The sequence below is a fragment of the Rhipicephalus sanguineus genome, chromosome 5 (genome assembly GCF_013339695.2).
Source record: "Rhipicephalus sanguineus isolate Rsan-2018 chromosome 5, BIME_Rsan_1.4, whole genome shotgun sequence".
Classification (NCBI taxonomy): Eukaryota; Metazoa; Arthropoda; class Arachnida; order Ixodida; family Ixodidae; genus Rhipicephalus; species Rhipicephalus sanguineus.
The window spans coordinates 36632213-36768806 of NC_051180.1; the positions used below are offsets into that span (position 1 = coordinate 36632213).

Sequence of the window (136594 nt, forward strand, 5' to 3'; positions counted from 1 at the left end):
AGGGATTGAATGCAGCAAAATTCGTGCGACCTTTCAAGCGCTTATCTTGACAAATAGAAATCGTTCGCTCGCTGCCATGTATAGAAGTGATAATGTCTGTAAAAATCACAAGTTCTAGTTTCAATTCTAAACGAGTCTTGAGCCAGCCATTTCGGTTGCGACTGGCGCTGACAGATGCATCATTTATTGTTTAGTTATTGAAAATGAAAGCGACAGTACTGTACCCGGCTTCAGTATAGTTTGCTGGTTAAGAAGGAAGTTTTAAAAGTGTTGACATATATAAAACGGTGGGTTTATTTCAGGCGGGTGCACGCTGACGTGCACGAAGGCGCGCGCGCGCGCGCACGCACGCACGCACGCACGCACGCACGCACACACACGCACACACACACGCGTGTGTGTGTGCGCGCGCGCTCGCACACACGCACGCACGCACACCAACAACGCAGAACTGATTTATCTGCATCTCTTCCCATTCCAGCATCATTTTATTTTTGTACATTTTTATTTATCCTTTTATTTTTTATTTGAATTCATAGCCTCCCAAACACAACCCTTGGTGCCTACCCGTATTTCTACGGTGGCAAAGTTGTCGGTAAGTAGTGCTCAAGCGATTCCAACATGGCAACACTCCGAACAAACTGTCCGTCCTCTGCGCACGACAGTAGAAATACGGTGAGCACCACAACGCGATTCTAAGCGAAAAGAATTCCATTGCCGGAAGCCTTGCTCCTACGGGAATGGGACGTTAATAAAACGCGTTCTTGACAGGGAGGAAATACACCGTGACCTATAACCCTGACGTCCAATAACTCAATTTTTTTTTCCATTTCGTAATTTCGTGTTGCGTGTCAGCTGCTCCGGTCGCCGCATCTATCGGGTTTCTAAGTGTAACGTTCAGCTTTTCACTCTTGCGATGACAGCTGTTATATAATGAGATTCTCGGCACATGCCTTGGTTGAGTGGTCCAGCACGGCTGTTTTATCTTTGCGTCCGCCCTCATAGTAGCTGTCTTTTGCTTCATTTCCTCAGTTATCTTTTGTATAATCTTAAAACTTCTTCCTTTATTGAGTTTTTGCATGGTCCTAAATGGGGAGTTGCGCAACATTAACGCGACACAAAGGAAATAATTGCATACAATGCAACGTTATCCAATCGAGGTTGCGCAGTCCTCTATCTAGTATGCTGTACCAGCAGGCTCAGTCTTTAGCCATTACATCTTGCACATTTACGAGTGTTTTGCTCTCTTCTTAAGCCTAATCACCATTGTCTCAATTTGAGTTTGTTGTTTTGTCGTGCGACCAGCCGTGCCACACGGATTAAAGCAGTGTCAAATAAAGAAAGAAAAATGAACTTCAGAAAATGTTGATTAGGAAAGAAAAGTCAGCTTCACAGAGTATTGATTTAGTAATGTATCATAATTATGAATTAAATTGTTGTCGTTGCTGTTCTTAGGAATGCCGTTTTGTTATACGTCATATGCCTCTTAACAGGTGAAAGAAGAAAGGGCAGTTGTTTATTCAGTTGAAGTTTCATTGAAATGACGTGTAAATAGCGATGAATGGTGGCTTTGTAACTTCTTACGTTACCCGAGAGAGAGAGATGGGGCTCAATGGCTACTTTCTTCGGGGGCTGAATGATGGGTAGTGGGTTCGATTCCCTGCTACGGCGGCCGTTTTTCACTGGGACAGAATACAACGATGCTTGTTCGCTTATAATTAGGCGCAGATTTAATAATGCAAGTCCTAAAACAATAGTCTTGGATCACCCACTATGGCCTCTCTCATATATAGAGGGAAAAAAAGTAAGAGCAAAGAGAGGGAGGTTAACTAGAGGAGATCTCCGGATTGCTAACCTGTACTTCGGAAGGGAAAGTGGGGTGTCAACGAATGAAAAGAGAGCATGTGACAATACTACAAAGTAACAACACTCGTTAGCACTGACGCCTAATGATTGGCTATCGGCCCTTATAATACCAACGTTGTCTTACTTGAAGCTTAGTGCTTTGGTTCAGTTGTCTATCAATTTTCTTTTGGTAGACAAGTCAATATACGTGTTGGCTTCATGTGTAAAGAGGGGCGCTCAGGGTTGAGCATTTCTGTGCCGCTTGTGGACGGGCCACTGTTGCCCGCTGCCAACGTCGACCCAAACCGCACGGGAGAGCACAGCGGGTGGTAAATCGCGAAGCCGACAGCCGTAGCCTTCTTTCACACAACGATGCGGTGATCGTGGTCGCGGAGACCGGTGTATCTCAAAGTGCTCCAGGCCTGATTTTAAATGCGTCTACTGAAGGCGCTATACTCGCGGACAACTTTTATTGACAATGACGCGAAGGCTACGGCGCCAAATCGCGCGTATTCTGCCGCCAATTAAATGTAGTTCCGCAATTGTGTCTGTATTTTCTACGAGAGATATAAAAACTTCTTTATTTTCTACATGTAGCTCTTTGAGGCAGGATGCAGCGCACACGAGTGAGATATTTGCATTTATTTTATTTCATACGTTGTCACTTTGCGTTTCTAGCGCGCGTGAGAAAGTCCCGCCCCCCTCAAACGCTGCGTCTGCGCCGGTTTGCAACGCCGATTGAGCTCAGCCATCGCTTTCCACAGCGGTACGAGGCAAGTGACAAACCGGACTACTTCGTGTAGAATATACGTGAAGAAGCTCCGCCCCCGTAGCTTTCCCTTCATTGCAAAGAAAAGTTGTCCGCGAGTATACTTCAGTCTATATACCGCATGGCAAGGGGCAGACCACCTTTGTATACGACCATGCGCTTTTAACTGGCTACTGAAGAACGTGTGAAGTTGCGGTGGAAGTCGTCCGCTACGTCTCACCGACACCAATTAGCTCGCAACAGAAGACTTCCTGAAAATCTATGACGTTATTTAAGGATCGTTTTATTTGAAGGATCGTTATTTAAGAATGTTATGTACAAGATAAGTATAGTCAAAGTCAGATTCAATGTAACATGAAATTTTTATGTCAGCTATTTTTTCTCTATTGCTTCTTTTGTTCGTGATGGTCTGGATGCCGCGAAAGCTGCTTTTTTTTTTTTTTTTTTTGCTGTACGAACTGTGTACAAGGGTGTTGGGTCCTCGGTCAGTCTATATGCCTTTAGCCCCAACATCCTTTCGTTGCTTGTTTCTTGTACAAGAAAACACTAAAACAAATTTTGAAATTGAAATGAAAACAAAACACGTTTTTTTTTTCTCTTTAATGTTAATATATGCCATGGCTGCAGATGGCGAAACTGGAAATGCAAAACAGCGTCAGAATTGTTTTCGAATTCTTCAACGGTTACACTTTTACTGAGACTACACAACGCAACACACTTACCGATAGTGGCGGAGCGACGTGCACCGGTCCGTGCGTGTGACGTCTGGTGGCGACTGCATCACTCCAGGTGTCTTCCCGAACAATGCCGGAGTTATATTTGCGGCACTTTCGTTTGACGACCAGGTACACGTGTCGCATGGAGTGAGTGATGCGCGGCGAGTAATACTTACGGCTGAAACAGTTCGCGTGTTAAGATTTTCCAGCTGCAATTCCGCTGTTGAACCATGAACCTTGAAGAAGTCCTTGCACGCTTCTTTCGGTGTTGCTTCTCCACCCATCTCGGAACCAGCAAGGGTCGTCTTATACCGGTGTCACACGGTGCAGTGCTGATCGCGATCGCGCCTGATCAGGATCAAATTCCTCAACAGTGATTGCCTTCCTTCTGCAACTCGCGTAATGGAGCCAATCAGAATCTTGAAATTCTTTCCGCATCAAGCCCGATTGCGATCAAAGGTGAACGTGTGATACCCATATTCGATGTCTATAGAGCGGCTTGCTCGAACTCTCCAGGCAATACTTTTCGCCCTCACGTTATCTCTTCAAGACAGAGGTCATACCGTATACATACAAAGCACACAGTTTCCCCCTGAAATTCAAATACGCGCTGCGGTAACGCATCAGCGAGGGAACTACTTTAGACCGCTCATGAATGAAAATCAGAAACAACCAGAGAAAATGGTCGACGGTAATAATAATTATATATTTTATTGTAGAGCTTAAAAGTTTGCGCCATGAGTCCGTATGATGTATTTATATACGAAGATGCACTGACCTCCCTGGGTGTTAACAAAATAGTCTTAAAAACCAGGCAGTGGAGGGGGAGGGGAGGACCAAAAAAAAAGCAGCTAGAGCAGCTGATAAAAAGAAATTGTTCGGGAGAGATGGAGAAATAGTCGCAAAAGAATCGGAACAAAATCATTAGTGTGGACCTGTGCTCGTATTATTTCTCGCAGATGCACAAACAGACACGCCCTCTTCCCTCTAATACCCCATGCACACACACGCACGCACACATAACTCTTATCGTCCTCTCTCTTCTTTGTATTCTCTTTCGCAATTGTTCACAGATGGCCGCCTTCACGCGAACGGAGTCTTCAAGGTAACACTTATGCTCCTTGGGATTGCGTGTCATCGCCGTCACATTCTGCAGGACTCTGGATGGGATTGAATGGAATGAGTGGGCACGACCTATTTCCACCTGTCTTGTCGTCACCTTAAGCAACGCCTTTCGTCTCACGACTGCAACACAGTCTTGATAGGTTACTCGAAGGCGAGGTGCTTCACTTACTCACTTTCCGCTTATGTTTTTTTTTAAGGATCTCATTTCCTGAGGTATCATACACCCAGGTAAAGCAGCCCAGGTGTTTCTTGACTAGTTTCGAAGAAGGAATGTGACCTTTGTTCTGTCGACGTCCTGATCGACAAAATTGCGCTTGAGCTTGTGCGCCGCTCGCGACGCCCGATGTGTTCGGTCATTCTATGTACATGAATAGGCCATCGCGTCACGAGGAGGGTTGCACTCACTGCACGGGGACGGTCGTGCGCCTTTTCATCTCCAGTCCTAGATGCCCTGTGCCGTTCTCGCTCGACGGGATAAAAGAAAGCTCGCGTCACACGAAGTGCACATCCCTGTCTTCTTTCTCTTAGCGCTTTGTCCGGGAGCGTTTCTGGGGTTTCGACACGCCGCATTCACGCACCGCTGTCGTCGCCGGCGGCCCGGTCCAGGAGTGGCCATTCGGCTCTCGCGCGCGCTTTTTTTCATTTCTGTTGTCTCTGCACGCTCGGCACATTCACGACCATGAGGAGCGTTGAACTGTCTCGCCCTCGCCTATGTGGCGCCGTTGCCGTCACACCGGCGTGGATATCGTGTTGTGGTCGCTCGGTGCGCCCCCTAGGTGCTGAAAGGAAAACCAGAACAACAAACGATGTTACACTAAAGATTGGGAGCCGTCAGAAGAAAAAAAAAAAGAAACTGCTGAGTTGCCAACGCTCGTTTAACAGTGTTGGTAATTCAGCAAAAAAAAAAAAAAAAAGGTTGTTGAATATAAGAAGTTTTTAGTGCCCTTCAATAGTTTGACTTACTGCTATTAACTACTCCCAATGTGTACTGAAACATTAGGTATGCGGGGTACAAGAACATTAAATACCAAACAAAATATATTAGAAAGGTAATCATCATAAGAATGCCTGGAGTTTTACGAGCCAGAACCGCGATATGATCGTGAAGCACCCCGTTATGAAGGCCTCCGCAAATTTCGACCATCTGGTGTTCTTTAACGTGCTTTCACCTCGCACAGTATATGGGCCTCCGGCATTTCGCCTCCACTGAAATGGAACCCAATTAAATGGGATTGAACCCGCGACCTTCGTGTCGGCAGCAGAGCACCGTAACCACTGTACCACCGAGGCGGACTAATAGAAAAGTCGATAACACTAAAAATTCCTAGCGGCAGTTCTTGTTACGAGATTCATCCACTAAACTGCCCTGGTAACGTTGCTCAGAAATGTAAGGTGAAATTCAATACGTTGCTACACATTATCCATACGGCGATATGTGCAACCATTTTCCTACTTCAAAATACATTCAAAAGAAGGTTTTTCTAGTGACCCATCTGATTAACTTTCCCTCTCCCCACCTCCCATTCAGTACCGTGTTGTTTCTGACAGTGTTTTTGTCCTCCCCGACGAGAGACTGTTACTAAACTGTGCATTTTTTTTTCTTCCCCACCCTTTCCCTGCCACAAGAATCTGATTCTCTCCCTCTCTCTCTCGCCTACCCTGACATTGGGCTGCAGGCTGTTCATCAGCGGCGTGTCCGAGCCGACGGCAGCGCAGGGATCCTCCTCTTCGGACTGTGGCGGCACGGCACTGAACAGGACACCGGCCCGTTGAAAATCGATCTGCGCGTAATCGGTCGGCGGCTCCCGTATGCGCACGGGGTACTTGCTGCGCGGCAGAGACAACTCCGCGTAGCGCACCTCGTTGTCCATCTGCGATGAGGTGAAAAGAATGTTTTAGAAATTCCATTTCGCACAAAAAAAAGAAAATATAAAACACTTCATATTAGCACAAAACAAAGAAAAAAAATACGGCAGCCCTTCCCCTACCAGGAAAATATGTTTACGTATGCGCGCCTGACCTGCCACTTTTATCTCTCTTTCTCTCTCTCTCCCTCTCTCTCCCTGTTTTATTTTCTTTTATTTTTTCCTTTTTTCTATCGCAGTGAGCAATGCTCCCTCCCAATTTTTTCTTTCCTCCATGCTGGGAATTGGATCTCCATCCACGTGCTCAACAGCGCAACACTTCAGTTGCGACAGGCAGCAACGAACGCCATGCGTGCATATCCAGGCAACAACGAAATGTGCCAGCGTGTAATGACAATTGGCCTCGATAAAAGATCGGATTGCCGTATCATAAAGGGCTGATCGTCGACAAGTCACCGTTCGAGAGAGCATCAGTTATTGGAAAACGGTGCAAACAAACGTGTATGTTACCGGCGCCCCTTCGGTGGTCGATTTATTGGTTTGTTCCGGCGCCGGGATTTTCGCTTACAACAACGCCACCGCCGAAACCCACCTCATAATGAGGATCGCTTGAAACGAATCGTGAAAGACAAACCTTGACCGGTGATGGCCGTCTCAGTGACTGAATGTTCTCGTAATTGTAGTCGCTGGGAGAGAAGCTGTCGTACGTTCGATGAGCCGGGTACGCCGGAATACGCCGCACAGCCACGCGCGGGTACTCTGCTGCATGCAGGAACAAAGAACATATGAACAAAATGTAAAAGAAGTGACTAACCTGAAAAGCAAATTGGACGAGGCATATATGTATTACCTATTTGACGGTAAGTGCTGGAGAGTACTGCTCCAGAAATTCTCCTTCACTTACCCTTGCAAGCATACACTGTTCCCCCTTTGACAATCTTACTAGAGCAATCATGCCGCCGTTTTATTGCGTTGCACTCTAAAACTAACCAGTAGGGTTCAACAGTAGCCCATAAACGTAGAACCTCAAAATACAACAATACTGAGAAAGAGTAAAAGGTCTACGTCCGCGTCTTCATAGAATGTATCTACGCGGGCATGACAGAAAAAGTACGTCGCATGGCAGAAGTGACAAAATTTAAATCCTGTCTTCACAAGGCATTCAGAGATATTCAACTAACGTGAAGGCTTCTAGTCAGGTTATGGTTATGATCCCAGTAAAGAAGTAGTACACGGGTGGGTAAGTTATAAGTTGCGCGTAGAACTTTTCTGAGAAAAGTACAAATGGCGTGAAGTAACGCAATCACGTTGCAGATGTAACTATTCAGCTGCCATCGAAATGCTGTCACTTTTCATTCTTTCGTCGTGAAATACACCGAACGTTACGCAAGCGAGAGTACGTTCAACAAAACTTCACTCACCCTGTGAATCACTAGTCTTTTGAATTACAGACGGGTCCTTGGTGTCAATATCTGTAAGGGCTAAGTCATCCACCGCCTTCCTTTGATGGTTTTGATTCCTAAGTGAACGAGAGCAAATATGAAAAAGAAAATGCATCAGTCGAAGGTAGAATTTTGGAGCGAAACAACCACAGCAAATTACTTTTATTCAGGAGCTCAAATATATACAGCTAATTCTACATTTGTGAAAGGTAGTCTCGTTCCCACAACTTAAATTTAATTTTTTTTGTTAGGTGAGAACGTCATTTCTCGACAAGTTTGCTATGCCGCCGAGCAAAACAGCGCTCAAAGTAAAAGCAACCACGGAATTGGACATTCTCATTCCCTCTTTTAGTGCGGTTCTCCTCTGAGATAGAGCGAAATAAAAGAAAAATGCATATTTAATTTATGAATATCGTCAACACGTCGCTTACCAAAAAAAAAAAAGACAGTCTAAAGAAACTTGGAGGACGCTTGAGCTTCGCCTGCAAGAGTAGAACGCGATAGCGTAACCGGGCCCCGTCCGCATCGCCTTCTCAATTGCTAGCTTCGGTTCTCGGTGCATGCCTCAACCGTGCCGCAAGAAAACGAACGTCTGTGCGCGTAACATTGGCCGTTTCAAACTATCCTAGAATGCCTAATGCAAGTACACTTGCGAAGTGCCCCCTACGCCATAATTTTTTAGATGCGAAGTATCTTATGGCGGAGTTCAATCCGGTGGTGGTGGTGGTGGTGTGCGGCGTGACCGCCCTTACTGCGCATGCGCATATCCTCTCCCCCTCTCCACATCCCCTCCTCACTCTCTCTCTCCCCTCCCCCTCTCCACTTCCACTCTCCCCTCCCCCTTTCCACTCTTCCTCTGAAACGCGGGCTAGACATGCCGAAATTCTCTCCTGCGCAACGCCGCGATGAGCACCAGCGCATGCGCGTCCCCTCCCCTCTCTCTCCTCTCCTACGCTGCCCCCTCTTGCACGCCTGCCGACTGCGTTCCCCGCTCACCCTGTGAGAATTAACGGCCAGGCTAAGGGAAGACAAGACGCGCGTAGCGTTCCTCTTCGCGTTCCACGACGCGAGGTCGGTGCATGCCCAAAGAACACCAACGGAACGCAATCGTGCAAGTGCTCCGGCTTCGCATCGCCTCATGGTCCATTTAACGGGAAATGGTGCAATTTTTTGCGAATCGGCGGGCTACCCACTACGGGTCCGTAAGGCAACAAGCGCATCTTCGCAGCTGCACACTTTGTTGGTGCCCTTGCGGACAATCATGATTAATTATGCCTGAGCGCTTGGTGATGGGTGGGCCTTTAAAACACCCACTCGTTACTGAATTCACATGTCTTGGCGCCTGACGCGATTCTACGCTTCTGCCACGCAAAAGAGTAGAACGCAATAACGCAATCGGACCGTGTTCGTGTCGCCTTCCCAATCGCTAGCCTATCTGCCGCATCTCGCTTCTCGGTGAAGACCTAAACCGTGTCGCAAGGAAAGCCAAAGTGCGGACGCCATCCGGATCCTATCTTTATTTTCATATACTTCGAATTTTCGCTCATGGGCAACGCTGATTTTTCGGTCACAACGAAAGACGCCGCCGCCGCCACCGCCGCCGACACCGGAATTTCTGCGAAACGAGCTGTTTGACGCCATCGCGCTAGAACGAACTCACCCAGGAAGACGTGTTCCAGCGGGCGTGATGCTCGAACGATCAGCGCCATGCTCTTTAGCTGCGCTATTGCGGTGCTTCTGTTTCTCAATATTTGTGTGACCACCGTTGATATTTTGTGGATAGTTTTGTCGATCTAGAGATTTGGGGAAACGCTATGAATCCACACCAGTGAATTATTACTAGAGTTCGCATTCATGCCCTGTGTCCTTCCCTGTGTTTTGTTAGCAGTCGGAAGTATGGGTATCAGTAAGTGCTAAGCGCCTGGCCTTTAGTTCTTCTGCAGTAACTGGGAGGTGTATTCGATATTGATGCCTATGCATTCTTAGATATAGAAAAAACTCCAATAAACCTAAACACAGTAAGCGAGTGGATGATTGCACGGAAGTTTAGGGTTGCAGCCGCTTACTTTTCTGGACTCTCCTCAGTAGCACCTGGAAGGAATAAACAGAAACAAAAAAACAGGACGGAGTGAATATGGGGGGCATAAGTAAAAATAATAATGAAAACGCAATACCGCTTTTAACCAAGGGTGATGGTGCACTTCAATTTCAATAAGAAAAACAGTACTAAACTGTGACACGAAAGGAAGAGAAAAATTCTGGCAATATTGACCCAGGTCGTTTAGTTTTTAAAAGAACACTTGTTGCACAAGTACCAATCATGTAGTTATCGTTTCACTCGTCAGCATGAGTGCCCATAAATCTACCACAACGTAAATTTCTTCTACTGTGAGCGGGAGAGTAGAGTACATAGTGCACAAAATCGTCGACATTTTTTTTTCTAACCAAATGCAAGTCTGTCGGTACATCTGAACTGTAGGTACATTTTGACCAGATGCCTGCTGACTTCACCAACTCGTCATATTTGGTTGCTTGTGTTACTGCTGTAGTTAGCCTATTTTGAATATTGGGCGCAGCACCGCTTCATTAAGTGCAGTGCGCCGTAAGTGGCGGCGCGAGCAAAGACATTGACGCAATGAAATAATGTATGCACGACTGACCTACATAGCGCGTTCCTTATATCGGCGATTTCGCTAGCATTTGACGCATATATTTACTTGTTACGTTGTTATTGTCCCCTAGTTCATATTGCACTCAGTTTTTTTTTTCGCATCAATGAAGGTCGATCTGGCCTATGTTCTTTTTTTTATTAAATGTGTTTAAGGAGAGGTTGGTGCCTATACATGGCTCTGGCTACTCCTCTTTCCTTACTTATTAATTAACGTCACGAACTTATCAATAAAAGTGCACTCACTCCCGGCAATGTCCTTTTAAAAGGAATGTTCACACGTCATGCATAATGTCCACGTGATGACAACAATGTTCACACACAAGACACATAAGAATCGTTCGCACTTTGTCGAAGAGTTCAACTCGCAGTCCTTTGTAGAGTGCGATCACATCACACAAAAGTCACTGGGCATTGCCCACACTTTAAACACAGCTGTCTTGAATCACAGGAGGCAACGCGAAACATGTGACCAGAAGTATCTGAATGTAAAAATAATTACAAATGTGAATCAATATCTTTTTGATATTCCCGACTCTTCTAAAAGCTGTACTCGGGCGCGTGCAGCAACGTTTTGAAGAGTTTCTGTTGGCCATGGACCCAACACTTTCGCTAATGATAGCGGCCGTCTGTCCAATCTGTTTAGTTTTTGTAAGAGTTTTTTACGGGGAACAGCATAATTGTTGCAGTGTAGAAGGAGGTGTTCTATGTCTTCTTCGGCCTGTGTTGTTCATAGCAAAAATATGTAGCTTGAACTGGTAAAAATCGAATAATGAAGTGCGAGTACAGTGTACTTACAGTGTACGGCGTGCAGTACTTACGGTGTGCGCATACTTACAGTACGTGCATTGCTTACAGTGTACTTACAGTACTTTACAGTGCAAGTACGTTCGCAGAATATTTTTCAAATGACCGAGTACCTAATAACTTAGTCCTGCGTATGAAAACAGAAATGTGACTCAGGACTTTCACAGGAACGTTGTGCCCATTCGCTCGCAAGCGATGATACGTGACCTCCAATCATTGCCACAGTCACGGTTACTTTCTGCATTAAATGCGGTAAATTCGTGCTCGTTGATTGATTAAATCACTAGAGATAAATCCCGGTACTCACGCTTCTCGCTGTCGTCTCCGCGGAGTCGCATGACGACCACGATAACGATGGCCACCAGCACTAGAGCTCCCACGATGCCGATCAGGACACCAAGCACTGGACTCACTGATGTGATGTCCGTGTTAGCTGCACGCGTGCCATGTTGTAATGGTCATGCTTCATGCGGCGCATTTCATGCACAAGGAACGCGCGAAAGGTATGCAGCCTCGACAAAATCTATTAGCTTTATGAACAATGGCGTATTACAACTACCCCCGGTATGCTACACTAAGTACATGCATCTGTTTCTTCGACATACTAAATAAACGGTAATATTTTTATGCAAACAGCAATATTGAGCTATTGCTCCAAGCTTCCTGTCCTCATCTCCTTGTAGAAAAAATCGACAGCTGGTTGCTGGGCAAATGAAGAACACACTGGTCACTGTGTACATAGACACTGAGATCACCAGCTGATCAGAGCTGCGGTTATATGTAGGCACAAACTTAGCTACATCTACTGGTGCGTAGTCAGGCTATATAGCACTTAGCCTCTGCTCCCGATCCTGTAAGAATTCAGGACAAATAAACTTCAATTCAATTCAAATCCTCAGTGCAAAAAAAGCATATCAAAAGCACGATTCCTTCAATAAAGAAAACCTCTCTATGTCTTCTTTTACGAAATGTCTGATATTGTAATGCTCCCTCGGACTCGTCATTATTGCACTATTTACATGAGTGGTCCATCACAGTCTAGGCGCCAATCCAGAGGCAAGCGCACGTGAGACAGTGTCTAACAAAGTGACCTGATCCCAGAAACAGTGCAGTAAACTTACAAGGAAACAAAAAAAGCTACCGCCTGCCATTGACAGCCATTGGAAAGCTGTTCTGCTTGGCTTAGCTTTTTTTTATGGTATAACATGCAAATGGGCGCTAGCAGTGCTTTCCAGAAAATGAGTCATCAGCCCTTAGAACAATTTTAAGCGCCGTTAGCTACGAAATTCCCTCAATACCGTTTGTTGGCGGGCTAGTTACTGATACCCTGTGCATACTGGTCACGAAACGTACACATCAATGGGAAGAAAAAAAAAAGAAATAGGACAGAGCACACTGCTCCTTTTGTTTTCTTTTTTCCTGTGTGTTTACCTATCGCAACCAGTGTGAGCATAACTGTGAGAACGCCCTTCCCACTTTACCTGTCCTCCTCTCGGGTGAGGGCAGCGTGTTGGTGGATATGGAGACGCTGTTGCTGCGGCCCTTGGAGTTGGAACCGTAGAGTACGAGTATGAAGGCGGTGCCGGGCGGCAGGTCACGCACCACGAACGACGCACCCTCCGAGGAACTGAGGTTGCGCTGCAGGAGCTCCAAGGCTGAGTTGTATACCTCCAGGTGAAAGGTCTGCCGCAGTCCCCCGTGGTCACCCGGCTCGCACTCGACTGCCAGCGAGACCGAGGTCTGGTTGCTCACGCGACAGTTGCGCACAGCCTCGGGTGGCCCTGTCCAATGAGACACTGGCCGCGCTCAGTTATCCACGCTTGTCGTCGTGGCGCAGGCGACCGACAACAAAAGCTCGTTACCCTCTAGACCGGAGGTCTCAAACGCGCGGCCCGCGAACCCTTCGCTATCGCCTTGAAAGTAAAGGCGCAAATTTAGACACCACGAAAGTAAAACAAGAAGACGAGCGCCACTACTAACTCTGAGTTGGTAGTGGCGCTCCTCGTCTTGTCTCATTTCCGTGGTGTCTAAATTTGCGCCTTTACTTTCAAGATGCTTGCCCAACTTGCACCTCAGGAAGTACTTGTAAGAGTTCTTCCGCTAGCGGCCCGGCCTGCACATGAGTGCCGTCGTCCAATATTTTTCTTTATTTTCTTAATAAGTGTGTTTAGGAGCTACAGAGAGATGACTGGACTAAAGGATAATTTTCGTGAGGCATCCCTTGTGTTGAAACATAAACGTAGAACAAAAAATTTCAGAATCAGCGTCCACATTTCAGTCGTTCTGGATATTGGTATCGATTTTTCTGGAATCCTCACTCGAAATGCCCTTCAGAAATGACTCATATATGAGATATAGGAAAGGACATCTTTCAAATGTCAACGCTGGCTGATATTTTGTTCAAGCTGGTCATGTTTTCTTTTCTTCCAAGATGTGTCTACTGTAAGTGTTCCTCCTTTTTGGTATACACTAGCAGAACTCGTCTCCTCAAATTTGAAAGCTCACAGGGTACAGAAGCTTCGCTGCCTAATTATAACTCTAAAACGCACAAAAACTATGACCAGCATTTCGGTGTTATTATAGCTAACATGCGGACCCCTTAAGCAAGGAGAGAGAGAAAGATAAACATTTTAATGAAGCAAGGAAAATTTCATAAAGCGCTGCCTGGGCGGAACATTAAAATGGGCATGCCAACAATAGGACCCACACACGCAAGAACTTGTGGCGGCTTAGGTTGGATTGGGAACTTTTCCTTGTAGAAAGAACCCGCGCTATGACTGATTGGATTTATATTTTAGGCGGGTTACTAAAATTTCATTCTTAGGCTTAGCATTTTAATAGATCGCTGCGTCTTTAAACTTACCTGAAGCAATAGAACTTTGGTTTTCTTATAAGAATTGACTCTGGAGAATGAAATAGCTTGTCTTTATAGTTCTACCGAAAGCATGCTGAGACGGAATGGAAAACATGTGCTTGTGGAGCAATAAATGCTGGCTTCGATTGTTTTTGGCAGTAAAAATCAAGGAGGTTAAAAAAAAATTGCTGGAGCGGCGATTATTGCGCAAGAGTGAAGCCGTGCCCACCACAAGATGGCGGCTGCGGCCGCCATCTTAGTAGGGGCACGATAAATCATCGGCGTTTGGCGAAGGAAAGCGAGCGTTTTCCACGCACGCCAGACGAGTTTAATACAGCAACTTTTACGGGTCAGATACTGCTCCAAGCGTGTCTTTGTGTTACTAGTTTTCATCAGTAAGCCTCAAAATCATGGCAAATTTTATTGGAGATCAGTCGCCAATACTCCACTCGACGGGTTACTTTTGTCGGCAACAACTATCTTTTATTTTATAATTAACGTAGTATTTATACTAACAGATCAAAGCCATTTAATCTCTTAGTAGGCACCACCAGAAAAGAGCATGTTTCCGAGTTCTTTGGTGGACAAAAGCTGGCTTCACTTGTTCTGGCAAGGCGTTGCGAGAGCTTCCACTCCAGAATTTTTTTTTAAACCTCCTTGGTAAAAACCGACCACGCTACTTTTTTTATTTTCTGCTGATGCCTTCCGTAATATTTGAGGCTGAAAACTCTGTCTGAAGCAGCATTCAACGCCTAATCTTCTGGCGCCGTTCCCTCGCGCTGCACAGCGGGAGACAAGACCACCGGAAAATTCCTCTTCTGGCTTAGGGGACCAAGTTCATCGCGAGAACACGGAGGAATTTAAGCTGCTTTATGCCCTGAGGCGAGCAGCACACGGAACGCAATCGCTTCGGCATCCAAACGTAAACAACAGACAAGCGGGCCGGGACATGCACTTTTGGGGAGTGCACACAGAACTGCGGATCCAATTTTCTACGGAACAGGACTTGAGGCAGAGACACCAAAGAAGGCGCTCCTCGAAAAGTCCGCCCGTGGGGCTCTCTCACCACATATAGGGAAACGAACAAAAACCTTGCGGTAAACAACGTCGGGAGAAGAGATGGTACGAATGTACAAGGCGAAGGTAACTTCAGCAGTGATGACAGAAGTACGATCTCCCCAACCACTTCCTCCCGCGAGCCCTAGCAGCCCCAATAACCGGCTGCATTGTGCTCACACGTATAGTGTTAATTATACAAACATAAAGCACCACACGTATAAAAGCTGCGTAAGTGAACATCCATATTGTTAATCACAACAGTGACTGATTACTTTTGTACGCCTTTCACACTGCCATAAAATGCCCAGCTAGACCACCTTCTAAGGCACAACCCTTCCCACCTCCCCCCACCTTTTTCGTCAGGAGAAGGAGTAAACTAAGGTTCTGTCTAGACTCTGGGAGAAAAACAGAGTCGTTTGACTTTTTTTTTTGAATCCTGACTTGCCACCTATATGACTCTTGAAAGACAAACGTGAGCCCTTCATTATACGCTTGTGGAGAGTCGTGGTACCCAAAAGAAAGTTAACGTGCCTCTTTAAAGAAAATAATGTACGTGCCAAGTCAGTATTGAACGAAGAGGGTAACACGTACTCGTTTCTTTTTCTTACAGTGTAGAGATTTTAGAGAAATCGTGCGCATAGACAGTTCCGCGTTGGCGATGTGATGAGCGACTCACCTGCCGGTATAATGTGGAATGCGCAGGGCTCCCTCTGCATCCCGATGGTGTTGGTGGCCCAGCAGTAGAGCAGGCCGTAGCTGTGCTTCCAGCGAGGGCGATACGAGGCTACGCTGGTCGTGCCGTTGACGGTGAACGTCTTGACGTCGAACACCTCGACCGAGTTGTTGAGCGACCACTTAAAGCTCAGCTCGGACGGGTCGGCCTCCACCTCGCACGAGATCTCGGCCTCTTCGTCACGCGCCACGCCGTACACGAGATTCTGGCGCTTCTTACACACCGGCGCGTCTGCGAAGACACAGAACCGATTCGCGAATGCTTAAGCGTGCTCGATGACAGAGAGCATTATGTGACAGAGACAGAGACATTATACGAGCTCGATATAATGACAGAGGCATTATAGCGAGAACCCTCAGAAGAAATTTGTTACCTCTGACATTCAACCCATTTTTCGAAAAAGAAAGGAAATGCAAAAGCAACCACGAACAAACCTTCAAAAAGGAGACTCCATACAAGAGAAATTTAAGCAAGATTTACTAAGACCTTTTTATCACATTATTCTTTTTCTTTCGTAAATTTTGAGACAAAAAATATCCGCCGACTGCCTTGTCTGCTCCCTGGGCTGCGTCTGGCTGCTAGTAGCTCATTCTACGCCTCTAATCTTATCCTACACTTTTATCATTTTTTTCCTGTTCTTAATTTGCTATATTTAATATTTTTCTTTCCTATCTTCTTTTTTTACCTTCCATTTTATGATTTTTTAAAACTCTCGTCATACTTAGTGGTACTAGAAGGGTTCATCTTTCTTTATAATTTTTTACCCCGATTTAACGTATCCCAACTGAGCTTTATTATGCCAGACCACGGAAAAAGGTAGTCAGCGAATTCACTTAGTCCTCCATGCTGAGCTCAGCGCTAAGGCTCTAGCAAGAGTAGCCAGCAGTTGAGTAGTCTAGGAATATTTTTCTTTTTATACTACAGCATCAGACTCACAGTGGACCCGGAGCAGGACGCGGTCACTCTCCCCTTCTCCTTCGACGTTAGCGGCGACGCACTGGTAGTGGCCGCGGCTCTCGCGCCGCACTTTCTGCAGCACGAGCGACTGGTTGCTGATGATGATGCCTTGCTTGACGTTGCTGTACAGCGGCTTCCCTTCGAACTTCCAGCCCACCTCGCTGACCGCCGGGTTCGCCTGGATGTTGCACTCCAGGTACACGTCCGAGCCTTCGCGGATCGCCTTGTGCTTCATGTTGGCGCCTAGTGAAAGGCTCAGCCGCGGAACATCTGCAACGACGGTGAAATGCACTCATTCGCCTACGCAGAAGCACTGGAGACTCTGGGGACGGTGTTGCAGAACGGAAACGGAAGAAGGAAGGAAAACAAGAGAGAGAGGACAGGCAAGGATGTTAGCCAGTTTAGAACAACCTGTACGCTAATTTGCACAGGGGAAATAGAAGGGGGAGATTGAATGTTAGAAGAGCAATGAAAGAGAGAGAGAGAGAGAGAGAGAGGGAGCACACGCACAACGCCATAGTCCGGCAGTCTTGTGCGGTATACGGCATAAATATTAGTCTACAGCCACACGTGCAAGCTGTTGTCCTTAAAAATTTTAACGAAAGACTGGCGCGACCATTGGGAGGTAGGATAGGCTAAGACGGAAGAAAAGATGGGCGCACTATGAAAGAAATGTACGTCAAGATAACGTTTTGGGCAAGTTGGTGTTTGCTACACGTGTCGTAGTAACTCGAAAAAGAAGGAAATGGAAGAAAGAGACGAAAGAAATACAAGCACCCGTCTTTCTTCGCTCCCCTTCTTCCGTTTCCTTTCATTTTCGAGTTTTTCTCTACCTACGATATGTTGAGCAAATGCCAACTCGCCCAAAAAGAAGTTATCTTATGGTCGCGAGCTGCGGAAGCGATTGAAATGGTTGCAGCTTTTGTTTTTAGTTTTAGCCTCCTGTCTCACCTATGTCTTTTTTTTCGATAAGATGTTTACATAGCAGCAAATGCTGTGTGCCGGTTACGTGCTCAGTCACTTCTTAAGCCGGTCTGAGAACTGGCTAACCTCCCTGTCTTTCCGTTTTTCTTCTCCTCCTCTTCTCTTCTCTTAAGCGTCGTTTCTTGACTTTCTCGGTTGAGGTTATCCTGCCTAAATAAATGTCACTCTCTTGAGCGCGTTTTGAAGCTTCGGTGCATAAAAAGTTTCAGATGATATGTGCAGTACTTTCGGATTGAAACGCGAAAATATATGGCTAAGTAGTGCACGCACTTTAACTTCCAGAGCCTACAGTTCATGTCACATCGGCGTAATTTTGATTAAAACTTACATCAGAACCAATATTGCCTTTAGCGGCCAGATAAAAAAAAGGAAACGATGTCGCGTTTCAATCCGTGCGTGCTGTGCCAGCTTGTATGCATCTATACCGTATATTAAGAATAAAAAATTACATACGCGTGATTATAGCTCCTCGAAGTAGAAGCGCTGTTTTGCTTTAACTAATGGTAAGGGGCTTGCCAATATTAGTGATCCCGTTGTCCTTATCGTTTAGAGTGAATCGACTATATTCAGGGCTGGGCAAAGATACTTTGAAATTGTATCGCGATACGATACAAGATACTCGGGCAAGAAGTATTTGAGATACAGATACAAGATACTCGCGGAATAATTGTATCCGATACGATACTTCCCAATTGTATCTTAAGATACTTCGATACATTTGCAAATTTGGTGTTATAAATCTATATAATGAAGCAGCAAAGACCTATGTAGAAATGTGCTTACTTGAAAATTTGTTAACTGCGACCAGCTTTGTTTAATTTTAACAAAATACCTGTTTGTATCACAAAATACAAACTTTCTTGCTCAGGGCGTATCAGTTTCATTTCTAAACGACTTATTGGGATTTGTTTGGCTGCTTAACATGACAGCTCTTTAACTGCTGCGCTGTTGTTTTTGCTTGACACTTCTGTAGTTTATTGGTGTCGCTGCCCTACTTAGCGACCAGCTAGCTGTTTATCATCTACTTGCAAGTGCCTCCGCACGATGGCGCAAATACCGCTGTGCCGTCTTACCTTGTCCGCAAGGGTACTGTTTTCGTAATAGCGCCTCCACCGACAGGTGTACAGCAGCAACAACGTTGGTAGCGATATTGTTTGTGACGCGTCGTGTAAAGACGATGAACTACATAGTCGGCGCTCACAATTAATTGAGGACATAAAACTGCAGTGATTTTTCATATTTTACTTATCTGCTGGCGTAAAGCGTTCGTTAGCAACATATTCACTAACGTGCAATCTTTTACCATTTGTACTCCGAGAGACCCTGAGCCGTCAAGAAACGTCTCAGACGTATTCTAGCGGTACAAAACGCCGCAGGTTATCACTGCTGTTCACACTATTGCAACTTCTGGCTCTGCTTACCTGCGGATTTGTAACAATAAGAATACCTTAAGGTGACATAAAAAAAGGAAAACGAATATATCTAAGTCAAATAGCAAGGTGGTTCCGTACTAAACAATCAAAGTGAATAAGTATACAGGGTGTTTCACGTAAGCAGAACCAAATATTGAAAAAAACAAGTGGATAACCGCCGCTGAATAAAACCAAAGGTTTGCCGTCATGTGGCACTCGTTATGGTATGTTTTGTACTAAGCTTAACTGGTTAATTAAATAAGGTAAATGATGCGACATTGCGACATTTTTAATATTCACTTTAGGGCCAACTGCGCTTCGACACATCGTAGAGCGCATTTAAAAAACAACCGACCCAATTCTTTTTGGCAGCGTACATGCTGCGTGGTGAATATTTTCGGGCTTTTAGAGAAAGCCCGCGAAATATGAAATAAAACAGCATTCGCAGACAGTTAAAAAATAAGAATAAAGCAGAGAACGTATTTTAGCAGCAGGTTACAAAAGACATATTACAATAAACAGACGAGCGAAAAACTATGCAGAGGACTACGTAATGTATGGGATGCAAACGGAAGACAGCAAAGAAAGCACTTGTGCTAACAATAAAATTATCATTAAAAGAACTTCTCGAATAATTTAGCAGGAAGAACAAAGATACAGTACGTCAAAATATTTCCTGTTACGTAAATGCTTGTTCTATTGCATCGATTGCATCTAACGTCAGCACCGATAGTGGGACCGTTGTTAGAATCTCCTTTGCATGTAAGTCGATCTGATCGTACTGTGTAAATCAAGCTTGCATCCACAAGATCTTTCAAATCGCTGATGTGTGAAAGGTGCGTCACGCAAAGTTGCCCCATTCTTGCATTCTTGAGACATTGCAACGAAGCATCACGCAAGACAAACTTCGATAGCGACAGTATAGCGGCATCAGAATTTGTGCAAAAGACGCTGCACGCATTGGAGTACGCAGGAGAGTGCAGGGTCTATGAACAAGTGTCATGACATCAACACAACTAAAACGAAAGGAAATATCTAGAAAAAAGGTAGCTGCGCGGAGACGTTCGCGCTTGTTTTTGTCGCTATGGCTCAAGCGCCATCACGTGCCTCTGCTCCACCAATAGGGACGCTTAAACATCATCGCCTGCAGAGAGTTAATATACTGACTCTAGAGGAAAAGCTCCCCATAGGGCCCATGCATTGAAACCCATAACCACATGGATTCCGCCATGATGGAACAAAACGATCGTTGCCAGGGTTGCCAGACCCTGAAACGCTCGCTATATTTGACGGTGGTAATCAGTTTTAATCTACCAACCTAAGCCAGCTACGCGCTGTTCAGAGAACATCAGCTGTGTTTTGATGCGTGAAGCCGTGTGTTAGTGTACGGTTGTCTGTGCAGCTGGTCCGGTTGATAACAGTTAAAATTTCCACCTGCTTGTGCTTGGTTTTTACTAGGCACTCTCTACCAAAGTTTCTCCGTTCGCTGGCACAAAGGTCACTCGACAGATTCGCAGCTCGAAGCAAAGTCGCAAAGTCCGTAGGCCGTGGTCGCGCGCTGATTCGACTTGCAATGGCGAGACACCTGTATCCACGTTCTTTTTCAGCTCATTGCTGCCGTACTTCAGCGCAGAGAGCCGTAAAGCCGAACAATGTCGATTGCAGCATGCAGCGGCGAACGTGAGTGAGACATCCCCCGAAAGCTTCAATCGAAACTAAAGTTACACGGCCCACGAAGCTTTATCGCCGTTAAAAAGTATAAAAAAAAATCGGTTGCGACTAGTTCGTACATGACTTTCAGGGCTTGTCTCATCTCTTCTTTGCCGTCCGTCCTGGTTTGCACTGATGCACTTAAGTTTCCAGCTCGAAAGAAAAAAGGGCTGTCACATGAAGTCGAGTGGTATGCGGCGACAGAAAACGCACACAACGGGACACAATGACAACTACGAGATACACGTCGCGAACGAAGTTTCAGGGGCTTTGACACGACGCGCAAACCGGCGCAATCGGCCGCAAGCACACTCGCGTACTCGCGAGTGTTGATATGGTGGTGCCATCTAGTTAACCAGCCTGCAAACGCTCCTTTCCGCGCGCAGTAAATTTCGTAAATAGTCGTCGTATTCTTTCGTAGAAGTATTCAAAATAAACACAAAACAATATCCGCAAGTTTTTAATTGTGCAGATGCTTCTTTAGGATTGATATGTGATGGCAAGAATGGCAACGTTCCAAGATGTCAGCGTTCTTGTGGTTATAGGTCTCACGGCCCAGCTTTTCCTCTAGAGTCAGTATATTAACTCTATGATCGCCTGTGCTCGCTTGAGCACTCTGGCGGAAATATAGAAAGATGTAACTGTCGTCAGTTTTATTAAGGTGGCTTGCTTAGTGGCAGCAATATCGGCTTGAGAACCGGAATTCCGGTCAACTTTCATTGTTTCGCACGGTGGTGTTTCTATTAGCAGTATCTTGTATCTTAAGATACACGATACAATATTGAATGTATCGGAAATACAGATACAGATACTCGTTTTGCAAGACGTATCGCGATACAGATACAAGATACCCAAACAGTATCTAAAATAGTATCGAAGATACATGTATCTTCGATACTGCCCAGCACTGACTATATTTCTCAGAAGCACATGACCGATGGCAGCTTTTCATGCACGCTTGTCTAATGACATAGAAAAGACGTATCGCAGCGTTACCGTTGATGCAGAAACAAATTCTGCGAGCAGAACAAAAGAAAGAAAGAAAGAAAGAAAGAAAGAAAGAAAGAAAGAAGGAAAGAAGAAGGAAAGAAAGAAAGAAGGAAAGAAAGAAAGAAAGAAAGAAAGAAAGAAAGAAAGAAAGAAAGAAAGAAAGAAAGAAAGAAAGAAAGAAAGAAAGAAAGAAAGAAAGAAAGAAAGAAAGAAAGAAAGAAAGAAAGAAAGAAAGAAAGAAAGAAAGAAAGACTGGACGGAGCAGGTCAGCGCAGCGCAGCTTCCATAAAAAACTTGGAGGACGTTTGAGCTTCCCCTTCAAGAGTAGAACGCGATAGCATAATCGGGCCCTGAGCGCATCGCCGCTTCAATTGCTAGCCTGGCTTCGGTTCTCCGTGCATGCCTCAACCGTGACACAAGGAAACGAACGTCTGTGCGCGTAACATTGACCGTTTCAAGCTATCCTAGAATGCCTACTGCAAGTACAGTTGCGAAGTGCCCACTACGCCATAATTATTCCTTTTGTGAATGAGCGAAGGGTCCACTAAGCGTCCGTAAGGCAACAGGTGAACCTACGCAGCTGCTCATTTTGTTGATGTTTTTGCTGGTGATGATGTTTAAATATGTCTGAGCGCTTTGTAATGGGTGGGCCTTCAAAACACCCAGTCGTTGTGCAATTCACATGTTTTGATGCCTGGCGCGATGCTACGCTTCTGCCACGCAATATTACAAGCGTTAAGGAGACTCCTCCCACTACATGACATTCATAGAGTGTTTTTTTTTAGAAGCAATTTCAAGCAATGTCATCGCCCTGTGGTAGAACACCTGCTTGCCACGCAGAAGGCCTGGGTTCGATCCTCTCTCGAACCGAAGATTTTTATTATTTCATTTATTTGCATCTTCCTCGATATTTCAGTCACGGACGACGCTGATTTATCGCTCAACACCAGCGACGCCGAAGCCGGAATACGTGTTAAATGAGCTCTTTAATGCTATCGCGCTAACAAACTGCAGCGTGGGCTCGTAGGTCCAGGAAAGGGCGTCGCTCAATTGGGCAGAATGCCTTGAACAGAACCCGTATCGAACACATTTGAAAGGTACCTTGGAAAGCATCGCTAGACGTCAGCGGCACGTACGGACTACGTTTTGCAAATGTCACGCTGTAATCTCAGCGCATTAAATGCGTTTCAGAAGGTTGCTGGTTGAAGCCGACAGTGTACGGTATGCATATGAGGTCATCATAAAAGCGTCGTCTATAGTACGAGGCGTGAAACAGGCCGCGCATATGCCCGCTAATGCGACGTCGGAAGTGCGTCGAAAATGCACTCCATGCCGTTGCTACTTCAGCCACAACGAGCTGCTTCGCTGTGCACTTTCCCAACTCAACCTCGCCACTTGCACGCCACGCGATGGCACTTCTGCACCACGTGTGCGGGCCAGGCATTGAAAGTAACAAAATTAAGGCTACGCGCAGCGGCTTATGCGGCTTGCCACACCCTCATTTGCATGCGCGTTTTCGCTAATTGCCACGACAAGCACCCAGACCACTCGGCGAACTTTCTGCCGCGAGCAGGCCCAAAACGACGCACTCAGCACGTGAGCGGTGAAACAAAGCGGAGGCCGCTGACACGGGCTAACCGGTAGACGTCATGATGGGACAGCGTACACACACTCGTACGCGGTACGAGAAAACTGGGAAGGTGACAGAGGGCCGCCAATTCCACGCGAATACGAGCGCTCTTTACTACCAGCGTACGCAATGTCTGATATCGCTCAACACTTATTCTCTGCACAAGACGCAATGTTGCATCTCATGCAATACTTATGTTTACGCGCAGGGATACAAACATCACATCCAACGAATGGAGATTTAGAGACGTCCATGCAGTGGTGTCAAATGGACAACAGTGGTGTTTCATGTTTGTTCAGGGAAAAGATGGTCAGAGTCGTAGTACAGACGGAGGAGAGAGTGAGGGTGACTGCTATGCGTGCACTTGTGGCTTAGCGCATAGAGAACCGGGCTGTTGTGCTGCGAAGCCGATGGTAAATCCTGCCATCGCACATGTAATTACTCTATATTTTATTTTATCCATAACAGACTATTACCGTTAACCGCAAGCTTTCACCATAATATCCTGGTTGTATAAAAAAAAACAATAACCAGAGAACAGGCTACAGCACTCAGCAACAGCATGTCACAGTAATAAGGTAGAAGATACGGGTTTCCTTTCAATAAGCCTGAATTTACTTTTTTCGCTTCCTTTTTTTTGTGTGTGTAGCGGAGGTGGGGAGGAATGGTCACGTTGTTATTTTTTTAACATGTTTGTGATCCTTTGCGTTATGCTTTCACTACCTGTCCACCCACCACTGCCATTCATGTCTAAGGTGTAAGTACAAATAAAACTATTAATATTCTCAGAAGCATTGAGATATAATTAGTCGCAACATGAACACGAGAACGTTTGACAAAGACGCAAATTCAGTCGATTAATTGGACAAAAGCAGCGTGAAAACACGGGGACGAAGAAAACAGAACACCGGACGAGTGCTTCGCCAATTCACCTGAACGACGAGCTGGTTAACGTTCGTTGATAAAATCACCGTGGCCCGCCCAAAGGCAACGCTAGATGGTAATATGTCGCTTTTGCAAATTCCGGACGCCGGCTGAACTCAATCTTCGTGCAGTACCAAATAATAGAAACGAAAACCTCACCTGCATGCCGCGTACAGGCACGCTCTTTTTGAAAACTGGCGTATCCTCAGGTACAAAGCAAAAGAGCCGTCCGCTGACTTTGCAGTTTGTTTTATTATTTCTTTCCTATACAATGCCTCTTTCTTTCACATCAACAAAAGACTTGGAGCGGAACAAGTATGTTCCCAAAAACGCTGGCTGAAGACAGCAATTACCGAAGCAAGTTGAACAAAACATTTCCTGTGGAGTCGCGCGAAGAAAAAGAAAAAGCGTCCGTGTATTAGCGCAATCTTTTGCTTAATATTTGTGTACCTGTCTGGCGGCCATTATGAACTGCCGCAGCACCCGCTCGCAAACAGCTTTCCTATAAACGCCTCGCTGCACAGGTACTTGGAATGAACTGCGCGCGTAACAGCAATGCATGACAAGGAACTTGTTAATCCAGGCCGTACGTGAGGTGAGGTCGTACGGCCCAAGCACAGCGCGAGCCTTACTTTAAGCAGGGCTCCAGTCATGCGTTAGTTAGTAATTTCGTAATGGCTGTCTGCTAATGGTTCTGCGGCAACCGTGGCCTTTTTGTAAAGGTTAGGCGCATCGTACAGGCGCGCGCGTACGTCGAGCCACGCGCACTACGTCCTTTTACTTAACCTTAATGGGGGCAAGAGGAAGGCTGGAAAACAACTTCTTAGTGGAGCTATACCTCATAGGAACGACGTTGCGGCCACCTGCCAAGGGTGGAGGCAACACGTCGGCTTTTGAAATAATAATTTTCTCTTGAACAACAAAGGGGAAGCGAGGTAATAATAAAAGGTAATAATCAACGCGGGAAACAAAGGGGCGAGAAAGTAAGGTGCCGCACCTTATACTATCAGCGACGCCTACCTACACCAACACGAGACTCGGCACACGCGCAGTGCGTTAGCGGCGACAGTATTGCACTATCGCGCGCACCGCGTCATCTGAGAGCGCCTTCGTCGAAATAAACACGCTGCAAACGAACTACGCTTGTTCCGAGCCTCACGTTTGCGATGGCAGGCGTCGCTGACAGCACCATGCGGCTGCATGCGGCACGTGCTCCCGCGTTCCCGTTACGCGTGCTCACGGCTGTACATCAGTGCTTAAACTCGTGCCACCGTCCCGCTTTGCTCGTTTCATCCCTCCAGCTTCTTTCTAGGCGGATAATAGTGGCGAGGCGGGCTTCCCTCCTGACCTATTTTTTATTGCAGATTTATGTGTGTCTTCCCCTTCGTTTTCTCACTTTCTTTGCCCTTCTTTCAATCTCCCCCATGCCTGTCCTGTCCTCTGTGTAGGGTGGCATACCGATTATACTAAACTGGTTAACATCCCCGCCTTTCCACTTTCTCCTCTTGTCCTTCCTATTTATATTACGCTTGGCGTGCGTACGGCTGTGTACTCCGGCCGTCAGTGATATGTTCGACATGCTATGCACAGCCACTGTAAGACGTAATCTAAATCACTTAGGCACATTTATAGTTGTTTAACAAACATGGCCGGTGATCAGCAAACATTAAATGCTTAAGAAGAGGCGTACGCTGGGCCAATGTATATACTCTCTCTCCATCTCTTATTCCCCACTTCCATAGGAGGAGGATATGTGATATGAAGTAGACCACAGATGTCCGAGCGTGTAAGGGAGGAAAATGGAGGAGTTTAATTATGTACAGCAAGCTGGACTAAGTTTAGTTAACCTCTCTGCTTGTACTTCATTCCCCAACATCCCTTCATTTTCTCTTGGTCCCGAATAAAGAAATAAAAAAAAAACTTGGAAGACGCTTGAGCTTCACCGTCAAGAGTACAACGCGATAGCGTAAACGGGCCCCGTGCGCATCGCCTTCTCAAGTGTTAGACCCGCTTCAGTTCTCGGTGCATGCCTCAACCGCGCCGCAACGAAACGAACGTCTGTGCGCGTAACATTGGCCCTTTCAAACTATCCTAGAATGCCTACTGCAAGTACAGTTGTTCAGTGCCCACTACGCCACAATTCATTCTTTTGCGGATCAGCGAAGGGCACACTACGCGTCCGTAAGGCAACATGCGAACCTACGCAGCTGCTCACTTTGTCGATGTTTTTGATGCTGATGATGATTTATATGTCAGACCGCTTTCAATGGGTGGGCCTTTAAAACTCCCACTCGTTGCGCAGTTCACATGTTTTGACACCTGGCGCGATTCTACGCTTCTGCCACGCAATATTATATGCATTAAAGAGGCTGCTCCCACTATATATGAAGGAAAGAACATGAATTTTAAGGGCTCGTTTTGCTTTGTTATACACAGTATTAATGAGACCTAACAGACAATAATGCCAAGGAAAGTATAGGGGGTGTTACTTCTAGTAATTAGAATATAAATGTGAAGAAAGTAAAGTAGACGAAAAGATAACTTGCCGCCGGCAGGGACCGAACCTGCAACCTTCGAATAACGCGTCCGGACGCGTTATTCGAAGCATAGAGCATCGGACGCGTTATTCGAAGGTCGCAGGTTCGGTCCCTTCCGGCGGCAAGTAATCTTTTCGTCCACCTTACTTTCTTCACCTATGTATCCTAATTACTAAAAGTAACATCTCGCATACATTGCTTGGCATTATTGTCTGTTAGTTCTCATTAATATTGCTCCCACTATATAACATTCATATAGTGTTTTTTTTTTTTCGAAGCAGTTTAAAGCAATGGCGTGGCTGTGTGGTAGAAGACCTGCTTTCCACGCAGAAGGCCTGGGTTAGATTCCTAACCGGACCAAAGTTTTTCATTATTTGTTTTATTTCCATCTTTCTCGATTCTTCGGTCATGGACAGCGCTTATTTTTTTGTTCTCAACTAACGACACCGACAGCGACAGCGGAATTTCTACAAAACAAGCTATGTAACCCTATCGCCTTAGTAGCACTGGAATGCCTCAGAACCGAGTCCAACGAAGGACGCAGGAAACCCAGTTACGAGAGAAAAAAAAATACCCAGTAAGTTTGGCGACGTTCCAGTCACCTTATCTTTAAGCTTCGGCTGTCACAGATGCAGCAAATGGCTACGCCAAGCTCGCGTTCCGAGCCTCTGAAGCATCATGTCATGACTAACTAAACAAACATAGAATATCACGAACGCTTCCATCTTTGTAATATTTTCTATGTCCATACCCAGTTGCTTCTTTAGCTTCTCTTATTACTTTAGCAAAGAATGAAAGATTCTTGCAGATAGGTGTCGCTGCAGGAAACGCTTCGACTTTTCCGTAAAGGGCTTCACCCTACAGCCCAAGGCGATGGGACTGAATTTTTCAAATAACTGGGGTTTAGGAACATGGAAGGCAAAGTAGACTTTAAGCAGGTAAAAATAACCAAGAGGAAGTTATCTGACTGGTGGCTAAAATCAAGGCAGGAGTGAAATTTAGTCTTTCACTATATAGAGTTAGTACTTAATTATGAGTTACGGCTAGGTGGCGTGAGACACCGCTCGATCAAAAGGGCACAGTCCCATTTATCCGTCCATTCATCCGACAAGACCCTTCTTTTTCAAGGAAGCAAGGTCTGCTTGTCGAAATGTTGACTCCAGCGACACCCACCCGCCCCCTCCCTTATTTTTTAACCTCTTCAAGCTGTCATCTTCCCCTGAAATTCTGCCTCACCATTTGAGCAGTAAAACAAACTCGCGGAGACAAAAACCGACCAAACAAACATGCAAGACATGGGCACTCACACTGGATGTTGAGCGTCCAGCCGTCCTCGAGGCCAGCACTGGAGAGCAGCGGGTTGTCTGCGCGACAAGCCAGGTACTTTCCGTGGTCGTCGGTGTTGGGCGCGAACGAGACGGTGCTCGTCGTCACGTTGTCGCCCACCGACACGTTGTCGCGCGCAAAGGAAAGCTTCTTTTTTCCCAGCCACCAGGTGAGCTGTGGCGCCGGCCGGCCACCCGTCGACTGGCACGACAGCTCCACCTTGCGGTGTGCCGACAGAGGTCGCTTCAATGTGGTGATCCGCACATCCAGCGGTCGAACTGCACGGAAAGACCGAGATTCCATCAATTCACGCACACTCCACTGGCGTGTATGCGGATAACAAGTTTCTTGAGATAGCCCAAACTTGAGCATTCATCTTTAGCGGTTATGAAGGTTATAATTTGGCCTCTTTCAAATCAGATGTTATCGGCAAGTGTCACTCGTGCAGTCCGGATCAGGCCGTTCCAGTGTTCTAGACAAGCATGCTGAGCGAAGCTGATTAGCAGCGGGGCGATGGACAGGGAAAATTAGGCAAGATACAGGAATGAGCGTTGACTTGCAAATCTTCGGTTGCTAGCCAACGCTTTTTCCTGTTCCTTATCTCACTGCTTTCTTGTATATCGTCGCGCTGCTACCTAAGGATGCGCCATTACCAACGTGCCCTTTCGGCGAACTTTGGGAATCCCATCTATCATCACAGTTGCGCCGATATAAAGCGATAGGCTTACGAATAAAGTGAGGCGAAATTATAAGCAACAGAAAAACTCTTCATTGTTAATCGTTCATCGCGCACCACATGCAGCGCATGCGAAGTTAGACGCTTCGAGAACATGGACACTCTTGTCTCGTGATAAGAAATCCCATTCATAGTAAAAAGACAGCGCGAAAACTACAAGGACGACACAAGTTCGCACGCTTCTCAAGAAATTCGATGTCACGGCAAATATTTATCACCTATGCTTAATTTTGATCATCCCGTTTGCTATGGGCTATGTGTTCTGGCGCTGTCGTTGCCGGAGAAAGCGCGAGTGAATGGTGCATATCGCTCTATCAACATACATACACTGATAAAGCTATGGGCGTTAACGCTCCTTTAAAACCGCCATGAAATTTTATTTGTGCTGAACTGGTAATAGATTTCGCAAGCTAGTTGGCGATGAAAACGAGCCCGTGGTATTGTATTTATGAATTTGCAAACATAGTTTTATCGCGATATAATAAACCAGGTTTCAAAAGAGCCTGATTATAACAAGGGTCTATTTTTGTGATGAACCCGAAAAAAAGATAATTGTTGCCAGCATCACCGTTCGCAGCGCTTGGCGGCTTACACTATATATATATATATATATATATATATATATATATATATATATATATATATATATATATATATATATATATATATATATATATATATATATATGTATATATATATATATATATATATATATATATATATATATATATATATATATATATATATATATATATATATATATGGGTCATTCCATGCCAAATCACCCAGCGTTTGTCCGACCATCACAAATATTGCTGAAAAAATTTCCACGTTTTTCTTCAAGTTCAACACTCGTTCTGCTCGTTTATTTCTGTTGCCAAAAATTTTCCCGCCTGTTTGTGAGAGTCTGTAGTTTTGCGCCGACTCAGCTAAAGGGCATCAAACAACAATTTTTTTCAAAGGGCGTTTATAGGATGCACTCGATAAAATGGTATTTCCGGCAAGCTAATGAAGTGATGTAACTGTAAAAATAATGACTTATTTATGTATATCGATTCTTCGAGGGCTTTTCGCACAAGCAAAATTGAATAAAGTTGCAAAGTTTGATATTTTTTCTAGGAACAAGGCAAGCTCAAAGGGTAGAAATTAATTATGTACTGGAAGCCTGTTCGACATGCTACCAAAGAAAAATAATTTAGTCGCTGAAGGTGCAGCAAATCGTCTGAAAAAAAATTGCGAATTTCACTTTTTTTTTAGAAAAGCTCTGTATTCATCGTCAAAAAACTTGCCTTGGTGGTCGGACTAAAAATATGCACTATACTTCATTTGAAAGCTCTATCTATTAGCTGAACATAGACAAAGTTACAAAAGGGTATTATTTTTTTAACTTGAGAAATATTTTTTTGAAATTTTGTATCTCCATCAGCTTTTCGCCGACGTAACTCAAGCGGCATGAAGCACTCGCAAAGGCAATCTTCAGCCCATGCCCACTGACCTGGGATGCAGACGTCAAACATAGTGCTGTCTATAATGTAATGGAAAAGGAATTGGGGTTGCTTTATAGACAGCACCATGCTTGACGTCTGCATCCCAGGTCAGTGGGCATGGGCTAAAGATTGCCTTTGCGAGTGCTTCATGCCGCTTGAGTTACGTCGGCGAAAAGGTGGTGGAGATACAAAATTTCAAAAAAATATTTCTCAAGGTAAAAAAATAATACCCTTTTGTAACTTTGTCTATGTTCAGGTAATACATAGAGCTTTCAAATGAAGTATAGTGCATATTTTCAGTCCGACCACCTAGGCAAGTTTATTGACGATGAATACAGAGCTTTTCTAAAAAAAAGTGAAATTCGCAATTTTTTTCAGACGATTAGCTACACCTTCAGCGACTAAATTATTTTTCTTTGGTAGCATGTCGAACAGGCTTCCAGTATATAATTATTTCTACCCTTTGAGCTTGCCTTGTTCCTAGAAAAAAATATCAAACTTTGCAACTTTATTCAATTTTGCTCGTGCGAAAAGCCTTCGAAGAATCGATATACATAAATAAGTCTTTATTTTTACAGTTACATCACTTCATTAGCTTGCCGGAAATACCATTTTATTGAGTGCATCCTATAAACGCCCTTTGAAAAAAATTGTTGTTTGATGCCCTTTAGCTCAGCCGGCGCAAAACTACAGACTCTCACAAACAGGCGGGAAAATTTTTGGCAACAGAAATAAACGAGCAGAACGAGTTTTGAACTTCAAGAAAAGCGTGAAAATTTTTTCAGCCATATTTGTGATGGCCGGAAAAACGCTGGGTGATTTGGCATGGAATGACCCATATATATATATATATATATATATATATATATATATATATATATATATATATATATATATATATATATATATATATATATATATATATATATATATAATATATATAATATATATACGTATATATATTTCTACTTCCGGAACCAATCTCCATATGAAAGACCCATTATGCACTGCCAATTCAGCTTAGAAGGAAACATTCACATCAACGGCAGGTGTAACTGAGCTTGCATTCCACCTTTGTCGTTTTTTTTTTTTATTAGGTGGTAGGCGCGCGTGATGGATGGGCCGTCGGTTCCTCCCATCTCCGCCCCTTTCTGATGGCGTGAAGGGTTGCCGTGCGAAGGAGCGTAATGTTTACGCGCAGGCGCAGCTAGCACGGCTTTGTTCGCAGAGATGTTTCCGGCGACACCGGAATGGACTCAAAGTAGCGGCATTGAGCGACAATGGGCCGTTGTTATCCATCCACGGTGTTGGTAGCATTACAAGCTTGGCGCTCATTGAGCGCACGGTCATAGCGTGCGATCCACGTATTCACGCGTCCGGGGACCCACGTACACACAAGGGCTGCGCCGAAAGACGCAGAAAACGGCTGGCCCCGCATGTAATCTCTTCGAACAAAAGAGACGCATTACACGCCTGACAAAGCTAAGAAGATAGGCGAATGCCTGTTGGTTTAGGCGTATTGTCTTCGCACCAGCTATATTATCCCACAGTCCGATGGAAGTGTAAGCATGCATACGCACAGGATAACACATATAATTAACGCGAATATGTACTAGCATTACAGAGGCGTAATAAACGGAAACAACGGGCTAACGCAACGACATTTAGAAACGAGACGGACAAAGAGATGACTTAACTAATATTACTCTATCAGTATACGATTTGCGAATAATAATAATAATAATAATAATAATAATAATAATAATAATAATAATAATAATAATAATAATAATAATAATAATAATAATAATAATAAGTAAACCTTGCCACCGCTGTTACGACCTTTTTTTAGATTTATTCTTTCGTATCTGTTTGCACATTTTTTTTTTCTTTTTATCATAATGCCACCCAGTTCGCGGCCCCCGTGCAATGATGCCATGCATTATCCTAAGATCAAGGAAATGATCGTCATCATCTTAACTAGATTACAGCGCAACGATACACAAGGACAGAAGAAGGAAACGAATAACCTTTTGTAATTTTGTATATCGTTGCGCTGTAACCGAGTTAAGATGAATCCCAACCAACTGGCCCAACTTGCTGCCTTGCTACAGTTTAATCATAATCATTATGAGCGGCCACCTGAAAAGATTTTCTTGGTAAGCTTTTAAACTTCTATACTACATTTCCTTCAATCAGTCAAAAAATTTTCGCCAGTGATACACTTCACATCTGGATAATTATTTAAGCTCAATGGATCCTTGATGAAAGCCTCGAAGTGGGTGTGAGCCATTCATAGAAAATGACGAAGACACCAACAACATGTACAAAAATTCTTAATCGAATCAGGGCGATTTTGATTCTGAGTTTTTAAATTAGCATTAATAATATATTCTAACCTTCTATTATTCATTTTCACATGTGACCGCTTTTACCTATAAATTATTCGTTTCTTGGCCAATCCCCCAGAGTGGGTGTGAGCCATTTATAAAGGACATCATCATCACCATCATCAAACGCGGGCTAAGAAAGAGCAATATATATTGAGGTTTGAAGGAAATTGACCTGCTGCGTATTAAATGAGCCTTCAATTAGCATCATCTTGCAGTCTACTATTGCATATGATCACTTTGCTGAAGGCACTACCGCGTTCGAAGAGTCGTTCGACGCGCCGCTTCCCGCCGGCCACACCAACAGTATAATTTTCCTTTTCTCAAAATAGACATAAGTGAAAGCGATTTTGCACTATATTCCTATCCTAAGATCTCATTCTATTTATGCAAGGACATGAATGGCTTCAGAATAAATACATATTTAATTAGAATTTAATTAGGATTAATTACTATAACAAACATAAATAACGCATCATTCGATTATTTTTGTTGCAATAGAATATCGACTGCCTTCAAATAACGTTGCATCGACGCATTTACAGACAGTTATTCATAGGTGGCGTCTGAAAGGGTCAAACAATTTTTTCAGAGGTCGAGACATCGGACAAGTTTGGCTGTGTTAGAACCGGCTATCCTAAAACCATAAAATAAGTAATCAGTCAGCAAGCCCTTAGTGAAACCAAGACGCCACTCACGATTCATGTTAATGGTGACTGAGGAGGAACGCGGCAGGGTCAGGTTGGTGTTGGAGGCCTGGCAGGTGTACGTGGCGAGGAGGTCCGAGCGCTGTAGCTTCTTGATGACCAGCTCGTTGCGGACCACGTCGAGCGGCGAGAGCGCGTACTTGTCGTCCACGAGCTCGGAGCCTCGCCACCACGTCACCGATGGTGCGGGACGACCTGCAAATACACATCGGGATACGGTGAGCACCCAGATGAGCTCCAGCCCGTGGCCTCTGCGGTTGGCACCGAGCAACGGCGCGTTGCCGGAGCTAATCGCTGAGGCCACGTCCAGCCGTCGTAGTCGCAAAGAAAAATCACCAGATAGAGAAGAAATAATAAAGAAGGAAAGGCAAGGAGGTTAACCAGTTTAGGAAAATCGGTTTGCTACCCTACACATGGGAACAAAATGGGGGAAAGCCCCATTAAACGTATACAGGGTGTTTCACCTAACCTGCGCCTAGTATTCAAAACAAACACATGTGTTACGCGTGTCGAGTAAGCCCGGTATTCTACTGAGCTGTATGCAGCATGTCAGGTTATTTTTACCAATCCGCAAAGCTTGGTGGTTAGCAAAGATGGCTTAATTAAATTTTTAATAGGTAACTCTAGCAAAAAATCTTTCATGCACAGTTATAGCACTTCTGAACCATCGGAATATTTCATCTATGCTAAGATAACTGCCAATCCGAAAGGTGAGTAATTAACAAAGATTGCTTAACTTAGCTTTAAACTAGTAACTATACCGAAAAATATTCAATATAAAAGTTGCAACGTTTGTTCAAAAACGTCGGAATATTTCATCTATGCTAAGATACCTGCGCTGTTTTAGCGTTTCTTTCTAATGCGCGAAATAAAAACGTATACTTGGCGCAAGTTAGTTGAAATACCTTTTATAGCACAACACATGATGCCTCAGACCCACCCTGATTGCTTAGCGACTGAGCTGTCGCATTGCTCATTTTAATAATAATAATAATAATTGGTGTTGTTTGACGCTTCGTAACCTCGACATGGCATGCCGTAGTAGAAGACTCCGGTTTAATTTCGACAACCTGGGGTTCTTTAACGTACACCTAAAGTACGCTGGTGTTCTTGCATTTCACTCCCATCGAACTGCGGCCGCCATAGCCGGGAGTCCAACCCGCGCCCTCGAACACCCATGCAAAAACACTTATGTTCTTGTAATTAGCTGAAGCTAAAAAAACCACAGGTGGTTAAAACTAATGCGGAGTTCCTCACTGCGGCGTGCCTGAATCATGGTGCATCGAGCACCATAACTAAATTTTTTAACAAGATAATCCGGCATCTTGATGTATCTAAGACATCAGTCTTAGATACAACTCATTATTCTTGCTTCTCCGATACTGATATTCTACTGAAAGTAATACTGCTGTGAACAACTTATAGAAGCGAAATGCAGCAAGCGATATCGTTTTTCCTGTATTTACCATACGGTCTTACAGATGTCCCTAATTGACGCTATTTATGTACAATGCGCAGGCTGTTACGAAAATGAACACTCAAATCGCGCATGGTCACTTGTTTAACTGCATAATCACTCAAGTTTCTTACCAGAGAGATATATTTGATACAGTGGCCCCATCATTTGCGAAACCTTAATCAGACTCACTACACTTATGCTTCATGTCTCAAATTCACTTCGTTTCAAGATTTTTAGAAGTTACACCGCCGTTACTACCATTAAATGATCCCTACAGAATGACGGTTTTCCTGCGTCTCTTATAAAAAAAAAACGAAACCTATCTTGGAAGCTAGTGAGGCTGAGCTGTGAATTAAGGTGGCCATTATTATCGCCCTCGAAGAAATGCTTGCCCACGCGAAACAAAGCGCTCTTTTTAGGAAGTGCGGCAGTGGCCACAATTGCAGTACAAGCGTTCGTCGTAACGACTTTGAAGCCAGGGTCGTTCGCAGCCATTTGGAGTTTATGGTCCGCAACACAGTTGTCAACGAGGGCCGAAATCTCTCTCTCTCTTCACCCCCCCCCCCCTTCATCCAGCCCCGCTCTGCGATCCTGTGGGATGTAAGAATCTAGTTTTCTCATGTTGTAAACTGCCTTTCTAGAAAGCAAGGATGTGCGCCGGGCACGCATGGTATATAGCCGGATAGTCGCCCAATGCCAGACGGCTTCGTAGGGGAAGAGGGAGCGGTGTGCATGGAGGCTTACGCCTAGTCACTAGGCGAAGTCTGCGCTGCTGCTATGCTTAGTGAAATATGTATTACACAGCAAGGACGCACCGCAGTAGTTCTGAACGATGCCTCCCGGCAAGGAGCATTATGCTGAAAATGTGAGAGCAGGGTGACGGTTATAAAACTTTCGGGCCAGACGTCAGTAAACGTGTTCGGATAGAAAACGTAAAGCATGCGCAAAGATCAAGTGGTGCTAGTTCGGAGTATGAAAAATGTGACGCCTGGGGCTGAGTAAGAAACAATGATGAGCCATTGTGTCTGTGGAAAGAACACTGTCTGAATGCCGCTTTCAGTGGAAACGGGTGTCCTTTTCTTCATGGCAACAATGAAATCGTTCACGAGTTTAAATGAGTGAGAAACGGTCTACTGTAGAACTTCCGGGCTGCTGAAAGTTCTGGCGGCATTACGGTTACTCGTCGTGTTGGAGTACAATCGAGAAGGAGGGAAACCAACAACGCTCGGAGGCCAAGAAAGAAATGAAGCAAGGTCATTTGCAAATCTACACCAGCAGTAAAGAAAGATAAAATGGACGTAGAACACACAGTGAGCACTGCGCGCACGATCAGTCATTGAGGCTGGTGAGAAATTGACATTTGGACGAGTTGGCACTGGTTGCAAATCAAGCTTAGTTAGATAAAGTAAGCTGTGAGTCAGCGCCGTTGCTTTCTGCCTTGTGTCCGTTTTCCGCGCTACTCTTTCGAGACGTTCATTAAGTCTGGTGTTTCTAAATAAACCATAGTACTTCAAGAGTAGCTTGCTATGCCAGCGTTTACACCTCCTATAAGGTGTAAAGAGCACACATACACAAAATTTAGACAACAGCATCATTTCGCGATCATTGAGTTTCCGTACTGCACACACACATGCCGTCTACGAGGAAAAACAGCGCTTCTTTTGAAGGCAGCAACCCATTCATAGTAAGCCTGCAGTGCAGTCCTAAAGAAGGAGGTGGAGGACGAGCAGGAAGTGGAAAGGTCAGGGGAGGTTGGTTATTGTAAATACCAGCTGGCAGCAGTGTACGCTTCAAAAGACGAGTACATGGAACAGAAAGGAAAACATTCGGAACCGTGCCAAGATTGACAGCAGCAGCAGGCCTGCTCCAGTTACCTGACCGCGAAAGTTGAATGGGAATAAATTGTAATCAGTTTAAGAAATGACCGACAGTCTTAGTTGCTTGGCGACTGGATTTTCTTCTATCTTCGTTCTATAAGCTTGGACGCGGCTTTCGCCGAGCAGAACAATGCTCTAGGAATGGGCAACCACTTTTGTTTCCCTCTTATGGGTCGATTACTCAAGAGCTCGGACGAACCGGCTACAGAGCGGCGTCATTTTGTCGGCTCCTTCAGCCTCTCTCTGGGTGATGAAGGAGCCGAAATTGTCCAGCGGTAGGCGGTTAGCACCATGGTTTACATTGCGCTCACGTTCGACACCGCTAGTATACGCTTCCTCGCGGCTTGGATCTCGCGCTCTGGGAGGCTCGTCATCTGCCCGCTTGTTTCAGCGGTGTGGGCACTTTGCCACGCCGATCACGAGTCGGGAATTAGAAGAGCCGCCTTTCTTTCTCATTGCGCGCCTGGTGCAGCTCCGTACACACGGACGGTTCTTCCGTGGTGTGCTCTTCGCGCAAAGTCTGCGTAGCAGCGAGTCTGGTTGGTAATTCATGAGCCGCAGATACGCAGCAGTGGAATGGCGTACGCAGAGAAAGGAGGCGCTACACGCAACCGCACTTTCACTTCCTTTTACCGTGTGTGTTTGTTCTGTACTGGGTTATTACAACAGAATAAGGAAGCGGTCACGAAAGAAACAGACAAAAGACGTACGTGAAATTGCAGGCCTGATCTTTACACATTCTCTTCGTACTGCTACGGCCGATACGGCACCGTAGAGCAATGCCTGGCGGCGTGGTTTTCAGCGGGGATTGCGAATGACCGAATGCACAAGCATTGCGAATCAGCACTTTGAGCGGCAGCTGTTAGGTTTGTGTCAGGGTTTTGTACGATAGGCACGTTCATTTCGCGCAGTGTACTGCGGACGTAGAGCTTCCAAGGCAAAATATAGACTTAAACCTTACTCAGCCACAGTATAAAAATGCCGTCCAGGTCGTCACACAGCCGCGTAACACTGAACTCGCAGTCAAACATACATATACAGTAGCCAAGCACTTTTCATGCGCCGGTGTCTGCGCTGACTTTTCATTTTTGTGCCTCACGCCTTCCGTAGAGGGCGTCGTGGCGAGAATTGTCTAGCAATTTCAGCAGATGGCGTCGCCCTTAGCAACAAGCAGCTGCGACATCAACCCTGCTGCCTCGAAGCTACGCACAGTTAAATATTAGATTTACATAACCGCCTCAAGGTAGACAAATCGCACAAAAAAGCGGGCAGTGAAAGAAAGAAGAGACATCAAGCACAGAAACCTACCCTAGGTACATAATCATCAATCAGCAAGCGATAACGAGCCAATGCAGAAGCTGTGGCGATACGTATCGTTACTTTAAGGTAACGTCGGCCGTGCTAAACGTATCATCGAATGTTATAGTGTTTCTGGTAATACTATCACAATCGCAAATGGCGTCGTCATCCTGCACGATAATATTCTCAGCTAATCGCGAGATACAGGTCATCGCGTGTCCTTGAATCTACGTTTATTTAAAATATAGCCATGAAAGAGGACACACGCACAAAAATGCTTCCTATCGTCAAAAAACTTTATAACATGTCTCGCTGATGTTGTGCATATGTTATATTATTCTTTGTCATGCATACACGCGACCTGCTACCCCCTCTTTCTTTCACTTTCATGAATGAAAAAAAAAGAGCAACATACGAATTATCACTGAGCGCGGAATTCGTGATTGTTTTTTATCGACGAGCCCGTACCGTTCACTTCGCTAGATATAGATGAACCATCTTGAACAAGCGTCTCTCTTTTAATAAAATGTGAGAGGTATCAATATAAGAAAAAATATTTCAGACACTCTTTAAATAGAATCTCAAGAATTGCGACAGGAAAAGTGTCCATAATGACCCTCCGAGAAAAGCGAAAATCGCGAGCCGGAAACCTTTCGTCCGTAAGTAATTATGGTCGCTGTTCCGCGACTTTCATCAATCAACACAGCAGCACGATTCAACAGCACTTGCAGACATAGGAAATGTTAACTTAATTAGTTTTAATCAAAGCCAGAGCTTAACGTTGGCATACTCTTATGAAAGCGTTGGGGCTATTACTTGCAGTGTTCACACTGCATATGTGATTACCAGCGCTAATAGAATACTTGATTACTTGAGTCGACAACTTTCTTATTCGTCTTCAACTTTTGTTGCGATGTCACACACTGATAAACATTAAGCTTCGTTATGCGCCTGTAGCGTGGGACTATATTGTGCCAAAATAATAATATTACTTCTCTTGAACTTAATCAAAATAATATTTCTTGCATAACCTTTTCTAACTACATTCGACATACGACCACAAACGGTATGAACACGAATATCGTTCTATAATCGTCGGCGTTTCGCAGCAAATACAGCCCTGCCTAAGTTAGTTTCATAAGCTGTATCTTCCCCCTGCGCTTGGGTGACCTCAATACATCTCCCGTTGCACACATAATCGTAATTAGGTAGAAATCTATATGATACAAAAACATTGTTCAGCCAGTCATTTCTATCATTATTTTTTCTGCACATCTTAAAAATTAAAGCCACCTTCCAGCCAACGGTGAAACTTCACTTGAACGAACTTCAAGTGCCCCAAGGAAAAAGTTCGTTAAAGTGAAAGTTCAGTTAACTGAAATCGCTATGTTGCAACTTGTTATCAGAAGCTAAAGGAAGCATCAGTAGTTGAAATGAAATTTTATTCCCGTTATTCGCAACGCTCCTTATATAAATGTGAATATCTGCTTATTTAGCATGTTTTGAAGATTGTAGTAATCTTTTGCTACCCTTCTGCACTTAGGACTGCAGTGGTCATGAACTGAGTCACTGCGTCCAAGCTCTCATAAACCTTCTCCGACACAACACTCTGGTAAGCCGCGAAGGACACCAGTCCTTCTTTAGCTGAAAATTTTAATGTATCTTCTACAAGGGTTACTTCCTCCTCCTCCTATTCTTCTTGCCGAGGTAGGATGCTCGCTACGATCTCTTCTGTAGGCAGAGTGGCGCATGTATCAATGTGAACGTCACATGTGACATAGTTATCCAAACGCCATAGCGCTGTTTGTACCAAGTCTCTCAGACAATTTCTTATCAATATGACGCGAGGGGCATTGGATGGTGTTACAAAATATGTTCGTACAACTGAAATGCGCTCTGCACTAATTTCGTTAAACTGAAACGCGTTAGCATTGGGTCCAATGGTGCTTCGGCGGGGGATTTAAAAAAAAAAGTTCCTTCAAGTGAATAGTTCGTTTAACTGACGTTCGTTCAAGTGGTATTTTACTGTAATCGGTAATACGAAAAAGCTTGAATTTTTGTTACGCGGGGCAATCATCGGGTTATGAAATCCTCTGGAATCTTCCACAAGGTGGATATGTGTGTTTTCATGTGTATGCGGCACGCGCCAGCGTCTCGTCTTGTACTAGAAGGAGCTTCCGACTTGAAAGTGAGTATTTTTTGGCTTGACGCCCAGATAGCACAAGACATCCAAATTTTCGCAATGACTTCTAAATACACGCAATACAGGTTACTTTACGCTCTTTTCACACTTTTCAGACTCGTTAGAAAGTACAGTGCATCAAACTCATAAAGAAGAAACTAAGATTCAGTCTCATAAATCAGTTTTACTTGTATTATCATTATTTGTTTATACTCCGCATATTCTCACGATTTTTCAAATTTAAGACAGATTTTAAGTTTACATTGACTTTGCAGAATCCGAGTACAAAATTGTTTGTTTAGTAGAAAAGCTTCAATGAAATTGCATGACCTTGAGGACAGCTTTCGATTTAATACCTCGCATAGATAAAGAAAAAGAAAGATGCACAAAAAATAAAGAAATAGCATGTCGTATTTATCTCAACCTCCTTCTAACGCGTCTTCTCTACACAAAAAAGAGTGGCTCGAAGGAAAAAACAAGAAAGAAACTGCGCAGGCGGACGGGACATTTCCGTGGCCATTTCGCTGGTCATTTCCTGAATAATTACTTTGCTCGTTGCATTTCTCTTCCGAGAATCTCGCACAAACGAGGCATCACGGAATCAAGTTAACTGCGAACACGGAAGAAAGACCAACGAAAGCGAAAGAGCGTAAGTAAATAATTTAAGCAAAAGTGGGCCTTCAGCTTACCGCCATCGGCGTCGCAGATGAGGACTAGATGAGCGCCTTCGTCGTAAGGGCCGATCACTCCGTGCAAAGGCTTGCCAGACTCGTCCCGTATAATGGCATCCTTGGGGGGAACTGCGCCATGGAAAAGTAATCGAGAAAGGAAACGAAATGAGAGTTACGTGATGAAAAAAACATAAGCTTGCTAAGCGCACCATGGCCACTGTAATCGGATTAGGAAACTGCGTGTTACACCGTCGCGGTGCAAATCGATGTTCCAGTAAGGGCTGAACACACACGGCAAAAGAAATATTTACGCCGGGGAATGTGTATGCGCTAAAGTCGCTCCTTCCCAGTGGAAAACGAGGTGTACACTCGCGTTGCTGGGCACTTCATCTATTGTAGATATTTAATGAATCGAGATAGGCACAACCTGATTGCGTGGAGACCAATTACTTGGATGAAGATACCATAGTCTTGCTGCAGCAAATGCACAGGTGACATGGTCGCAGGAGGCGTGGTGAAGTAATCTAAATAGCGACTGCTGTGGTGTCTCTGATTTTCGTCATAATGTGCAGGTACTGTTTTTTCACGGCTCTCAGTGGGATAGCGGAAGTATTGTCTAGTTTAGGCTATCGAATATTTCATAAATGTAGCTTCAAATTTAGCTACCCACTCATTAGGTTTCACAAGGTCTTGTTTCTTTCTAGTCACTTCAGGGGCGTAGCCAGAACATATTTTTCGAAAGGGGGGAGCGGGGGCGGTTCGAACTATTCTTTACGTATGTTCGTGTATGTACGCGTTACGTATGTTCACGTGTGCGTGTATCTATACACATGTAAAATCGATAAATTTGGGGGATTGAGCCCCCAACCCTCCTCCCCACCTGGCTGCGCCAATGAGCCACGTGTTACTAATGAAACGCTGGTCTGGTCCTCAGGTGGGAGGTTGCAGCAACTACGTACTCAGTACTTCGAAATACCATACATTAGCGTCGAAATCTGCTATCGGCCCAACAGGCCCACCAGTACAAGAAAACACGTCCGTGAAAAACACGCCGGTAAGAGCAGGTCAGACGCGGAAGCGAGTCTAGTCGCGGTGTTCAAGAGCAAGAATGTGCCAGCGTCTCGGGGCCAAGTGTTTCTGTCGCTCCGTAATTTATTCCAACGGTCGATAAATCCTCTAACGGCGCCGAGCTCTCATGGCAGTCGACAGCCACTTAGCCTGTCAAAACCAACGCAGGCTGCACCGCGCCCGTTTTGCCTTAAAGGCGAACCGATGGGCCGCATCGGCACAGTTCGTTATGCAGCGAAGCAACGCGTGGAAAGCGTTTCACTCGAGGACTTCCGTTCAGGCTGTCTGAACAAAAACGAAGCAAGAATGCAAAGAGGAACCGAGGGGGCTGTTCACGCCCAGTGATGAAAGGCGAACACAACGAAAAGGCAGGAGAGTTTGTTTTACTTCTACGCCCTTCCTACTCCCCCTCCTTCGGCTCCTTTTCCACACCCGCAGGCACTAGACGTGGCGATTCAGCCATTACGGCGCCGTCTTGACGGGAGTTCGCGTCAGGAAAAGAATCTGCCTTGGCTGGCGAATATTTCGAGTGCCGCGGCGACTGGGCACCGAAAAGAATGAGAAGCGCAGTGCCTGTGTTTTGATTTCAGCTGCGCGGGGGTTTTTAGAAGGGAGGGAGCGTTCGCGTGTGATTTAGAGCCGAATATGCGTTGCTGCCAAATGAAGCGCTGCTCAACGAATGGCAGCTGCGGAGGCAGGAGAACCAATGAGAAGCAAGCGGACTGAAAAATTTGGCTGTAGTGAAGCAGCTGTTAGATTTATGTTTGTCGTGTAAAAAGTGCGCAACGATAAAACGCTGTATAGAGTTTCGCTTTTGGTAAATTGGAAAGAATGTAAAATACAATGATCAACTGCCCATGTCCGCCTTTCCCCCCTTACGTCTCCTTATAAACACAGTAAAGCTCAAGTCCAACGTTTCGTTCTCGATCGCAACAGCCATAATTATTACCTTTATTGCGCAGAACTCTCACAACGAAGATACACGACACGTACAAGGGGGACGGAAAGAAACGCGAACAGCGTGGCGCGCTGTTTTCATCGCGATCTGACTTTGGCGGCAATAAAACGATGCTAGACTGGCCCTTGCTTACCTCATGAATGACTCTAGTGGCTTTTTATTACCATCCAGGCTACAACCGCTTGAAAAGGAATGCGAAACAGCAGAGAACGTAGATATTGCACTGTTCGCGTTTCTTTCCATCGTTCCTGTACATGCGCTACAAGACAAATACGTTTTCTTGATGGTGAAAACGTACTGTAAAGCAAGCGTGTTGGTGTGATCAGGTAATTGGGTGTAGTTGCTCCTTTCAATTTCATTGTATGTATTCGGAGCTCTGATATTAAGCGTTAGTTGGAAGTTGGCGCTTGTACATGTTGTGCATCTTTGCCTGTTGTGTAAGTCCTGCGCTATAAAGTTAGTAATTAAGGTTTACCACCAAGCCCGAACCAACGCTTCGCAACAGCCAGCCAGAAATTTGAGACCCCAACTTGACGACCTTATAACTATTTTCGCTTGCTTCGGTTACACGGAACCCTCAAACACTCGTACTTTGCTATACTCCCAGCTCACGCAAGTGCTACAATTCGGGTCGGCGTGACGCTTGGCGCAGAAAAGTAAAGGTGACACACACCGATGACCGTGAGGTTGACGTTCCTGTGCTGCGTTCGCTGCCTGCTGTAGTCGACCCGGCAGCGGTACTCGCCGGCGTCGCTCTCGAGCACCGGGTCAATGTTGAGCGTCGGCGGCTTCGAGCTGACGTCCAGGTACGCACGCGTACCCAGGTCCTGGCCCGGGAAGTGTCGTGCCTTGCCCAGGGGCTGGTCGCGGGCGTCCAGGCTGTAGATGGGAATGCCGTAGTCGCCGTGATACCAGAGGATCAGCGACACGCCGTCGCCGCCCGCGGGAATGCTCGTGTTGCAGGGCAGGGACACCTTGCCGCCAACCGCTGCGTACAGCTGCGGGATGGCTGCGCAGAGAAAGGTGAACATGAACATCTCCTTCGCATCCATTACGCGTATGCAGGGTGTCGGAATGAAACGAAAACGAAAAACGAAAAAAGAAAAAAGCGATATTTTTGACCGGAACGGAAACGTAACCGAAACTTTATCTATGATTTCGTTCCGGAGTGAAACCGAAATTTTTTTAATCGTTTTTCGGTTCACGAGTAAACTGGGCGATCCGGAACAACTGAGGTCATGCAACGTGAGCAATTGTGCACATCTCAGAGTAGAGTATTAGCGCGTACCTCAGGCAGGAATTCCAAAACAAAGATATGTTCAAGTGTGCGAAAAACGAAAACAGTGGCAACGAGAGATGTTAATATTAAAGCAAGTCGACATTTGCGTGCCTGTCACGCAGGCCAGAGTGGCAAGGGCATTCTCGCCACTGAAGTTTGTTATAGCGAAAGCTGTTATGAGATCACAACAGCTGACTTTGGCGCCATAGATGTCCGCCGATGCCGCCGCCGGTGTCCGTAACCACTGTCGCGTGAAATAAGAAAAAAATGAAATGAGAAAGAAATTTCTAGAATCGGATGGGATTTTAACCCGCGCCCTGTGCGCGGCAGTCGAGTATTCCACCACAGTGTCACGCTGGTGCTTGTAACTTCTCCGCAACAATACTCTATGCAGGCGTCATGTCGGCCAAGGAATTGTGTTAACATATGTTATGTAGCGTGGCAGAAGAGTAAAATAGCAACCTGGCGTCACACACTGCGAACTGCTCAAGGAGTCAGTCGTCGAATGCTTTCAACCCGTTACAAAGGGCTCAGCCATAGTTCTTCATCGTCGTTAACCATAGCACAAAGTGCACATAATGCCTCACAGATGTGTAGCAGGTACCACGATTTTCGGAAGAACGAGGAAAAGTGGCATGGTGGGTGCTTCGCTACTACAGAAAAATTATGATGATTTATGGTGTAGTGGGTACCTTGCATGCGTACTTGTATTAGTTTCCCCAAGAGAGTATAGAACGGGCTCTAGAAAGACCGCTGTTCCAGCTTACGCTGGAACAGCGTAAGCTTACGTTCCAGCTTACGTGTAAGCTTACGTTCCAGCTTACGTGTTCCGCGCAGGCCAGGCCTGCGCGGAACACGCAGCACAGTCACAGCGGAATTTTTTTATCAGATCAGCGGTCTCGCACAGAAAGTGCACTCAATCAGAGCAGCACAGTCACAGCGGAATTTTTTTATCAGATCAGCGGTCTCGCACAGAAAGTGCACTCAATGACGTGCTGCTTTTGAGATCGTGCTCACTGCTTTGACACAAAGCATTGAGCCCGCTAAAAAAATGTTAGGGTGCATGTCCTTCGCGATGTACTTCTCCGATCATAAAGCACACCTAACCGTTTTGGAATAAATGCTTGTTGATAACAACCTCCTTAAACACTTCATCATCAATGAAAATGGGTGTGCCAAAAATCAACGCTACGAGCAGCCCCAGGACCAACATAATTTAATCTTTCCAGGAGTCAGATGTGAAAGCAAGTTTCCACGCTACAATACTGTAGTCTTTATGGCGTAGCGGGCACTGCCCTACTCTACGAAATGATTACAGTTATGGTGTAGTGGGTACCTACCATCGGTACCTGCACTAGTTCGCCCAAGCGTTTATATTGGTCGCTTAGAACGCCTCGCCTCAAGCTTACGCTGTGACTGTGCTGCATTTCCGCGCAGGTCTGTCGTTTTTGTGATTACCCTAAGTTCAAGTTTTTGCAATAAAAAACCGTTATGAACAAATACGGAAATATTTTTTTCGTTTCGGAACAGAAACGAAACGAAACTTTTTGCGGTGGAACGAAACTAAAACCGAAACAAAAAACATCGAAACAAACGAAATCGAAACGAAAGACACCCTGCGCGTATTTAAGGAATAATGAACGACGACAGACACGGTCTGTTCGTAAAGTAATGAGACTGGGTCTGGTAATTGCTCATCGGGTCAGGTAACAGATCATGTGTACAGCTCAACAGACATGACAGCAGATGGAAGGCGGGCACACAGAGGGCTCAGCGAGACTTCTTTCTTCCCTCGGCTGTCCTGTTCGTCAAACTGCACACAATCAAAGACGACTGTATCTTGCCAACTATATTGGGTACAGGCAATTGTTTCAGTTCTCTTGTTCCTAATCCCGGCCGCGGCGGCCGCATTTTCAATGGAGGCGGTAATGCTAGAGGCCCGTGTAATCAGGTTTAGGTGCACATTAAAGAACAGCAAGTGGTGGAATTTCCTGGGGCCCTCCACTACGGCGTCTCTCATAATGATATTTAGGTTTTGGAATGTTAAACCTAACAATTATTATTAATTCTCTTATTCCGGTGGTTTTGCGAAATCAACCGTAACCAACTGGTTTATCAGAAGCCATGACGCTGAAAAATATCGTGCGTGTATATGGAAGCAAACTCGCATTGTCATGTGTGTTCAAAAGATGCGAAATGACGCAACTCTATATGCGTTCTCAACGAACAAAAGCGGGACATCCTTGAAGCTGCGTGTATAAGAAAGACTTGCACAGGGTTGCGTGAAAAATGCATTTATTCTGCGACAAAAATGGCGCCTTCATTATAGCTGAAGACTGCATGACTCAACTATATTCAGCTGTGAAAGGTAACAACGCTGCACCCGGAGTTTCACAACGCAAATCCACACGCGCCGAGGTCGCTGTCGTAACGCAGAAGCGTAAAGCGCGCATTCATCCAGCACGATTCAGGGCTTATAAAAATGACGCGTAGAAGAAGTAAAGAAACGAAATGCATTTTAAAGTTCCAAAGTCTTCCGACAGGGGCTGATTCCAGAAGGTTAAACGTGAGATAAATCTTCGTTTGTTGCCTTACATAGAACACACGATGACTAGAAAAACTGGGCTTTGGACGGCTTTCTGCGAGAAGGGTAACGCATTTATTGTTAACGGTGGGCAGCAGCCATACAGCCACTATAGCACGTGAATCATGAAATATTTGCCTCCTTCTATAAAGAAAAGTGGTTAAAGGCGAGAACATGCTTCGTTTAAATTATTTTATGGCGTAGAGGAACTCACGGTAATGCGGTAAGGCGCTCCGTAGTGTAACCTCTATATTACGCGATAAAAGAAATGAAGTGTTATTCAGTTCTCTCCAGCGACTTCGCATAATGCTGTGCAGGCGCAACAAAGTGCAGCAGCATGTATCTCAGGTATCAGCTGCGTTTCTCTCAATTTGCAGTATCTGGAGAACACGAAACTAAACTTTGTGTAGTTATGAAATATTTTAGGGTAGCTGTAAACGAAGAAAAGACGAAATAGCAGCCTGCAAATGGGGTCAACATTTTTCACCAGTGTCCACCTGGAAAATCGATAAACAACTGAAAAAGGCAAATTAGAGTTGTCCTGTTTTTCTTGTTTTTTTTTTCGATTTTTTCTAAGCTAAAATGTTGCACTGCTGCAGTAGTATAGTCACATGACTCTGTCCTGTTTTTGATTTTTAGATCATTTAAGCATGGTTTATTAAGCAGCAGTTTGACTTTTAAACTTACTGGAATGGCGAATTTGTGCATGAAAGATATTTTCTTGTAGAGTTATGGAGGCACCCAGCAGCAAGAAGTTCAGTTAACTCGGGGAAAAAAGGAGCTTCTAAAGTTAATGGAGAAACTGAATTGTCGGTACACTTTAATTTTTGAAGGACACAAGGATAAAATAATCGGTGGGCTAGCTTATAATAGGATTCCAGGGTAGTAAACACAATATTTCGTAGCCAGTTCTGCGTCCGTGTCCGCTCTCGCGTTATTTTCAAGCTGTTTACTGCATAACTACTCCAATATGGACTGGTTATGCAGGAATGTGGTAGAGTCCACATCCCTGATGGAATATGGACTTTACCACATCCCGTGATGGTTGTGAAAACGTGCCGGGTACCTTCACAAGGCGCCAAGCCTTCTTAATAATTTGTTTCGCTTTTGTAGTACAAATTGCAAAAGCAGTCAAACGTCATCTGACCTTCTTTGCCTTGCGTACGCGTCCGCAACGAAACACAATTTTTTTTTCAAGTAATCATCAATTGTGAGCGTTTGTAACGCATGGTTTCTGTCCCTTCGTTCTTCGTCTCTGTGATGTGTTTTTTATCTGAGGTATTCAGGCACCCCGCGTTTCAGGAACAATGAACAAAAAAGGAATCAGTAGTCGCGCATTGAAAAAAAAAATGCATCATGGATAACGCTATCGGCATGATCATTCCGTTTGAAGAAGGGATGTTGTTATCAATGACGTGTTCTTCTTCTGGGTTCAATGATATCAGCAATATTTGAGATAAGAAATCGTTTCTTGAATAAATGAGGCTCTGTTGCTGCGCATATCGTAGTGACGTAAAATTGAGCCATTACGTTTAGGCTATGATGTGGACTGAAGAACACTGATACTGTCCTGCTTCTTCCCCCTAAAAGGAAACTTGAGACCTCGTTATCATAACATAATAAAAATCATCCGTAGCACGGCGAGAAATGTCGGTATGCCAAGGAATTTCACAAATGCTTCCAGTATTACTGTAAAAATTAACGTAGATGCGCTGATTGCTCCTTAATGTGGACTACAATTCCCGATAAACGATGACACATGTACCTTGAATGACGCACGCTGAAGTGTCGTCTCCTAGGATGTTTTAATTAGTCTTATATGGCGACCATCTTTTCAACTGGTCCAGTGTTATTCACGGCGCTGTTCTTATTACCCGAATAAATGACTTTCTCCTATTTCCCCACTCCAGTGCAGGGTTGCAAACGTGATGCTGATATCTGGTTAACCTCTCGACCTTTCTTTTCATCTCTCTCTCTCTATCTATCTATCTTGGTTGGAAGCGCGAGCTATACGTAATTAAAATAAACCTGCGTGGATAGCGTCCATTGTCGTATCACATAGCAGTCGGCATTACATAATCGAAATCAGCCACCCTAGATTGTGCAGAGTGGTCTGAAATAGGAGCTATGTCTTACGTAACCGTAATACATTTTCATCATGGTTGTTCAGTCGGTGTTACGAAAACGAAACTGCCCTTAGCTGGTTGGCGCTTTTCTAAAAGGAGACAGTGGGCACTTAGTAACCCACTTATATTTTCATGGCTGCTAAACATTGGCCTACAATAGAGCAGTACGTTTTACGAAACTGAAACGGATTCTCTCGGTGGATTTCATGCGTGGTGGTTGCGTCGTCCGCGATGCTGAGTCTTCTCCGCCTCTCGCCGATCGTCGTGCCGCTGCGAACGGTTTCGTCGTCCGCTACGCCGTGCACCTCGGATTGAGTTTCGACTCTCTGCGATGTCCGTGCCTCTGGCCGATCGTCGTGCCGTGACGGTTCCCACGTCAGCCAAGCCGAGCGCCTCTCACCGATTAAGGCCCGCCTTTCCGTGATGCCCTCGTGCTCCTGCTCATCGTGCCCCGTCCATGAACTCCGCTGACAGGATTCCCCACTCCTACTCTTTCCTATTACTCTTTTAATCCCTCCTTATCCCATCCCCCTGAGAGCTACTGCTGAGGTGTCATCCATGAGATAGACAGTTGCGGGGCTCTCATTTTTTCTTCACTTCCTGTTTTTTTTATTATTAAGAATCACTCCCCCCCGAAACTGAAACAAACTTGCCCAGTTTCTTATAAGGCAGTAACGAAGGGTACGCACAGATTACCCGCGGTCACCTCGAAGTCATCTGGTTATTGCGAGATATTTACCACAACATTCACAACGCTGTACAAGAGTCTGATAAGCTGTTGGACGTATCGTTGTGGTTGTATCACGGGTTTTGATAAAGGAGGACCATGTCATCTTTAGTAACGACAAAGTGCCGAGACGCTCAGTAAAGTATCATTTTCAGACCGCACCACCCAAAACAATTAAGGTTAATTCGAGGGTTCTTATGTTAATAATTTAAGGCGTTTTATAATACCAGGTCTGACCCTTTACGTATAGTGATATTACGCAGAAGCTTACAGCCCGTGTAAAATCATATGGGTGCAGGCCCACGCATACTCGTACATTGCCGACATGCAAGCGAACACGGAAGAAAATGTTGCTAGTGGTAGGCTTGCCGCTAAAGAAAGCTGCCACGCACTTCTGTCCTGCGACGGGTTTTCTTTATGGCGTGACATCATTTTTAGGGCTCTGGCACTGTCCAAGACTTCGCACCAGAGCATCGTTAATCTGCCGGCAGCCTCACGGCGGCTACTGTGCGAGGAGCAAGAGTGCGAGAAAGTTTCCTCTCTGCCCGTTGGCCAGCGTTCAGTATAAAGGATGGAACATCATTACCAGTTGCTGCCGCGCATGCCTTCTTTGGCCGACTCTGCAGCCGACCGTCCGAACGCTAGCGGTCCAACTGGAAACAAGAGGCAACCCGCTGGTACACGTTTTGTACAATTGCAGGGAAACACGAAAATGTGGCTCCTATGTGTTGCCTCGCCGGACGCATAGAAGCGCGGGCCCACAAATTTATCTGTCCATTCCAGTTGTCCGAAGAAATTCCGCTTCGCTACTGCATCGAGCGACATAGCATCGTGTCGAGAAGTCATTCGGCGAGCCAGAAAACGTTGCAGTAGCGATCGCGAACAGTACAGTAGACACAATATAGACGGCGAAAATTTATGTCGCGCAATAAATGGATATAGGACCATCTGGATGTTCGCGAAGCGCTGCCCGTGACAGATTAAGGAGGGCTCCATTACGTGTTGCAGAGAGATGTTATGAGCCAGTAGATACTCAATTTAGAGCTGATCTAAAGGCAACTCATTGCATTATTTTTCATGTTTGCAGCTTGGAAGCCCTTCAGCCTAACAGACCACTGTCACCTACGGTAACTGCTGCCATCAAATTGAATATAATCTACATTTTATTTATTATTTACATATTATTTACATAAATATTACATATTATTTACATAAATTTGCATATTATTATTATTATTATTATTATTACATTTTAATTTTTAAAAACGCGTCAGTTGGTGTCAGCGGATATTTCCTGTGTACTTTTCCGTCTTTTCGTCCGTACTTTTTTTTTAATCCAGCCTATATTTGCTCCGTATTGCTAGCCTAAAAGAGAAGATGTATCGGGCGACACATATTATGTCAATCCCTGCTAGATATACATTTAAGTCTAAAAAAAATCTCGACTGAAGCAAAAAAAGGATACAGTTTGCGAACGCCGTCACCGTAACACTGCTTACAACTGACAATTTTTTTTCCTGAAAACGCCCGACTGTACATACAGTAATATTGTACGTTGCTTATTTTCAGAAAATACCGCCTGTTGACTTTTTAAGCATGTTGATATCTCGCTCAAATTTTTGATAATATTCGATTCTCTAGACTGAATAAAACTTGGAAACATGGTTATTTGGTGTATCTGTTTCATCGCCCGATGCTGTTCTTGCTCTGTAATTCGTGCTTAGCGCACCTAGTTCCAAATGAAGCCTCTCGCTTTCTGGCAAGAGATTGCGCCTGCGCAGTTTTCTCACCCAAGCAATAATGATTCCTCCCGTAGTGTACCGTTTGAAGACATACATATCAAATTACGTTTTTTAATCCATTTTTATGAAGCAAAAAATTTCTGAAGATGCCTAGACGGCATCCCGCAACATCTTGTCGAGGGCGAAGCACAGAGACAGCTAAGAGCCAAGCATTTGCCAATCGCTGCCAGTAACAACCGTCTACATGAAAGTAAAGAAGGCTGATAGACGAGAGTATGCCTCGATGGAATGCGTATGGCATCGCAACAATCGTGCAAACAGTTAATAAATAAGCGACTTTTTCTATGTGGTTCATGCTGAGTATACGTTGTTAGCAGTCACTTGAAAAATCATCCAGTATTATTTTGTTTTGCTAACTAATGAAATTGTAGCCAATTATGAATGTATAATTCTCATGCTAATACGAGATACGTTGAAACTGTTCCATAACACATTTGAAAACAATATGTTTAATTTTTTGCTCGCCACCATGCGACTCTTTCTTGCGCGTTTGGGATTGTAACTAGGCCAGCTGAATGAAAACGAAGTAGATCACGTGATCGCGCTGTCTTCCAAAACGCAAGAACACAATGTACACGAACCCACCAGCCATGTGGTCTCGCCCAGCCTTTAGCCAACCACATATTGCCTGCGCGAATATGGCGGCGGGTCATCCATGCACTCAGCTGCACGAAAAACTAGCACAGCCGTCACGGCTGGGTGAGCGTGACTAACACACGCGTGCTCAGCTTCACCTCTCTAACTCGTGAACACCTTAGATATCCCCACACTTTGCACTTACTGTGTGTGCGTTAACACGGAACACATCCTGCCACCATCGTTCTCAGCTAACCACCGCACACATAATTTTGGTGTGTCTTCGAGCATATCTAAAGAGATAAGCTATACGATATTTAATGACACCTAAATTATCTTTTACGTCGTACCATAGCATGTTTATTGCACTTTCATCTGCTTCTTAGCTGCTCCTTTGTAGCATTTGCAGTGCACCTGAGGTTTTGTGTTTGTACCGTGTCAGAAACCTTATCTGTTCAGTGGTCGAATATATAAGATCAAACAGTACAGGGAGCTGAAACCTTCGTCGGACCTCTCATCTTTTAACCCCGGATCCTTCTTTGTAACGAAAAGAAACTAGAACTTCACTTTACCGACAGCGTGTGACGCGCGGAGCGTGACAAGATTTTATCGCATTTAGACTTTAAACATAACGTCATACTGATGGCGACGGCAAAAAATTTTCGTCGGTGCCTCTATTATTTCTGTCTCAATAAAGGAAAATTGAAGCCTGGTTTTGGAAAAATGTTCGGTATATTGCTGATGTTCATGAGCCTGCTACACTTGGTGGAAGGCAGTCGCCACAGGAGAAAAAAATAAGAAATATTTATAATAATATTTTCAGAGTGCGGCTGATAAATATTAACTCGTGGTTGTATTTGTGTGCTTTTTCTGGTAGAAAATGATTAGTCATGCCGTTCATAAAAGTGTGAAGAAAGTGGGGAAAAAAATGCATTGCTTCGCGCCCCTGTAGAGCGTGCACCTCTGCAACAAAACTTTTGGGTGGGTAAGCAACCTTGAGAGGGGAAGTTCACAAATAAAGTGAGATTCTGCTGACATTGAGCGGCGCAGCGAAAGAATTGAGATAATCTATATTGGTAGTACAATTCATCTGTATTAGTGCAATAAAAGTGAGATGTATCAAAAGATGACTCTAGAAAAGATCATGGGTCGCCCCTGTAAAGCGTGCACCTCTGCAATAAGGCCCTTTAGGTGGAAAAGAAACCTTCACAGGAAAAGTCCACAAATGAAGCGAAAGACTTCATTCAGTTGAGATTGAGCGCAGCAGGGAAATAATTGAGATAATTCATACCAGCAGTACTACCCATCTGTATTGTTGCAACAAAACCTAGATGTATCAAACGATGACCCCTCACTCATGAAATAATATCACAGGTCGTGAAGCTGTTACATCCGGTGTACTAATACATCCCGGTATTGAACCGAAGTGGCGTTATCTCACAATTTCTTGCACGAATGTCGGAGTTACACAGCAAAAGTGAAGCATAAACTAATGTGCAATTACCATCTCACAAACTCCTTTTCTAGTTCTAGTAAACTTGCTAAACCTGGTCGCATTCAGCCGTGGGCGTTATCTATCACGTCTTGGAAACAACTTGAGTGATACAGACATAAGACGCGACACAGAACAAATAAGGACCCGCCGCAGTGCTCTGGTGGTTATGGTGCTCAACTGCTGGCCCAAAAGTCGCGGGATCGCATTCCGGCCGTAGCGGCCGCATTTCTATGGAAGCGAAATGCTGGAGGTCCGTGTAGTAGGTGAAGGTCAAAGGACCCCAGGAGGAAGAAATATCCGGAGCACTCCACTGCGGCGTCCCTCATAATCATATGTCACTGTTTTGGGATGTAAAATTACAACAACTATTATTACAGAAGAAATGAGATACGGTGATGCAAAGTTACAGGGCACGTAACTTTAGCTCGTGTAGACGGTGCAAACAATTAGGTTGGACGATAACGCTCGTACTTAATTTTGGTCTAAATGCGCCGATGCGACAATAAAGCAGCACGCATGTACCCTGGCCTTACACTGCTGAGAGATTTATCATCACATTTTTGTACCGCAAAACCCACGCAATACCATGCGCGACCTGACTGTCATGGGCGTAGCCATCGATCCTTGTCGACAAGGTGTAACGAGAAAAACCGGGCTCACTCAGGCTCTGCAGCACAACGCTGCCAAATCCACGCGCAGCTGACACAGAGCGCGGCTCCAAAGGTGTGAAACAGAAAAGGGTGCTAGGCGCTGCTGCGAAAACAAAGGCGCGAGCGCCGGCAACGTGCTCGCGAGCGAAATCACGAGCAAGAAAGCGCGCACGAGAGGGCATCAATGCGATAAGCAGCAGCAGAGGCTTGTGGCAAGCGGCGAGGCCGAAAGAACTGGCAAAAACAGAAAAGCGCACGTACGCGTCCTTTTTTCCAGAGGCTATAATAACGGCAAAAGGAACTTTTCGTACGTGCGTTACCACCAGGAAGCCAGCTCGAAAACACCGGCGCAGATTCGCGAGCCAGGACGAAAGCACTGAATTCCGCGCCGTTAATTATTCGGCTGGCTTCTTCCAGGCCACTTTGTGTACGTGGCGTTCTCTTTGAAAGGAAAAGCGCGAACGCCGCGCGGTACATTGAATTCAAAGAGTGACGTGCATTTGCATACTGTTTTGCCAAATGGGAGAACCGCTATCATCGCGCTTTATATGTGCGCCAGAGGGTTGACGACGGATCTCCACAAACATGATATCGATTCACGCATGTTCACCTATAGGGCAGATTGTTTTACTCGCTCATCAGAGTTTGTCGCAAGCGTGTATAATACTGACCCAAGTTATCACCTGTCAGCGCTGCCGTAGCAGGGGCTGCGGGTTTGGTTACGTCACTACTGATGGCTGGAAGCATGAGATAAGGACAGGCCGGAGACTAACGTTATTGTCCGTTCCACAGGCCCGCAGCACCGGTCGAAGAAGGCTGCAGCTTATGAGCGATGAAAATTCGAGTTTATATATAGGTACTGCTGCAACTTGTAACTACCCGTAGCGTCATGAAATGACTCGTGGCGGCTTATAACAAGCCCTTCATTCTTCCTCTGCAGAAACGACACTGAGTGCATGTTCTGCAAAGCAGTGCTGCTTTAGTGAACACGCATATACACGTGATTCCTCGCACATTTCTTCGGGCTTTGAGCAACTTGAGAGGCTGGCAGCACTAATACGCTTCATCGAAGGCGTTTAGGACGCCGCTATTTGTCTGCCCTAGAGAGCTGTTTGGCAATGATAGCGGCCGGGACTGTATATATAAGGGTGCAGGGCCGGTGCAAGCGCATTCAGTTTAGGAAAAAAAAGAATCGGAATGAAATTGATTCTAACGCGAATAGTCCTTGCATTGTGCACGCATTAAACCGCCAAGGAGCAGTTATCGAATGCGGCCGCCGTGGTTGGGATATTATGTATACACATGCAAAGACAAAAGTGTCTAATGCGACCGAACGATGTCCAACTGTTCATTAAGGCGAAAGCCTTAGATGCCTCATTCAACGTGGGAATTGACCGTCGGCGTCCGGAGGCGTCAACACGAGTGATGCAAAGAAATCATCACTGATGACGTCCCAAATAGTCAAAACTTGTGACGTCAACATGACATCACTATAACATCATAATGGCGTCACATAACGTGACGTCACATGATAACGTCATCACATGACATCTTCGTTTGGTCATAGGTGGGCCGATCACGGAGCAGGGCACAATCAAGTGAGGTGCAGAAGCAGAAATGCCTCCGATTCTGGAGGCAGTGCAGTACCACTTAAGTTGCAGAAAGCTTTCGGAGGTTCCGTGGGAGAATCAATTCATTGACTGAGAAAAGAAGCAATAAGAAGAAGGCTTTCGCCTTCGAATAGTCTTACCCGAATGCATAAAGTATACTGTAGTTCTTATTTTTTTATTTTTTTTTTTGCTATACTAGTTGTCTAATGGCCCATTGTACAAGAAGCTGAGCGACACTTAAGTGTATTGTAGAACCTATAGGCAACGCATTGGAGAGAGTGGACTCAGGATTGTTAATTCGTTTCTACGTTTTCTCCCATTTATTTTAGCTACAGGCCTAATTTGTCACACGCAGGAGTAGATGATAAAGCTCACAAGCAACGTCAGCAATATGGGCAGTAAAACAGAATCGAAAAATAAATGTATGTTTAGTGCGGTGAACTTGGTTGCATGCTTTACACATTAACGGGAACCGTATATTTTATGCAACAAACAAGAGTCAGCGACCTGCAGAATACGGGAAGAGTATTCCTAAACGTCGTAACTTTGCGGAAGAGAGTAAAGTATGCCACCTGTGTTAAATATGCCATGACACAGTAAGTTCCAGCCAAACATTGGTCATGACAAAAATGAGCACTTGAAAGCATTAGTGCGAAAACAAAAATGAGTTAATACGTAGCGATGATGTCTTGTGCGTCTCGGCATCGGTGGCTACAAGTACGCGGTAGGCTGTTTTGTTCATAATAACAATTATCGCATTATACAAAAAATTATATTTCCTTAGGGATTCTAAAGGCGGTATGCCATTTGTTTTTATTAGCCTAGGAAAATAAAATAACGAGAATGACATTCACATCTTCAACTAATGGCAATAATTCGCATCTTTACAGATTTGTCGATGTAGATTTTAGAAAATAGTAGCATAACAGAAGTTTGAAATCATCATGGTGATTACGCCTGCCCCGCAAGTTGGCGTCGAGACTGAGGTATATGCACTACCGTACGGGAACACTATATAGCAGCAAACGGGAGTCAAAATAATTTGTTCTGTAATACGCTACCATTAAAAAAATTATGCCTTCGTAAGAGGTTGAAATAACCAAGTAATGAACTGTACAGTTAATAATATTATCCAGGGTTCTACGTTCCAAAACAACGATATCATTATAAGGCACGCCATATTGGGGGACTCCGAAAATTCGGACCACCAGGGGTTCTTTAACGTGCACTTAAATCTAAGTACACAAGCCTCTAGCATTTTCGCCTCCATCGAAAAGAATGACACGGTTAAGCAGTGCGATCAGGAAGGGTCGTTTTATATCCCTGCTTCTAATTAGCGCGGTATAATAATTGCCTCAGTGTTAGTTATAAACATAAACACAGTTCACATGCCTCCGCGAACCCGGTGAAACTGTACCAAGCCCGGTATAATCGCAGCACTGCTGCGCGTGGCATAGTTCTTGCCGATGAGCAGGTACTTCCCGGTGACCGCCGCAGCTACTAATTACAGTGATTGCGCACGAGGCACCACATATGAGGACGGCGATAGGATGCGGGACAAGCTGTACTTCCAGGTTCACGGCGATACGGAGCTTAGGCCATGAAAACAATGGTTAGCTGTCACCAGACGGGATTGTTAGAGGATTCAGCAACGACGCGACACGAGCTGTGAACCACCGACTTTAGTTAGGAAGTGCTGGCATTCAGATTCCCCGCAGAGTCTAATTAATGATACGCGCACGCGACACGTTGTCGAGTAGCGATAGCGATGTTTGCACTGAAGACTTCGTCGCGCTAAGCCGTGTGTATTTAGACCGTGTTACATTACGACCAGACGGATGCGCTATAGTGGTGACTCGAAATGCGCAGTTCAGGTTTTGCGCCACTGAGAGGACTTAACGCGCGTTATGTTGTGCCACTGGCACCCTACTGCCTTACCATGCCTGCAATGCCGCTTAGGCCTGCTACGATATGCTGAAGGTATTATAGCAAAAAAAAACAGTTTTAATCCAAGGATGTGTACCAAAGCCAAGTGGAAACAGTTACCAGGCTTCAGAGCACAGCTGCCTGCCTCTTTACACGAGTACTCAGTGCCTACGGATGCGTCGGCATCTGTTTCATCTTCACCAGATGCCTTGAACCTAGAGATAGAGACAACGTACGGAGCTAACGATGGCCAGAGCAAACAAACAACCACGCATCGCGTTGTAGCTGCGCAGTAATGCAGCGCCTCTACTAGACGAAATCAACAACCAAAGGCAGCCGTCAAAGAGATCTGGGCTGAGTATGCGGCACATTGTTCGTCGAGCCGATGAGTGCCATACCAACCCCGTCATACATTATTCACACGGGCGTTGCTCTTACCGTCGGCGCAGCTTGCCGCGATCGCAAAGAAAGGCTTGCGCGGTTTCGATGGGTTGCAGGTGGAACAACACAGGGAATGGCCACACACGGGGCCATGTTTACAGATCGCTGCCTGCGGTGCGAATAGGTCCGTCCGAAAAAAAACCTTATAGGTTCGATACATGTCCAGCCCAGAATAGCGGGAAAACAGGCAACAAAATGTTGCTTAGTGTACACAGAATAGCTGAGCTAAGTGGTTCTCTTTCCAAAGCGTATACACCTCTGAAAGTGCATTCAGGCTGTAAACTGATATTTTAGCTATACGTAAAACATTTACTGCGTTTAGGTATTCTAGTATAGGTGGGGTGAAAGGCTGCTGGTGGGAATATTAGGCCATAACATCATTAGCCCTAGCAAGTTCATCCCAGTACACATAGTAGACAAACTTGCCTGATAGTTCCTTCTTCCATCTATGTACTCTGTGCCGAGCGATCGGCGACTGCGTTCGACTAGTAATGGCGAGTTCCAAAATACGCCTCTCTTACGTTTCATGACGAACTTTTTTCTCGACGAGTTCCGCTATGTGCCACATTCTTTATTTTTAGTAGACAGCAGTAAAACAAAAGGAAAAAATAGATCAGGATGAAAAGAAGTATATAAATATCGTCAAAAATTATTCAACAAAAACTATTTCACCGATAAAGTTCGCTTATTCCCAAAAGGCGTGTACTTAGCAGTTATTTCGAACGAAGACTGAATAAGCAATAGCATGATCATAAATGAAAGAAAAGAAAGTTCTTGGAAGGAAATCGTTATTTATGCGTTTTGCGAAACGTGACAAACACGAAAACACGCACAACGCCACTCGGTTTGGAAAAGTGCGAGCAACTGCACCCCTCGAAGCAACATTACGAAAGTGTTGCATAAGCCTTCGCTTTCTTGTAGTGAGACATTATATTAAAGAAAATGTTGACGTTACTCGTTCCACTACCGCATTCAGCGTGCACGAAAACTGTGATCTTGGGAACAGAGAACGAGCACAAGCTACGAATCGCGTTTCGACTGCGTAACTTCCAAGTGTAGGCTAAAAGGACTCCCTCCCCCCACCCGTATCCTTTATTTCTGTTTTGTGTACCTGGAAGACGAATTCAATCAGAGTGCAGCGCCGGCGGCACGCCTTGCACTCTGGCAAGCCTCGAGCAGTTGCTGACTGAAAAAAAAAAAAGGGGAAAGCTACTGGCGTTCTCTCTGGCGCGCCCGAAACAAGGCGTGTAACGCGCGCATTGCAGCGCGCGGAATCATCAAGTACCTTGCGGAGAACGTGCCCCGCATAGCGAAACGGCGATCGACTTCGGAAGCGCGTGAAGGCTGAGACGCGTTAGGTGCCGACAAAAACAAAAAATAATAATAAAGAAAGTTTCCAACAAAAGCGCTATTTTACTCCACGTGTGCGTGGAAACGGAACGTGGTACTTCATAAGGGAAACCATCGAAAGATAGAAGTGTGCTTCTGTGACGCGGCACTCGGAAGGTGAGGTTAAGGGCACGAACAGCCCTAGGGCAATCAGTTCGTTGCGAAGAAAACACGCGCAGCTACGCTGACGACCGTTCCGACTTCACTGCGATTACGCGCGCAGGAATGCAGCGTCGACTTCACCTGCGTTATTAAACCGAAAACGACACTACAGGCCTGACTACATACCTTATCCAACTAGAAATGAAACTTAGAATACGGGAAATTAGCAATGTGCGTGATTTAAAGAAAAACGACGTCGTTTTAGTTTCGTTGTAATTATCAGCAATCTGGCACTCAGTATCGGTGTCGTGTCTGATGTCTTAAGGCAAGTAGGTGCCTGTGCAAAATGCACTGAACTCTTACTCTTCCTCCTGCGCCTCCTTCTTAACATTTCAATACTCCTTCCCTTTACCTAGTGTCATGTAATCATCCAATCAATCTCATTGCATCTATTTTATTAACTAAATATCTCTTTCTTTTATTCAGTAAGGAATAGTATTGTGGATCGCGGGTAGTGGAAAAGCTGACAAAATGGCGGCTTGATGCATAAGCCCTGTAGTGTACTGTGAGGGGTGAGTCGTCGAACGTCACTGAGACCGTTCCGTTTCTCGCATAATCTGCGCACGTGTCCAAACAGACAGGCCACCCCGCCTTGGTATAATCCCTTGCTCAATTGGCTGTCAAATGCCAACTTTATCCTCTGGTGCACTTCTGGTGGCGGTAGCGTAGAAATGTTCGTGGGTGGCTGAAAGTAGTATAATCCTGGACAAGTTCACGTGGGCGTCCAGGACAAGCGAAAAAAAAAAGAAAAAAAAAACACAGGCTCATTTGAACTGCCGTCACTGCACAGCCGTCATGCACCGAGCCCTCTTTCCTCTGCGCTGGTAAGCTGATCAATACCATAATGTTTGTAAAACGAATATGAGTTCGGTGGGACGATGATTACGTGATTTTTGTGCAGAACGCGATGTCATCTGTAATTTTGCGCGCGAGACAAAATAAATGCATGCTGAAAGTTATCTTCAATTAACACCTGCGTGTTTCTTTTCACTAAATAAATTTATCTTTAAAGACATCGATCCTGTAAGGTTAAGACTTTTTTTCGTTATTATACTAATGGACGTAAACTAACAAGGGACCCCGCCAACGTCGGCTGCCGCCGCTCTGACAAAGCGCTCTGGTCACTCTTCTGACGTTGACAACGAAGACCACGCAGGTATGGTCAACAGTCAGTGATGGAAGATCGGCCCGTGAAAAAACCTAAATCAAAGCAAAGATTACTCCTGGCCTCTCAATCAACAAGTAGTGCTAGCATGAGCCACCATGAGCACCGGCCAGTGCAATTTTATTGGTGGCGGTGGAAGCTGCGAAAAGTCGAAACTGGCTAAACAACCTGCACGAGGTGGCTTCAGTGGAACAGAACAAAGCTGCAAGTTATAATGGTTACCGGGCACCTATATGGTCTTCGTAGCGCTCTGAAGCCGCGAAATGGAAGCTGTTAAGGTGGCACTCTAGTCTAACCTTTGTCTTCTGGGCATACTACCATGGAAATCAAACAATTGCAGTAACCCATAGACGTACACTATACAGAAGCAAGAAACATTCATAGGACACCGCAAGTGTTCAAGTGTTCTAAGCAAAGCATTACCATGAACTTCCGGCGTGAACAAAAAGGGCTGCGTAAAAACGCAGCGCGTGAACTGCGGAACAAACCGGGAATATAAAGGCACGTTTTCTTTCTTCAGCAGCGGAAACGCAAAAAAAAAAAGTCGCGCAGGTGAGAGAAGTGTAATGGAAAGGAAGCACTAGGCCATGCGGGAGAGGGAATATTGAATGTAAAAAGAGGAAAAAGAGGATCGCAAAGAATGCAGCGCCGATGTTCACGCCGATTGAAGAAGTTTCGTGTCAGAACATGCCACCAGGAGGGCAGGCACCGAAGAAGAGAGGTGCATTTTCGCGTCGGTGTTTCGCACGGCCGACTGCGCGATGCGCTGGCTGGCTGGATGCGAGGAAGCTGCGACGTGTGCGTGCAAAGCGCATTCCTCCGTGCGCACGAGGAATGTGGAAACGCGGAGAATCGCTCGAGGAGCGGAAAAACGCTGCGCATCTTGGCGAAGCAAACCTGGCCACTTTATTTATTCGCACAGCAGCAGCACGCAAAGAGCGAGCGCGAGGGGTTCGTTCTGAGCCGCGAAGCGTAGGCTTGCTTTTACGAGGAACGGGTATCGCGCGAGGTATACGGTGAATGTGGGCATGGCAGGCCACGTTTAAGCCCATATATCATGCTCAAATTATCTTGCTTTTGTTGATATCTGTCCTGAGTTCGCATATGCGCGCGAACTTTAATTTGTTTATCCGTTGCTTCACTCTCGCTATTCAAGCTCAGGCAGATAAGCGCGCCTCTCTACGCGTCTCCTGCGCCGGTTTGGCATGTGCTGTACATCATTCACTCTAAGAAAAATAAAGAGCATATGTGATTCCTTTCGGGCAGTCCTGACTTGCCACGTATATGACTGTCTTTAAAAAGGCACGCTTAACTTCCTTGTGGGTCACACGAGAATATAATGACCCCCAACTAGAGTTGACGTGCCTCTTTAAAGAGAGTCATATACGTGGAAAGCCAGAACTCTCCAGAAAGAGTCAGATGACTCTTTTTGCACAGTCATGCGTAGTCTATCCTGCATCAGTATATAAACAGATTCAGTGGCACTATAAATTTAGTTGAAAGATTGCGCTGGGTATGTGTTCTACTGTGTTGTCCGTCGTACTGAAGTAATTAATGGATTACCAACTTGCCCAAAATTCTGCTCTCATTATATTCATCCACTTCGCCCCCTTCCCCTCCCCTACCCCTCACGGATGACCCTGCGCACGCCTCCTTTGTACAGTGCACGCCTCTGTTGTACAGAAACGGCGTCAAACATCGACTATACTGGCTGGTACGCGCAATTACTGGAAATAACCGCATCATGTCACTAAGAATCTGCCCGCTAGAGGTAGTGTTGGCTCTGGCGTAAATGGTAGAGTCGAAATTACGCCGATATGACAAGAAGTGCAGACGGTGCAAACGAAAGTACGCGCATTACTTCGGCATAAATTGTCGCGTTTTAATCCGCGAGGACTGCAGCTGGCTCGACCGAGATGACTTGGCTTGCGTTGTCCTCTCGAGCGCTGAGCATTGGCTTAGAAAACGCGTAATATGAAGCTTCGGAGACGCGTTTGGAAACGAGGGACGTAATGAATTAACCAGACCGCTTGTTTTTAATTTATTGCGTGAAATAAAAAAGTTAGCCAAACAGGAAATCAGAAAGATACGTTTCGAATTTCGATAAGAATTTTGCGCACATTGGAAAAAAAATGGCTGACTTGTGCGAATGCTCGGAGGACTTGAAGGCGTAATAAAAAAAAAAAACAATATTTTGCGCACATATCTGTACTGTTTTTTTTTTTTTAAGAAAAACATATTTGGGTAGTGCATTCTATTGAGGACGCTTAAACTATTCTAAGGCATTTCTGATGCTTGAAAGATAAGTGGACCAGGGCCCCTTCACGTCAGAGCGATTGTACAGAGATGCTTTCATGCGGCGTGTTGGGGCACACATGCCACAGTCTTGTGAGCGCGAGCTGAATTCAGAAGAGTTGCACCAGCACGATATTGGTTGCTGCAATTTGATCCTACGCCGTGACGCAAGCAAGGAAAGGTACAAAAATGTGCGGTATATACGGCAACTCATTCTAGTTTTGTTGCAACTCCGCAGCGCAACTTGTAGCTAAAAAAAAAAAAGAAAACCTAGTTCTAGCATGGCTTAACAAAATTGAGAGATTGGTAATAAATGCAAGTGTAAGCTTCGGAAGGGAACAGTGCACTTGGAAATGGCTTATTAAATCGGAACACCATTACCACATGTGCCAATATACAAAAATAATATGAGTCATGTTTAATTTGAGGTACAGTCGTCCAAATCTTTAACTACCGTTCGCGAGCGACAATTTTTTCTGTGTATCTTTGCCATATGACTGAATGAAGCTCCAGAAAGGGTGAGGGCAACTGCATTCCCACAAAGCACATGCCCACAAAACAATTTTTAGCTACTTCGTTCAGCCATATGACGCTCACACACAAAAAAAGCTGCCGCTGCGCACATTAAAGATTTGGCCGGCTATACTGAGAGTCCTGAAGGTTGCTCGCGCAATCGCGGATAAACGTGGCTCAATGTCAAAAGTATTTCAAATGTCTAATTTTTATAGGTTAAAATTGCATAAACAAGGCTCCCGCCTTTTAATCGCGGTTCCCTCTAATCTGAACACTTTTCTGTCAAGTTGCCTCGCTCGTTTCGTCGTAAGTTACTCGCAAGATTTGTTAAAGCTGGCGCTGCGTGCAGCGCCCTGGGTTGCCACGAATAACGAGAACAGAGCGGACGTTCCTCGTTCTGTGGGTTTGCTAAGAATATCTGTCTTGCATCCCGCAACAAACCGTAATAGGAGTAGGCACACAAATGTTGCAGCCTGACCCGGTGACCTACCACGCTGCTCGACTTTAGCAACCCCACGCGTAGCATCCCGCCACGCCATTAATTTTCAAAGCCAGTGCTCTGAAAATTGTGAGCTCTTAATTAGAGCGACGATTCTGAACTCAACTGAGTCCCATGGGCGAGGCTAAAGGACTGCAGAATAAGCGCTTGTTTTTGAGGTGAAGGAGAAGAGGAAGCCCTTAAGGAGCTTCTGTAGGCCTCACAAAAGCATGAACTCTGACTGGTCGAGAACGCGGTAGAGTTGATGCGAGTCCCGCAGGACATGCTAGATGAGAAAAATGTCGCGGAACCAGGAGGCCTGTCGTTTAAAATTTCGAAGTGCGCTGCGGAGCTCACGGGGAAAGCGCGCGTCGCCTGAACTTACGAAATGGTTGATGGCAGTCTGAAAACAGGGAAACAATAGTTCATCCCGCGTCGTTTTTAAATCATAATCGTCGCAATAACAGAAACTGCAGGAAAAGAGCGAAGGAAGCAGACCGAGCACAAAGACGCAGCCGTGAAACACGATTGCTTCTGGGAAGAATAGGATGTTCGTTACATTCCAATTCAGGATGTTTGTTATATGCATATGCGAAAACACCAATAAATTGACGTTAAAGAAAACAGTGTTGCTGTTATAACGGCGGAGGCCTAGATTAGCCGATATTAAAGAATATTGCAAACATTTAGCATCATTTAGGTAATACTAACCTGTATTATAGCAATCACATAGCCCTTACTAGTCAAAATAAGGGATCGTATAGAGGTATTTAGTAAACACCAGTATTGGTCACTGTTAGCCATCATCGCTTTTTGCGTGTTTTAAGACAGTTGGTGTACCCATGTACGCACATGTATGTACATGTCGCTGGTTTTATGTCGAAAACTTGAACGTCCTGGCAAATTTTATCGGAGAATCGTGCATCACCGTACTCAGCGAAATGCAGTATTTTTGTTAATAACGACGCACCTTTAAGTTTTCGATAGGTGTGGTATTTTCATTAGCCCAGAAAAGAGTACTTATGGCGCGAAAGGAAACAGGTCTCCACGACTCCCTAACAAAGGTGACTGACAAGCCTACCGCGGTTCTGCGGGCAGAGCTTGCATTTATTCCTAGGCTGTAAACGGCTATAGTCGTTTGGTCGTTTCAATTCTTGGACGACGATCTCTGCGCATAGAAGGAGCCCTTTACGCTATGAAATAGGAAAAGCACCCGAGAAAGAACCGGAAGTGTGGCCACAGCTTATTTACATTGCTCTCCACGTGCCTGCCCTCGCCCGCGAGGAATGCGCGAGTATCTTCAAGCCGGCGCGCTCTACACCGGCTTCCCGTAGTGCTTGCCTGCAGAGAGCGGCAGGCAGACGGCTCAGGATATGAGACAGTTTTGCCTCGCGTGACATCGACCGTTTGTGCTGTTTCGCCGCCTCGCGTTACTTATTCAAGCGCGCATTCTCGCTGGCAGAAGACACGCCGAAGAACGAATGGAAAACGCAATACGCGGGAGAGACACTTATACGCCGTGTTGCCAGCCGGAAATGTAGCGACATCGGGAGCGCCTCCGCTCACATAGCGCGCCTGTACGAATGCTCACCATTCACATCTTCAAAGCTGCTGCGGCGTGAAACAGTAGAGTGCCGGAGAGGCGCGTGATGGGCCATTTTGAGCGTTCGCCGGCGGCATTAAACTTGGTGCCACAAAGAACGTTGCTAACCGATACTTAATGCGAATTCTGGTGCGCTCTTCCCCAACCATAATATTTCACTGAGAAAGAAGTCAAGAGCTCGAAGTCGTGCGTGTGTCTGTATCACTGTGTTCACAGTTTCTTTATAAATATCGCATTTAATATGTTCCGACTTATACGAATAACAGCGTGTGAGCGAAAATTATGAACATAAAAAGTCGCACGGTCTCTTAAGGATTTGCCTTACAACACTAGAAGGAGAAACCCATATTCTTTTTCTCAAGCCCGTAGCCAGGAATTTTTTTCGGGGGGGCGTGGGCACTTGCTGAAAACCTTGACTTTTTAACGCGATAGCGTTAAAGAGCTCGTATCGCAGAAATTCCGCCGTCGGCGTCGGTCCCGTTGGTTGTGAGCGAAAAATCATCATCTTGTCCGTGACCGAAAAATCGAAAAAGCTGCAAATAAAATAAATAATAAAAATGGTGGGTCCGAGTGAGACTCGAACCCAGGCCGTCTGCGTGGCAAGCAGGTGTTCTACCACACAGCCACGCCTTTTTTTTTTTTTTTTTTTTTTTTTTGCTTTATTGCCTGCTTCCAGACATAAACCAGATCAAAAACACATAGAATAAATAACATCAAATGTTGTCCGTCCTACTGGACAGACATCAATTTTAAAATTCCTTGAGCACTGTCAAGGGTTCCACTCTCGATAACCACTCAGGTACAATCTCCTGCGTTTTCTGCAATTCAACAAATTTCGACATACACTCACGAAAGTACATTCTTGCGGGCCTTGCATCTGGATCGCGGTGAAATCCTGCCATACGCGCCCGCCATAGACAGTGGAGGCCGGTTAACATTATTAAGTCTAACGGCAATCCATTCTCATTATCTATTGGGAGAAACCTGATACCGTATTGATCTAACGGGAATTCCTTCTTGATTGTCCTCTGTAGTACATCCCAAAAGTACACGACCACACAGCCACGCCTCTGCTTGGAGCTGCACTGATAGTAACTTTCATGCTTCCCAAAAATACGCGTCCTGTATACAGGTGTCACAGTACTAGATGTAATATCGCAGTAATATTGCGTGGTACAAGCGTACATTGCCATCGAGCGTCACACCATGTCAATATCATAACGACTTGGTGGTTTAAAGACAGCCACCCATTACAAAAGGCACACACATTACTGCGCGTATTCCCTTAAGACCACGTAGTGGGTGCATCGCAACTTCGAAAAAGTTTCTCGCGCATAATTGCTCTTGGTTTAAAGCATGCTACCCATTACGTAAGGCACACACCTTAGTGCGCGCATTCTGTTAAATACTCGTAGTGTTCGAAGTGCGCACTAGGGACAGGATATCGCTATCGCGTTCAACTCTTAAAGGCGAAGCTTAAGCGTCCCCCAATTTTTGAGAAAAACACCTATTTTTATTATTTATTTTTCGCAAAAACACCTACTTCACGAAAATTTGGGGGGGGGGGGTCCATAGCCCCCCCTACCCCTGGCTACGGGCGTTCTTTTTCTTCTCAGTGTATTGTGTTGAAAGTGAAACCGAAGGAGAGAAGAAACCTCGGTATTTTCGTCCTGGGTTGACACATCGAACGAAAAGATAATATGATCGGAACCTACAGTGTAAGGAACAACTTGCCGGAACATAAAAGTTCATATATGCTTTCCAAGTATCAGCGCACGCACACACGCACGCACACTCCCTTTCTCTCTTTATGATATGCCTACACAAATACAAACATACAAAAAATATGAACGCGGTAATACGATATGATTGAGGAAAAACAAGACTACCAGTTTTATTTACTTTTTATTCCAATAAAGAAATAAAAAAAAACTGCCAGCGTTTATACCCAGACGCCATATATGGACGTCCTGAACAAGCCATCATTTTGCGGAAGCTGAAAATTCTCCTGAAATGTGCGTGCAAGCCAGGTCACCTGCGATCCAGTATGGCGTTGTCCGTTATATTTGAACATTTTCGCACGGAAGGAAATTGCATACATATTTCCTTACGCCGAGAAAAGCCTGATAGAGGGCTGATAGAGGGCTGATCTGATAGAGGGCTGCGCACAGTGCACCACGAATCTCGCACTTTATCTGCGCCCCTGTTCACGAACGAGACGATCACCGGTGGCTCGTTGATGGCCGTGCACGTGCGTAGCAGCTATATAGCGCACATCCTGGAAATTCAGCGCATGCGCAAACGACCTGCGTGTGATCGTTTCCTGATCGTAATAGACGGAAGCCACTCGGTCTCACCATATGCGTCTTACGTCGCTTCGAACGAGTTATGTCGTCCTTATCTTTCGTCGAACACAAAATTGATTGGTGAATCGACGCGACAAACGGATATGGAGACGCGCTGGACGCGGTTACTTCATGAATGCCATTTCCTGTCAGCGCCGCGAACGTGCAAAGCAACAAACTTGCACAAATTAAACTCACCATGACCCTCGACGAAAGTTTAAAAATATTCGGAACTCAACAAAAGCGCATAGCTCAACGAATGTCCAAAGCGGGCTTTAAATCTGACTTTGATAACGGTACTTTCACGGCTTGCGCGATCTACGAATCGCCATGCTGATTTTGCTGTTTTCGTAGTGCTTTTCCGGAGGGACCACAATTTTAAGAAGATATAATAATAATAATTGTTGGTATTTAACGTCCCAAAACCCCGATATGATTATGAGGGACGTCGCAGTGGCGGGTCCTGAAATTTCGACCACCTGGGGTTCTTTAATGTGCACCTAAGTCTAAGCACATGGGCCTGAAGTATTGTCGCCTCGATCGAAAATGCGGCCGCACTTTTATGAAGAAATTTAAAACAAAAGATCATAGTTTCGCCGCAAGGGGGTGAAGCAGTGAATGCGAGAGCAAAAAATTGGAATGTTGTACGAAGTAAGGCTAGTAGCTAACTCTTTTGAATCCGACCTGGCGCAACTCTACAAAACTCTGTTGAAAGGAAATACGGCCGCTCCAGGGAGAGAGGATTTTGTGCTGTCTGTCGTTTCAGCGCGAAGTAATAAGTGAGAGCACAGCACGTATGGGCCTATATGAGCCGTTTACTGATGTCGGTCGAGAGAGCGTAAGTGCCAGCACTGGCGACCGCGCCCTTTTGATCAAAGAATCTGAAGCACAACGGTTAGCAAAGACACGGCTACTTCGTGAAATATCACGTTCTCGTCGCGGAGCCCTCTGCATTATTTACTAGGGACAAATGTTTGAGTCATCGTTTAATGTCATGATCGCTCATTTTGAAGAACAGCGTCGCAATACGCGTACGTGGAGAACGTCGACAGAAATGAGCAGCAGCTGTAGTTGTTCCGGAAAAACAAGGAGTGGAGGATCCTATGTGAACGTGTACAACGAGACGGGCCATTCCAGGTTTACTTGGAGCTTAGAACAGCAGAAAGCTGAGCTAGTTCGATTCAACATAAGAGAACGTAAGAAGTACAAACACGGACAAAAGGGAAGAGATCAAGAGAACAGAAACGCCACGAAGTGTTCCTCCGTGTGTGTATTGTCTTGATCTGGTCTCTTGTGTGCGCATTTACATGCCTCACGTTCTTTCGTGATGAATCCTGGAAGCCTTGCGAGTGAGGAAAGCGACTCAGCGTCAAGTATTCAAGAACCTGCGCCGAATGATGGTTGCTTTCGCCGAAGCAAACAGAGCCTCCTGTGTTTCTCTCTCTCTCTCACTCGCATTCCATCACTGGTCCTGCAACTCGCTCGCGCTGCCTGCGAATCAGGGACGGCCTAAGTACCACAGCTTCCTTCTACCACTGCCATCGACAAAGACATCATTAATGGAGAGCACGCGGAAAAGCGAGGGGCACAAAAGAATACCCTAGAGAGATTACGTTGAAGCAAGAGGGAGGCGAGTACGTTGCGCACACCCTTGCTCGGATTATGGCGAGACTCTTTGCGAGCAATGCATATTTAAATGCGGCCCCGCGAGGAAGGAGCCTTCCTGTTCTCCGCGCGTGCATTTCAACGAGCCACAAACGAACTGCGATTGGGTCTCTCGTACCGGATGAAAGCATCCGACGCAGAGCGAGCGAAGAGAAGATGGGGAAACGGGCGCGGATAGTTGGACAACACTAATTAAAGGATGCCCAGGATCGAGCATGACGGGGTCGTGTATTCCCGGCACCCACATGCCGATACTGAGGTAAAATCTGACCAGATCGCGTGCCGTAGGTCTGCAGGTAATATTTATCGCGGCTGCTCAGAGCGCACTATTTGAGCGTAATTCCCATAGGCCCAACAGCAGCACTGCGTCTTAGCCTGTTTAGGAAGCCCACACTCCTTCAGATGAAAGTGAGAGGTACACCCTTGAAATTTTTTAACAGTATCGCGCGAGCCCTGTGCGCGGGATATGGTAGTGTCTAATGTTCTCGAAAGGTAATAAGATGTGTCGACGATGTGCAAGCGCGTAAAGCACACTGAACTGCGGTGGCCGTCGCTATACTGTATGCTTCAACATATCTTGAAGTAATATTTAAGTGAACAGCGCCGTACAACGCAGCACAGCGGAGAAATAGTCAAGAGTATGCACGCGAGTATGGCAAGAGTATGCGCACACCTTGCTGCTGCTCATTGCTTTAGGTAATTATCTGTGAAAGGTGTCCATAATAAATTAAAAATAAAGAAACGAGCGAAACGCTGCGAAAAGTGAATCCGCCTAGCACAGCCGAGGACATCTGCACTTGGCTGCACATAGCACGCATGCGCGCACTCTTGGCCCTTTCTGTGATGTGCTCCGTTGTATAGTGCTGTTTGCTTAAAGATTACTTAAAGATTGCTCGATCTTGGAGCTCCGGCACCTTCTCGGCCCGTGGCAAGACAGCAGTTGTGCGATGCGCAACACAAAAGCGCTGCTGGCGTTTTTGAGGAACACTCAGGTTAACCAAAGCTTGTGAATGACTCTTTTTATGTATATATGCGCGTTTATGACTATACGTACTATGTGTGTGTGTTTTGTATATATGCGCGTTTATGACTATACGTACTATGTGTGTGTGTGTATGGTGTATATGTGATCATTGTATATACCATATTCATCATCACCCGACACTTGGAGTAGCAAGCCAGGCTACAAATCAGGCTAACCTCTCCGGGAATTTCATTAAAGAATATTATCTCGCTCTCTCTGAAGCAAACAGCGTAGCAGACGGCGCTCGCAGTTTAGTGTGCTCTGTGGGCTTGCGCATCATTGGCAGATCTGGTTACCTTTCAAGAATTTTAGACGCCATACCATATCACGCGCTCAGCGTTCGAGCGATACATTGCATGGGTCTACATTCCAAAAAAAAAAAAAGTTGGCCAGCATGTTACATCTTCTGTAACACATGAAGGCAAAAGCCTGCTGCTCACTTGGTAAGGTATACAAACGGGGACCGGATTCCTTGCCGAACAGAGGAGCCGCAGCATGAGAGACACGCCTTAAAACGCATGAGAGACGGCCTCTTTCTCGGTGTTAAAACGACAAATGGCGACCAGTGCAGCTTTATAGAAAAACACTCACAGGATCACTCATACATTCACTTAGGACGACTCGAAGGCGAAAGCCATGTCATTTTTCTTTTCGGTCGACGTATTGATCCTGCCCCGCCACCCTCCGAAAGCTTTCTGCACCTAGCGTAGTGTGGCGCTGCCTATGGGATCGGATATACCTCACCTGATTTTGCACTGCCTCTGTGATCGGCCCACCTTTGACCAAGGTGGATGTCATGTGATGACATCATCGTTACGTCATGTGACGTCACATGTGACGTCATGTTTACGTCATAATGAAGCCACGAATTTTGGTGATCTGTGACGTCATGATGACCATCACGTCATGGTTTCTTGCATCACCCGTGCTGTCCCCGACTCCGCGGGACACCGACGCCGACGGTCAATTTTCGCGTTTGATGAGGCATCTAATGTCTTCGCTTTAATAAGATGTCACATGGCCTCGAATACATCGTTCCAACGTCACAATAAGAGGGCAAGAAGGCGACGAACGAGAACTATTATTTTTAAGATAGTGTACAGCACTCTTATCATCACACCGGTGGGTCTAGTGTTTATGGTGCTCGACTGCTGACCCGAAGGTCGCGGGATCGAAACCCGACCGCAGCGGCCGCATTTTCGATGGAGGAAAAAATGCATGAGGCCCATGCACTCAGATTTAGGTGCACGTTAATGAACCCCAGGTGGCCGCAATTTCCAGAGCCCTCCACTACGGCGTCCCCCGTAATCATATCGTGGTTCTGGGATGTTAAACCCTAATAATTGTTATTATGTTATCATCACACTCTTATCCACGAACTTAAAGAAATTATTTAAAAGCGAAGGTCTCTTTTGGGCCAGCATGTTGAGACGCTTGGCCCGTTTTGAGAACGCCGACGGGGTGTCGTCGAGTTGCCGTTCAATCGAATGTGGGTGCGGATAAGTGCGACGCTTAATTAACGACGACGCTATACTCATTGACTGTGACAAACATCAATAGACGGTTTCTGCCGTTTCGTTTGAACACTTGGATCACGTGTTTCTAAAGACACTACCACAGAACAGCGAACCTGCATGCCCATTTCAATAAGGGCTTCTCGGTTTTCTATGTAATGCTCGGCACTAAGGAGGATGAAACATCCCGCTTGTTTTTACGGCCCGACTACTGCTAACCAGCCGCCGGCGCTCAAGTCAAGAACTCTGATGTAAGTCGACAAGACTATACGTAGCAAAGAAAGAGCAGAAGGTCTCTGCTGCTTTTTTCTTTGCGACAGGTTGCTGGTAAGCCTGGTGCGTGTTCATACGTGAGCAAACGGGCACGAAAATAAATAATGGTACCGGGTAGTCTGAAACCGGCGAAAACAAACGACCGCTAACGGAAGTCAATCGTAGACCTCCGGCAACCCTTTTTTTTTTTTCGCTTCAGCGGCACTTCTTAGAATAGTGTGATTCGACATCGACCGAGTCTTGTTTATGACGAAGCGAAAAACAAGGAATACTCGTATGACAATAGATCCAATCCAGGAAGGCAAGAAGCGCCGGCGCAAGCTCAGGCGAAACATCGTCCGCTAAAAGCGATACATGGGACGTAGCGCGCTGTGTTAGTGACGGCGAAGCAGCTCACCATTCACTTCCGACTTGGTAGTTGCGTGCAATAAAAAACTGCCTTTATATCTCTAGATCTTGAGGCAAGATTTCCTTTTCAAGAATATATGGCACTACATTCTGGTTTTGTAGATGTTATTGCACGTCCGAAATGGAGTGTAAGCCCTCGAGTACAGTGTATCCTGTTCAATACGGGTTCAAAAATATGGATTTGTGAGGCTGCAGTTGATAAAGACGAAGTGCTACTTTATTTCTTAGTGGAGTAGACCAGTGTATGCGTTCAGGTGCCCGACGCAAACCGCACTGCACAAAACAAACACGCCAAAGTTTCTGCTGAGTTATGCGTTGTCCACCGAGAAACTGGGAAGCCGGAAAGCCTGGGCCATATTTCTACATAGACGCTGCTCTCGCAGCGCTCTGTGAATATACGCACAAGGATAGAGAGAACTAAAAAGGCGGGCGGCATATGCCACACTCTATACAGTCGAGGCAGTGCCCCGAAAATACGCGCCGCCTCCGGTTTGCTTTTTTTTTCTTTTTAGCGAGAAACAGCTTCGATCGGTAAAAACGATGAAAATGGCGTCTGGCTTGCGCACACAACGAAAGTTCCTTGGACGTCGCCATGACTGTGTACGCCTCGGGCCTTTCGCCTAGCGACACTTTCGGAGGAAGAACCACCACGAGTCATCGGAACCGTCTTTCTATATAAACAAATATTTTGCCGGTGTTGTTAATTTGAGAGGAATAAGAAATGAACGCTCTGAGATACAGCTTGACAAGCTAGAGAATAAGCATCTTTTTACAGCGAAGATGCAAATTGGTAGGCGGTAGAAAAATGTGGCTGTCTGTGAGTTCGCAGAAACTGTAATGAAGAAGCGACGCTAGCATACGCTACCACGAAGAATCTTTTCTCTTAAGGTTTTGTCAGCTAGGGATGGTACCCGTCGCAACGTGAATCGCTACCAAAGAATGCTTTAGGCCTTCTTAATATCGGTTAAAACGTTACCTAACGCAAAGTTTGAAGCACGCATCCCTTAACTGTGGTAATAGAAGTGAAATGCTACAACAAAATGCACTTCGATAGACCCCAGCACGTGATAACCACCAAGGCCGCGCGTCTCAGCTTGGCTGGTTAACTCTCTGCACGGAGTGTACGGGCGGGGATTTTTTTTTTCTGCTCAATACTTAATAAGTTGTGCCCACTTGCCACGAACTATATGATCCAGGGAAAATGCTGCTTTTCATTGTTTATCTGAGAAATTGCTACACTAAGCTGCCGGTTAAGTGAAAGAGCAAGAAAAAAGAAGCTAAAGAAAATCCTCGATTCCCCCCAGAAATCTCTCTCTTCCTCGCAGGAAACGAGAATTTCACAGTGAAGGTAATCCCGTGGCTCGTAAAGCACCACGTAGATCAATATATAGTACCTAGGTGGGACGTCGTCCGGTGAAATCTCCAGTCCCGTGCCTGGCCCGTAGGTCATAACCTCTTTACTATGGCTCCCAAAAGATCTTGGGCACCGCCTGTACTTGGCTATGTATTTTGCCCAGTGCTATCTCTAGGTAGGGAACAGCAGCGCAATAGCGCTATTTTTTTTTTACAGATTATTGTTTTTTCGCAACATATTACAAACTGTAGTCCGGGCGCACGATTTGCCCGTTAGATGCCGCAGCTATGTTAAACGAACATGCGTCCTTCGTTTTAAGTCATGCTCATCGGTGTGAGCTGCTAACCTACGATTCGTAACATCAGCGCGAATAAAAGCAGCAAACGTTTCGGAACACAGGAATTTTTTAGCACGAAGTACGCTTCTACGATAGCTATAAAAGGATGCGAGGAAACTAGGACAAGCACAGACAAAGGAGATCCAAACGAGGAAGAAGTTCAAAAGAAGATGGAGGCTCCAAAAGATGAAAAATCTTCGATCACGGGGCGTCACTGGAGGCAACGTTTCGACGCGACGGTTTTGTGCTCTTCACGTGCCGACCCGCCGCATCGTGTGCGTTTGTGCTAATTTGCGCGACTCATTTTGCAGCCGTGCTACGCCACCTATAGCGCCACAAGGAGTACTCGTACGCTTCCAAGTGTTCCTGAAGAAACTTCGAGGTTATCCTACGCACCATTTGTGCATGTATACATTTTCATTTATTACGTTTGTACTTATTTGGCTTATTACTCTTTGTTGCTGTGTTGAACTTCTCCGTGTGTAATTGTGTCAGTTATGTACATGCACATATATATGTATGTATGCCTATGTGTTTCTTTGTTCTTTTTCCTTTTTTTTTACTGCTGTTATCCGCTCTTCTCTGCTGTACTCGCGTTGCCAGGAGCCTAGCCAGGCGTCAATAGACACGCATTTTGCTCCGGCACCATGGCAATTCATGTACCATGTATTGTAAAAACTGCAAATAAACTTCAAACCAATATCCTGCGGAGGATAGTAATCAAATGAATCTTTCGAGGAGGAGCATAATTTGAAGGACAGCAGTGAAAGCGTGTTAACTCCGTGCTATATTATACTCCTGGGTATAAGGTAGCTTGACCGTGATTGTTGCGATCAGATGTCACATGCATTGCCGAAAGAACGGTTGCCGCTACACGGGCAAACCTAATACGGCGGATGTGCATTAATGCGACCAGCCTTCCCATTACAGGCCTGTTAGCAGACAACCCCTGAAGATTAATTTGCGCCAGCAGAGCTCCCCCTTTAACTGCCTTTATCATAAGAAGCCGAACATTCTTGTCTTTTTCCTTTCTCGTGAGCTTTACAATTTGCTATCATCGCAAGACAAGCAGCCAAATAGTCGGAAGTCGCGCGCGTGCTCAGAAACCGGACGTCAAGCGATCGCACTGTACGTTCGAATAGGATGAGCTGTAGCTCCGCGGAGATTCCCGAGAAGATGCGGAGAGCGAACGCCTAGTAACGGCTTTTCTTGCCACGATGACTGCGCGGCGGTGGAGGAAGCCACAAGGGAGCGAGGCGAAGAAGAAGAGACCACGAAGGCCGCCTCCTCGGGGTCGAGAGAGAAGAGCGAGGTGGCCGGATGTGAGCAGTAGATACGGGTCTGCGTATATGTCCTGGGTTTTCTTTTTTGACGAATTGTGCAATCGGAAAAGAAGTATACAGGAGGCAAAAGCGCACGGCAGCATGGTAATGAAGTTCTGCTGGAAATGGCCAAGCGGCTTCCTTCTCCACGGACCGTATAGGAGAAAAGGGCACGCGGGGTGAATGGAGCAGCAAGACGCTGCAAGAAAAGAGTAGAACGGGAAAGGGCGCGAGTGTGTCCGGTTCAATGCGGTGGAGGAAAGGGGCTTCTGCCCTGGGAACCGCGGACCGAATACAGGCTCCATCTGCCGCTGGCCCGGCCGCAGACACGGGGCTAATGAAAAGCGGCTGCGCCCCTTCTGTCTGCGCTCGGCTGCGGTCTGTCGAGGTTCGGCCCTATACACGACAGCTCTTCTGACAGCGACGGGCCTCGCGAACGGCGTATAGAACGTTCGCGCTGCAGCGCGCGCTCTAGGCGTGATCGGAATTCGAGCGGCCGCCCGATGGCGTTTGATTCTCACTTTTCCGTTCGCCCCTTTTATGTCGGGCTCTTCAAGCTGAAACGCTTTTCCCCGACAGCGTCCTTTGCAGTCGCGGTGCTATTTATTTCGCCGGGCTAGTGCCTAAACTAAAAAATCGCATGACGATGTACCGTGTACGGTCAGCTTCGCCTCTTTACAATAATTTTCTTCTATCGCTGGTACTTAGTGTGACGCGATTTTTATTTTTCCGTTCATGGCTCTGAAAGCCTTCTATATTGTTGAGACTGTGTGCGCTGGATGTTAGACACTTCCGCATACGTTGAATTGTTTTCCGTTCAACGAAGTTCGCGAAATACTGAACTGAACTAACTTTACCGTTAGTTTCTCCGAAACACTGGCGAATAGACAAGGCCAGTCCTCAACCCTCAATATTCCTACGAAGGAAGGAAGAAACGAGAAAGGAATTCGCCATGAAGTACGTGGCGTGATTTGGAATCTCGCCGATTTTCTACGCGTAAAGTGTTACTACAATGAAGAACGCTTTTGAATTCTTGTAGTTTGCAAAGAAGTCCTGAACAGTCAAAGTTCAATAGTCACAAAAGGACAGTGGTTTCTAACGAACTGGCACGGCAACCGTTGTTTAACTCACAGCGTCGTCAGTCGGCTTCAGGGTTTTACACGAATCTATCATGAAAGGTCAGTCGATGCTGCCGCAGTGCTACGGGAAGCTTTAACACACTTCCCTACGACGACGACAACTACCATGAAGTGCCTCATTGTGCAGATGTCCAGATGTGGAACTAGATCACATCATAGAGGACAATAACTTACAACCTCTGTACACTGCTATGTTTCTGTACTTTGTAAACAAGATATTATTATTATTATTATTATTATTATTATTATTATTATTATTATTATTATTATTATTATTATTATTATTATTATTATTATTATTATTATTATTATTATTATTATTATTATGGGCCTAATACCGACCCTCAAGGGTCGGTATTAGGCCCACTCCTATTTTTAATTTACGTTAATGATGTTTCTTTTGCCATTCGTAATTCTTCTTTCCTCTTGTATGCCGATGACATCAAGATTTTTAAGGAAATTCATTCAGTTAACGACTGTCGCTTGCTGCAGTCAGACTTGCGCTCTTTTTCCGAATGGTGCGACGGTAATAACCTTTCTCTGAATACCTCGAAGACAAAATTCATGTCTATCACTCGCAAAACATCTAGCGTGTCATTTCAATACTCTGTCAATTCTGTGCCGTTATGCAAGGTTTATGAAATCAGTGATCTTGGTGTTGTTGTTGACAGCGCGTTAAACTTTTCTTCTCACGTTAAGCGTGCTGCTATGCGGGGCCTTCGTTCTCTCGGATGTGTTTGTAGAATATCTCGAGAATTCAGGTCTCCCATGGCCCTACACAAATTGTACACGGCAATATGTCTTCCGCAACTTGAGTATGCGTCCGTGATATGGAATGGCATTGCTCAATCCAGTGGTAACACCACTGAACGAGTCCAGAAAAAATTCCTCAGCATATATAACCATCGCTTTGCTAAAAATGACTCTGGATCTCGTTCAAGTACTGCTGAATTATTATCACTGCCATCACTTCACTGCCGACGAAATCGCTCTGATCTCTTATTTCTTTACAAGCTAGTCCACGGTATCATATCCTGCCCTGTACTTCTCAATTGTGTAAATTTTCGAATTCCGCGTAAGTTAACCAGAGAGAACAGACCGTTTCATGTACCCGCCTGCTTCTTCCAACACTCTACCGTTCACAGAATACAAAGTCTCTATAATGTTAATTTCCTTGATCTTGACGTTTTTCATAGCCCACAATCATTGTTTTTATCCGAGCTTTGCACTGTTTTGACATAGTGTGGCACAATGTACAAAGTCTTCCCTTCTCAGTCTTTCCACATAGTTGTATATATGCAATCTAATTTTTTATGCCCCGTCAATATTTCTCGTGTTGTCTTATTTTACTCCTCCCCTTTTGTGTTCATGTCTCTTTGTCTACGTGTTTTTGCTCTTTTTATTTCTGAAAACTGTCTGTATTCTATTGTTTATTTTTATAGTTTTTTTTTCCGTGCGCCAGCACAAAGACCTTACGGTTGTTCCTGGGCACGTTAAATAAATAATTGATTGATTGATTGATTATTATTATTATTATTATTATTATTATTATTATTATTATTAGTCCCGCACCATGGCTCCCAGTCGGGATGCATGCTTGCTATGCTCCTGCCCGTTTTTCGGTAAGCAGCAGTTTTTCCGCTGTGAAAGCTGCTCTAAACGCGTTCATGCGAAATGTGTAACCTGGCCTGATGAAGAGCTGCAACTCCTGAAGTCTGGATCGCGCTCATTTTGCTGCAATTTATGTGATCTGAGCCGTGCTTCTGGTAAGCCTAGCGAAAGCAACTCGTCGGGGTGCAGCGGTGAGCATTGCAGTTCTCAAACCGGTTCCCTCTCCACGTGTACCCCTCCGGGTGACGAACTCGCCGGGCTGCGCCGCCTCCTCCTCGACGCATTGGAGGGAATCTCGTTCCTCAGCGACGAGGTATCCCAACTACGCGAAGACAACGAGCGGCTCCGTAAGGATCATTCCCGCGGTGTTGAACAACAAGCTCGCGTGGTCGCCTCCCTTCGTGCAGAGGTCCGCTTCCTGCGTGAGGAGCTGACGCGCCGCACGGCCGCCGTGGCAGTGAAGGCACCTGTGAAACCCCCAGCGCATGTGACCGTTGACCCGTCTGTGACCTCCAAGCAACCTGCGTTCTCCGAACAACCCCTCTCCGAAATTCTTTCATCTTCGACTTCGCCGCCAGCTGACGTAGACACGTCGGAGCGTGTCAGTGTGATGCCTGTGACAGCCTCTTCTGCAGCGGTGACTGAGGGTGAAAGAAAGAAGAAACCCGCCTCGTTTGGAGTTATGAAAACATCCACTATATCTGTAGCTCAACGGCCACAAAGGCCACAATGGCCAAAGGCCATTTTTGTTACGAAGCTGAGCCCGGACACCACTACTGCTGACATTAAGAAACATATTGCTTCATTGGATCTGTCTCCCATCTCCTGCCGGCGACTTCAAACAAAGTTCCAGTCATATTCTTCATTCTATATTGAAGTTGACGAGGAAACACTACAACGCCTGAATGACCCTTCGATGTGGCCCCTCGGATGCCTCTTCAAGCCATTTCGTGGGGAGCTGCGCGATGACATGCTTCATCCCTCTGAGATAGTGACTGGAATCCAAAGTGCCGTGTGACGTAGACATATTCTACCAAAATGCTCAGGGTCTGCGTACCAAGACACTCGAGTTTTTCTCTAATGTTCTTTCGTCTGCTTTTCCTATTATTGCTATCTCTGAAACCTGGCTCGGCACTGAAATTCCCTCATCGGACTTTTTTCCCCCGACCTACACCACCTTCCGCCGTGACCGAGATTTCAGTGAAACCAAACAGAAAGGCGGTGGCGTGCTGATCGCCATTGACAATTCACTGAAATCCGTTAGACGGAAAGACCTAGAAACTATCGAAGAATCGATCTGGCTAGAAATCAACCTTGAGCGCCGTGAAAAATTGTTGATTGGATGCTTCTATTTACCGCCCAGCATTTCCCCTGCCTCGTTTCACGATGCCATGTCTTCTATTGAACTTGTGATATCTTCTCATAGTGGGCACAGAATTATTGTTCTTGGGGATTTCAATGCACCTGGAATTGACTGGAGCACGCTTACCTTTTCTCATTACAATCATTTCACAGAGAAAAAGTGCAGCCTGCTCTTGGACTTTCTGGCGTTTAATTCCCTAGTGCAACATAATTCAGTCGTCAATTCCAGTGGCAACGTCTTAGACCTGTGTGTGTCAAACGATCAACCCCTTGAAGTTTCCCGCTCCAACATCTCTCTTGTACGTCCGGACAAATTCCACCCACCACTTAACGTAAGATTATCTGCATCAGCCGAAACAACGAGCTACAGCAGTTACGTAAACAAACCTCCAAGATTTGCGTTCAAGCGAGGTGATTACACGGGCCTCTATCATCACTTGTCCACCGTTGACTGGTCACAGGTTACTGACAAACCGAATGTTGATGACCAGGTTGATCAGTTTGCGGAGCTTGTACTGAGCAGCATGCGTAATTTTATTCCCCAATACACACATAAACAACGTAAATATCCCCACTGGTTCTCATCTGAACTTATCAGTGCACTGAAGCATAAAGATCGCGCACACAGGAAATCTAAATGTTCTCCATCGAGCGAGTGGAAGGAAGAGTTCAGCTTTTTTCGAACTCTCGCTAAACGCCTATATAAACGGGATCATAGTTCGTATATTGAATTCTTAGAAAAAAGCGCTTCTGACAGGCCAGCTGAGTTTTGGAAGTATGTACGTAAACGGTCCAGCAAAAGCGGAGAGTCTTTCAGACTACTAGACTCAAATGGGGTAGAAGTGCATGCCGTCGCTGACTGTTTTGCCGCACATTTCTCATCCGTTTATAAGGCCTCAGACTCTAGCACTGATATCAGACAGCCTAAGGCAGTTCGCTCACCCAGTGCTTTGTCGCTGGATGAAAATCTTATCTGCGAATGCATTAAGTGCTTAAAACCATCCTTATCATGTGGCCCAGATGGCATCCCCTCCGCCATACTAAAAGCTTATAGTAGTATATTTGTCCCAGTACTGACTACGATATTTAATAACTGCCTGGACACTTCCACATTTCCTAGCATGTGGAAAACTGCTCGTGTTTTCCCAGTATTTAAGTCGGGCTCTAAAACAGATGTTTCTAATTATCGCCCGATTTCTCTACTATGTGCCACATCAAAGATCTTCGAGCTGGCTCTTCACAAAATATTGTCTTTTAGTGTTAAAAGCTCATTGATTCCTAATCAACATGGTTTTCTCGCTGGCCGCTCAACTACCACAAATCTTGCTAGTTTCATGACGCAGATCTCCACACCTATTTCTCAGAGAGGACAGGTTGACGTACTCTACTGTGACCTGAGCAAGGCTTTTGACGTAGTCAGCCACACACTGATTATGGTTAAACTTGCGCAATTTGATGTTGACTTGTCGGTTGTGAATCTCCTGCAGAGCTATCTGCTCAATAGATATTGTTATGTAGCGGTAAATGGCCAAACGTCTTCTTTGTATAAAATGACTAGTGGGGTCCCTCAAGGGTCAGTATTAGGCCCACTCCTATTTTTAATTTACGTTAATGATGTTTCTTTTGCCATTCGTAATTCTTCTTTCCTCTTGTATGCCGATGACATCAAGATTTTTAAGGAAACTCATTCAGTTAACGACTGTCGCTTGCTGCAGTCAGATTTGCGCTCTTTTTCCGAATGGTGCAACGCTAATAACCTTTCTCTGAATGCCTCGAAGACAAAATTCATGTCTATCACTCGCAAAACATCTAGCGTGTCATTTCAATACTCTGTCAATTCTGTGTCCTTATGCAAGGTTTATGAAATCAGTGATCTTGGTGTTGTTGTTGATAGCACGTTAAACTTTTCTGCTCACGCTAAGCGTGTTGCTTTGCGGGGTCTTCGCACCCTAGGCTGTGTTTGCAGATTGTCTAGAGAATTCCGTTCTCCTATGCCCTTCCGAAAGTTGTACACCGCGCTATGTCTTCCTCAACTGGAGTATGCGTCCGTGATATGGAATGGCATTGCTCAATCCAGCGGTAACACCATTGAACGAGTCCAGAAAAAATTCCTTAGCATATATAACCATCGCTTTGCTAAAAAATCTCGTTCAAATACTGCTGAATTATTATCATTGCCATCACTTCACTGCCGACGAAATCGTTCTGATCTCTTGTTTCTTTACAAACTAGTCCACGGTATCATATCCTGCCCTGTACTTCTCAATTGTGTTAATTTTCGAATTCCGCGTAAGTTAACCAGAGAGAACAGACCGTTTCATGTACCCGCCTGCTTCTTCCAACACTCTACCGTTCACAGAATACAAAGTCTCTATAATGTTAATTTTCTTGATCTTGACATTTTTCATAGTCCACAATCATTGTTTTTATCCGAGCTTTGTACTGTTTTGACATAGTATGGCACAATGTACAAAGTCTTCCCTTCTCCGCCTTTCCGCATAGTTGTATATATGCAATCTAATTTTTCATTCCCCTTCAATATTTCTCGTGTTGTCTTATTTTACTCCTCCTCTTTTGTGTTCATTTCTCTTTGTCTACGTGTATTTGCTCTTTTTATTTCTGAAGACTGTCTGTATTGTATAGTTTATTTTTATTGTTTTTTTTTTGCGTGCGCCTGCACAAAGACCTTACGGTTGTTCCTGGGCACGTTAAATAAATGATTGATTGATTGATTATTATTATTATTATTATTATTATTATTATTATCATTATTATTATTATCATTATTATTATTATTATTATTATTATTATTATTATTATTATTATTATTATTATTATTATTATTATTATTATTATTATTATTATTATTATTATTATTCATTCGCAGACATTGGTAGACACACGTACAAAGCACCAAAAGGAAAGTGCAAGAGAGCACGCTGGTAACTGCCACCAACACGGCCACAGGAGAACAACATACGTTTACTAAGCATAGATCCAAGTAACATAACCAAGGACCAGCGCGCGCTAGGCTTTCCCTGAAGACATCCATGAAAATCGAGCACCAACTCGGCACCTAGGAGCGTCAGCCTGTAAAAAAAGGCCATTTGAATGGCAGTGAGATATGGGAAAAGCAGCAAAGAGAATTTTTAGCTATTCTATAAGGCTCCGAAAAAAAAAAGAACAAAGTCAGCATCCAAGCTTTTTCATCTCAGAAATAAAAAGAAATTTCGATGCCACTGCTGCACCATGTAACGGGCAAGGTGTGCCTCTATTTAAAGAAATAACTCAAGTTGGGACAAACGACGCATGCTTGGCAACGATATTTTCAGTTCAGGCAACGATAGTTTCTGCAAGGAATTTTTCCGGAGTCATCTGACTTACACGACGCTTTCATGATATCCTCACTCGCTGTTGATTTAATATTCGGTTTCACTCTGTAATCGTCCAATATTAGCTAGAATAAACTAATAAGAAAACAACAATAACAAGAAAACGACTTAGCGTGTATCTTAAATCGGCGACCAGCATCTCTTCCTACTAGCCTTGCAAGAGAGCCAAGGCGCCAGCCGATCCACGGAACTCGATTATGGAACACCGAGTCTTAACTCGATTGCAGGCTCGTTTACCCCACGGAATAAAGATACGCCAATGAGTCACCGCAGAACCTTACAGGCGAAGGATATAAACGCAGAATTGCTGGTCAGGTTCAGGGAACGCATGCACCAGGCAAGTAGTAATCAGGGGATTAAACTGCCTTAGATATCCGCCCAACGATTGCTCATGCTACTGACTCTTATCGCTGCTTAGCTAACGGGAAGTGTAGTAGCGTGCTCCTTACTCGAGATAGTTATCTCTCTATTCGACTTTTTTTGCGTGTGTTTGCCTATACGAAATGCCCCGTTCTGTTTTCTTATTTCTTTCTGAAGGCATACATGAATTTGACAACACGCAGGGCAGCATGAATAAATGGGACAGATTCTCTGCGGTGTTCTTTTTTTTTTTAATGTGCGCCTAGGTAGCCCTACCAATTTGCAACTAATAAAACCGCACCAAGGACCACAAAGTGAAGATGCGTGTTTTCAGTCAAAGAATTGTGAATCCCCTTTGTCAGGGCAGTACGTATGGCTTGCTAGTCAAAGTTCCTTCCTGAATACTGCGAGCTCTCTTTGGCTATATGGTTTTGTAGCAGTGCCCTTCAACGAGCCAATTAAGAAGGGGGCCAATAAAGCCAGCTTTAGCAGCTACACCAGCGGTCTTATTATCATTGCAAGTATTTAATGAAACAAGCAGGCTCTCATGCTCTAGCGGTTAATAATAACAAAGGGCTTTTTCTCAGCATTTGGTCAGCTTAAACATAGGCACTGCGGGAGATTGACGTCAGCAAAGTGAGGTATTTGGCTAGTTGGTTCTGCAGAACAGTTAAACTGCGCTAATGTTGAAGGGTATACACAAAGCTAGGGAGAACGCACGGAACGAAGACAACGAGCGCAATTGCGCTCGTTTTCTTCTTGCAGCTTTAGCGCAGTCTAACAATTTAACAATTATGCGTTAATATGTGTTAGATTGAATTTCGGTAACCATCCCCTCAGCTCCAGAGGATGTACATTACCCGTCGTGTACGTACCATTGCAATTTGTGCGCATGAGCGCACCTGAGAAAGGAGCATGGCCCTGACATGAAACACGGTGGTGGACACCAGCTGGATTAAGCACGCTATCAATCCAATCTATTAAAACACACGCGCGCGGGCTATTTCTGCAAGCAAAAATACTACGAGTGACAGACAAATCCGCATGAGACGATATCAAAAGCTCATCAGCATGTGCGGCGTTGCGTTGCGATGACGACCTCTGCCCAGCTGAAATCTCGGCGGAGGAGCACAAAGAATAATTTTGCAAACGATCGGTCAAAGTGGCGCTTAGAGACACAGATCGCCTCAGCGCTGCCCACGTGATAGGGGGTGGACCCTAAGTGAGCACTGCAAGTAGGCAAATCACGATGGCGCCGGGGAATAGCGAGAGTGGGACAGTTAGAAAACGAGGAAAGTCAGATATGTAATCAGTGAACGGATCGCTTGCCTACAGCGAGTACAGTGGCGGCTCGTAATCCCCTCCGCCCGTACAACGCGCGCGCTCCAATTTCTCAGACACACGAGGCTTTCAATGTTCCAGCCTCGCCGACCCTCTTTCTCCCGCCATTTCGTCCCGCTGCATTTCCCCGCCAAATCCACCGTACTGCACGTACTGTACACTGCGGTGGCCTCGAAATGCCTGGTTGCAGACAGAGAAGGGACGCAAGAGGGTAAAGGGGAGATATGCATGCATGCCCCCCGTGAAATAAGGGATAGAGTCGGCGCTCCCGACATCGCGTTTCGTTGGCAGGGTCAGTGGAAGGAGAGGAGGGGAACTTACCGAGCGCTGCGTTCGCGACCAATTTCCGCCGAAACAGGAGGCGCACGGCGCCCATTGAAGCGTCGTCGCACGCACAACGCATCTGAGCTGAGAAGTGAGGATGCTATGGTTCCACTCGATTTCCGCTGCTGCTGACGCATTACCAACGGCTGCCCAGGAACACTACTTCCGTTGCTCAGTACGTTCTCGTTTTTCGGTTATCATTAGACTAAATAAACTTCATGTATACACAACTGATCAAAACGTGAAACCCTCAGCGGTTATTCTGAATTGGTCGGCTGCAGAAGCAAGCTCTAGTTTCGCAGACATTTTGATCCATAAGATCTGAATAATAATATTTGGGGTTTAACGTCCCAAAACCACGATATGATTGTGAGGGACGCCGTAGTGGAGGGCTCCGGAAATTTCGACCACCTGGGTTTCTTTAACGTGCACCTAAATCTAAGTACACGGGCCTCAAACAATTTCTCTCCCTCGAAACTGCAGCCGCCGCGGCCGGGATTCGATCCCGCGACCTTCGGGCCAGCAGTCGAGCGCCATAACCACTAGACCACCGTGGCGGGGCGATCGATAAGATCTTCTCGTGAAAGTTAGTGATTACATTTACTGTACTACTTGTTTCTGGAGCGAAATGCGTGTCATGGATGGGGCACAGAGGGCCGAAAACAGTGAAGCGCCAAACTAAACCATATTACAGCAAAGCTGTTATGCTCGAGGTTGGCCATGTGTCCTAGACAGACAATTATCATAATCATGAACCGGCGTGTGATCCCTCCTTCACTCTAGTCTTCTGCTTCGCTCCCAAAACACGTGCGCCCATTTGTCCGGCGTGGGATGCAATAACTCTGATGGGCGAGAGAACGAGTACAGGGAGAGAGAAATAAAGATAAGTAACGATAAAAAGATGGAGAAAGAGAAAAATTCTTGACGAAAAAAAATTCTTGGCGAGAGCAATCATAGCCATGTATAGTATAGTATAGTATAGTATAGTATAGTATAGTATAGTATAGTATAGTATAGTATAGTATAGTATAGTATAGTATAGCAAGGGTGGGAAAGAGAAATGTGAGAGGGTAAAAGCCCAGCCAATCCAGGACCATTTAGGTGCCCACCAGCTTTGCTGTGACCCTGCCTTACGGGACTTAGTGCAAGCTGCGATAATTTGTTTTCACGACGGTCCCAGACACAAAGAAAACACTTCCTTGCATTCGCAGAAACGCCAAGGTGTGGCGCAGAACACACGGTCATAATAACAGTCTTTTTAGAAAACCAGTCCATGGAACTGTATTCGTCAAAAACACGTTTTTTGTTGTTTTTTAAGACTGCGATCACGACCATGCGGTTCTGAATCACTGCCTGACTCTGGTGCGCATGCGCGGAAGTTAAGCTTGCATCCAAGGTTGTATCTACGACTATAATTACGCCGTCAGTAGCTTTGCGCTTCACTGTCTCTCTCTCGCTGTCTTTTCACAAGAGGATACGCCCTCGAAATAATTCATTTGGCTCTTCACGTGACGGTGATTCCCTTTAAACCTTGCGCAACGACGTAGGATGATGCAACTCGCCGCGCCTAATGTGTCTTCTTTCTCATTTCTTTTTAAACATGACAAACAACGAAGTATATTGTCCACAGGCGAATCAATCACGTACATACGCAAATGAAAAGTGGGAGACGCTTAAGCTTCGCCTTTAAGAGTTGAACGCGATACCGATATCCTGCCCTTAGTGCGTAGTGCGTGCCTTATGTAATGGGTAGCATGCTTTAAACCAGGAGCCATTATGCGCGAGAAACTTTTTCGCAGTTGCGATGCGCCCACTACGTGGCCTTAAGGGAATACGCGCAGTAGCGTGTGCGCCTTTTGTAATGGGTGGCTGGCTTTAAACCAGCAAGTCGTTATGATATTCACATGGTGTGACGCCCGATGGCAATGTACGCTTGTACCACGCAATATTGCTGCAATATTACATCTCGTACTGTGACGCCTATATACAGGACGCGTATGTTTGTGAAGCATGAAATTTACTTTCAGTGCAGTTCCAAGCAGAGGCGTGGCTGTGTGGAAGAACACCTGCTTGCCACGCAGACGGCCTGGGTTCGATTCTCACTCGCACCCAACACTTTCATTATTTATTTTATTTGCAGCTTTCTCGATTCTTCGGTCACGGACAAGATGATGATTTTTCACTCGCAAACAACGACGCCGACACCGACGCTGACACCAGAATTTCTGCGACACGAGCTCTTTAACGCTATCGCGTTAAAAGTCATCCATCCGTACATCATGCACCCATCAGCTGCATGCAGGGAGAGTCGCCGGTGCTAGGTGACGGCTTTTTAAACGCGGTTGTTCGCCTTGCGAATTTCGGGGGTCGGCTTAGGATATCGGGGCCGGCCTAGATTCGAGTAAATACGGTACAATACTTCAGTCAGTATTCATTTTTCCTTCCTTATTCTCAAGTCTGAATGAAATTTGACAGGCGCTGTTTTGCACCTTTAAAGGGCGTAGTATACGCGTTGAGAACCAGAGAGAGTGAGAGAGAGTGAGAGGGCGTTAGAAAACCAGCACAAAAAAAAAGAAACCACCGACGGCAGATTTGATGAGTCACTGTCAGGGCAAATAAGAATGGTGAATACTTTTTGTTGGGACACACTGAAGCAAGGCTTCATGGGTTCTTTCTGCACGGGCCTAAACGACGTGACTACATTCTGACAACGACAGCCAGTATGAAACAACAGCTCCAGACGCCTTATTTATTAATTTCAGATTATTCATTAAGCCATCTGCACTTCGCGCCAATAAAGACAGAAAAAGAAGCAAGGCCTTGGACAGTAATACTAAGCCAGTGCTGTTGTAGAAGGTGGATCTGGCTTTCTCATAATCGTGTGGAGCCTTATACACATTAAAGTCATTTGCGAGTAAGAACGGTCTCAAGAAAGGTTTGATGACCAGTCATGCTAAGACTACGAGCGCCATGGCGCTGTAAACCAGCGATCCGTACTCGATAGAAACCGGCTCTTTGAACGCTTTCTCTCTGATTGCCTAGCGACACTCGGAGCTCGAATAACACTGCACGCTTTTACCACGCGGAATAAAATTCGGCCTCCCCACATCCTGCCGTCCCTTTCGCCAGGGGCGCACGCAATATGCCGCAGCAGCGAGACCGGGGCGTCATCTACTTTGCGCCTCCCGCACGTTCTAGCAGCCCGTTTTTTGTGCCCGTAGGCGCTGGTGGGGGCACGGGGGGTCAAGCGTAGGACGCGAGTATCTCCATAAGGGGAGCGAGACGGGAAATCTAATTTTGGGCTGACTCACGGAGCGGGACCGCGCTGGCAATGACCGTCCGTGCGACCATCGGCCAACGTGACAGGACGCATGATTTACGCCTGATGTATCATCCATTGGGTACTTTTGCGCAGTCGAAAGGTATTGGGCACGAACACAACACGTAATAGACCTTTAAGAAACAAAGGATCGCTGGGAATGAGTAGAAGATTTATGTTATTTGGAAGATATTGGGTTCTTGAGCGCGTTGCGTGTTCCTGTATGAGGGTGTGTGACATGCTGTGTTCTTTGTGGTTAGTCTTTTTCTGCATTGCATACCTTATACATTGAAACCTCGGTGATACGAATCTCACGGGACAACCAAAACTATTCGTATCATCCGAAATTCGTATCACCAGAAAGCATGGAATATTAGCATTCAACAAAAGAGATCTGGCGTACATTTTCATATGTTCTTTTTCAGGGCCACAGCAATGTCAGGAAGAACCCTGAATGTTTGTCAGTTAAGTTTTTAGATGCCCGCAACCATAACAGCACGAATATACGGCTCGTATTCATTCACCTATAAATATACGGCCCAATTCATTTAATTAATGAACCAGGTGCGTTGTCACCCGCGACAGCAGTAGCTCCTTCCAAATTTTAGTATGCTTTTTTAATATTACAGACAAAATAGGACTATATCACATGGCTGGATAGTTGGCAGTAAGCGTGTCAGCGAAAGTAAGTATTGAAGTCGATGACCGAGTAGTTTCGACGCCAGGGGTCAAGTGGTGCGCAAACGTAATAATGAATAAATGTGTGACCAACTAGCCCACGTTCAGGCACATGTACCTTTATAAGAGTGGTGATGCAAGTCCAAGTAAAAATTACAGAACCACGCTTGGTCTCTGTGTTGGAAGAGTAAACAAAGGAGATTTTTTGGTATTGAAATGTGTCATCGGGGATGTTTTTTTTTTTTGGCGAGAAACAAAAATTTATGTTGAGCGTTCGCGGCGTGCCTGGGCGCGGCCCGTAAGTCCGCTTCACTCACTGCGCCGCCACTGTTCCTTGGGGCAACGGAAGTATGCAGCGCCCACCGGGTGGCACGATCGTGTGCTGCTGTGAGTTTTCACGTTGCTGAAAACTTGCAAACAGTGTATATGGCTGGCAGAATGTTTCGGAAGGCACTAAAGGCTGCCGGTTAGTAGTCGGAGCAGAGCACGATTTCATTGCCACGTCACTGCATGCACACGTACGACAGGCGCAGAGCTTGGGTTTGTTTTCGATCTCTGCGGAGGTTGCAGTTCTTACTTCCGTTGCCGACGTATGGTCCTCGTCCACTTGAAATGCCTGTGTTGCTGAGTAGGGGAGCCCGATCTAAGATGGTCATGATGCATGGCACGAAAAGGTGTAAACGTGCGCGTACCTTTGAGGGAGATTGTAGACTCAACGACAGCTCAACTTTCTGCCCGCGCATCGACGCGTTAGAAAAAAACATAAAGGCGCTAATGTATATTTATCGCTTTCGGTTTCCGTTGTACAGGCTCTCCGTCTAAAATATGACACGATAGCAGTATACTCACCATTCGCAATGTTTACACAAGGGATGCGGCACGAAAGACGAACCTTCGAGTGCCGCGTGCTCGCTCGGCGACGCGATCACCGGAGCAAAGTTGAGCACACGACCTCGGAGGCCATGACGCGTCTCTGAAGGTTTATTCTGACCGTAAGAAAAGTGTTTTTCTTAACACCGTGATTCTGACGATTTGGCGGTGCGGCGCGCATGCCTACGCTTGCGTTCCCGCGCTCGCACGTGCTTGGCGCGTCTTCCGCGACAGCGCGGACAGCACCTCTTCTTACCTGGGGCGGTAGCGTACGTTCGTATCAAACGTCGCTAGGTGAAAATCGATTCGCAACAACCATACTCTATTACACTGCAGGCCAATGGGCCTTGGCCGGGACCAACGAAATATTCGTATCACCCCGAAATTCGTATGAGCTGTGATCGTACCACCGAGGTTTCACTGTATGTGGGTGCTCTAGCATGCGAATGTGGATTGTGCGTTTGCAGTTTGTATCTATACTGGCGCGAACAGTTTTGTACTGCTGTAATGCCTCCTTCTACTGATTGTGTTCATCTTTTGATTTCACGAAGGAAATGAGCACAAGCCACGTTTTTTGGGAGGCACCATCTTCTTACGTACGTTTATTAAATATGGCAACAGATAAATAGTATAATATTGACGAAGGTGGAGGCTGCAGAATAAAGAAATCCTTTGAGCGGAAGAACAAGAGACGACCCTGAGGATATATTTTGTTGTTATACTTAAGCCTGTTTCTTTCATTTTCTTTGCATTTTTTTCTGCACATACTCATAGTTGCATACAAACGTCTTAAGCAGATCCGTCTCATATTTCAACAATACAGTCGTCTGTGTGCGTGCTTCTTTTAAAGTGTCGAGCTCTTTCGCTTTCATCGATGATGTCTATTTTAAAGATTTTTAACGTTCGAAATCTTTGTTTTTTTTTAATTTTAATGATCACCTTATCAGGGTGTATGTAGATTTCCTTATTTCTTTCTCTTGAAGCTTTAGCTCCGCGGCAGGAGCAATTCATGTGCCAACAAAGCCTGTATCTTTTTTAAAGATGAACTTGTTATTCTGGCGCGGCTGTGTGATTAATTTTTGTTAAGTGAAGAAGAGTGGAAAAGAAAGCGAAATATTAATTAAATAGATCTGAGCACAGAAATGTATGATAGGCAACGAAACACCGCATATTCCATGGCAGTACGTGCAAGTACGTCCTGGTAATGTGCTACTGTTGAAAAATTGTTGATTATGGGTAGCCAGTGCTGCCCAGGTGGTGCGTCTAAAATTTACAAGATGCGCCGCCCTGGCTAGCTAGCTGAGAAACATCTGGTAATGCAGAGCCGCCACGAGGCGTACGACGGCAAGTTTCAGCGTGCCCTCGCATGCCTCGTGGCACGTTCAAACGCATGCTGAATGTCATTCTACATTACCGCGGCTTTTGCTCGATGTGCTTCATTTTGTAGGTACTTTGGAACACGCAAGAGCGAAGATCGGGACACTTCGCTGTACTGTGGCGCAGCGGGCGTGCAGCGATGCCACCGATTAGAGTCACTGTATATGCTACCTTTAGGTAACAGAGTTGCGCACAGGTCTGGCTAGTAACCACAGCTATGCGGTGAAGTCGCACTCCGTTTTTGCAGGCGACATGCCTACCATGCCGCCGATTAACATGTCTGGTGTATTGAATACCGGCAATAAACATTGACTGTCGATGATTAGTGTTAATTCAGTTCGCTGAGCGGCGTTGTCGAAAAATGCAGAAATTGGCCTGAGCGTTAACTTCTCCGCAATGCATGGTTGCTAGCGGCGTTTGGAAGACAGATGCGCAACTCTGCTACCTAAAGGTAGCATATACAGTAACTCTACCACTGATTATTCTCCGCTGCGGTTTCAGTGATGTAACGTGTGCGGACGGGTACCTTCGCGAAAGTGTGCTGTCAAAAGAACGGAAGCTGTCCAATCCGAAAAATGTCTATGACGTGGAAGAAGCTGTTTTTCGCAGAGACAGCGATTGTGACCTTTCGGCGAAGTGTCAAGCACCGAACGACGTAAACTTACAGGTAAGTGTGTTCAAATTGCGCTAGCGAAGCTCGACGGTGCATGCAGTGTGCTCGTTGTGCGCCCGCTTTGAAATAACTTAGTGCCTCAGGCAGCACTGAGAACATTCAGCACAGTGAGTGGCAGCTGTTTTGAGCGAGCATATCACATTTACGTGATCTGTAGTTACAGCTCTCATACTATATTACAGAAGCTGTTTCGCTACACGCTTTCCTTTACGGTGTTTTCACGGCTTGCATGTGCCCACTAAATGCTCGTATCGCAGTCTTTAAAAAAACATTCTTGAAGCTGACGGTGAAGCGTGAAATAAATGTAAAAAGGCCGCTGTAAAGTGGAGATCAGTGGTGTTAGCGGAAATACAAACATGTCACCGGTCTCGTGCTTTAACGACGTCGACTCACCATCGTCTGCAGACCGTTTGAAAACTTGCGACCGGCCATCGTCTAAGCCTGATACTTAAAAAAATGCCTTTGAGGAACCTACTGGTAATTGACTTCGTGGTGGTTCCGCGTTTTACATGCAGTGTGTGATAAGCAATGAAACATGCGTAGACAACACGGTTGTTCTAGCGGTCATGAATTTGTAACCGGTCTAGAGCTGTGCATGTTACAGTGACGTATAATACCATTTTACTCGAATGTAACGCGAGTTCTTTTTCTAGATTTTTACAACCTAAAGTCGACCCTCGCGTTACAATCGAATACCGAAATTCTATTTTTTCTTCCTGGACGTAATGGAATGTCATCCCTGGCGTTACAATCGTGGTCATGTTACAATCGAGTAAATACGGTATGTGTAATATTCGGCGCGATGCTTACGCAACCTAAGCTGTCATGTGCTTTCTTCAACGTTTTCAAGGCCAGTTTCAAATAAAAGATTTGTGATGTTTTCCAGAGCGCCAACCCATGTGCATCGGTGGAAAGCAAGGCCGGAGGGAGTCAACTATGCTCTGGACTATTTTTTTCAGTTATTAAAGACATTTTTTATTGTGGCAGTTGTGAATACAACAATACCGCCGGTCTCGACTCTTCTTTTTCATCGTTTGATGATCGCGCACGGCGGCACAGTTCACGTTAGCAGCCACTCGTATTTGTTTGTATGCCCGAGTGTTTCCGGCCGTGCCCGGCAGGGCAGCGCACCCTGTCTGTCCGCGGAAACTCCAGCGCTGGTTCCCCATAGGCGCAAATACTCAAACGTTCCTTACTATATTGTGCAAAATACCTCGGTCTAACCTTGATGAAAGTGAGGCAAGCTTATCTCGTGCGTTGTGGCTTAACGCATGTTGATTCAACGCCTCTAGAAAAGTGAAGTAAGCGTCATAAGTCTTCACTGTCTGTGTGTGTTTGTGCTTCCCTCCCTCCCTATTCCATTCCTCTCTTTCTTACTTTCCTCTCTCCCCTTACCCCTTCCCCAGTGCAGGGTAGCGAACCCGATATGTTTTCTGGTTAACCTCCCTGCCTTTCCGCATTACATTTCTCTCTCTCTCACTACTGTAACCGCGTACTGCACCTCAATTTTTCGTTATATTTATACACTAATTAGCATTACAAAATGTTTTCTCTCTACGTGTACTGAAAACTGTTTTGCTTCAGAAAAGGCCTCCGTACTGTCGTACTTGAGAGTTCGTCGTTCTTGTTCGTGTGCAATGCATTAATTATCTCGATCTAATTTCGACGCTCGATAAATGCAGACTTTAGAGTTATTTCTTCAAAATAAAGTTCTCAGGAGGGCCACTTATCATCTAAAGCAAGACGATGTCGGGAAACGTGGGATGGCAGCATGGAAGGGCACCATGGAAGGGCAGATAAATTTGCGATTTGGTGTAGGTTCATGGTTGGAACAGCGCGAATTGCGAATGACTTAAAGGACTCGGGAAAAGAAGGAACAACACCCCTGTTTTCTATCATTTACATAGCGATACCTTCTGTACGCCGCGCGGTTAAGATTACATGACTTGTGTTCCATATAAACTGTTTGTTTTCTTAGAATAAACTTCATTTTAATATCGGCGCCATGTGTTGTGTTTCCTTTTGCAAAGGGCATGTCATGTCGTGCGGTTCCGGCCATAATCTGTCAATTCTCAATTTGATAGTTGGGTAAACCGGAAATATTTTCTCGTTTTCGTCACCAGGTCGTGCGAAGGCAAAAAAAAACGGGGTGATTAGACTAAAAACATAGCGCAATAGATTCTTTGATAGTCCATCCTTTCAACTGCCTTTTTTGTAAAGCTGGCGGCATGTTTAAGGCACCTGCCCGTCCCCAAAGGAAGCCCAACACTGGCAGTTCCTTCACGCCTATTTCATCACTCTCGATCTTTTCGCTGTCTTTTATTTTCCACGCGGACATTTTTCCCGGCCCGGAAGGCCATGAAATGGCGCTTCTATTGAGTAGATGCCATTGAAAGAGCCCACGGGCGAAATCTTGGACGTCGTAAAAATATCCGAGGCGTGCGGACACAATAATGCTGCACTCGGCAGAGACGTCTTCCCTGCAGCGAAAGATAGGCTGACGTCGCCAATTCCGCATCTGCGTACGTCGTGCGGATTTGTGGGAATGCGGCAAATAGAGCCCACAAGCGCCGCATGGTGCAATTTGATCATATTGTGTCGATGGGAATCGTGCCATCTCGTCTTGACGAATATCCGCTTACTGAGGGCATACTCTGAGTCGCTTTTTTTTTTTCGCTCGATGAATGGGCGCACCCTTTTGCAAGCACCCATACAGCGCGGCAGAGAACCGGATGTACATGTGAGATTGAAGAAGTGGGCTTCTGCTTCCGGCTTGTCTTACGTCAATCTCTCCGTGGCTTCAAGCGATCATGCAAACTGTAACAGAGGAAGCCTATAAATACTTTTTGCAACACATACAGTCAATCAAATAACTCATCTTCAACTCAGATTGCCGATAACGGTGTCAAAAAGCAAGTAACATATAGAGAAATTAATGGAAGATTGTGTTAAATGCTGTAAATGACAAATGATGAAGTCGGCGAAGTTAAAGCAAAAAAATTATTTGGTACGGTTTTCAACGGCAAAAACGTAGAAAATTGAATAGCTCGTTGAAGCAGAAATGGAAAATATGTTTATCATTTTTTTTACTAGTTACGTGCTCGAGCAGCACGTAACTATAGTTCAGTGTAAACCAACTTGTCCGCAAGAAAGTTTTACTGGAACGTCGGTGAAATTATCGTGATATCAGGATTTAGAGTGTTTGAGCACGCAAGTTCAGCCGATTAGAGACACGGGCTTATACTTTTGTCAGTATTTATAGTTCATCAACGTCACCAGAACGCGACAAACTCAGCAAAGCAGTTGACCCTACCTTACACCAGTAAGTCAGTGCCCGAACCGCACGATGTTGCACTAGCGACAAGCACCGATGGGAACTGAGGCAGCCATCTTGTCCAGCGCAGGAGCTGCTCTCTGTACGCAAAAGTAAAACTGCATTTCCAAGTACGGCTGGCAGTCTACGGAAGCGTGGGTGTGATGGATGGCCCAAAGCCTCCAGCGACTGCTCAAAGAACAACGAAATGTGTTCGCTTTGTCTATCGTCTCGCTGAGACTAAAAACCGGAGAAGAAGAACGGGTCTTGGCTAAAGGGCACTTCTGCAGTTGGAAGCTAACATGAACTACCAGGAACGCTGAAGGCGAGTGGCCGACATTAGACGGATGCGGCCATCGCTATACGACGACCCTGTTTCGCTCTCGCGCGCGCGACCGTCTCCAAGGGCAGAAGCACGCATATTGCTCCATGCGTTCTTGCTTTTGCTTACCTACGAAGCGTCTCTTACAGGCTTCTCGGTAGACGGCTCTGCTCCGAGTAGTACCGTGATCACTCTTTGATCTCCTTACAAAGGGGCTCGGCCGAACGAAGCTCAAAGACCACAGAAAAAGCTGGGATGAGCGCTGTTCTTTCGATGGGCGCGTCCAGGCGTTGGGGGAGGCAGCGAATGAAGAAAGCGTTTGACGCTGCAAACCGACTAGCATATAAGTATAGAAAAGACCCGTCTCCAAGAAGTACCATCCTCATTAATGTTTTTTACTCTTGCTTCGTCTTTCATTTCACGTAAAAGGCGAGACATCAAACGGAACCGGCAGAGAACTTTCGAGCGCAGTTGTATTAAAAGTACAACAGCGCTTCCGTCCGTCTACGTTTTCGCTTTTAAAGCGGCTTCGATATGCCTCGGTAGATCAATAGAGAGCTTACGCGTTGCGACACACGCATAATGCTCAAAACACGACTAAATATGGGCATTCGTAGAGCTGCACTCTAGTTGATTCTTGTATTTGCGAATACCTTCTACCCTGAATAAAGTTTCATAACACGATTTGTGTCCACAGGCTATGCACTCAAACGTACCTGCTGCCATCATAGAGCTAATAGGCCTTCTTTCTTTCTTTCTTTCTTTCTTTCTTTCTTTCTTTCTTTCTTTCTTTCTTTCTTTCTTTCTTTCTTTCTTTCTTTCTTTCTTTCTTTCTTTCTTTCTTTCTTTCTTTCTTTCTTTCTTTCTTTCTTTCTTTCTTTCTTTCTTTCTTTCTTTCTTGTTTCTAGAAAAGTGGAGCAGATAACAAAAATAACAACAAAAGAAAGGTGTGAAGGATTCCTTACACCGCATCACATAGATTTGACGCAGCGAACCACCTTCTGCTATTCTAAAATATTACAGGAACCACGGAGTCACAATATCACATCGAAGCTTAAGCTAAGCACCGCACCTAAGAACTTTTACAATATGCCTAAAATATGTATCACACGATATGAGTAACATAAAGAAGTCGTGAATATCCCTGTAAATCGTGCAGATGATTTATAGAAATTGAAAATGGCATTGAAAGAAACTGGACAAATTAAATTCATAAAAGGACAGTGAACTCTGTAAAAAAAACAAAACGAAACAGTACTAGAACTAACAGTACACAAAATGTAGTAAAGATGAGCACTTTATATCGCCATATAGTGTCAAGCTATAGAAAGATAAGCGCACTTATGTCAATGCCACGTGCGCTGCGCGCGTTCAGAGGGCCTCACAGTGATTGAAATCGTCTAACCCATGCAGTAGGCCATTCTTTCATTACTCTCTGAAATCTCGGATTCGCAGTTGTGACGACATAAGCCCCACGGTCACCTGTCGCAAGCTGGGCGCAGTGCGAAAGGGAGTTGCATGTTAAGTGCGGTGGTGCTTTCTTTTTACGTATTACACGACTGCCTTTGTGGTTGCTGCGCCCAGTCAGCGTCATCGCGTCCTTTGCGTTGTCTCATCTTATGCGCAAAACTACCCGTCTCTACTAGAACGTTTTTTGAATCCAGGTAAAACGCGTGTATCGATAGGACGCGCCTATAGAACGGCTAACGAAATCATTTAAAACAGACCACTGTGCTATGGCGTCAGTGAACGACTCCAGAGGTTCATGATGCAGTCACGCTGCGAAAGCGCACTATCGCAACGATGGTCTTTTTTGCGGTTAATCCTTAAATCTAAGAAAACAGAAACTACCATTCAAAAGACGCCCTTCGGCAATATTCATGATTACGTTCCCCTTGAATCCTTGGCTAATTTGTCCCCAGAGGAACTTGTCCTTCCACCTATACGACAACGTAAGTTCAAAAACACGAATGCGCGTTAAGTGCGAGCAAGGACAACCTCAGCTTCGTTTCCACTCCTCACAGCAGTTGAAGTAGCGCCGCAGAAGTATACATATCGGTTTCTTAAGACGCCGATGGCAGCGTGCGTGAGGGGTCATCACGAATAGCAAATGGGACACGCTATCCATAACACGGGCGACGCGTCATTAGGCCACGCAGAAGGCCCCGGTAGCGAAGAGCTGTGATTTATGGCTGACGTGCCTACGTCGGCTCCGCTGGTGACCCCAATTAATATGGGATGACGAAGCGTTACATACCAGCCACCGCCACCACTTCCTGGTTTATGGCGTTTTTTTTTTTTTTCTCATTACCTTTCCATTTTTTTCCCGCGTACTGTCCGGTCGGTTTCCCTTTCTCTATCCGTCCGCGAGACGATGCGCAGCCGCTGGCCACGGGCTTTTACCGCAGGAGATCGAATAGGGGCTGCTGCGCCCCGTGCAAGCGAGCCCCTCCTTCCATCTAGCTCGCCGTCATCCGCATCTTATACGACATCAATGACGCTAAGCCTCGCTTTAACGGCTGTATGGGGTAAGAGAAATGGTATCTAATTAGGCGTGCTTAGTTCCGGCAACGTGTCCAGCGGTGCGGTAGTGCCGAACAAGGTGGCGTCAATCAGTGCTTCCCAACCTTGTCTCGCTTTCTTTTTCTTCTTTTTCCTCGCGAGGAAAATCTCTTACGCGAACGTCCGTTCTTGGTGCATCTCTCGTTCGTTAGAAATAACGATGTATAATTTAAGCTCACTCTTTAAAAATAATTGTGATCTTGCGCAATATATTCTTTCCCACGAGCTGAACGAAGATTATACTGCCTTCTCATAATCTCACTGTTTTTTATGATTAATTTCTCCGTCCTTATTTTAATTATTTAATTTCTGAAGAACTGTTCAGCCCTTCAGACTTAAAGCAGGACCACAGACCTATGAGAGGTTAGCGCTACTTGCACTTCCTGCAGCTGTTCACTTCAGGGCGGCTACGAGTTCCAGAGGCTTCCACTATGCATCTTAAAAGCGAGCCGCAAATTATGCAAATTTTTCTCCCGGCATTTCAAATATCTTGAAACTGAATAAACGTTTAAAATATGAAGTAAAGGATGCGCATCAAGAATATTGGGGCCACATTAGCCCATCCGATGTTGTAACGGTCGACGACTCGGTAGAAAGCGCGCATGCGCCGATAAGGATGCGCGAAGGAGAGCCGCGAAAATAGTCTCCAGCGGGCGGACATGCTTGTCAACGAGTGTGGGGGGAGAAAACACTGGTCCTCCCAGTGCGCACGACCGCCCCTGCATTGCGGTGCGACGACCGTTGGCGGGTCTGTGACGTCGCCCTATCTCCAGATCCACCACCCCACGCCGCTTTCGTAATTCTCAACATTCGAGTCAGCCCAGCAGGGGGCTGGCAAGAAGGAGATGGCGGGGAGGAGAGCTTGACGCGGCCGGTGAAACGTCGAAGTCTGGTCGAGGCTCTGCGGTCCTCGCTCTGTGTCGGGTGGGTGCAAGGCGGTTCGGATGGGAGTATAGTGATTGCGAAGACGTCGAATGCGTCCCGCGAGACGGCCGGGTGGTGCCCCGAGGCTGTCAGCGCCGATTTCCTGCACTCGAAGTAGAGTGTGTGCCTATAGGCTTCCCATGAGAGCGGTGGTCGGCGCCGCGTTTCGTATGAAAAGCGGGTGACGGTTTAGAGGAGAGTATATTCGGAGGTCGAGAAATGAGAAGCAATGGACGGAGAGGAGACGGACGGGCGCTAGAGACTCGGGTAAAGAGCGAGGAAAGACTTAATGCATGCTTACTTAAAGAGCCAAAAAAAAAACCGAAATGAACAAACTTCGCAGAAAGGGCACCGTTGCATTTTCAGCCAGCAGAACCACTATATAAACTGAAGAAGAAAAGTACCCTCTTCCCTGTTTCTTGCGATAGAAAAAAATGCATATTTAAAGTTGCATCGTAGGATTTAGGTCGATATTTGGGAATAAACTTGGCAGGAAGGTGGGAGGGGGGAAGGGTGGGAATTTCGTAACACTGATGGATGGCGTGCATCAAAGCGACGTCCTCTATACAGTGAAATGCGCGGTCGCGACTCAAGCAAAAACAGCGGCATTTGTCTATTGGAAGGAAGAACGGTGTGAAGACATTCGTGTATAGACGATGAGCGACAGCTGAGGTGAATAATCAGGCCTGCACGCAGGCTGCCGAGTGAACACGTGCAACCAGGACGATAGAAATTAAGAGTCACAATAAGTTCTCGCGTATACTTCCAGTGCTTTCCTTCAGCCTCCTCTTATTCTACTTAATATTTAAACAGCGAAGTATGTTGTAGCTGGCCGTATTTTGTGCGGTGTCATCAGAAGAAATTCATCATGAACCGCAACGTGCTCTCTTCGTCCTCTTCTTCATCGTAGTGGCTGTCTTCATCTTGTGCTTCGCTCCCAAAGGTTAGAGAGTGTGTTTAAGGTCACCTATTTCGTAAGGATAAATCACCTCGTGTTCGGGCAAAGAAACTCTGCCACGACATTCGTAAGATGGATAGCAGGGATGCATTCTAAGAAAAGTAAGAGTCATTTGACTCTTTTCTGTCACGTATATAACTCTCACGTATATACGTCTCTTTAAAGAGACACGTTAACTCTATTTCGGAGAGTTATGGGACGCACGACTCTATAAAGAGACCTAACGTGCCTCTTTAAAGAGAGTTATATACGTGAGAGTTATGTACGTGGCAGAAAAGAGTCAAATGACTCTGAGTTTTTTTTTTTTTTGTTCTTAGACTGTGTGATCATCATTTCAGTACACAAGGTGCTAAGTTCTTATCGAACAAACACTGCGCTAAAAAGCTTCAAGATGTGGTGATGCCGCAATTTCTACACGAAAGTAATCATAGGCCATAAGAAACATCGAGGTTTTTTAAGAAAGGGAAAATATACAACCACCCAAGCTTCCTGGTTAGCTCAATTGGTAGAGCGACCGCCCCGGAAAGGCGTTGGTCCCGGGTTCGAACCCCGGGCCAGGACGAATTTTTCGGCGACTAAGAAGCTTTATTTCTGAGAAATCCGTATGGATTTCCTTGTGGCTTCGTGCTACAAATGGGTGGTTGTCTATTTTCCCTTTCTTAACCCTTCCGCCACCTTGCGGGATTCCGCAGAACTAATTTTCAATCGAGGCCTTTTTTTTCCATTTGGCGATTGTGCATTGTTTTTTATCAAGTTAGAGAATGTTTTAGTCATGGAGCACACAATTCTGCACTTTTCAATACTGCCGCTGTCGGAACAACCACCAATACACTGCAGAGTTATTCAAAACCCTGAAGAACTACAAGCTTAAAAAACGAAAAATGCTTGCTTCAATTACAACAATTAATAGATATGGTGAAAACGCAAGTCGGGAGAAATTCTGAGCGATATGAGGCTATGCGATAGCCATAAATGTATATATAGCAACAAAAATAAAATTGAAGCATTTGACGAGCTTACAGAGCATTAAGGCATAAAATAGATTACGGTGTGGGGCAGTCGACTGAACACACAGCTTCTCGTGGTGTATTTCTTTAGAAAAGTAGCTGGAAAGTTTAATGAGCTTTAGGAACACGGATGAAAGTAAACCTCCTGCGACCGAAGCATAGGGCCCTCTAACGACTGGGCGACGATGTGCGTTAAGCTTTCAAAACTTCTTGGCCAGAAAAAAAAAAAGCCATAAAAGCTTAGCGAAGGAGACTCCTCTGTACAGCCGCTAGATGGTATAAATAAACTCCCATCAAATCGTGGGAATAAAGTGCACTTCAGTTCTACCGGTAGCTATAGCGTGAATGCAAATAAAGTTAAATTCTCGTCTTGTGCAATAGCAAGGCATGCAATAAAGTTAACTCTCTGCAAATCAATGGTCTCATCCTTTCCGAAAGCGAGCAAAACCAAGCTATCGCTCGACAAACTTGGTTTAACCATCTTAAACCACGCCACATATTAAATGCGAAGCATTGCTTAGCGAACCTTTGGCACTTTGAGCGTTTCTATCTACGTATCTCTCTATGTATCTATCTATTTATCTATCTATCCGCCTACGTCTGGGTGCTCTCATGATCGCCTCGTTAACTTGGTGTAGACCAAGATTGGCATGGCAGGGTAAGAGGATTTGACGAATATGACTGTCGGGTCATGACGTGAATAACGTGAAAATCCTGTCGCGTACGTCGTCAAACCCTTTCCTCAAGACACGTGTGACACATACCCCTTTACCACGGGCCGCGGTGTACGGGTATGCGCCACGGGTGATTGACAGTTTATATCTACCCAGGAACAGCGAGAACAGACATTGGTAATTTAAATGCGAGAGCGTTAAGAAAAACCGCCATCGGCAGCGTTGACCTGGCGAATGGGAAGAATAAAAAGTAGATTCCCAGCAGGAGTTGAACCCAAGTATTCTGCGTAGAAATCAGGTATTCTATCACAGAGCCACGCCAGGTCTATAAACAGGCTTGGAAGAACAGCCTATGCAGGCGTAATGTCAGTGCAACGTCAATTGTAGTCGTTTTGCTGGCTATCTAATTTTGCAAGAAAGCAATAAACACTACATATGTAGTGTTTATTGTTAATAATCGTTAATCTGATATGACGATTCAGGCGTCATATCAGATTAACGTCTGTGGTTCTAGGGTTGGCTTCGCTTTTATAGCAGTCTAATAAACATTACATTTTTATTCCTATGATTCAGCAAGCTATATTGAAGCATTTCTCGACCCGGAGAAATACATGAACGAAAGTTACGTATGATATCCACATGATTGCACCTTAAAGCGCACTTAGTTTCGATAGTACTGACGTATGTACTCTAACGTGAGGGCTGACGTTCCGTCGTACCATAAGTTACCCTTTAAACGCCAGTGTTGTCCACGTGTCTGATAAGCCCACGACGTTCACACAGCTACTACACTTACAAAAACACGTCGATCCACCTCGTAACGCTTGGATCAAAGCCATAAAATACGGCATAGAAGTATTCGCTGACTGTTTCGCATGAAACAGATTCCCACAATGCGTGGGATCTGTCGAATTTTTTTATTGAATTGACAGCGCTTTACTTAAAGGGCCCATAAAGCACTCCGAGCTCAAAGATAAGATGGTGGTTTCTTTCTCGCCTTCATTACCCTTCCTACAGGCGCTATAACCTCCTCACCAATTATTTTTTCGTAAAACACTTGGACAATGTCAGCACTTAGCGTTGAGCACATCAGAATTTCGCGCTTTTCGGCTACACGTTGTCATTTCTGCTCGTGCGGTCGAAAACGCACAAAACGAAGTCAAATCAGTTGATCGCACGCGGTATTCATGCGAGACAAGGCAGACTGGTCCATGCGACTGCATGGCAAAGCAAGATTGCGTGCAATACTATACACCTCGTATGTGGACCAATCGAGATACTATTTACTCATGACGTCCCGAGAACAGACTACTAGCGTCACCAGTTGGGCCGAAAGGACGGGAAACGGCACGAGAGCATAACGCGTTCGTTCTCTGTATCTTCAGAAGTTGTGTGGGGGCCTTTTAAAGTTTCCTCATTAGCTAACTTAGTGAATATAACAATTTGTGTGAATCGTTCAAGCATATCGAAACTATTCGTGCTATACGGAAACGGACAAAGAAAAGTCACGCCGTCTCCCGCGAAAGAGGACCATAAGGCGATGCGAAGCAGCGTTTCGGCATCTCTAGCCCGCGTTTCAGAGGGGGAGGGGAGAGGTTGAGGGGAAGTGGAGAGAGAGATGGGCGAGGGGGAAGTGGAGAAGGTGACAGGAGAGAGGGGAAGTGGAGAGGGGCAAATGGGAGAGGGAGTGGAGAGAGAGTGTGGGGAGGGGAGAGGAGAGAGGGGAAAAGGAGTGGAGATGAGGTTTGTTGAGAGGGTTTGCGCATGCGCATTGAGGATAGTCACGCCGCACACCACCGGTTCGAACTTTGCCATAAGATGCTTCGCATCTAAAATATGGCTGCAGGACACACGATATGCTTGGCGTTACCTGTCATCTAATCAGTGTAGCTAGATACCTCCAAATTAACTAGGGATAATCGTTAATTGCCTTTACATCTTTTGTCGAGCAAGAAACCTAGTTCATTTGATGACCCTTACAGTTTTGTAGTAGCATCTTATTTCCGAGCCCCATTTATTACTCATGAAGACATATTTCATTTATGGCGGTTTTTATTGGAAAGGATCCGGTAGCTCTTGGGAAACAAATGACACTTTTTTCACAACAGCTTTCCGTTTCGTAAGATCTATACCATTACTTGTGTCCGCACTCTGTGAACCTTTTTCGCTTGCTCCCTCCCCGACAAACGAAACAAGTTTTTCTTTCTCCGCGTAAGATCTGCTTGCTCTGGCCAGAACACACAGACGGTCACTTTACTTCCAGTGAAATATAGGTTAGTGCTGCAAAAAAAAAAGTAAATTTCTAGGCGACCGAAAATTAAACGGGAGCGAAAAAGGTACCTGATGTAATTACATGACTTGAGCAGCCTCGTCCTTTCGTGAACTTAATCCGCTAACAAATCACAGGGAAAGCAGGGCGGGGAAATAACACCCTCTTTCGTTGTAACTCGGAACTTCGGAAGAAAAGAAGAGTGAAGTAATTTTTTTTAAATCAAAGAACGCAAGCTGAAAGCGAAACGCAACTCTCTCTCTCTCCCTTCCTCTCTCACTTCTTCCAAGAACCCCATAATTTCTTTTGGCGCAGAGCCGAACTTGAGCCCGCTATGTGGACACCGGTGTCGTTTAATTCTCGTCGTGATGAAGTGTGACACAAATAAGAAAACGAAATGGAGCGCGAAATATGAGCGAAATAAAAACTAACTGAACGAACACGTTTCGTGACAACGGCTGGGGACACGCCGAGGGCTTTGCAAACATTCCCCGGTTCCCTTTTACACACGCGTGCATTTTAAGTTGCTTAGCTGAAATGTTTTGTAACCGGTTGCTTCACATTATTCAGCGCAACAATGTTTCTCGGGGCTCGCGGCACGACACGAAATTAAAGCATTCAGAGAGGAGCGGTGGCTCCGGTTGCACAGCGCATGAGATACCGAACTTCTTGTTGATTTGCCGGCTGAAAAATAAAGAGATGCTTACCGTAATAGAAAACTTATTCCCGTTTGATTCTAAATTGGGCTGATGATATACTTTGGCCCTTACCATGACAACGCAGATTCATTTATCTTAAGTGGAAAGAAAGACTGAAGTACAGTGTTGCGAGCGTGACTGTTTTAAAGCTAAAATTACTAGTGTTTCAATATGCAATGTAAGACAGAGCAGTAAGGGTAGTTTGTCTGCTCCCGTCAAAAGAGATCAAGAAGGTTCACACTGATGCACGCGCGCAGCCAACAGCAAAAGTTTACGGAACGTTGGCTTCACGACAAATGTGAATATCTGCTCTCTTAAGGCGTAATACAGCTGGTGACTGTGTAGGTTCAATACCAAGTACATACAGGCTGGAACGTTTACTTGGAGGCTATGTTCCCAGACAAAACGAGACTATAGCGTTCTCGAACATTTCGCGCCCCGCGAACTTTTGCGGTTGGGTTTACATGGTCTGCGTTCATACAGGCATAAATGGAAACCTTATGTAAGTGGTGAGTGAATCTTTATGCGCTGCTTGCGCATAGTGCAGTTCTTGTGGAATTCACTTTACAAGCCAAAAGTGCGGCTATACAGCCATGGTGACTTATCTCTGGTGGTAGAAGTGGGCATTCATTAGGCGTTTTTAGCTGAGCGTCGCTTACGCCAAGTCCCGTACAGATGTAGTCCCGAGGCAGTGCAGGGAACTGCATAGACTTCGCGTTTTGTGTCTTGCCGAGACACGGTCAGCTTAACTGCAAAACGACGGCAAAACCCAAGTGGACGCACCTTCACGCTCCGCTCAGTCGACTTCACCAGCCGAGTGAGAGGTGCGTTCTACGTTGCGCTGCTCGCACGATCGTTCTGCGCGCGCGCTCTACAGTTCCTTCTACGCGTTTGTGTGTAAAGCGCTATAGCATACGCAGGTCTGACTGCAGCGGATCGTAAACGCTCAGCTAAATGTGTCTATTGTTATGGCTTCATAGTTATCAAATTATGAGTGTAGATTTGAGGCGTAGAAGTATCAGCCCTGCTTTCCAGACAAGGTAGGTTGATTGGTTTTGCAGCGTTTAGTTGCCTTCATATATGAATCACGAACTACATTTCCCTCAGTAAGCGGAAGCCTATGGCTTGTTAATCCACGGCTACTACTAATCTTTTACGGCATTTTTATTTGCAAATGAAACTGATATTGTACTGAAGCAGGAAATAATTATGTGAACAGGACAGAAGCCTCCCAGGGCCGAAAGCAATTTATAAGATCGAGATAACGTTTCTGGATGAAACAACGTCTGGAACCGCATAAGTGGTCCTCCTGTCTAGATTTGCGCTCGGTTAGTCTGCGTTTCACTATGCTGTATAACTTCTTGAAACACAATGCAATAAATCACTTCTTAGTAGCGCTTGTCTGTCGTCCCTCATGTGTTCGTTTTTTTAGCGCTAAAATCATGATGTCGTCACGAATTCACAAAATTTTTCGTTTGTCAGAATTTTTCGCCGTTGGATGATCGCAAGTTCTAATATGTCCACTCTGCAGGTTGGCGGAATCTTTTTTTGAAGAACAACTACAGCGTAAGTTATTTTCGAGAATACGGGCTCAAGGTTCGGCCAACAGTAATTTTTGCTAAAAAATATAATCAATAAAGCAAACTACGTCCGATATATTTTCCACAGTTTACTGCGCTTCAAGCACGGCTTAATTAATTCTTGTGCGAATAATGTGTGACTCACGAGTAACACAAGCCTGTTTTACGCTCGCTGGGATTGCGACGACATTACCCATAAACACTTCTCATAAGGTTAGGCTGAAGAAGACTTGAGTAATTTTTCGTCGCATTTAACACAGTGTACAATCTCGGCGAAGTTATTGCGCGTACGAATCTTTCTTACGCAAGCGCGCGCTTTGTCTCGTGCGTGGTCTAATGCGGACTCATTTAACGTTCACATACAGAGTAGGGAAATCGGGTCGAAAATGCTACGACGCGAGATCTCAAGTTAGTACACACCGCTAAATTCGGGACAATCAGTCTTTCTAATTAGGATTGCGTAAGGAACCGGTTCTTTACCGAGACCTTTCGGATAAGAAAAGATGGTTCAAAAGGGAACGCTGGCATATTAGCTCGAGTTCAGTTGCCCAGAAAAGATACACTGTCACGCGTTCAAGAGTTTGTTCCAGAAGGGGAATGGAGGAGGAGGAGGGGGGAGGGTAAGGAAAGGGCGCAAGACCCTTAGCGACAGATGCCGCCGCACTATGCGCATCTCCCTTGGATGAGCAAACACGGTCGATCAATAGGGAACGCTCGTGGCGAAACCTGACCACGCTTCGCATGCAATTCTCCGTACGCTACATCTACCCTATAATGGCCCCCCACCACATATTGTTCAACTTCCTCGGGCGAGGAGGCGCGGGTTTTGTGCCCGCTGAAAACACTAGCTGTCAGGCTTTGCTGCCCATTCCCGCCTTCGAGACGATGGCCGTCAGTCGAGTACTCTTCGATGCCTTTGGAAAATTGGCAATGAACGAACGCACCCGCGGTTCTTATATAGTGGACCGGCTCTGAGCAACGGCCTCAGTGTTTCTCCACCGAGCCGTGAGGACATGTGCGCAAGATTGATTGCTTCTGGAGATTACGCACGACGCGCAAGGAGGAGCAGGCGGAGAGTTCATAGGCGAGGTTAAATTCTAATCAGTGTCGCTATAGCGACGTTGAGAAACATCGTGGTTCAGAAGTCAGGGCTAGGAGGCACGGACACACGATGATCGAAACGAGCTACACAAACTTCTTGGAGGGTAATCATGGCCTGACATCCCACGCACATGATTCTGGCCACATCATCATTTGGCACAGCGGTACAATGGAATACGCGGTGTTTCTCCAACTCTCGCCTATATTCGATCGACCCTTATTTGCGACTTCATTTGTCATCCGGACTCTCCCGTCCCGAAACAATCTAGCTGCGTCGCATTCGGTTGGGTGTGGAACTTAAGAATGCCTGTTCTTTTTGATAGAAAAGGCCGACAGTGCGGTATGCAAATTTTGCAGCTGTTAGGAGGAGACGACTGAACACATATTGTCGCACTGCCCTTCCTCCCAAACACAACGACAAACTCTAGAAGTTGAAGTCTACCGCCTTGATGCGAAACTAGTGCAGTCCTGGGACCCTAGGCCTACGCTTTCGTAACTGCACGAGACCCCAAGATCTCTATTACGCTTTCTGAAGTCGACTGGACTTCACGAGCGTTTGTGAACTATACTAGTGTGTATTCGTATTCACTCTGTTCCCAATAACCACGCATTTCTTATACTGGCGTTACACGGCCACTTTTGATCGCTATCGTGCCTGATTCGAAAGGAGTTTATTGATCCTGATAAGGTTCGTTTACGCAAGCTGCAGAAGGGAACCATTCACCGCTGTGAAACTAATTCCGATAGAGCTTAACCGTGCCCAGCACTGGACCGTATGACACTCGTTTTATTTTCCCACTATCTTAACCATTATCCCTCTTCCCCCTCTACGCGTGTAGCGTAACGAACCGAGTAGGCGATTAGTCAGCATGCCTGTCTATACCATTAGTTTCTCTCTCCCCATCTCTCTGCAATCCCTGATTAACGTATTGTGAATTCTAAGAGCAAGAACTCTTGCTTCTTTTCGTCATTCCGAGCGCGAAACACCCTGAAAGGTTCCTAGCGTCGTACGATCGGTCCTCCATAGCATGTGGTGCGGCATAAAAGTGGTGTTTTCGGGTGTCGAAAGAAGGATCATATATGCATTATGTAACGTATCGTTGGTAATTGCTGCTCTGGCCTGAACAAAGACTCCTTTAAAAGAGCGAACCTTTTCACGAACGATATACCCCCTTTTGTTCGTGTTCCCTATTGTTGTGCCAGGATCCAACAACAACAACAACAACAACAACAAAAAAAGTACAATCTTGACAACTTAGAAAACCGGCGGTGTCGCGAAGCGCGTAATGGCGTAATAATAAATAGTGGCTAGGTTGCGCAACGAAAGGCCATCCATTAAACCCAGTGCAGCATAGTCGAAAAAGTGCCCTGAGACGTTCTGCGTATTATATATATATATATATATATATATATATATATATATATATATATATATATATATATATGGCTCATTCCATGCCAAGTGCCCCAGACGTGGCGCTCGCACATCGCAGATTTTGCTGATAAAATTTGTGCCTATTTCCTGTGCCACATGGAGTATTGTGGCAAAACATTTTTGCTCGAAAAAAATTTTGACCACCGTGGCACCCGCTCGAAATTCGCTTGTATTTGTTAAACTGTGCCTAATAGAAAAATGTGTATAAAATCTATTTTTGTGTGTTAAGCTTGAAAACCGCGCTTGCGCTATCACAGAGGTTTTGTTTAGTTGTCCTATTCCATATTCCGTATTTTTAAGTTTCACTACCAGCTATATATATATATATATATATATATATATATATAGATATATATATATATATATACTATATATAGATATATATATTGTGTGGCGTTATAAAGGCAGTCTTTTCTCGGTCTCTCTCGTCGACTTCTATTTGCCAGTAACCGGTCTTGAGGTCCATCGACGAAAAGTACTTTGCGTTGTGTAATCGATCCAGGGTGTCGTCTATCCGGGAAGGGGATACACGTCCTTCTTCGTGACTTTGTTCAGGCGACGATAATCGACGCAAAAACGGAGAGTCCCATCCTTCTTCTTCACTAGCACCACGGGGATGCCCACGGACTCTTCGACGGCTGGATGATGTCGTCGCGTAGCATTTCGTCCACCTGTTTCTTCACGGCCTCCCGTTCCCGTGTCGAAACCCGGTAGGGACTCTGACGGAGTGGTCGAGCATTTTCTTCTGTTATAATGCGGTGCTTAGTAAGGGGCGTTTGTCGGACCCGCGATGACGACGAGAAACAGTCCTTGTTTTTCTGCAGAAGGCATCGAAGCTGTTGCTGTTGGCGAGCGGGAAGACTTGGGTTTACGTCGAAGGGTGGCTCAGGTGTCGGGGTAGTCGTCGTAGCTTCGTCACGATCTGAAAAGGCAAACGCATCGCTGACGGCCAAGATTTCTTCGATGTATGCAATCGTCGTGCCCCTGCTCAGGTGTCTGTATTCTTGGCTGAAGTTCGTTAGCATCACGCTTCCTTTTCCTTCATGCAACCGAGCAATGCCCCTTGCAACGCAAATGTCGCGGTCTAGTAGCAAACGCTGATCGCTCTCGATGACACCTTCGATGTCTTCAGCTTTTTCGGTGCTGACGGGAATTATGATGCTGGAGCGAGGCGGGATGGTAACTTGATCCTCGAGCACGTTCAGGGCATGGTGACATGGATTCGTATCCGGCGGTGTCGTTTTGTCCGACGATAGGGTTATCGACTTGGTTCTTAAGTCAATGACGGCGCCATGATGGTTTAAGAAATCCATGCCAAGTATGACGTCCCTGGAGCAGTGTTGCAAGATTACGAAACTCGCAGGATACGTGCGATTATTGATTGTAACTCTTGCTGTGCAGACTCCAGACGGCGTTATTAGATGGCCTCCAGCGGTACGGATTTCGGGGCCTTCCCAAGCAGTCTTAACTTTCTTCAACTTCGTGGCGAAAGGCCCACTGATGACGCAATAGTCGGCTCCAGTGTCGACGAGAGCGGTGACGTTGTGGCCGTCAATGAGAACGTCGAGGTCGCTAGTTCGTCGTCTTGCGTTGCAATTGGGTCGCGGCGTCGGGTCACGGCTGCGTCGATTTGTTCCGCTGCTTCGACGTGGCGTCGTCAGTTCTTCCTCAGGCCGTGAAGTTTCAACGTCAGGGCTTCGTTCGTCTTGCGGCGTGTTCTTTAGATTTCGTTGCCGCGTCGTCGTCGGCGACGGAGGATCTTCGGTAGTTCGTCGTACAGCAACCGCACCTCCATCGGTTGCTGCCCTTAGTTTTCCGGATACGGGCTAGGTGACCGGCCCCGGTTTGGGCCAGTGTACTGCCGGCGGTGCGGAGACATGTAGCGGCCGGGCGACGGCGAGCGGGAAGGTCGTCGTTCTTGCCAGTGTGTTCCGGTGAGGTAGTCGTCGATGTCCCGAGGCCGTTCGCCTGGCTGCGGGCGCGGCGCGTTGACGGCGAATCCTCGAAGCCCCATCTGTCGGTACTGGCAGCGGCGGTATGTGTGGCCGGCTTCCCCGCAATGATAGCAGAGCGGTCGGTTGTCAGGGGCACGCCAAACGTCGGTCTTTCGAGGGGCGCATGGTTGTCCTGTCGGCGGGCGGTATGGCGTCGGTGGTGGTGGCGGCGGTGCCTGACGTCGGAACTGCTGCGGCGGCGCGGCGTCTTGACGCGGGCGAGGAGGGGCGGCGTTGCGTCGGGCTGCAGCAGCATAGCTCATGGCTTGCGGCTGAGGCAGTGGCGGTTCAATGTTGCCCAGGGACTGCTGGATTTCTGATCGAACGACATCTGCGATCAAGTCCACTTGAGGCTGCGCCGAAGGTAAGAGCTTGCGAAGCTCCTCCCGCACGATCGCTCTGATCGTTTCACGCAGATCGTCGGAAGCCGAGGGCAATGAACAGCTGGGCTGTCTGAATCAATCGCGATTATATTGGCGGTTACGCATTTCCGCGTCTTCTCAATCGTGGGTTGCCTCCGAGACGAATTCTTGGGACCGTCGAGGTGGGTTCCGTAGCAGCCCAGCGAAGAGCCTTCCTTACCCCCGCAGAGGAAGCGACTTTCTTGTCTCGGGCATGGCAGCGTCAGCGTGGCGAACAGTCGGGTCATTTCCTCTGCGAAGATGGCCAAGCTTTCGTTTGGTAGTTGCACCCGTGTCTCCAGCAAGGCTGCGGCCCTTTCTTTTCTGACGACGCTTGCAAACGTCTGCAGGAAAGCGCTCCGAAGTTGGCGTCCCAAGTTCGAAGAGTGGACTCCCGGTTCTCGAACCCAGGTCCTTGCTGCGTCTTCAAGGTAAAGTAAACGTGCCGCAGCTTGTCCTCGGAGTCCAGTGTTAAATTTTGAGACCCTTTCGAAAGTCTCGAGCCAGGTGTCCGGGTCTTCGAATGACGACCCGCGGAAGGTTGGCGGCTCCTTGGGCTGCCGGAGTAGGATCGGCGCAGGCTGCATGGGGTCGGTCATCGTCGCTGCGGTGGGTGTTGGGACCTTGGGCTGCCTGGTATGTTCGGGAAGGAGCCCGTGCTCTGGCTGCAGTCCCTTCTGCCTGCGGCTTGTTCGACGATCCGGGTTTTCTTTGCTGTCGTCCTCCTCGCGGCTTGGGCTTGGGTCAGCGCTTCGCGGTGGCGTCCGGATCATGGAAGAAGCAGCACCTCCACCAGATGTCACGTGGTCGTGACGTCGACGAAGACAGCAGTCAGCGTTTGCAGGATGAAACTGTTTATTTGGCCGAACTTGTGGCCGGAAAATGAGAACTAGAACTACAGCAATACACGCTGTACAAAGATAGCGGCGAACAGGGCGTCGTCCGTCGATCAACTGACCAGCGGTGAAGCGCGTCGGCATTTAAACATGTGCCGTCGAATATTCCAGCGTTATCGCTGGCTGTCCTGCAAATTCTAGAATAAGCTCGAGTGTGCGCGTCTTGCGCGCAATCTTAACAAAACGATCTACAATGATCGCGAAGGTTCTCGAACAATGAGGCGCGGTTCGCGCTGAGCGTTGCCGACAGTCTTTGTGGCCGAAAACCGAATACAGCAAAAGTGATAAAGAAACGCACGTGGCAATATATATATATATATATATATATATATATAATATATATATATATATATATATATATATATATATATATATATATATATATATATATATATATATATATATATATATATATATATATATATATATGTGTGTGTGTGTGTGTGTGTGTGTGTGTGTGTGTGTGTGTGTGTGTGTGTGTGTGGAAGCATGAGCATACTCTCCAAAAATGCAACAAGCCTTATCCCTTAATAATACTTGTAAAAAAAGGCTAAAGACTGCCTTTTGCTTTCCGAAGAAAGAAAGAAACACAAGATGGAGATTGTCCTTTTTTACGAAAGTAAAAGTATTGCTGTCCTTCCTTTCGCACGCTTCCGCGCCGTAATTTGAGCCGCAGGAAATACGAGGAAACATCATGCTTACTTTTTTTTTACATTGCGGTGTGTAAACCGCAATGCAAATATTGTTGCTGGGGCAGGCGAAAGCTTTCCCTGCTTCTGCAGGATAGCACAAAAACTGAAGAAAATATATGAACTCTTGCCGCATGCCCTTTCAGTAAATAAAAAAAAACAAGCAGTTGATGAAAGGCATTAAATTTGAGAGGCCGTCAAGTTAAAAGAACAGAAAATCCCTTACAGATAAACACGTTGCTGCGTAAACGTAATGGTTGGAATGTGTAGCTTTCCTATTTAATTATTGTTTTCCAAAAGTGAAGCGGAGACCCGAGCCACGATGTAATAGGACAAATTAAATTAAAAAAGAAATCACTCAGGCGACACTGATTCAAAGTAGTCGTATGTTTTTCCAGAAGAAGTAACGTACTCTGATTCGATTTTTTTTTTTCTGAACACAGTAACATGTCTGAAGTGGTATTTCACTGCTGTTGATGCGGAGAAATAGTTACATTGCAGAGAACACATCGGTTCATTTGCTGGTTCTGGTTCTGATTTTTGTTTTTTGCATATTCATGCGTTGTGAAGATATAGTGATAGTCTGTACTGTAAAAGGTGTGCGAGAAGCGCGCATTTTGTTCATCTACGAAGTAAAACACGCTTGCAACTTCGGCGCTTGCGTAATTTCTCTCCTTGCACAGACGTTCCATTTGACACGTTCGCAAGCGTAAATCAACTTTGGAAGGGCAACGTACGGTCGATTCTGTGCTGCCGATGTTGCTGGTATGAGGAAATACCTTGCGGACTTCTCTTGTACGGATCAACTCTATGTCGACCAGTTGGGAAACGACAACGCGGTAAAGTTTGTTCATTGTGCTCCCGCGAGAAAGAAAGACCACTATAGTTCATAGGGCGGCACATCGGCGGTGACGATGGGCATTCAGGCTGTTGAATGTCGCGCCATTCTTCTGGTTCCACAGTTTCAGAGCATTCGACGGCGATGTCATCACAACGTCATACACTCCAACGGAGAATACGATTTCGCACATATTTCTCCGCAAGCCATCACCACTCCAGCACGCCGACGTGGCTTCATATCCGCACAATGCTCTCCATATCTCTGCTTGCAAAAGGGTTACCGAGGCTGGAAATAAGAATAATATAAGAAACAGGGCGACGACACCGTATTCGACGACCTTTCGATTGCGTGCGCGGAGCTTCGCGCGCGTGTCGCAAACAGAACCTGGCACGTGCGAGGCGTCGCGGCGCTGACACAAAAGGCGTCGTGTTTGCCGCGAGTCGGCATCGAAGCAGCCAAGGAGAAACGGGTAACCCGTGGGGAAGAAGATATGTGTGCCGAGGAAAGCCTTTCAGGCGTTACCGACATCGAGAATCAGGGGAGACGTCGTCTTCTCAATGCGACAGCTCTCCATACACATAACCCGCACCACAAACACGAGCCGAATGGCACGCTCGCGCGCAGGCAAACACGAACACGGCAAGAACGGCAGCGAAATGAAAAGGAAGAGGTTTCTTCCTGCACATCCACGCCAAAGGTTTTGTATGGAATAGGGAATAAAAGAGAAAAGAACAAATGTTGTACGCCTTTGTAAGAGGTGCGCAAACTTTGAAAACCCCGCGACATACTGAATTTAATATCGAGCATCACCTCGACTCTATGCCGTATCTTTGCGAGCTCGACGATATCGTTGCTGCTGCTGCGGCAACACTGGAAGAAACGAAAACTACTTGAAAACAAAAAGTAGACAGAGTAACGCATGCCATAATTCTTTAGTATAGACTAAGACTAAGACTTGGCTTGTCGCGAGGGTGCCGTTAACATTTTATCCCATTTCGGCCAGTCGTTTTTCTTTCCAGCCTGAGCTTCAATTTTGCCAAGTAGCGGTAATAATTTGTTTCTTATTTTTGTCAAAAAAAGCACTAATTGCAAAAAGAAGCAGCGATCATTGGCACCATTATTGAATAAAACTGATTAAAAGAAAATGATATTCTCTATCACTTAATATGCTTCCGTGCACACTACAGCACTTATCGTTGCCTGCCTTGTGCATCATCGGTCTCAATTCAGTTTGGAAGACTTATTTTTGTTTTCATGTTTTTACCAACCGGTTATGTCGTGATACATCGGCATACAAATTGTCGCCCACGCTTGTTTCGTGATTTTCATCTAGGGAGGGTTCACTCACAAAAGCTGTATCACGAGTCACCACCTCTCTGCGCAGATTGCGCCGGAACGTTTTGAAACCTCTACGATTTCTTTAGACCGTTCTAATAAGATCGCACGCGCGACGCGAGTGGTTGAGTTTACCCGGGAGCTGACGCGAGTATACAGCAATCACTCCAGTATTTTCGATAACGCGTGTATAATAGCTGGCGTGTTTCACCGACGATCAGATTATCGACGACTGACGACTTTGCTAAGCGTTATCATTCGATTCCAACAGATTTTCTGGACTTGCTGCTCTCTTACGAGGATTAATAATTCCTCTCACGTAACAAATTGTTCTTTTTGTTTTTATTTACGCATCATGCAACACCGACAAAAATAACTTCGCAGAAGGAGTCCCGGTACGGCATGTTGGGAACGCCGACCGTGCTTCATTACGTACTTAGCCATGATTAGCTATAATTTGCGTTAACTTTCCTAGTATCGCTAGCGTAAATCATGGCGACATTTGCGTTCATGTAGGCTTCTCTCACTGTTCGGTAACAAAGTTGGGGCATCTGAATACCGGCTAAATGTTTTCGAGAAAACGCACATCTCCCGCACTGTAGCTGTGATATTGTTTACAGCATCAATTGGACAAGACCTAGAAATAACGCAGCTCACCGTAGTAGATTAGTGACTTATGTGTCGCTCTGCTACGCTCGAGGACATGGGTTCGATTCCCGGTCAAACTGGCCTCATTTAGACGAGGGTGAAATCGAAGAACACCCGTGTAATTGGGTTTACTTGCACCCTGAAGAGTCCCAGATGGTAGAACTTATTCTGAAGTCCGCCGCCATGGCGCTTCTCAAAATCATATCGTGGTTTTGGAACGAAAAGCCAAGAACCTAATTTTCTTAGTGATCACGAGCCGCACCTCATGAGCTGAACTTGCTCTAGAATATGGCAAAGGGCAGTGTCACGATAAGTAGCGTACAAATCCACAAATGAATGAGCAGATATGATAATAAGGGTTAAAAAAAATCCAGATAAAAATAATTTAGTCGTCAACTATATTCTACACGGTTAAACAACTTTGATTGCTTTTGAAAAAAAAAAAGCTACTCAGCAAATCTGTTAGAAGAGGTGCGAAGCAATCCTGCTAGCCCACTCCATCAAATCAAATGTGGTGAGGAAGAAAAGGAATTACTGAAAAGAACGCCACAGCATCGCCAGCGAAATGAATAATTCGAAGTAATAAAATAAGGCTTCCAATTTTTAAGTGAAATCGACTAGAACGGCTGCTACGCGTGGGCAAAACATAAAGAAGTCGTATCTAATCTTCACTATGCAGGCATAAAGAACCAAATAATGTGGCAGGAGATGAAAAAAAAAAAAAGAAAACTAGTTGAGGGAAACGTATAGCGCACCTAACACAGCAGATGCTTGATATTCAAGTTAGAACGGTAGAGAAGTAAAAACGAAACTTCAGTGAGGCTAGTTAGCCTCCTCCTTGTTTCATATGACACATTACTAGAAAAATGAGAAACTGGAAGAAAGAAAAAAAAATAGCAAAGATACAAAAATAATGTGAACGTTCACATAACAGTGTTGACCGCACATTTGGAGATTGTCGAACGCACCAGCCACTTTAGAGAAGCGCAGCGGCAGACCGACTATATGTTCTTTTCTGTTCTGTCGCAACTGCCAAATTGAGGTAATGAGTATCTCATATATTTCATTTTCCTAGGTCATACTAACATAATATATTAGCAATAAAAAGATGTATGCTGACTCTAAAATAAATAATTAAAAAAGTAGCGCAGTCCCTCTTGCATCTGCCTAAGACGACTGAAAGGCGAAAGCCATCTTATTTTTACTCTGAGTAAATTGTATTGATCCCGACCGAAAAATTTCCCCACTCAATGTGGTTTTGCGCAGCCTCCGGGATTGGGGGAACAGGAAGCTCTGCACCTCACGTGGTTTTGGAGTGCCTCCGTTATCGGCCCACGTTTGAAAGAGTGACGGTGTCATGTCAGGATACCATCATGCAGCGTCACGCAATGTGACGACATAAGGACGTCATGACGGTGTCGCAAATTTTGGCGACCTGTGGCATGATGAATTCATAACGTAAAGTCATCACGTTATGACGATATCTCGCGTCACTCGTGTTGACGCGTGCCGATGGTCTCATTTCAAGTTTGATGAGGCATCTAAGGCTTTCGCCTTAATAAATAAAATAAATAAATAAAAACGAAACAAATAAAGAGAACACCATAGCAACAGCAAGATGTTTACTGGAACGTTCACAGACACACACTTCTGTTCAGGTTGCGCCCTCAGTTAAAATCATAGCGTGCCACTTCACGCAGAACTTGATGTGACTGGTTATCATGAAGGCTTGTCTAAAGAGTACTTAAAAGAGGTATTTGCCTTTCCCTGCAGTATTCTTCAGCAAATGGCTCTACAGTACAGGCGGAAATCTGCCACAACTAATACGCGGTCTGAGCGGCAGCCTGCCTATACGATACATTCTGGAGCGATAGGCGTGAGCACGCTCATCCAGCAGTCAGCACACTCTGATGACATTTGAACGCAGTTAGTTTATAAAGGTCTCATGCGCTTTGTATACAGGTTCAATAAACTTTCCTTTGTGACTCTCCGCCAAACACTGTACAAAGCCCTATTCTATGGCCCTACACTTAAAGACATTGCAACATTGAAAAACCTTTGTGCAGAGCAGTTCTTCAAACGATTCGTGCACGCTCCATAAACCAGCCTCTTCAAGTTCGAAAAATATAATGGAGACCAAAATGGCGAGTGGACCCTGACGCGCTATGTACCGTAAAAAGTGAGAAGGCTAATTAACGTTTTATTTATTTATTCATTTTTTTTTCGAAAACGCACTTTTCTCGCGCACATTACAAACGCGCTCGGCGTCCATAAAGAGCCGCGAGAAAGGCATAAGTTGCCGCCCCGGCGCATTTCAGAGCGCCATGACCCCTACTGGGCTGATTATAAAATTAGCGGACTTTTCCAGCGCGATGCAGTCGCGCTAAGGCGGCGAAGGCTGCACAATCACGGTCATTATCCCGCACTCTGCGTTAGTCTTACGATGAAGAGGTTTTGGGGAATTTTAAATAAGGAGTTTTACGTTGCCGCAAGGCTAAATGTGAAGCTTTTTGAGGCTTCTTGCGGGAGCTTTTCGTTACGCTGACCTTTTAGCCAGAGTAGCGCCACTCTCAAACCAGATTTTGCTAAACACCGGCCCGTTATTCTGCTATTTCATACGAAGGAAAGAAATAAACTACAAAAAAAAGAGAGAAGGAACAGAGAACGGTGGCTGAAAAAGCAGCGGAGGTGTGATAAGTCTGGCCAGAAGGGACTTCACAAAAGCACGTGCCGCAATAAAAGAAAAGACACAACGAAGGAATAATAATAATAATAATAATAATAATAATAATAAGAAGAAGAAGAAGAAGAAGAAGAAGAAGAAGAAGAAGAAGAAAAAGACGGATTGTTGGCGTTTTACGTTCCAAAACTACGATATGATTATGAGACACTCCGTAGTGGAGTGCTCCGGCAGTTTTGACCACCTGGGGTTCTTTAACGAGCACTTAAATATAATACATGGGCCTCTAGCATTTTCGACTCCATCGAAATGCAGCCGCCGCGGCCGGGATTCGATACCGCAACCTTCGGGTCAGAAGGAGTAATGAGAGAAAAGAGTCGGTTAAAAGCTGTTTGACTAGAGCGGCGAGAGTAGTACCGCAGTGCGCACGCCCACTCTCGTGTTTAAGAAAGAATATACACCTAAACAAAACACAATTTTAATGCAAGGACAGCAGAAATACCAAATTGGCAGTTTTTCAAGAAGAGCGTACAACTTTTGGCAATTGAAACGCGGCGGCGGCAGCTCGGTCACAGTGCTTGTAGTTGACGCTTATTATTTTTTTTACTCAACACTTGGACTCTTACGCTACAACTCGCGGACGAATGTTATGCGACTGTCGGCAAGCTTACTAATTGGAGAAAACTTTATTACCGACATTGTTCAGTTCTACTCGTGGCTGTGTAATAAATATGTTCGCTTGAAAATCATTCACGAAGAAAAGCGGAAGTGTAAAGGTCTTTATCCGCGTATATTTTATTACTTTCAGCTCTGCTGAGCAGAAAATTATCCTAGCTATTTCAACGGAGTGTTGATAGGCAACACATAGGCTAATTATTAGCGGGGCTTGTTAATGACCAGTCGCTATTGCCACGTAGTAAAAGTTTCGACTTCACTGGCGTATGATGTTTCCGAAAAATGCAACAAACAAAAATACACACTCTTTTTTTTTTTTAGCGGGAGCTTACATCTTGCATTTTAACACGGCGTGATGGTTTTAACACGCCGCGGTGGTTTTAACACGCCGCGGTGATCGACTGCTGAACCGAGTGTCGCGGAATCAAATCCCGGCCGCGGCGGCCGCATTTTGATGGAGGCGAAATGCAAGACGCCCGTGCACTTATATCTAGGTCCACATTAAAGAATCCCAGGTGATCGAAATTTCTGGCGCCGTCCGCATCCCTCAAAATCATATTTTGGCTTTGCGGCGTAAAACTCCCAACAATTATTATTACAGCTTGCATTTTTATGTGTGCAATGCACAACGCATTTCCTTACTCCAGGCTGCGAAAGAAGGCGCTTGCTTATCAAAGCCCCGTCTTGAAACCGCACATGGCTTGGTGTATAGCCGCGAACTCACCTTCATCCTCCGACGGCGAAGCCGTTGCACTCCCAGCTCGGGCCATCGCGACCGACACCAAAGCGAGGACAACAGTTCCAATCATGATGGTCAGCCACCGGCGTTCAGCAGTTTGGGCAGTAGGACAGGAGCGCAGACACGGGAACGGAACCACTAAGCACGTCGCAGCCGCCGAAGACAGCACGGACCGCGACAGAGGAGCCAGAGACGATTGCATGAGCGTAGTCTACACAGGAAGATGGTTGCGACTCCGCCGAAGAGCGCGCGATCGGACAACTTTCCAAGTGGTGTCTAATACGATATTACCACTTCAAGCAGCGAAGGGCAAGTAAAGGATAGATTCACAACCGTCCCTACGAAGGAAATGACTATCAAGAGTACACGGACCACGCGTAGGGTGCGCAGAATGCTTAAGACCTGGGATGACTTAGTACCCAGATGCCCGAGCGCAGCTTAAAATCACGATATAGAGCATTGATAGAGCATGTTCGAACAAGGTTTTCATGCGAAATTAGCTGCGTAGTCGCAATGTTGACGCGAATAATGTCGCTCGAAGTTTTTTTTCTTGCTTGATATGCAGGTGCGCACAACACGCTAAAACCAACTCATATATTTATTTGCTATCCGGGTAGGTCACCAGTATGTGGCATCCACGGCCACTCTTACGGAAAAAGGGGTAGTTTTGGGACCGACATCTGAGAAAGTGCAGCCTTTTATTCACGAGTTATCTATCTCTGACATCGTGATGATTGCCATTCATGCCATTACTGAAATAAAATGCCACGTACACGAGAAAAATCGTTACTTAATATTTGTGCTTTGCAAAATGAGCGTGAAAGACAAGAAATTGCACTTAAATGGAAGGTTCTATACCTTAGCTAAATATATCTTAGCTAAAGAAACCTCAACAGCCGTAGCATATCACGTAACTTGTCATTCGATAGAGCAGATTCAATAGCAGTTAAGAACCGCTCGCCCAGAAATAACCTATGCTGGGGACACTAACTCACGTATCAAATCGAAGCTTGAGCGAGGAGGCATGGATACGGCGAACTGTACCTCTAATGCGCAATCACAACAACCACACGCAACTTCGCGGTGGAGGCAAGATGAGACCATATTACCGCAGTTACACACTGAATTCACCGAGCTAGACCACCCTACACTTCAGATAGCATATGCACGCCCAGAATGAATCACGGAACTGGGTCACTGTACAGAACGGCTATTCCGCAATGCGATCACATTCGTCACGAACAGTTTATCACTGGTCAATAACGCCCGATAACGCGGCATGAAGATCTAAACTGTATGATTGAAACACTACGAATCACCGCAGAGCCTTTCGTGTTATCCGTTCATCCAGTGCTCAGCGGAGCGTGCCACAGTAAGCAAAAGAAAGCGAGGCACACACCGGCAAGTTCCACAGCAAAACAGGCTTTGGAAGTCGATGATGAAAAGTGATCGACGGAAGGTGATGGCGATCGCGCCCTGTAGGGTCGGCTGTCATTCCATCGCTGACGCGCCACTTAGTCGGTCAACGTCGGTTCTGTAATGGGGAGTCCGAGCACGAATGAAGCCGGCGTCACCTCTCTAAGCTCCACAGAGTGTTGCAGCGAAACGTGGCGGCAAGAGTGTGTTGTTGTTCCTGCGGCGCCGTCGTCCTTCCAGCGATGCTTCGACCGCTGCACCAGTGACGAGCGCGTAATCCAGTGCGGGCGCCCGCGGTCGCATCGCAGCGGGGACGCGAACGCGGGTGATGCCTCCGTGCGACAAACAAATCTCCCGCTCCAGGCGCTCGCTGACGGTGGCCCGTGCCTCCCGGATCGAAGGCAGAGGCGGTAGTGGGGCGGGCCCACTGCGCAGCGACTAGGGGAGAAGCCCTGGCGCAGGACGAGGAGGCTCCACGCCACGCGTCACCCGGCGCCCTCTATGGGCAGCGCGCTAACCTAAACGAGCACATTGTCCATTCATCAGCGAGGTGTCTCTTCAAAGTTAATAAGTGTTGGGATTTTACGTACCAAAGTCATGATATTATTAATGAGGGACGCCATAGTTGAGGGCTCCGGAAGGTTTACCATCTGGTGTTCAGTACACGGGCCTCTAGCATTTCGCCTATCAAATGCGGCCGCCGCGGCCGGGATTCGATCACGCGACCTTCGAGTTAGCACTCAAGCACCGTAACCAAGATACTACTGCGGAGGGTGTTTTTCTAAATTTGGCGGTACGGTGTGGTGTAAGCGACTTAAACTGGCTGAAAGTCCTATTGTGCGGGGCTACGTGTAATCAAAGAGCTAAAGTGCAGTTGCACTGAAAAGCAGTCATTTCTGGGGAAAAAAGGCTGCCAGCATGGTGCACATTCTGAAAATTTGAGCGCGAAAGCCTGCTGCACGCTTGGTAACGCATTAAGTTAGACGATCACGGACCATGCTTCTTGCAAGACATAACCCCTCTAAAGCTTTCTGCGCCTCACGGGGTCTTGCGTTTCCTCTGGGATCGGCTCACCTTTGGCCAAGCGGCAATGTTGGGTGATGACGTGGTGATATGACCTAATTTCATGATGTCATGATGACGTCAAACGTTATGACGATCTATATAGATAACGAATGACATCATCATGACGTCATCTGTGATCATGCGATACTTCTTGCACCCTTTGTGTTGACGCCGCGTCCTCAGCGGGTCTCGCGAAATATCGTCAGATGTCGTCAAATCTCGCAAGGTCTCTTGACGCACGAGTCGTATAAAGCTTTCGCCTTAATATACAAGCGCAAGGCTTGCAAATTTTTCACGGCTTCTGCACTTTCACATTTCGTCCCTCACAGGCATTTCACTTTATTGTCAGGCATACAATATGTACGTACGGGCATCCATATTTCGAGCAAATTGGCAGGTGCCTCAACACTAGACATAAATATCATTTGAATTCCACAAAAGGCAATGCGCAGCCGCGTTTTGTCATGCACATAAGGGATTGCAAATCGCAAGAGAACTGCAGTGTGCGCCCAAATTTCAGGAGCATCACTTCTTTTCAAGCGTAGAGATCAAATAACAAGAAAGGTCGTTGAAGCCCGCAATTTTTTTTTTAAAAAATGGGAAAGGGGTGCGTCAGTTCATCGTAATGAAGTGGCTTTTTTAGGCGTGACTTAAGCACGTGCCATGCATTTGGGTGTTCTAACAAAACAAGTTTCTCATTGTATTTCTCCCAATCTTTACCCACTTTTTCGACGACGTAAGACACGCCATGAAAGTTTCCAACTTTCAGAATAAACATTAAGTTCTCAGTAGCGCGTTGTGCTCTCTGTTTGTGCCTTCGCTTGCGTTCCGTTAGTTGCGCTCTTTATTTGCCATGCTTCCATACCGACCTTCCTATTTTTCTTTTGAGAGAAGCTATTGTCCCTTACAGCCACAGAGGAGTAAAAAAATTCTTATTAATCCTCCCTGCTTACAACCGAAGAATAAATATAAGCTCCACTCACAGCCGTCCCTGTCCCATCCAAAAAAAAAAAATCTTCGTAGGTACCCTATCCAATAGCATTTGCTCAAATCCATGACGTCAATCACCTTAAGCATATTTCAGGTAGGCGGTTTCATGTCGAAAAACTTGAACTTTCTGGAAACTTCCGGAAGGATTCCGACGTCGCTGCTGAGGAAAACGTAACATTTTAAGTTGGGACAGCGAATATTTAATTATTAATATGTGTGGAATTTACATTAGCAGCGAAAAAGCGCTTGCGGGCAGAACGGAAACCACCCAGCACGACTCTCTTGCGCAGATGGATGGCAGGCGCGCCGCAGTTCACGGGGAGGAGCTTGTATTTATTTTTAGGCTGTAACCGACTATAGTAATGTTGTCTGAGTAAACGTTTACTGAGCATGACGGACGAACGCCTAATAAGTGAAGAGGAAAGCAGATACTCACGATACCGCACCTACATAAGGTTCTTGTGCAGGTACTAAGAGCAAGATGCGAGGTTTAGTGCGACATGGAGAGCTGATCAAATGTGCCTGGGGAGCATATATATAGCCTGGAGGTGGCGAGCCTACCGAAAACAGAAGACGCGTCTCGGCAATGCCAAGGAGCATCACGCCCTTTAAACGAGATAAGTGACGCCAGACACGAGAGGCTTGTGAGCGCCACGCTGCATACTTGTGGCACAGCAGCGGCAGGCGTTCAAACTAGCCAACCTTATATCCAAGCCCAGCGAAGTTGTTCAATGCACTTTTCCTCTAAAAGAGAGAGAGAGCGAAACCCGCTGGTTGGTTTTTGATTATAACTCCGAGGACAGCACTGCGAAATAATCACGCAGTACATGATTGCAAACGAACTTGACATTAGTAGAAAGCACTGCTTTCCACCATCGCAATTTAGTAACACAATCTACTACAGGGCCATACCTGTGGTCATTTTTCTTAATGCATTGTTCTAATATCAGACTAAACAAATAAGTATGCCCGGATCCACTGAGATTTTCAAATTGTACCCTTGTAGTTAGCTTTGATTAGACATCCCGCCTATGGCTTCTCAGTTGCTAATTGCGCTCAGCCACCTGCGAACGCGTTCGGCTAGGACGCTTCCGTCACATGTCGCGCAATATTCTGCAGCGACTTTTAACCCACAGTACCGTCACACGCCTAAGAATGCGTGATACTGTGGTGCAGCGAACGCTATAAACTTTATTTGATGAAATAGAGAAAGTTCTTCAAAAAATACGCATCAAGTGACTTTCCTTTGATGTACTGCTTGCTAACTTCGCAATACAAACTTCGCGCATGGTAAAAATACCTTTCGCACTGTTCAGACGTTTCCTGGGGTATGTGAAACCTGAGAATTATATCAAATGACACAGTGACAAGTCAGGATATGGGAAGCTTTAGTTCTCACATATAAATACATGTTGTATACTGCTGCTTTACGTAGCGAAGAGGATTCGTTTGGGCCTAAGTGGCATCGCCAACGGCATTAGCTCATGGTTGTTGTGCATGGCCGAATATCTCCGGCGGCTCCATCGTAAGTCACAGCATTTGTTGTAGACGTGGGCAGAGTGCGTTTTAGCGGGCAGTTTGCATTAAGTCACGCAAAGCCTGGCACAGCGAAGCACGGGCCCGTCGACCGACACGTCTAGCTTCGAGATGCACGGCTTCCTCCTCGGGAATACGCATCCAGGCTATGCACAATGGAGCGGAGGTCGCTCGCGACTGTCTCCGTCGGTGGGCGTGGCTTAGCTACTGCGCATGCGCGACTTGTCCAGGTGGTGCGGTATCTTATCGCTAGACGACGCGATGCTTGCTTCCTCTTTCTTTCTATCTTTCTTTTTCTCTTTCTCTACTTCTTTATCCCTCTTTCGTTGATGTTCTCTCTGTCTCTCGTTCTTTTCTCTCTGCATTTCTTTGTCTCTATTTCTCTCTTTCTCATCCTTTCTGTGCTACGCTTTACTCTCTACCCTCTCCTTTCTCTCCTCATCACCATCTCTCCTCCTCACGCTCACTTCTCCTTCCCACCCTCTTGCTACTCTATACTGTACAAGACTATGCTACGCTCTGCTAGCGTGCCTGGATAGCCGAGTGTGTGAGCAGTCTTGTATGCAAGCTAATAAAAAAAATAGCCGAGTGATTAGGACACTCGCCTTCGGATTCTTTCTTTCTTTCTTTCTTTCTTTCTTTCTTTCTTTCTTTCTTTCTTTCTTTCTTTCTTTCTTTCTTTCTTTCTTTCTTTCTTTCTTTCTTTCTCTCTCTCTTTCTTTCTTTCTTTCTTTCTTTCTTTCTTTCTTTCTTTCTTTCTTTCTTTCTTTCTTTCTTTCTTTCTTTGTACTCGTTTTCAGGGTTTTTATAGGCCACGCCGTAGCGGTGAGTAGTGGGTATTGCTCAAATTCTGTCACACGTACCCGTTCATGATGACGATAGTTTTCGGGCACGGTCACACACTCCACACACGTTATGCCTAGCTAGAACAGCTGCGCTGTTAAAAAGCCAAGTGCTGTGAATAATAATGCTGGTCCTAACCCTTATGAAGGAGGCACATTGAATCTTGTTTGGATAAGTGATTTTGTTCGTGGCAAAGAAAGTATTTTTGTTTTGTAAAGCCTGTAATATTATTTATTATTTATTTATTTATTTATTTATTTATTTATTTATTTATTTATTTATTTATTTATTTATTCTTTTTTTAGCGCTCCACGCGACCCAGGGATTGTGAGAGGCGGTGCAGTGGTACATGTACGATCAATGATTGCATCCGCATTTTCGATGGAGGCGAAAACGCTCGAAGCCCGTGTGCCTAGATTTAGGTGCACGTTAAAGAACCCCAGGTGGTCGAAATTTCCGGAGCCCTCAACTGCGGCGTCTCTCATAATCATATCGTAGTTTTGGGACGTTAAACCCCAACACTTATTATTATTACCTCGCGGTTCCTTAACACGCACTCGAACATAGTTACCCAACCAATCACGTCCCGTCTTCGTCTAGGTTCTCTGGCCGGGGCCGTGGCTTGAGCCTACAGGATTTAGCTGAGCGTCAGATTTCTATTGCAGTACAGCTACTATAGGCTATCAGCTTCAGTTTCATGACGTTCATATGATGTTAAACCCCAGATATTATTATTATTATTATTATTATTCAGGTTCAGTATTATCGCTATTAACTATTACTTAGTGCAGACGACTCGCAACCTTCTAGAGAGAGGAGTAAAAGGCAGAGAGGTCAACCAGAATCTTGTTTGCTACCCTACACTAGGGGGAAGGGAAAGGGAAAGGGAAAATAAAGACGGAAAGAAGAGCGGAGAAAAGACCAGGCGCGCGTAAACAAATAAAAAAGATGCAGAACAGGAGAACTATAGGTTATCCAATAGGCCACTGCCACGCGAAAATTCCAAAAGGCCTTAATTGATTTCCGGTGTGAATACAGTTCGGGTCAGCATTCTATGTGCGCACTGTAGCGAGGACAGCGATAAAGAACGCGTTCTATACTTTCTGCAAGACCATTACGTGCAGGAAAAGACCAGATCAAACTCGTGCACTCAGCGCTGTTTATCCAGGACGTGATGCCATCGACTGGGAGCATTTGTTTTTGTGTACCGGCTTTCTTTTCCCGAAACAAACGACCCGCATAGTTGTTCGCGTGCCACTATCGTAAAATACATATGTCACAATAGCCGCGAAGTATATGCACGAAAATCGTAATATGTCCTTGTATATTCGCACTTGCTTATGTTGGACCCCACGATATTAAATATTACAAAGTTGAAGTCTGCTGTCCGGTTCGATATTCAATTGGCGACAAAAACAGTGGCCAGAATTAGCGTGTGTCATCAATATGCGAGCGATAGCAATCAACCAACGTCTGGAACAACACTGCTTCGCTGGACTTTGATTTCCAAAATAATGTTCACCTTATCATTAACTTCTATCTACAGAAAAACGGTGCTGTGAGAACTATGCGTTCTCTCTCTGGGATACAGCCGGGGCTTCTAATCTGGCAAGTAATCGAGACTTTCTGCGAGGTCTACGTTTAGAAAATGTTGCAGGCGTATCAGTACAGCAAATGTGCCCTAGTGCCCTGTGCCCTGTGCCCTGTGTACACAAATATAGCAGACTGCTGCTTTTAATTAATAAATTGATTTGTAGCACAAAGGACACCTATGCACACACTTTCCCACAGAATAACATGTAGAAAACTTAGTTCGTACTCCAAGACGTTGACATGCAGCAGAGGAAAGAACACAGCGCCGTTTCAAAGAAAATCTCAGTGCAATAATCAGAAGAAATAACAGCAGGAAAGATATCCTCGATAGCAAATGTAGGGAACAATTTTATAAAAGAAATTATTCTTACATCCGCTAAGTTATTAGGAATGGAGATTACCTCGAAAGATGTCCTTAGTTAAACCGTACGCTTCCACTCTCAGGTGCTTTTAGCAGCCAATGACAGTGCATTAGCGGCTGAAATTGCAGAAGCTGGAGAAATTGCGAGACGTGTGCTCTGCTATAGTACAGAATACATTAGCGAATGCACTCAAAATGCACTCAGTGAGTGTTGAGTAAGGACCGTCACTGAAGCTCAGTGATCGTGCCGTTGCGTTGCTTACTGTTGAGTTCGAGATACTGGCCACGATACCAATATTCTTATGCAGACTGAATGCGAAGACATTAAGTACTATGTTTCGGGTCCACGACAAAAAAAAATATATCTTGGTGTTCAGAATTAATACGACGATCTTCACTACGGCGTCCTTCATGATTAGTTTTCGGAACCTTAACTACCATAATTTAATTTATACAGAATAATAGAACTTTCGATTGGTGGTATACTTCTACAAGTCTCGACAGGCCGCGAAGAGCAGTCTCGAATAAAACGGTTAGCGCGATGTGCTATTCACTGGTTGTGTGTCGGCGGGGTAGAAAAACAAGATTGTCTACGGCGCTGTTAACTACTCGTCGCGCCGCTTCGAGAAGGCATTGCTGGGCTCCAAACACTGATATGTAGGGCCCTGTCCAGCCTTCTCAGGACATTAGTGTCCGTTTGACGAATGTTCTGCTGCGCGGCTTTGTCGGCCTTCGACAAATGAGCGTCACACGACACAATGAGATCGCCTTGCTTTTTTCTGCAGCCTGCTTGCTACCGAGAATAGGAAGAAACAGAGAGATAAAATAAACCGCAGCGCGCATTCCGAATGCGCGCGTTGTATCTATGGAAACTGGCATCGAGCCAGGAAAAAGGAAACTGTCACAATCAGCGGTGCGGAGAATGAGGCGGCATGACTTTCGCGGAAAGAGTCATATACCGCGCCGCTGTCTTCGGAGACTCGATGACGGGGGAGTGTTGTATTTCATACAGCGAGACAGTGACAGGCGTTGCACGTGACTTTACGTGTATGGCTGGCGCGGAAGTTCGCTACGTCCTATCTCGTTGTTATTTCGTTTTTGTGCCGCTTCGATGTCGGATCCATGCATTCGGAGAAGTATGTACGTATAAAGCCGGTGTTTTCTTGTCTATTTAGATGGATATTAGATGTATCCTTTTCCAGTAGCCTTGGTTCGCGCTCCTTTTGTCAGCGGCGTTGATATGACCCCTCCTTCGTCTTATCGGTGTTATACATCAGCGCTGGACGGACTCCGCTCCAGCACGCTGGGCGTAGGCGATTTCCGGTGGCGCAGCGGGAAAGATGATGCCGCCTGTGTGTGTGCGCGCGCTGAACTACGACGGTGCCCGCCCCGTATGACCCAGAAAGTTTTCTGGGTGAGAGGGATTCCTAGAAACCAACCCCAATGCTTGAAAGCGTTCCTTACTTGAGTGACACGTAGTTTGCTTGGGTGCGTCAAATGGTAAATAAATAAAGGCAACAGCAACAATGTACGGCAAAATGTAAAGATTTAGTGTTGTCGGCTTTCTTCTTTTTTTTTTTGTACACGTTGACCAGCATTCAAATTAATATATCTAACCACGCATGATGGGTAAGTTACAGGATATTTTGTTTAGGTAATTATGTATCCGTACTGTTGCGTAGTATGTTGTCACGTGTAAAAGCCGGTCGCATAAAAACAGAAAAAAAAATATCGCGCGTGTCAATATAGGCGCGTACGAGGAGATGTCAGCTAGCTATGCAGAAATAACAAGTAATGCGTGTATGGGGGAGGATACTGATAAATGCCGGGGTTTTACGTGCCAATAACACGATATTATTATGAGGCACGACGTTGTGGAAGGCTCCGGAAATTTCAACGACCTAGGAATCTTTAACGCGCACTAAACATAAGTACACGGGCCTCTATAGCATTTCGCCTCCATCGAAATGTAAGCGCTGCGCGGGAATCGATCCTGCGTCTTACGGTCCAGCAGCTGAGCACCGCCGTGGTGGGGAGTGGGAGGGAGGGGAAGGGGGGGAGGGTGCAGGTTAATATACTATGGAAAGCAAAGCACAGACGAATACTGGTTACTGCGTATCTGTGGTGGTTCTCATGTTGGCTTCTCCACTTTACGTGTCTACGTCTGCTCGGTAATCACAGTTTCGCCAATCTAAACCAAGTAGCTGAGAGTTCGTTTTAAATCCCACAATGACGCTTCAGCTGAACTAACAGAGAGGAGTGTGGGCTGTAAACGTCGCACAGACGTAAGGGCACTACAGCGTTAATGACAAACACCGATCTAGTAGCCGAACAGGATCGGTATAATAATAATAATAATAATAATAATAATAATAATAATAATAATAATAATAATAATAATAATAATAATAATAATAATAATAATAATAATAACGGATGGGGTTTAACGCCCCCAAAACCACAATATGATTATAAGAGACGCCGTAGTGGAGGGCTCCAGAAATTTCGACCACCTGGGGTTCTTTAACGTGCACCTAAATAAAAGTACACGGGCCTCGAGCATTTTCGCCTCCATCGAAAATGCCGCATCATGAGGCCGGGATTCGCATCATGAGGCCGGCATCATGAGGCCGGCGTCCTGCGGGCCGAACACCATCGGCGAAAATAGATACGGGGAGAATATGGACAAAGCGCCATTCAGAGTACAGGATGCGTACGCCCAGCTACACAGCAGGCAAATGTGCCAGCTCGGAAATATCTGTGGCTTGAATGACGCACGAAGAACACTAGAAAAGAGAAACGGTTGGCACAAGCGCCACCTACATTTATTCATTCGGAGGCAAAGAATACAAGTACGCCAAGTAGATAGCGCCGACGCAAACGAAGAGCACACAAATGGAGACAAGAAAATGGGGTATACGTAACACAGTATGACAGCAAGTGCTGTGTCAAGACGGCAAAACTAGCAATGTACTAATGCTAAGAATGGAGATACATTGACTTCAAATATCTAATATTTCTAATATTTTGACAGTCATTCAGCTATTCCGCCTTCTCGCTTAATCTTTCTTTCTTTTTTTTCAGTCTCGTTTTGCGTGTTTTGTTCTTCGCTCCTAAGTCAACTATAAGCGGCGCTTGACAAGCTTCCCGAGAAAAGAAATACCAGTAAACAACCCTCCTCACATTTCAACACTGTTCCGTATTTTTCGTTCGATGCTGAACACATGCATATTTGTCTCAACGAAGGCTTGAACGCGTGTATTTTTCTTGAATGGCCGAGGCAAATGTGGACCAAAGAAAACACTTCATAGCGAGCGTGCATTTGAACGAGTCAGTCAGACAGCGCTGGGAGTGAACTGTTCGGAAAACGAGGATTATGTAGAAATGGGCGCTCATCTAACTGTGCAAAGCGCTTTCAAACGATGTGATGGAGTAGAAGTAATAATGAGGGGGGATTACTTCCTGCGAACTGTTCCGCTAATAGAGCTCTCGTTTCGAAGCGACGAGACTAATTTTATTGTGTATCAACTTCTCAAAATTTACCACTCAATTTGCATCTAAAAAAAAAAAGAGGCGACATGTAAATGACATATCTGAGAGGCGCGTTGCACATGTTAAAAAAATAGCGCCTGCATATCTATAAGCGTAGTGTAGAAAGACAGTAGAATTTTTTTTCTCTAGCACGTCACTTACGCATAGCATTGTTAAAGCAAAAGCCTCAAATGCCTCATCAAACGTGAGATTTGACTGTCATCGTTGGCGTCCCGTAGCGTCAGGGATGAGTGATGCAAAAAAATTATCATCACGTGATGAAGCCACCATATGACGTTACGATGACGTAACATATCGCCAAAATTTGTGACGCCATTATGACGTCACGTGGCGTAAGTTCACATGATTACGTCATCACATGCATGGAGGAAAGAAAAAAGTATAGGAGGGAGCGCGCCTAGCGTTCACAAGCCAACCTCCTCTGAAGCCGCGCCATCCTCCTTTGAAACCGCGCCAACCTCCTCTGAAGCCACTGGCTCCTCGCGTTCGAGGCTCATTTCCCATGATGCTCCTGTTTTATTTCCTTTTTTGGTGGGCTCATGAACAAAAACAAAAATTGACGAGCGCGCGCGTCTAGCGTCCACAAGCCAACCTCCTCGGACGCCGCTCTCCCCCTCTCACCGCTTCCCTGTCACGTGAGGGTGCTCATTTCCCAGCATGCCCCTGTTTCATTTCTATTGGCTGGGCTTCAAAAATGTCACGTGACGCTCCCTCCTGGTTTTTTTTTTCCTCCATGATCACATGACATCGTAACTTGGTCAAAGGTGGTCCGATCACGAAGGCAATGCAAAACCAGGTCAGCTGCCTCCAATCTTGGAGGCAGGGCGAAACCACGTTAGATGTAGAAAGCTTTCCAAGGTTGTCTGGGCAGGATCAACACATCGCCTAAGAAGAAAAAGAATACGGTTTTCGCCTTCGAGTTGTCTTAAGTGAATGCATAAGGGATCCTGTGGGTTTTGTTCCATAGCTATAACTTGGACGCTGCAGGTCTAAAGACGTTGTGAATGTTAAAGGAGTACTGACACAAAATTTTTGAAGGCGAGACAACTCATGGGATAGATCTGTGTGGACACACACGCGTCCTCTACGATATATCAACGGATATTATAGCCTAGAACATATTTAAAATCAATTTCAAAACGCGCGTCGCGCCACTGCACGCGGAACGAGCCTTTGATTTTCATGTAAACAAGCAACCGCCACCTGCGTCACGAGTTTGTGTTGGCTGCCATGATCTTTGCGAGCGCCCTCTCCTCGCAGACCTTTTCAAGTACAAAGGCTGATGTCCTTGCTTCGGCAGCGCATTCTTTTTTTTTTTTTTTTTTGGGAGGGGGGGGGGGTCACGCATATTTGCAATCTCTGAGAGGGGTTCAAGGAAGCCTTTGTTGAAAGGAGTTGTCAACGCGGCGCGGTTTTGTGTGCTCACGTAGCCAGCTATGTTTACATGAAAGCCACTCTGGGTCCCGCCGCACTCGGTGCTCTCTGAAACCGAAACTGCGACTGGGCGCTATAAAACCGTCTCCAATAATTAACCGTTGCCCGCTCGAGCCCACGAGGTTTCCAGCCTTGATAAGTGGGTCGTTAGCTACTTATTGCAACAGAAAAAACAAGATGCTATGTTTTTGTGTCAGTCCTCCTTAAGTATAGGCTACAATATGGGACATAAGTACGGGAGACTGCGCCCACTGGCGTAGCCAGGGGGTGGGGAAGTTCAAACCTCGCCCCCCCCCCCCTCGCCGAAAGTTTTCATTTTGGCATACACACTCACACATACAAACACACGCACGAACATACCTAAAGGATGGTTGAACCCCCATCCCCTCTCTCCCATTGAAAAAGAAATCTCTGGCTACTCTGCTGACTGCGCCGAACAGCCGGACTAGGAGTTAACCTTTGCTAGAAGCGGGAATAAAGATATCAAACAATATTACTAACACAAGCTCACTGAAAAAGCTCCCTAAAGTTTTTTTTTAATCTCTATTAGTCCTTGTGGCGTGCAGTAACTGATTGCTTCCGGGTATCACAACTACGTAGTCCCTCAAGATTGTTCAACTCTTCCTGAAAACTGTGCACGAGAAACTTTACTACGAAAACAAAACCATTCGCTGTACTGTCGCACGATGCAGAGAAAAAAAAAACGCGCACTAAATCAGAAAAAAAAAAACACCAAGGCGGCGAGGCAATGCCTATTATAAGGCCGGATTGGGTTTCAACTTGGAAAGCGCCCGTATGGTTTGCGACGAGCGTATCGCTACACAGCTAGTGGAATCGCTGACGGGGATGGTGTGCACGGGGCATATAAATCCTCCAGCAACAAAGGATTCGCCGAAGGATCGGATGCGGGGCTTCAGTAGGGGGTAAGAAAAAAAAGGCCATGGGGTAAAGACGATTAGGAAAGCGAGAAAACGAATTCGGGAACATAAAGTATACTGGCTACTGTTTCGAAGATTTAAAGACAACCGTGCCAGTGGATATTTACGGCATGCTTGGTACAACCGGCCAGGGGGTGGGGGGCGTGTACACCAGGTTCACTAGGTTCCGTAATACTAGCTTATATATACGGGACATCGGCAATTGTCCGCGTCGTGCCGGACGTCTAAGCCTTTCGACCGAAGGCGTACGCAACCAGCACAAAAGAAACGTGTGGGTGTGGTAGCCCGGTCGAGAGCGCGCAATAAAGCAGGTTTCGGCGACGTAAAACAATATAAAGCGGCGGTCCGAACGAGCAAACAAGGACTGGGCAAACAACGCACCGACCGTATCAATCGGTTCAGCAGCGTAGCTCGAGGCTAAGAGGCAGTTGAAACAAGATTCGGCGGCTGTTCTCCACAACGCTGCAGCGGCGTTGACATGTTCTTTTGACAGGGAACAATGTTTTTCCCGGTAAAGTGATACTGGTACAGAGAAAACGAAAGCGCATAGATCTTTTCTCAGCGCGGACGAGACGAGTGCCTATACGCTCCTGCTAGTGGTGCGCCCTTAGGCGCCGAACCTACAGAAGTCGTCTCTCTGCCGCGAGTCAAACTTGCTTGTTTGTTCAGAGTCGCCAACAGATATTCTCTGCACTCGCGAACTTGCCTATATGAAGACGGGACACGAGTTCAGTGGTGCGCTATCTGCGTTTCTTGAAGCCAGCCTCCCTAATAAAAAAAAAGGGAGAAGATCTCGAGCATTACACACGAAGAACAAACAGCGAGTATATAGATAGACTGCAAGTAGAGGATCCCTGTTTGCGCGCGTCTTCCCGTTGAAAAGGGCAGATAGAGGAATCATTGATCATTCTGCAGAATGACCGTTGTGGAGCTGATAACATTGTGCTTGATGCACTGATAGAGAAAAACGTGCATTAGCAGTTCAAAGGTGAGCCTTGCGGGAAATAGATTACAGCGTAATCAATCACGCAAACTTCTGTTACACCATTAAGAAGGGTTCTTCCGGCAAGACATATTACGTCTTTATTCCGAAAAGAAGTTTCCCGGATTTTCCAACTATTGCGCTCAAAAAGTAAATGTGGCACGTCATTTCCTGTTACTACCCTAACCGAATCAAAACTTAACAATGCTAAGCCAGTAATCAGAAAGTTATAATACTGGTGCGTCAGTTCAGCCAGTGGCATTCGCGCTTTGTTGTTAGTAAATATGGAACCGTCTTCCTACTGCCTACATGTGAGCCATTAAAGGGAGCTCCATTGTAATCAAATTGTTTACTACTCTGAAGAACGCTGTGCCAACAGACGACACGTTAGTAAATATTTTTTTATTCGATGTGTGCCAAGTGTATACTCGTTGCACCTACATCTCTCCCACCTGCATTCAGGCCTTATAAAGTGGATGGCAAAGAGATCGCCGAGGTAGCTCAACTGGTAAAGCGTCGGACGCGTTATCCGAAGGTTGTGTAGGCTGGGTCACTACCTGCGGCAAGTTGATTTTTTATCCACTATAATTCCTTTTCACCCGCGTTCTAATTACTACACTACAGTTAAAACATACTAGTGATTCCCCCTATATCTTCCTTAGCTTCAATGTCTATTGGTTTCGCTGAGTCACGTCTAACAAAAGAAACGAGCCCTCGAGCAATCCCCCGCTCTTTCGTTTCAAAGTGGCTCATAAACGGCGGCGTCAGAGGATAGGTTCCATTCTCTTCGTGCGAGCTCAGACCGCAAGAGCAGAGAGCTACAGAAAATCGAGTCAAAAGCCTTATCTAGCGCAGCAGTGTATACACAGCTAAAAAATGGAAGAGTTCAAGAACCGGCCCTGACAACTCTTGCTGCGGGGAAAAAAAAAACATCACGAATTAGTAGATGATTATAATGTTCGAACTTCGAAGCGGAAAGTAGAACAATCATTCGTGTTCGAGAGAACTGCTAACCTGTCACCACGTATTTGCAATACCACAGCCTAGGCAACTCATTCGCCGAGTAGAGAAAACGGAAAAGCGGAGACGGCGCATACTTCCTAAGTGCTTTCTTCTAGGAGTTCTGTCTCTAACGAACCGGCTGAGCGAAATATTTTGGCTGAGCACCTCTACACACGTGATAGGTCCGGAAAGAAGCAGAGACTAATTAAAAATTACTTCTTGCTTTACTCATCACGAGAATGTTTATGCTTCGCCGTCCAGGCTACAAACGTCGCAATAAATTAGAAATAAAAACCTCACCGCGGATATAAGTAGCTCAACCGTAAGAAAATACTGTCTGCTACGGAGAAGCCGCGGGAATTCATTAAGGAAAGTTTCGGCTTACGGGCGAATTGGAGAACATTTCTTCCTCATGGCTGAAATTGCAAAATGTGCTTCTCGTGAT

The 136594-nt window shown here is 45.6% G+C and overlaps 1 protein-coding gene across 4 annotated transcripts; it reads right to left on the reverse strand.

The window, feature by feature from the left end:
• Window positions 1–4022: 4022 nt before the first annotated feature.
• Window positions 4023–121653, reverse strand: LOC119393506 (irregular chiasm C-roughest protein). Of its 4 annotated transcripts, none has more exons than XM_049416266.1 (14): window positions 120423–121653; window positions 43861–44196; window positions 41180–41290; window positions 33665–33868; window positions 28335–28631; window positions 16820–17110; window positions 15827–16114; window positions 12719–13033; window positions 11545–11670; window positions 9829–9853; window positions 7742–7839; window positions 6955–7079; window positions 6114–6326; window positions 4023–5234 (listed from the first exon to the last, which is right to left on the reverse strand). In XM_049416266.1, the coding sequence occupies exons 1-14, from the start codon at window positions 120637–120639 to the stop codon at window positions 5184–5186; spliced, it is 2697 nt and encodes an 898-aa protein (XP_049272223.1). In that variant the 5' UTR covers window positions 120640–121653; the 3' UTR covers window positions 4023–5183. The 4 variants fall into 4 exon arrangements, with proteins under 4 accessions (XP_049272223.1, XP_049272224.1, XP_037516494.1 ...); XM_049416267.1 differs by having other exon boundaries at window positions 12719–13018; window positions 120423–121650; XM_037660566.2 differs by having other exon boundaries at window positions 6955–7082; window positions 120423–121647.
• Between the last annotated feature and the right edge of the window lie 14941 nt (window positions 121654–136594).

What these genes read in the sequence shown, in the direction of transcription:
- LOC119393506 (XM_037660566.2), bottom strand. Translation starts at nt 120,639, where the DNA reads ATGCAATCGTCTCTGGCTCCTCTGTCGCGGTCCGTGCTGTCTTCGGCG. An exon ending in CGTCCTGCTCCGGGTCCACT is followed by an intron (nt 16,115 to 16,819) that starts GTGAGTCTGATG and finishes GTGTCTTCGCAG; the next exon opens with ACGCGCCGGTGTGTAAGAAG. An exon ending in GACGGCCATCACCGGTCAAG is followed by an intron (nt 6,327 to 6,954) that starts GTTTGTCTTTCA and finishes ACCTCATCGCAG; the next exon opens with ATGGACAACGAGGTGCGCTA.